General features: G+C 43.0%; 4 protein-coding genes and 1 long non-coding RNA gene across 7 annotated transcripts; 3 read left to right on the forward strand and 2 right to left on the reverse strand.

The window, feature by feature from the left end:
- Positions 1-9604: 9604 nt before the first annotated feature.
- Positions 9605-10228, forward strand: LOC121578823. Its single transcript, XR_006002828.1, has 3 exons — positions 9605-9692; positions 9912-10017; positions 10151-10228. It is a non-coding gene; the product is annotated as an uncharacterized LOC121578823 (long non-coding RNA).
- Positions 10229-11954: 1726 nt separating this feature from the next.
- On the forward strand, positions 11955-47884 carry pfkfb4b (6-phosphofructo-2-kinase/fructose-2,6-biphosphatase 4b). 2 transcript variants are annotated; one of them, XM_041891323.2, is made up of 14 exons: positions 11955-12095; positions 39834-39950; positions 40087-40183; positions 40495-40561; positions 40979-41053; positions 41182-41238; positions 41545-41666; positions 41820-42027; positions 42120-42266; positions 42476-42580; positions 42664-42793; positions 44013-44075; positions 46411-46475; positions 46608-47884. In XM_041891323.2, the coding sequence occupies exons 1-14, from the start codon at positions 12053-12055 to the stop codon at positions 46665-46667; spliced, it is 1356 nt and encodes a 451-aa protein (XP_041747257.1). In that variant the 5' UTR covers positions 11955-12052; the 3' UTR covers positions 46668-47884. The 2 variants fall into 2 exon arrangements, with proteins under 2 accessions (XP_041747257.1, XP_041747256.1); XM_041891322.1 differs by lacking the exon at positions 11955-12095 and adding an exon at positions 36054-36342.
- Positions 47885-52300: 4416 nt separating this feature from the next.
- Positions 52301-57527, reverse strand: LOC121577594 (actin-related protein 2/3 complex subunit 4). Its single transcript, XM_041891325.1, has 6 exons — positions 57466-57527; positions 54631-54749; positions 54441-54552; positions 53465-53560; positions 52918-53088; positions 52301-52836 (listed from the first exon to the last, which is right to left on the reverse strand). Exons 1-6 carry the CDS (start codon positions 57514-57516, stop codon positions 52831-52833), a joined length of 555 nt encoding a protein of 184 aa, XP_041747259.1. The 5' UTR covers positions 57517-57527; the 3' UTR covers positions 52301-52830.
- Positions 57528-63806: 6279 nt separating this feature from the next.
- On the reverse strand, positions 63807-109671 carry LOC121577595 (ras-related protein rab7-like). 2 transcript variants are annotated; one of them, XM_041891327.2, is made up of 7 exons: positions 109337-109671; positions 105782-105902; positions 86910-86972; positions 77946-78072; positions 68190-68408; positions 66318-66446; positions 63807-64287 (listed from the first exon to the last, which is right to left on the reverse strand). In XM_041891327.2, the coding sequence occupies exons 3-7, from the start codon at positions 86960-86962 to the stop codon at positions 64192-64194; spliced, it is 624 nt and encodes a 207-aa protein (XP_041747261.1). In that variant the 5' UTR covers positions 86963-86972; positions 105782-105902; positions 109337-109671; the 3' UTR covers positions 63807-64191. The 2 variants fall into 2 exon arrangements, with proteins under 2 accessions (XP_041747261.1, XP_041747260.1); XM_041891326.2 differs by lacking the exon at positions 105782-105902.
- A 1904-nt stretch (positions 109672-111575) lies between these two features.
- On the forward strand, positions 111576-116689 carry si:ch211-157b11.8 (fibroleukin). The gene is made up of 6 exons (XM_041892890.1): positions 111576-112273; positions 113097-113283; positions 113725-113802; positions 113939-114051; positions 114583-114845; positions 115692-116689. Exons 1-6 carry the CDS (start codon positions 112007-112009, stop codon positions 116020-116022), a joined length of 1239 nt encoding a protein of 412 aa, XP_041748824.1. The 5' UTR covers positions 111576-112006; the 3' UTR covers positions 116023-116689.
- Positions 116690-125314: the final 8625 nt, after the last annotated feature.

A 125314-nucleotide genomic window follows, 5' to 3' on the forward strand; every position in this document is an offset into this window, starting at 1 on the left:
GTTCCATGAGCTTGGGAGCGTTGGTTCCTATCAACATCTCCACTTCTGCATTAATTTCAGGAATCTTTACATTACTCAGGTAAGGCCACTTGGACAGGTCTTTCTCTGTGGGGATATTTTCTGTACTCACTGGCATGTTGTTCTGAGTGTAGACATCAGGTAATTTGATTAAGTTGTTTTTCTTCAACTTGGAAACAATTTTGGCTCCTTTTCCTGTGATGCCAAGCTGTGTCATCAGTCTCTCTATGCATTATGTGGCTGTGCTTCCTGGGTCTAGGAAGGCGTATGTCTGGATAACCCTGTTGCCTTTACTGTGTTTGACCTTTACTGGTACAATAGCAAGTACACATTCCTGGTCCCCGGCCCCAGTATGCCCATATATGTTCAGAGAAACCAGTGCACTGCTCACTGGTGCTTCTGATGACTGCTCTGCTGTTCCTCTGTCTCTCTGATCAATATGAAGCACACTTGGGTGAGTTTGGTTATATACTCTGCATTTGAGACGCCTATTGCAGTCTCTTGACATGTGTCCACTTGACAAGCAACCAAAACAAATTCCCTTTTCCTTTAGGATACCAATCTTCTCCCTGTGGCTCCTTTTCCTAAGTTGTGGACACAGCTCCAATTTGTGACCGCCGTTACAGAACAGCCATCTGATGTATTGGGTTTGGGGGGTTTGCTGTGGTGATGACACGCTGGTAGCAAAGCTGCTCCCTGTGGATTTGTGAATAGACGTGTGAATGAGCCTTGAGTGTGGCCTTTGAGTCTTGCTACTGGTTTCTGTAGGATCTTGAATATCATCGAACACTGGATGTATGGCTATTCTCACTTGTTTTTCAATTAACAGGATGAGATCAAGGAGTCTAGCACGCCTGTCATGGTGCTGCTCCTGTAAATCACAGGCAACTGACCTCCACCTCTCCCTGAGTTTGTAGGGTAGTTTCAGGATGATGTTCTTTAAGCAGGCCAGATCCATCTTGTCCATATCTTCCATTGCATTACAACAACCTCTGAGGTATAATACATGAGCCTGTAATGCCTTGGGGTCTTCAGATTTGATGCTAGGCCAGCTAAAAGCCTTCTCCATGTATGCATTGGCAATCTTGTATTCATTATCGTAGCGCTCCTTTAATAAGCACTTGGCTTTGTGATAGCCCCTATCTGGAGCTGTATGTTGGCAGCTCCTAACTAGCTCTCGAGCCTGCCCTCTGGTGTACTGTTCGAGGAAGTGCAGTTTGTCGTGGCTAGTTTGGGCTCTATTCTCTATACCATGTTCAAATGACTGAATGAAGGACCTGTACTGTAAAATGTCACCATCAAAAACAGTAATGTCTTTGGGTGGCAGAAAGGAATGATGTTGCTTTTTGGCTAACATAGCAGTAACTTAATTCTGTCTTTGGAGAATGGTGATGAGAGGGTTTTCTATGTTGTTTTCCTGTGAAATGTCCTCAGCACCTTCCTGTGAATTGGGAAGTCTTGTCTGTTCTCCCCGTGGCCCTCTATGTGAGTTGGTCAGCAACGATCCTTGTCCTGTATAGGCCTACAGACTTGGGTTAGAGTCTTGTGCAGCAGTGTGCTCTCCATGAGCTGCTGTCTGAATCCCACTGTGTCCTGACTGTTCTGATTGAGCTGAAACACTGTGAGCCTGGGCTGATTAACTGTCAATGTGCTCAATGAATTGGGATCCTTCTTTGGGACGCACACTTGGTGCATGTCTGGCAGAAGTGCCCCTCTGCCCTGTGTGAAATTCATGGTCTGAGATCCTGTATATCCCCACCATTTCCTCAAAGTAGCCATTCATGCCATCTATTGTTGTTGAGTTGGCCTTTCTTTCTTCCCCTGCAGATGTCAAAACCGTGAGTTTTGCTGAGGCAGCTGCTATTTCAGTTTGCAGCTCAAGAGTCTCCCTTCTTTCCCTCAGTTCCATCTTTTCTTGGTTCAATTCCTCCTCCTTACCCTCTAGATGGTGTTTGAACTTGAGAGCAGCAGCCTTTGTTATTAATGCTGCTCTTTCAGCCTCTGCTCGAATGCAGGCTGAGGATGTGGAGGATACACCAGAGCGTGAACTCCTGTTAGACCTGCGGCTGGAGGTTTTGGACACACTGTCAGTAGGTTTAACGTCATCTTTCTCATCAGTGCATTCATCAGCTTTCTCTGGTGCTGGGGCTACACCTGAGATCCATTGGGACACAGTAAGAAGAAATGCCTTAATATGCTGCCATTTGGGTTCATACCAATTCAACATATTTTTTATTTCATCCTCAGGTATCATGTGATGACAGGAATCAATTAATCAAATTTCATTTAACTGGAGCATGTTTGTTTTTTACAACTTCAATATTCGTATTGTCAGTCATTAGATCAGTAACAATGTTCATTTCGTGAGTCAGTTTTCCCAGTTTACCCCTTCTGGATTTGCGCATTTGGGAAACTTTCTCCTTCAAGACCTTTTCTGATAAAGGCTCCTCCACTAGCGCCATGTCGCCCCCATACACAACGCTATCTGCAGTGGTATAATTCTCTTCAGCCATATTCCCTCAATAGGCTATCACAATAATATATATTTCGATATGCAACCATGAACATAGATCAATAAGCGCTCCGATGCGCTGCGCTCCTTTAACAGTGTCAATACATCATTAATCTTCACACTTCAATGAATTAGGCAGCGGAGATTGGAAATCGGATTCTATGCATTCACAAGCCATTTTCCAAATAAGTCACTCCAATAGCAAACTTTCCATACTTTGAATGCATTATAAGTGTAGCCATACACTCAAATGTACCATTAATCAATCCAAAAGTTTGTGCGCTTGTTAGGCTACTTTACATACCCAAGTGCGTCTTTTGACTAAATGTAGTGGCTAAATTGTCCAATATAATTGTCCCAATACAATTTCCATTCTAATCCTTTAGCCACAATGGAGAGTGGTGAAATGTTAGTCTTGACACATACAAATCCAATGTCCAGAGTTTGATTCAAGTTGAAAAATAATAATACATTTATGTGTCATTTTTCTGGATACAAAAATGTATAACATTCTACCAAAATGAATTGTGATCATTAAACTAAAGAAACAAACAGCATGGTAACATGGTCTGGTATGGTCAAAAGACTGTGTGCTGCCATTCCAGTCTTCTTCTTCTTCTTCTTCAGTGGGGTTTATCGGCGTTTGGCATCCAACGTTATGGTGCATTACCGCCACCTACTATACTGGAGTGTGGGCCAGAGATAGGGAGAAACTAAACCCTAGGTGCCAGCTGCCGTTGCGCTAAAAAAAAGATAGCAAAATATTTGAGACTATATCAAATGACGTTCTACTCAATATACTCGTTAAACTAATTTCCTGTATCCCCTTCTCCCTCATCCTAGATCTCATCCTCTCGCTTTCCCTCTGATACTGCCCACATTGTAGCAATACATGCTCCACGGTCTCTGTTTCCTTTTAAGTGTATACTCCATTGGCCTGTAGAGGGGGCACACACACTTGACGGGATTAATGGCAAACACACATGCAACAGAAATGTATCATGAATTGGAAACATGCAAATATACAATATGACCTATTTGGCTTCTACACCTATATCTAAAAATACATACAGCCAAATGATATATATAATATATGAAGAGTATGAATTAGGCTGTTTGAGAAGGTTTGAATCCTAAGCAACCTGCCTACATATAGTTTGAAGTACAATACCAACATAGCTACTGTAGTAGGGCAAAGCTGTGTGCTGGAAAACCTTGGTAGAGCATGGGTGGAGTAGGCATTGTGGTGCTCATGTGAATGTCCTTTATTTTTCGGCTTCAGGCCAATGCCTACTTCTCACTTAAAACATTTTTGTTTTTCATATCCATGATTTTTACACCGGTGCACCTTGTGCTGGGGACAATAAAAGTCCACTCTAAAATGTGCAGTTTTGTCACACAACACAATGCCACAGATGTCTCAAGTTTTGAGGGAGCGTGCAATCGGCATGTCCACCAGAGCTGTTGCCAGAGAATCGAATGTTAATTTCTCTAGCATAAGCCTCCTCCAACGTTGTTTTAGAGAATTTGGCAGTACGTCCAACCGGCCTCACAACTCACAACCGCTCTCCTCCTCTCACCTTTTCCCTTCGCTTGTGGACTTCAGTGCACAACACATCAACTGTCTGTGACCAGGAGAAAAACCTTTCTAAGCCAAACCTTCATATCATGACCGCTAACCGCTACACACAGCCTACATCTTTGTCATGTCATGGTCAACATACTAGAACTAACATGTTAGTAAACCCGCTACAATCATGCAGTACAGTCAAAAAGCTGTTTATTGCCCCGGTGGCAATAAATTAATAAAACCAAAAGCTTACCTTGACATGGAAGAGTTAAGGACCCTGGGACTAAACACCTCCCTCTGCAACTGGATCCTGGACTTCCTGACGGGCCGCCCCCAGGTGGTAAGGGTAGGCAACAACACATCTGCCACGCTGATCCTCAACACACGGGCCCCTCAGGGGTGCATGCTTAGTCCCCTCCTGTACTCCCTTTTCACCCACAACTGCGTGGCCAAGGACGACTCCAACACCATCATTAAGTTTGCTGATGACACAACAGTGGTAGGCCTGATCACCGACAATGAGACAGCCTATAGGGAGGAGGTCAGAGACAACAACCTCTCCCTCAATGTGAGCAAGACAAAGGAGCTGATCGTGGACTACAGGAAAAGGAGGGCCGAACATGCCCCCATTAACATCGACCGCGCTGTAGTGGAGCGGGTCGAGAGTTTCAAGTTCCTTGGTGTCCACATCACCAACAAACTATCATGGTCCCCAACACACCAAGACAGTCGTGAAGAGGACACGACAACACCTTTTCCCCCTCAGGAGACTGAAAAGATTTGGCATGGGTCCCCAGATCCTCAAAAAGTTATACAGCTGCACCATCGAGAGCATCCTGACCAGTTGCATCACCGCCTGGTATGGCAACAGCTCGGCATCCGACCGTAAGGCGCTACAGAGGGTAGTGCATACGGCCCAGTACATCACTAGGGCCAAGCTTCCTGCCATCCAGGACCTATATACTAGGAGGTGTCAGAGGAAGGCCCAAAAAATTGTCAAAAACTCCAGTCACCCAAGTCATAGACTGTTCTCTCTGCTACTGCACGGCAAGCGGTTCCGGAGCGCCAAGTCTAGGTCCAAAAGGCTCCTTAACAGCTTCTACCCCCAAGCCATAAGACTGCTGAACAATTAATCAAATGGCCACCCGGACTATTTACATTGACACCCCTCCCCCTTTGTTTTTACACTGCTGCTACTCGCTGTTTATTATGTATGCATAGTCACTTTACCCCTACCTACATGTACAAATTACCTCAACTAACCTGTACCCCCGCACATTGACTCGGTACTGGTACCCCCTGTATATAGCCTCGTTATTGTTATTTTATTGTGATACTTTTTATTTTATTTTTTACTTTTGTTTATTTAGTAAATATTTTCTTAACTCTATTTCTTGAACTGCATTGTTGGTTAAGGGCTTGTAAGTAAGCATTTCACGGTAAGGTCTACACCTGTTGTATTCGGCGCATGTGACAAATACAATTTATTTTATTTTATTTGAGTTCCAGTGTTGGATAGCCATAGCCAGCAAGCTAACATAGCATCCCTCTCTGTTTGAGCCGGTTGTTTGAGTAGGCTAAAGTAACTAGCTTCTAGTGAAAGTGAACATTTAAAAAATCCTCATGATTGTATTTTCCTTCCTTTTTAGACCACGTAGGTGCTAATGAAATACTTCAAATGGTAGGCTAACCGAGTCTCTCGCTCTCTCTCTCGCTTCTCCTTCATTTTGGAAGAAATTAATTTATTCAAAACTCTTCAACTATTGTCTTTCTCTCTCTCTTTGAGTCAACTCACTGCATTTTATGCACTGCAGTGCTAGCTAGCTGTAGCTTATGCTTTCAGAACTAGAATTCTCTGATCTTTTGATTGGGTGGACAACATGTCAGTTCATGCTGCAAGAGCGCTGATAGGTTGGAGGACGTCCTTCGGAAGTTGTCATAAATACTGTGTAAGTCTATGGAAGGGGGTGAGAACCATGACCCTCCTAGGTTTTGTATTGAAGTCAAAGTACCCAGAGGAGGACAGAAGCTAGCTGTCCTCCGGCTACACCATGGTGCTATCCTACAGAGTGCTGCTGAGGCTACTGTAGACCTTCATTGCAAAACAGTGTGTTTTAATCAATTATTTGGTGACGTGAATATATTTAGTATAGTTTTATCTAAAAATTATAACTTTTTTTAATGTTTCACTATTTAGATTTGTATGAAATTCACTGAGGAGGATGGTCCTCCCCTTCCTCCTCTGAGGAGCCTCTACTGACCACCACACTCACTGGCACTTGCCTGCCTCTCCACGAACCCAAAGGCTCTTTTAAGAGCCACCTAATAAATTAAAATAAGTGTGTGTGTGTCAGGAGCGGGCTGTCAAAACTATAAATGAAAAAATGGTCAAAATATCTCCTCCGGAGGCCAACCCGCAATGTTATGATCGACAGGTGTTAACTCTATCCATTATACTTTGAATCCTGTTCTCAACTCATTGACTTATCAAATCAAATCCAATTGTATTGGTCCCATACACATATTTAGCAGATGTTATTGCGGGTGTAGCGAAATGCTTGTGGTGTAGTGAAATGCTTAGACAGACCATTTAAATGGCTGGAAGCGTTCTTCCAAAATGATTTTGTTCCTTCACTCAGTAGTCATTGCACATTTATTTATCTTGCTTGATTACAATACAATAGTCTAAAACAGTTGATTTGTTGAAAACAGACTCATTTAATCATGTTGTTAACCAAGTTAGCAAGTATTTCATTTTCTTTTGACTGCACGCTGTTGCAACCTGATCTCATAGCATTTAGTATTATTCTGTACGTAAATCTGAGACATAACCACTTAGCTTGATGCTAGGTTTCATACGGTATGTTTTAATTTGTGGATGTCCATCATCGATTTTGCATGATATGTTACAAATTACAATTCGTATGATATGTTACGAATATGCTTCAATGTTGTCCGGCAGTCTCACCCTCAACTCATTAGTGAGGGAGATGGTGAAGGCTACACACCGCTTTCAGACATTGTTTTCATCCTCAAGCGCAAGGTGGAGCTCAGCTGCCTTTGACTCAAAAAGGTAACCAAGGTACGGTTTGGGACTGATGTATCCATCTATTGGCCCTTTGAGTACATCAACATTTGCCAGTGGATTCAGCACCCTGCTGCTCACAGACTTGATCAGGCTAACCAAGCTGTCAAGTAGCTTAAGAGGATCTACTTGCTCTCCCTCAAAAGCCTTGATGGCCAACTGTACCTCACCCAGCACTGACTTATAAAAGTCAGATACAATATGTTTTCAGGATCACTGTACATGGAGTATAAAACCTCAGCCATGTAGCAGTGTTCACTGGACTTGGTGACTGCGAAATGCAGCCTAAGCTCCTCCCACTGGTCCAAAGAGTCCAGAGTCCAGAGAGTGGCACACACAGCGAATAAGAACCAGATCTTTGAGGCCATACTCCTCCTTCAGCACTTTATCGACCCCATTGTTAATCCCCGTCATAACAGAGGCATTATCAGTCCATATCCCCAGGAGTTTCTCTTTTTTAAGACAACACTTCGAGGAAAGCCACAACAGCATGGGCTATAGATTTGGCATCTCCTCCTTCCAACTCAACAAGCCCCAGAAATGTTGATACAATTGTCTGCTTGGTGTCACTAAAGTACCTTATCACAACCCCCAGGTACTTAGGAACACTTACATCCGTGGACTCATCGAGGAGGAGGCTGAAACGCTGGTCACCCACATCTGCAACCAACCTTTTCAGAAAGTATGGTGCTAAAACACAATTAATAATTTCTGTGCACTTTGTCCTGTGCATTTTTAAGTGGGTAGCAGCAGTGGAGTCTGAGAAAGCAGCTCTACATGCTTCTCCAATGCGATCACATGCCAGCATGGAACAGTGTTCAGCGATAGCTAATGTCATGGTGGCCTCAGCCTTTTTTGCAGAGTCAATTTTTTTAAACCATAAATGGCAGCTTGTTTTGGGTGGAACTGTTATAAGGCTTTGTTTTTTGAGTTGTCATGTGTTTTTTTACATCACTAAGTTTGGTGTAGAAATCAGCCTTTCAATACAGGCAGTATGCCTGTGTATCATCTCTAATAAACGGCTTCAACCAGCCTTTGAATTCAGGGTTTGATTCCCACTCCTTTCTGTATTTTTGAGTTTAGACTGAGAGATGATGAGCTAGCCAGCTAGATGTTTAGCTTATGTCACAGAGGCACACACACAGCTGACTGCTGCGCGAGGACTGGGCCGCCTGTGAGTGCTTTGGGAGGGGGGTGGGGCCCACGGGGGTGGGGCCCACGGCAGCACCCGCTGCTCGTTGAGAAGAGTAAGAACGATACGTGCTTTCACGTCAGAGTCTCCAAAAGTCTCCAATAACACCAGAAAAAGTCGCTAGATTTGTCGCTAGTCGTTTTTTTGAAAATGTGTCGCTAGAGGGGCCTGAATACTCGCTAAATATAGCGACAAAGTCGCTAAGTTGGCAACACTGGTAGAACTATGAGCTTTGGCTAAAAACTGTTAGCATTGTCAGAAATACTACAAAAAGGTAGCACATTGTTGTTTCTTAATGGACGGAAGTGTGCTCGTGAGATAAATTATACATTTAATAAAAACTGTTGCACCTACACATTTAGTCAATACAACAAAAATGTAAATCCAATGGTCACTTTATGGATGCTATAGTCTCGTTTTAATCCAACATCTAGAATTTGAGCTAGGTAGCCGCAGAAAATACTATGAAAACTCAATTGCTAACGACCCTGTTAAAAATCCGGTATGTGGTTCTTGGTAACAGCCAGACGGCTCATGATGAGAGGTGGGGAGTGTGTCTTGTGCACCTCTAATCAACTTTATGTACACTTAATTATCTAATCTCCTCTCTTTCTCCTTTAACCTACCAGAGATCTAAGTTGCTGTGGGAACAGGAGCTGTATGTTCCTTTTCGATACTCAGCACCCCACTCCTACTTCCACACCTTCCCTGCAAATGTAAGTGACATGCCCAGAAATCACATCTAAAGAGTTAAGTTATTCCCATATCAAACAGAACTCTATAATTCTGTTTCAACCCTGATGACCAAAGCAACAAAACAGCTCATGGAACAGCTTTTAAGGGCATATTAACCATTCTGCTATTAAATGGGTTAGGGTTGAGGGTTAGAGTTGAACCAGGATGTGGACATGAAGCTAGGGTTAGGGTTGAGCCTGGTGTGGATATGAAGTTAGGGCTGAGGGTTGAGCCGGTGTGTGGATATTAAGCTAGTGTTAGCGTTATGCTAGGGTTGGGATTAGGTTAATGGCTAGGGTTAGGGTTGAGCCAGGGTGTGGAGCTAGGGTTAGGGTTAGACCTACAGGGTTATGTGAGTTCATTGGTTGGTTGGTTCTGCAACATGTTCATAATATCACTGGCTCTTAAAAGGCTTTGGCTAATAGCATAGCTCTGAAAGGGTGATTGTTCTGGTCATTGATGACCTTCCACACTGGCTGTGTGTTTGTTTAGGACTGCCAGGCGGGCCTGAACTTTGCAGATGAGGCAGAGGCAGAGAGGTTCTGTGCAGCCGTGGAGAGACAGATTCAACAAGCCCCAGGTTTGGAGAGAAAAACACACACACGTCAGATTACATTTACATTATAATAAGCTCTCTCAGCTTCAGGCAGGCCAGTCCTCTTCTCTTTCTTACTCTCCCTTGTCCCCTCTTCCCAATCTCTCTGTCTCCCTCTTTCACTCTATTTCTCCCCATAACATTTTATATTTTGCTCTCTTTTGCTGAACCCCCCCAATCTTTCTCTTACTCCCCCTCTCTCAGACAGAGCTAGCGTGCAGCTGAACCGTACTGACTCCTCCTCAGGCTGTGTCTGTGAACAGGAACAGAGCAGATCTGAGATCAGCACTCCATCTCCATATGTGTCAGAGTGAGAAATATAGTACATCTGCACACTAGAGCTCAGACAGACTCAGACAATTCACTATTAGAGATATTTTATGACGCTGCATTAGAATGGAGTAAAAGATAAATACTGATTTAATATTCTCTCTTCTCCACAGACAGGAGTCCCAGGTGGCAGTGGACCCAGAACAAGGCCTCAGTGTGAGCACAACACCGACACCACTGTTGTTTTATCACATCCATAACACAACCATTATTATGTCGCTGTTGGATGAAAACCTCTTATGTCCAATTAACAATTATGAAATTCAGAAGCTATTTTGAATACATTTTCTTGGTCCTAGAGTCATGAAATGTACAGAGTACATTGATGAGAGTTACTGCTTTTAATACAAGGTTTTCATCCTACAGTGTATTATGATCATCATAGAATAATTCACAGAATTCTAATAGCACATTTATATCTGTTATATCACAGTCATCAATGCTATTGTAATGTCACATGCATTCTCATCCTCACTTGTGTGCAGACTAGTGAGCTGGACCCTGCTCTGAGGAAGCAGCTCAGGATGGAGAGGCTAAACGAGGAGGAGGCCAGACACACCTCTAAAGTCATCTGCAGCCTCTTCTACAGTCTGGGGGGCCTGGAAGCTGTCAGCAGGGACATGTACAACAGAGGTAGGCCCCCTGCTGGCTAGGAGGGATCATCTGTTGCATTGCCTTGATGATTAGTTGAAACAGGTGTGTTAGTGCTAGGCTAGAACAAAAGCCTGTGCACCCACCCTGTGTGTCTCCAGAGCCAGGTTTGAAGAACACAGGACAGAATTGTTTTTGTGTCTGCCACAGGTCCAACCTCTAAGACCTTACCCAACAGATATACAGGGACCTCCACCTCCCTGGCCCTGAGGAAGGGGCCTCTGCCTCCTCTCCCGTCCCCCCTCACACGCAGTGTCAGCTCCCGAGATGTCTCCAAGAGCCCTCTCCCACCCTGGGTCCCCCAACCTCCCTCTATGCCCGCCCCCCCTCCTCCTGCAGGTGCACACGCTGAGAGGATCAGAAAGACCATCAGTTTCAGACCGGTGAGAGAAAATGACTGGGGCATGTCAATCAAAGTCGTAGACTATGTCCAATGTATGGCGATGTGTGGTTGATACAATGGTGTGTGTGTGTGCACATATGATAGGTGGGCTCACCCTCTGCTGTAGAGTCTGACCTGGTCCTGAGTGCAAAGAGGGAGACATTTCAGAAACGTCAACACCTCCAGCATCATAAAGGTAGGCCTACTGTATCTCTCTCTCCATCTCATCTCATCCACAGTCTGTGATGTCAGCTCACCCTGGGGTCAAGTCAGGCCTGTTCTGCAGCTCATCATGTCTGTCTTCTCCTCTGCAGATGACACCACAAGCCAGTCAGAGATGGATTCTTACAGCGGGCAGTGGCTGTAGAGATACCAGCTTGAGAGGAGAAATATCCTCCTGCTTTCACAAGCATGTTGTTATTTGAAGTCTTCACGTTTGTCTTTGCTTTTGAATTAATTCATTGTTAAATAATGATGCATCATTGAAAAAGTGGTGTTTTAGTGAAGAATGCAATGCTCAATCAAGCCCTTTCTAAAATAAAATCTGTACAATTCTCCATCTAACTCTGACTAAAACTTCCCATGAATTGTGTGTGTACAAATACAAACGTTCTCAATCTTGCTGACCTCATCACCACTCAACTCTTGTGGTGACCCCTGAACTCTTGTGGTGACCCCTGATCTCATTGCCGATTTGATTCATCTGAAAGCAACCTTAGTTAAAAAAAAACAGCGACATTTGTATTTTAAAATATCATTAATTTCTGGTAGTGTAAAACACAATCTAGCTAGTGGCTCACATAGCCTAACCCCGTGCCTGTGCTTAAAACGCAACCGTTGTAGCGCATCTGCTGCTGCTGCATTTGCGCGCTCTGAAATCCTCTCCACCATCTACGTTCAGTTTCATTGAGCGCCGCTGAGAGACGCACATTAAACGAAACTACGCTGGCAACGAGCAACTACTCTCCTTCAAACCTGGACAATGAGAGTTTCCTGCCGCCCACGATCAACGCGAGACAGGGAAGGTAAGGGTTCAATGCCGATGGAGTCGTAGCACTTGTCATTTCATGCTGGATGCAATGACGGAGTTTCAACGATGTGTGCTGCAGCCCCTAGTGCGTTGCGTTGGCTAACTAGCGGAGGAAGTAAACAAGCTCCTCAGGTAGGCTAGGGCTAGGTCTCCAACAACAGAGCCATATTGCCTCTTTTTTTTTAGAAGGCAAGAGGCGAATATTTGTCATTAATATACAAGTTTAGCGTTCGCAAAGACTGTTGTTGATAGTGCCTCTCTGCTAGCATCACAATCCGATTTAGCTAGTGGAACATTAACTGTCCATTACATATTTTAGGGTAGCATATATGTTGTATTTTTATCAGCAGAATCGTGACTGTGCCAGCTGGTAGGCTATTTGATAAAAATGCATTTATGTTGAAATTTGGTTCAATGATAATGCTATGTGAGATGTTATTTGTTAGTAAATGTAATACATTTCTTATTTGATCCACAAATAGCCTATCACGGATTGTTGTTGCTCAGTCATTGCCATGAACGGAATGAAGCTTTGATTGGGCAGCTCATTTGCAGGACTGGAGAAGTGGAGCTTATGGAATGTTTACCATAGTAGTGGTCAGCTGTAAACAAGCTGCTTGTTGATGATGTAAAATGTATGTAGGGGGTTGCCCTTGGAAACGTCTTGTCTAAGTTGTTTAAAATGGGATTTAAATGTGGTTGCTTAAATCCCAATCCTTGTCATAGAATGCTGTGATTGTTACTATATTGATTGAACCGTGTGTCACTATAAACCATGGTCCTCCTGTATGTCAGATGTAAGCATTTCAGTGCTGCACATATCTGCTGTTCTATGGGATTCTAAAATACTTGGTGAACTGTAGTCTGTCTGTGGCCTGACAAAAAAACTGCTCTTTCTCTGTTAATACCAAAAAAATAAGGGGGGAAAGTGTTTTACTGTCACATACACTGAATAGGCGCAGTGAAATGTGTTGTTTTACAGGGTCAGACATAGTAGAACGGTGCCCCTGGAGCAAATTAGGGTAAAGTGCCTTGCTCAAGGGCACATCAACAGATGTTTTTACCTTGGCGGCTCAGGTATTCAAACCAGCGAACGTTCAGTTAGTGGCCCAACGCTCTAACCGCTAGGCTACTAGCCTATACAGCTACACCTTCAGTTTCATTTACTGACACTGTTTCCTGTTACGAGAACGCTAGGTCTGTTTCTTCCATATGTGGGATTGTCAGACTATGCCAGCAGAAAGTTTGGCTGCTTTCTCTATGAACAATCAATGCCTTGTCCCATATAAAGGCGCATCATGAATTTGACCCTGAATATAGCCTATATTACAATTTCAGACTAGCCACATAGGCTGGGGTATGAGTGCACAAACAGTGCTTTTTCACTGAGTGTCCACCAATGGAAAAACAAATGTTTGCAGTTGAATAGGTATATTGTCTTCTGCAGTTGTCAGACTACACAGTATAACATGTAGTACTATCTCCATATTTAAACATCTGATGCTGTGTTATCCCATGACTCAGCCATTACGACACTGCACTATTATGCAAGACCCCTGTTCTGGGATATGGAGCCTGAAGGCTTCCAATGATGACATCAGCAGCAGTAACATCATCTCCGCCCACCTGAAGATCTGTCTTTTTCAGCCATCTATTTCCTGTGTTTGAGGGGTGCAAAATCCATTTGTCACTTAAATCTCGCTGGTTGATTGCTTCCATTTCACTCCTGCGACTTTTTCATACTGTAGTTTTCCCTTTTAACGTTACGACAAAATGGGCTCAATGGAATACATTGTCTTTGTATTGAATCTATAAGAACTAAAGCTTCTTCAGGGATTTAACGCACCGTCTCAATAATTACATCACAAGAAAGAGAAGAAAGGTGATTTTATTTTGATGGATGTACATTTTTTGTGGAATTGGAAAAAGTAATAATTTAATACAGTTGAAATGTTTACAAATTAGATGCGCTGAAATGAAGGCAACTTCCGAATTTGAACACTTGGATTATAGTGATATTATGTTTGATCTCGCAAAAATGTAAAGTATGTTTAGATATGCGTAATCTAGTCAAATCAAATTTGATTTGTCACATACACGTGTTTAGCAGATGTTATAGCGGGTGTAGCGAAATGCTTGTGCCAAGCGTGTTGATTTTTAATCCGAGGGTAGCCTGCTATTGACACACTTCTGCACGAGAACGTGACAACAGCAGTAATTAATGAGGCAGTCTAGACAGTGCAGGTACTTTAGACAGAGCATATGTTTGGTGGTTGCAGCCCTGTCCCACCCCTTTATGTTAATTTATCCATATACAAATACACATGCTGTATTTATGCAAATTAGGCACATATTATTTTATTTATTTTAGCACAAAATATTTTTGAAATACTTGATACAATAAGAAAATGCATGTATGAGTGCATTCTAAGAAAAAAAATGTGAAATTATTTTTTTTTGGGGGGGGGTATCTTCATCCATTGTCCAACTGTTGCATTTATTATAATTGTTTTTAAAAGTTTTAACAATTTAGATGACAGTTGCTACTTTTCTTCAGAATTGATCCAAGTCAGGCTGGACCACGTGACCTGACATGGTCCATGTTCAGTTGCCAAACGTTGTCGAGCCTTGCAGATAGAAATGCCATGAATATGTTGGAGAGGCATGTTTGTCCTACATTACTTATTTCTATCTGAATGTTCCAAAACGTCCTGCTGAAAGCGCTCCCCAGGGAAAACTCCAGGGCCCAGGTCATATGGGCAGAAAAAACTCCTGGCTCTACTTATGGCCCATGTCGATCCACTGAGTCTAATTGTATTCTTCTTTGAGTAATGTACAGTGCCCTTCACAGTGGTGCGTGAGATCACAAAACGCTACAGAGAAGTACAGATGCAATAAAAAGCTGATTAGTGACTGCAAGCATCAATCAGACCACACAGAGGGAGGTAGCCTAGTTGTAAACATTTGTCAATTCCCTATTAGTAATTTAAACATTGTTTTAAACATTGACATAGTTTTTAGACATTGTGGGCCACCAAAATATTTGCACCGTCTCGGATGTAGAGCCAAAGAATCATCTGAATAATGTCTCAGACCAGTGATGGAATTTAAGGATTTTGGGCACTAGCCAGCCAGGCTAGTATACCAACATTTCTACTAGCCCTGGTCCAAAATCTGCTATGCAATAATGGAAAATACAAAAATTCACCTGCATCCCGGGCTACTTTGGCACAATTTCTACTAGCCCTGTCTGAAAAGTACTAACTAGCCTTGGGCTAGTGCGCTAGCTTAATTTCCATCACCGTCTCAGACACTAAATAGCCTAGCTACGAGGTCAGAGTGACGGGAGGCTGTTAACCTCAAAAACACTCTTAAGATGAGGGGGTAATGTCAGTGTGTGTGTTAAAAGATTAGGGGTCCATCTGTTTCTATGTCAGGTACATACAGAAGGCGGTGTTTTGGAGGTCTGTGCTTTGCACAGAGCTGTGGTAAGGACAGGACTGAATTGGTAGGATCAGGCCAGTAATGTGTTCACTGTGACTGTATGCCACAGGGCACATTCATCTCTCTGGGCTGCTGCTCTGCCAACAACAGACCCTCCTCTCTCCAGCCTCCAGGTCTATAAGTGCTTGTAAATCTCCCTCTATCCTTTTTTTCTCTCTCCCCCTCACTTTCTTCCTTACTTTTTCTCCCTCATCCTTATCCTCTGCCTCATTCTCTCTACACTGCCTCTCTCTATCTGTGTGAAAGTTCAACCCACACTCTCAAAATCCCATTAAAGGCTCCAGGGAGGGATTTATCTACTACTGAGTGTCTGCATGCATGTTCATCTGTCTATGATATGTTGTTGTGTGTTCAAGAGCATGTTCATGTTCATGAATCCATGTTTGTGTGTTTGTATGTGTAGGTCATAGGGCTCAGCCTTTTCTTTTCCATCCAGATAAGAATGCCTTTGCTTCCTAAATAGCATAGTGTACACTGCAATATGAACAAAGAGGAAGAGTGGCATGCATTGAATGTATTTTATTACAAACATGCAAAAATATTGTGCTCTAAGCCTTTATCGTTGATGAAATAGGCCTATTTCATTTTCTCATTGATTCTAGTCTAATGAAAGCGGGACCATGAGGTAATTGTTTTGACTATTCCATGAATCAATATTAGTTTGGTCAGAGAGAGGCTGATGATATTGGGTGTGTGTGTGTGTTTGGTTTGTGTTGTAGGTTTACGATGTAGAGCTATATTCATTGGTGTAGCGCAGTTTTGCAAGCGCTTCAATGGGTCAGAAGTCCATGTGTTGTGATTCTGGATGGCCAGATAGCTAGCAACAATGACAAGAAGCTGTCATGTGGGGAATCATAGGTGGCTGTTTTGAGGTGTTTTGACTGATGTCATGTATATGCTAATATGGCCAAAATTGGCTAGCTAGCTAACCAACAACTGTAATGATTTATTTGAGAGACAACAAGTGCTCATTGTGCAGATTTATTTTTGTTATCAATTAACATTGGAGATTAAATATAGCGTAGTTTACATGTTGTCAACAATCTTAGCCAACCCCGTCTGTTTTTCCCCATAGTTGCGCACATTTCGGTTTTCTTGCTAAACAACCAACCCATCTATAAGCATGCATCTCTTTATCTCCATCTCTCTCTCTCAATTCAATTCAATTGAAGGGGCTTTATTGGCATGGGAAACATACACTACCGTTCAAAAGTTTGGGGTCACTTAGAAATGTCATTGTTTTAGAAAGAACTGGTTAGAGCCAGTTTGCACTGTTCTGTGAAGGGAGTAGTACACAGCGTTGTACGAGATCTTCAGTTTCTTGGCAATTTCTCGCATAGAATAGCCTTCATTTCTCAGAACAAGAATAGACTGACGAGTTTCAGAAGAAAGTTCTTTGTTTCTGGCCATTTGGAGCCTGTAATCGAACCCACAATTGCTGATGCTCCAGATAATCAACTAGTCTCAAGAAGGCCAGTTTTATTGCTTCTTTAATCAGCACAACAGTTTTCAGCTGTTCTAACATAATTGAAAAAGGGTTTTCTAATGATCAATTAGCCTTTTATAATGATAAACTTGGATTAGCAAACGCAACATGCCATTGGAACACAGGACTGATGGTTGCTGATAATGGGCCTCTGTACGCCTATGTAGATATTCCATAAAAAATCAGCTGTTTCCAGCTACAATAGCCATTTACAACATTAACAATGTCTACACTGTATTTCTGATCAATTTTATGTTATTTTAATGGACAAAGAAATTGATTTGACCCCAACATTGTACAGTCGTGGTCAAAAGTTTTGAGAATGACACAAGTATTGGTCTTCACAAAGTTCACTGCTTCAATGTTATGAGATATTTTTGTCAGATGTTACTATGGTATACTGAAGTATAATTACAAGCATTCCATAAGTGTCAAAGGCTTTTATTGACAATTACATTAAGTTTATGCAAAGAGTCAATATTTGCAGTGTTGACCCTTCTTTTTCAAGACTTCTTCAATCCGCCCTGGCATGCTAAAATGTAAAATGTAATGCTGTCAATTAACTTCTGGGCCACATCCTGACTGATGGCAGCCCATTCTTGCATAATCAATGCTTGGAGTTTGTCAGAATTTGTGGGTTTTTGTTTGTCCACCTGCCTCTTGAGGATCGACCACAAGTTCTCAATGGGATTAAGGTCTGGGGAGTTTCCTGGCCATGGACCCAAAATGTCGATGTTTTGTTCCCAGAGCCACTTAGTTATCACTTTTGCCTTATGGCAAGGTGCTCCATCATGCTTGAAAAGGCATTGGTCGTCACCAAACTGTTCTTGGATGGTTGGGAGAAGTTGCTCTCTGAGGATGTGTTGGTACCATTCTTTATTCATGGCTGTGTTCTTAGGCAAAATTGTGAGTGAGCCCACTCCCTTGGCTGAGAAGCAACCCCACACATGAATAGTCTCAGGATGCTTTACTGTTGGCATGACACAGGACTGATGGTAGCGCTCACCTTGTCTACTCCGGACAAGGTGTTTTCCGGATGCCCCAAACAATCGGAAAGGGGATTCATCAGAGAAAATGACTTTACCCCAGTCCTCAGCAGGCCAATCCCTGTACCTTTTGCAGAATATCAGTCTGTCCCTGATGTTTTTCCTGGAGAGAAGTGGCTTCTTTGCTGCCCTTCTTGACACCAGGCCATCCTCCAAAAGTCTCACTGTGCGTGCAGATGCACCCACACCTGCCTGCTGCCATTCCTGAGCAAGCTCTGCACTGGTGGTGCCCCGATCCCGCAGCTGAATCAACTTTAGGAGACGGTCCTGGCGCTTGCTGGACTTTCTTGGGCGCCCTGATGCCTTCTTCACAACAATTGAACGTCTCTCCTTGAAGTTCTTGATGATCCGATAAATGGTTGATTTAGGTGCAATCTTACTAGCAGCAATATCCTTGCCTGTGAAGCCCTTTTTGTGCAAAGCAATGATGACGGCACGTGTTTCCTTGCAGGTAACCATGGTTAACAGAGGAAGAACAATGATTTCAAGCACCACCCTCCTTTTAAAGCTTCCAGTCTGTTATTCAAACTCAATCAGCATGACAGATTGATCTCCAGCCTTGTGGCAGGGTTGAAATGCAGTGGAAATGTTTTTTTGGGATTAAGTTAATTTACATGGCAAAGAGGGACTTTGCAATTAATTGCAATTCATCTGATCACTCTTCATGACATTCTGGAGTATATGCAAATTGCCATCATCAAAACGGAGGCAGCAGACTTTGTGAAAATTTAGTATTTGTGTCATTCTCAACTTTTGACCACGACTGTATGTTTACATTGCCAAAGCAAGTGAAATAGATAAAAAAAAGTGAAATAAACAGTAAATATTACACTCACACAAATTCCAAAAGAATAAAGACATTTCAAATGTCATTATGTCTATATACATTGTTGTAACAATGAGCAAATAGTTAAAGTAAAAAAGGGAAAATAAATAAACATAAATATGGGTTGTATTTACAATGGTGTTTGTTCTTCACTGGTTGCCCTTTTCTTGTGTCAACAGGTCACAAATCTTGCTGCTGTGATTGCACACTGTGGTATTTCACCAAACATCTATGGGAGTTTATCAAAATTGGATTTGTTTTCGAATTCTTTGTGGGTCTGTGTAATCTGAGGGAAATATGTGTCTCTAATATGGTCATATATTTGGCAGGAGGTTAGGAAGTGCAGCTCAGTTTCCACCTCATTTTGTGGGCAGTGTGCACATAGCCTGTCTTCTCTTGAGAGCCAGGTCTGCCTACGGTGACCTTTCTCAATAGCAAGGCTATGCTCACTGAGTCTGTACATAGTACACAGTGGCGGAATACCTGAACGTTTTGACTATCTGTTTAGGGCCAAACAGCATTCAGAATTCTTTCCAATGTGTCAAGTAATTCTCTTTTTTTTTTTTTTTTTATTATTTGGTTGGGTCTAATTGTGTTGCTGTCCTGGGGCTCTGTGGGGTCTGTTTGTGTTTGTGAACAGAGTGCCAGGTCCAGCTTGCTAAGGGGACTCTTCTCCAGGTTCATCTCTCTGTTGGTGATTGCTTTGTTATGGAAGGTTTGGGAATCGCTTCCTTTTAGCTGGTTGTAGAATTTAATGGCTCTTTTCTGGATTTTGATAATTAGCCGGTATCGGCCTAATTCTGCTCTGCATGCATTATTTGGTGTTTTACGTTGTATATCTATAGCGCTAATGGAGAATTCGCTCGCTCGCTCGCTCTCGCTCGCTCGCGCTCTCGCTCTCTCTCTCTCTCTCTCTCTCTCGGGAGGTGATGATGACACGTCTGTCTGTCTTTGTGGATGAGTGAGGGCAGGCTTGTCCACTGACCAGAACTGAGTCTGTACGTCATCAGAGCCAGAGGTAGCGAGAGGGAGAAAGGGTGAGCAAGAGAAAGTGAGAGGTGGAGAGGAAATGGGAAAGGGAGAAAGAGACATGATGCCAGTTCAATCCAGTGCTGGATTTATGATTCCTTTTTTTGTCTGCCTGAAGACGGCATTAATCTAGCCTGACTACCCATCCACATTGCTCTGGCCAAACGCCACGCCCACTAGTATTTCTTCTCCACGATGAGTCTGGATTTGCTTCCCATCCTGACGTCTTCTAGAATGCAAACACATTCTGAACGATCTGATTGGTCCCAGAAACCGGTGGGTTGGACCAGACCCGGCCTATATGATGACGTTATCAACTTTGATACTCTGATTGATTAGAGAACATCCAATCGCTGATTAATTTGTTTCGTACAATGCCCCTCATTTTAACGTCAGCACAACAACTTCTAGGATGGCAGTTTCAGACAATGTATGGCGCGGTCGATTGAGAAGCGGAATTAAATTCAGAATGAGTCATCAGGCAAGCATTAATCCTCCTTTCTCATATTTTCTCATCCTCCAGAAACCATTGATGCTCTCTCTCAGCCAGAGAAAAAAAGGAGGTTAGATAATGACGCTTCCAAATGAAAAACATTGAATTAACATGCAACAGGGCCAGGAATTGTCTGTAAGTAACTACCTCAAGTCCAGGGACTCGTGTGTGTGTGTGTGTGTGTGTGTGTCAGTGAGAGTAAGATGATTATGCCTACCAGTAAGTGTGTACAGCAGGTGTCCACCTACTGGCTGATGAGATTAGTCCTGCTGACCTGTTGACTAGTCTGGGACTGGGACATCCTTGACCATGCTGTCACTGTCACCCTAATATAGGCAAGGGGTGGAGAGGGTCAGTTGACCACTCCTCAGTTTAACATAGCCTAAGATTTTCTGTGTGTGTGTGGTCGTCGTATGTGGACCAGGTCACCACCGTATAGACATTCATTTTATTAAGGGGCAGACAACGGAGCTGATCGTGGACTACAGGAAACGGAGGGCCGAGCACGCCCCCATCCACATCGACAGGGCTGTAGTGGAGAGGGTTGAGAGCTTCAAGTTCCTCTGTGTCCACATCACTAAGGAATAACATGGTCCACACACAGCAAAACAGTCATGCAGGCACATCAATGCCTTCTCCCCTTCAGGAGGCTGAACATATTTGGAATGGGCCTGTCATGCCAAATAGTGTCACCCTCCCTCCTCCACAATGGGATTCGATAAGCAATTAGCAACGTTTTTTATAACTAAAACAAGATAGGCTATAGTCTGTCGTTTCAAATGGGAACAAATTAGTCATAGTGGGCAGAACAAGCAAGGAGGTGGGCAGAGCCAAGCACGAGCTAGCGAGATCCTATTGGCGCGTTCTAGCACACGTTTGCCTATTTCCGTTAGGGAATGCCTACTCTGAAGTGCACGTGTGCAATAACTCAATTCGCCTTTGCACTCCTTCTAAACAATGCCTTTTTTTCTTTTTTTTTTTACTTTGGCAAAAGGTAAAGTCTACAATACTTTGTCCACTCTGTTCGTAACAGATTGTGGTTTTGGGAACAGAAAACTGTATTGAGATCAAATGTTTAATCGATGAGAAAAGTAGCAGAATGTCGTTCCATCTTCTCCCACTGCCATATTTGGTAGTGAGTGGAAACGCCAAGCGGATGCTTCACATTTATACATCCGGTGAAATATCTGTCTCATTGTTCTATCTGTGCTATTAGCATCTGTTGCTAGGGCCATTGCTAGAACATGCCAAATTCTGCCCAGTCTACGTAATGAAAGAAAAAAATCGATAGCGTTCGTTGTTATGCTGGTTGTTATGTTCTGATTGTTCTGAGGTGCGTGCAGTCAAAACACAGGGGAAAATGCGATCATTGTAATAGTTTATTTACGATATTTTTTTAGCTTTAAATCTCACTGATTTATTAGTGGATAAAGTACAAAACATGATCCATGCATGGTCATTGACGTTTACTTGCTTGCAAAACTTGATTTAGCTATCAAATCAAATCAAATCAAATTTTATTGGTCACATGCGCCGAATACAACAGGTGCAGACATTACAGTGAAATGCTTACTTACAGCCCTTAACCAACAGTGCATTTATTTTAAACAAAAAAGTAAGAATAAAACAACAACAAAAAAGTGTTGAGAAAAAAAGAGCAGAAGTAAAATAAAGTGACAGTAGGGAGGCTATATATACAGTAAAATAAAGTGACAGTAGGGAGGCTATATATACAGCGGGGTACCGTTGCATAGTCAATGTGCGGGGGCACCGGCTAGTTGAGGTAGTTGAGGTAATATGTACATGTGGGTAGAGTTAAAGTGACTATGCATAAATACTTAACAGAGTAGCAGCAGCGTAAAAAGGATGGGGTGGGGGGCAGTGCAAATAGTCCGGGTAGCCATGATTAGCTGTTCAGGAGTCTTATGGCTTGGGGGTAGAAGCTGTTGAGAAGTCTTTTGGACCTAGACTTGGCACTCCGGTACCGCTTGCCGTGCGGTAGCAGAGAGAACAGTCTATGACTAGGGTGGCTGGAGTCTTTGACAATTTTGAGGGCCTTCCTCTGACACCGCCTGGTATAGAGGTCCTGGATGGCAGGGAGCTTTGCCCCAGTGATGTACTGGGCCGTACGCACTACCCTCTGTAGTGCCTTGCGGTCAGAGGCCAAGCAGTTGCCATACCAGGCGGTGATGCAACCAGTCAGGATGCTCTCGATGGTGCAGCTGTAGAATTTTTTGAGGATCTGAGGACCCATGCCAAATCTTTTTAGTCTCCTGAGGGGGAATAGGCTTTGTCGTGCCCTCTTCACGACTGTCTTGGTGTGTTTGGACCATGATAGTTCGTTGGTGATGTGGACACCAAGGAACTTGAAGCTCTCAACCTGTTCCACTACAGCCCCGTCGATGAGAATGGGGGCGTGCTCAGTCCTCTTTTTTTTCCTGTAGTCCACAATCATCTCCTTTGTCTTGGTCACGTTGAGGGAGAGGTTGTTGTCCTGGCACCACACGGCCAGATCTCTGACCTCCTCCCTATAGGCTGTCTCATCGTTGTCGGTGATCAGGCCTACCACTGTTGTGTCGTCGGCAAACTTAATGATGGTGTTGGAGTCGTGCCTGGCCATGCAGTCATGGGTGAACAGAGAGTACAGGAGGGGACTGAGCACGCACCCCTGAGGGGCCCCCGTGTTGAGGATCAGTGTGGCAGATGTGTTGTTACCTACCCTTACCACCTGGGGGCGGCCCGTCAGGAAGTCCAGGATCCAGTTGCAGAGGGAGGTGTTTAGTCCCAGGATCCTTAGCTTAGTGATGAGCTTAGAGGGCACTATGGTGTTGAATGCTGAGCTGTAGTCAATGAATAGCATTCTCACGTAGGTGTTCCTCTTGTCCAGGTGGGAAAGGGCAGTGTGGAGTGCGATAGAGATTGCATCATCTGTGGATCTGTTGGGGCGGTATGCAAATTGGAGTGGGTCTAGGGTTTCTGGGATTATGCTGTTGATGTGAGCCATGACCAGTCTTTCAAAGCACTTCATGGCTACAGACGTCAGTGCTACGGGTCGGTAGTCATTTAGGCAGGTTATCTTAGAGTTCTTGGGCACGGGGACTATGGTGGTCTGCTTGAAACATGTTGGTATTACAGACTCAGTCAGGGACATGTTGAAAATGTCAGTGAAGACACTTGCCAGTTGGTCAGCACATGCTCGGAGTACACGTCCTGGTAATCCGTCTGGCCCTGCGGCCTTGTGAATGTTGACCTGCTTAAAAGTCTTACTCACATCGGCTACGGAGAGCGTGATCACATAGTCGTCCGGAACAGCTGGTGCTCTCATGCATGCTTCAGTGTTGCTTGCCTCGAAGCGAGCATAGAAGTGGTTTAGCTCGTCTGGTAGGCTTGTGTCACTGGGCAGCTCGCGGCTGTGCTTCCCTTTGTAGTCTGTAATAGTTTTCAAGCCCTGCCACATCCGACGAGCGTCAGAGCCAGTGTAGTATGATTCAATCTTAGACCTGTATTGACTCTTTGCCTGTTTGATGGTTCGTCGGAGGTCATAGCGGGATTTCTTATAAGCGTCCGGGTTAGAGTCCCGTTCCTTGAAAGCGGCAGCTCTACCCTTTAGCTCAGTGCGGATGTTTCCTGTAATCCATGGCTTCTGGTTGGGGTATGTACGTACGGTCACTGTGGGGACGACATCATCGATGCACTTATTGATGAAGCCAGTGACTGATGTGGTGTACTCCTCAATGCTGTCTGAAGAATCCCGGAACATGTTCCAGTCTGTGCTAGCAAAACAGTCCTGTAGCTTAGCATCTGCGTCATCTGACCACTTTTTTATTAGCCGAATCACTGGTGCTTCCTGCTTCAGTTTTTGCTTATAAGCAGGAATCAGGAGGATAGAGTTATGGTCAGATTTGCCAAATGGAGGGCGAGGGAGAGCTTTGTATGCGTCTCTGTGTGTGGAGTAAAGGTGGTCTAGAGTTTTTTCCCCTCTGGTTGCACATTTAACATGCTGGTAGAAATGAGGTAGAACGGATTTAAGTTTCCCTGCATTAAAGTCCCCGGCTACTAGGAGCGCTGCATCTGGATGAGCGTTTTCCTGTTGATTTAATGGCCTTGTACAACTCATTCAGTGCAATCTTAATGCCAGCATTGGTTTGTGGTGGTAAATAGACAGCTATGAAAAATATAGATGAAAACTCTCTTGGTAAATAGTGTGGTCTACAGCTTATCATAAGATACTCTACCTCAGGCGAGCAAAACCTTGAGACTTCCTTAGTATTTGATTTTGTGCACCAGCTGTTGTTTACAAATATACACAGACCGCCGCCCCTTGTCTTACCAGAGTCTGCCGTTCTGTCCTGCCGATGTAGCGTATAGCCTGCTAGCTGAATGTTGTCATTGTTGTCGTTCAGCCACGACTCCGTGAAACATAAGATATTACAGTTTTTAATGTCCCGTTGGTAGGATAACCGTAATCTTAAATCGTCCATTTTATTCTCAAAAGCTTGAACGTTGGCTAATAGGATTGATGGGAGAGGCAGTTTACTCGTTCGCCGTCGGATCCTTACAAGGCACCGGATCTGCGTCCACGATATCTCCGTCTCTTCCTCACGCGAATGACGGGGATCTGGGCCTTGTTGGGTGTCTGTAGAATATCCTTCGCGAACGCCTCGTTGAAGAAAAAGTCTTCGTCCAATACGAGGTGAGTAATCGCTGTCCTGATATCCAGAAGCTCTCTTTGGTTATAAGAGACGATGGCAGAAACATTATGTACAAAATAAATTACAAATAACGCGGAAAAACACACATAATAGTACAATTGGTTAGAGGGCTGTAAAACGGCAGCCATCTTCTTCCGGCGCTGTTAGACCTGTTAGCATGAGCGTGCTGCAAGCAAGCATGGATACTGCAAATGATGGATGCAAACACTACTGTGAGGTAAGACCACTTTTCCTAATCTCTTTAGTTAGCTAGCTAGCTAAGCTTTGTTTTGTATTGTATTATTTGTGTTTTGTAGAAATTCAGTTGCTTTTAAATAGCTATCTCTTATACTGAGTAGCCTATGACAAGTGCTATATCAGCTGTAAAATGTAATGGGAAAAAGGTGAACTGCATTAATTAATCTTCTGGTCATCATGAGTGATCAGATTGTACCTGGGTCTACCATTAGAGAGGCTGGTTTCAGACTATAGGCCTAGTCAGGGAAATGCATAAGGGGAAAGACCTGTATTGTATTAGTAGATCATAGGAAACCCTGTTGCAGTGAGGTTATTTTAGCAATTTTACATTTAAATTTTTAGTCATTTAGCAGACGCTCTTATCCAGAGCGACTTACAGTTAGTGAATACATATATATATATATATATTTGTTTTATACTGGCCCCCCGTGGGAATCAAACCCACAACCCTGGCGTTGCAAACGCCATGCTCTATCAACTGAGCTACATCCCTGCCGGCCATTCCCTCCCCTACCCTGGACGACGCTGGGCCAATTGTGCGCCGCCCATGAGTCTCCCGGTCGCGGCCGGCTGCGACAGAGCCTGGATTCAAACCAGGATCTCTAGTGGCACAGTTAGCACTGCGATGCAGTGCCTTAGACCACTGCGCCACTCAGGAGCAATAACAGTACCCATTGAATATCAGTGTGTGTGTGTGTGTGTAAATGAACTGATTTCTTGCTGAATTACTACATTCATGATAGGTTGCCATGGTGTGGGCCTCTGTCAAACAACTTCCTCCCAGCAACAACAGAAATGCGTGCTGAGCTTTCAAAAATCACATCAGGAGGCAAGAGAACCAGATATTTTCCATGTTTACATTGCACAATTAATAAATACAAAAATAGCATAATATCTCAATTACAAGCAGGATGTTGCCCTTGTTTTTTAAAGCTCCATTCCTCTGGAATCCCTACCATCACTGCAGCGAGTGAAACTTCAACCATGTCAATCAGCAAACGGTGAGTGACAAACAAACAAATGGAACATCTCAATAGTCCAAAGGACATTCTCTCCCTGTGTCTTCTTAATCTGCACTAATGAATAATATCTGGATGATGTAAAACCTATCAACTCTCCCTTCTGTTTGAATCTTTCTCCCTCCTGATTCTGCCTCTAGAATCCTGACTAGAACCAAGAAATTTGATCATATTACTCCAGTGCTAGCTTCCCTACACTGGCTTCCTGTTAAGGCAAGGGCTGATTTCAAGGTTTTACTGTTAACCTATAAAGCGTTACATGGGCTTGCTCCTACCTATCTTTCCGAGTTGGTCCTGCCGTACATACCAATACGTACGCTACGGTCACAAGACGCAGGCCTCCTAATTGTCCCTAGAATTTCTAAGCAAACAGCGGGAGGCAGGGCTTTCTCCTATAGATCTCCATTTTTATGGAACAGTTTGCCTACCCATGTGAGAGACGCAGACTCGGTCTCAACCTTTAAGTCTTTACTGAAGACTTATCTCTTCAGTAGGTCATATGATTGAGTGTAGTCTGGCCCAGGAGTGTGAAGGTGAACGGAAAGGCTGGAGCAACGAACAGCCCTTGCTGTCTCTGCCGGGCCGGTTCCCCTCTCCACTGGGGTTCTCTGCCTCTAACCCTGTTGCAGGGGCTGAGTCACTGACTTGCTGGTGCTCTTTCATGCCGTCCCTGGGAGGGGTGCGTCACTTGAGTGGGTTGAGTTACTGACGTGATCTTCCTGTCTGGGTTGGCGCCCCCCTTGGTTTGTGCTGTGGTGGAGACCTCTGTGGGCTATACTCGGCCTTGTCTCAGGATTGTAAGTTGGTGGTTGGGGATATCCCTCTAGTGGTGCGGGGGCTGTGCTTTGGCGGAGTGGGTGGGGTTATATCCTTCCTGTTTGGCCCTGTCCGGGGTTTCTTCGGATGGGGCCACAGTGTCTCCGGACCGCTCCTGTCTCAGCCTCCAGTATTTATGCTGCAGTAGTTTATGTGTCGGGGGCTGGGGTTAGTTGGTTATACCTGGAGTACTTCTCCTGTCTTATCCAGTGTCCTGTGTGAATTTAAGTATGCTCTCTCTAATTCTCTCGTTCTCTCTTTCTCTCTGAGAACCTGAGCCCTAGGACCATACGTCAGGACTACCGGGCATGATGACACCTTGCTGTCCCCAGTCCGCCTGGCCTTGCTGCTATTCCAGTTTCAACTGTTCTGCCTGCGGCTACGAAACCCCTACCTGTCCCAGACCTGCTGTTTTCAACTCTTTAATGATCGGCTATGAAAAGCCAACTGAGAGACCTGAGCCCTAGGACCATACGTCGGGACTACCGGCCGTGGTGACTCCTTGCTGTCCCCAGTCCGCCTGGCCTTGCTGCTATTCCAGTTTCAACTGTTCTGCCTGCGGTTATGGAACCCCTACCTGTCCCAGACCTGCTGTTTTCAACTCTTAATGATCGGCTATGAAAAGCCAACTGAGATTTATTCCTGATTATTATTTGACCATGCTTGTCACTTATGAACATTTTTGAACATCTTGGCATGGTTCTGTTATAATCTCCACCCGGCACAGCCAGAAGAGGACTGGCCACCCCTCATAGCCTGGTTCCTCTCTAGGTTTCTTCCTAGGCTTTCGCCTTTCTAGGGAGTTTTTCCTAGCCACCGTGCTTCTACACCTGCATTACTAGCTGTTTGGGGTTTTAGGCTGGGTTTCTGTACAGCACTTCGAGATATTAGCTGATGTAAGAAGGGCTATATAAAATAAAATTGATTGAAAATTGATCTACCTTCTCCTCATCCTGTTACTGGTTCTCTTCTCTTCCTCCAGACGATATCCTGTGTCTAGTGACGTCCAATTGCCCAACAACCAGCCCACTCGACTCGACCCCAACCCCCCCCTCCCTCCTATGTCTGACCATTGGCTGCTTTCTCTCCAACTTCGACTGCCAGTCGTACCCCTCCTCAAAAAACGAACACTTCTCAGACAGGTAACCTTTCTTTCTTTTTTTTATCTAAAACTTGATATAAAAACTGTCAGTCGGAACAGCACCGAACAAATCAGATTCAGTTGTTAACTAAACGTCACAATTCATTGTGCTATATCTTGAATGTTATTTAGCCCAGCTTCTAGACCGAGATTTTGTATCTCGGTCTAGCAGTATAATAGTAACCCGTCGTGCAACTTATTTATAAGCTGCCGCAGACAGGAAGTAGAATGGAGCGTGTGCTCGCAAACATTGACATCATGTTTCGTTTTGATTTGAAGGGGGGTGTTAGCATCTAACAATTTGGATTTACTTCTTTCCTGGCCACCGCTCCGTGATGCAAACAACGCATTTCTTTTCAGAACCGTCCACTGACCACGGATATACCCTACGACATGGTAAAAGCGTAGCAAAACAGGGACAGACACAGGTCGGTAAATAAGTCACACGGTGGGTTTGTACGAAAGGTTGCCTCTCGAGATGTGCTCACTCTAGGTGTGACGCATAATTCCTTTAGTAAACACGTACACATGGTTTTGTTTGGTTATTACTGCAGTGGGTTTGTAACATGTCCGTGGTATTCAGAGCATGTTACGTTGGAAATTGAATTAGGTCCCACCCTTTCCTGGGACTTTATAGGAATTAGTCATATTCCATCCATTCAGTCATTTTTAATGCCCTAGTCATTGTGTTACTACTGCCACCTAGTGGTGCTTTAGTTTAAGCCCTTTAAATGTAGTAATATTGTCAAAGTGATGCCTTTATAGTTTATATTGTAAGTGGTGTCATATAATGTCATTGTATTTCTATGAATGTTATCCTGATATTAATGGCACTTTGTATCCTGCTCTCTCATAGAAAAACCACACATTCACTCTTCCACACACATAGTTATGGATCAGTGGCCTTCCTAGTGATCAACCCATAGATCTGTACATACTCTGCCTGTGATATACGGTTATTCCTCCAAGTAAAAATTATGCTTTGGGGGTGTTTTTCTGCTAAGGGGACAGGACAACTTCACCCCATCAAAGGGACGATGGACGGGGCCATATACCGTCAAATCTTGGGTGAGAACCTCCTTCTCTCAGCCAGGGCATTGAAAATGGGTCGTGGATGGGTATTCCAGCATGACAATGACCAACAACACACGGCCAAGGCAACAAAGGAGTGGCTCAAGAAGAAGCACATTAAGGTCCTGGAGTGGCCTAGCCAGTCTCCAGACCTTAATCACATAGAACATCTGTGGAGGGAGCTGAAGGTTCGAGTTGCCAAACATCAGCTTCGAAACCTTAATGACTTGGAGATGATCTGCAAAGAGGAGTGGGACAAATCCCTCCTGAGATGTGTGCAAACCTGGTGGCCAACTACAAGAAACGTCTGACCTCTGTGATTGCCAACAAGGGTTTTGCCACCAAGTACTAAGTAATGTTTTGCAGAGGGGTCAAATACGTATTTCCCTCATTAAAATGCAAATCAATTTATAAAATTTTTGACATGCGTTTTTCTGGATTTTGTTGTTGTTATTCTGTCTCTCACTGTTCAAATAAACCTACCATTAAAATTATAGACTGATCATTTCTTTGTCAGTGGGCAAACGTACAAAATCAGCAGGGGATCAAATACTTTTTTCCCTCACTGTACATGATTCCATGTGTTATTTCATAGTTTTGATGTCTTCACTATTATTCTACAATGTAGAAAATAGTAAAAATAAAGAAAAACCCTGGAATGAGTAGGTGTGTCCAAACTTTTGACTGGTACTGTATATACATATAATTTTTTTGACACTGACTGTGTGTGAGAGAGTCTTTGAGTTAGTCCTTGGTGGGACAGTATTTACAAAAACTGCCGGTTGTCATACACCCCTTCAAATTAGTGGATTTGTCTCTTTCAACCTTTCCAACAAGTCAGTTCGTCAAACTTCTGCCCTGCTAGAGCTGCACTGGTCAACTGTAACCGAAGTGGAAACATCTAGGAGCAACAATGGCTCAGCCGCAAAGTGATAGGCCACACAAGCTCACACAATGGGACCTCCGAGTGCTGAAGCGTGTAAAAATCACCTGTCCTCGGTTGCAACACTCACTACCGAGTCCCAAACTACCTCTGGAAGCAACGTCAGCACAAGAACTGTTCATCAGGAACTTCATGAAATAGGTTTCCATGGCCGAGCAGCCGCACACAAGCATAAGATCACCATGCGCAATGCCAAGCGTCGGCTGGAGTGGTGTAAAGCTTGCCACCATTGGACTCTGGAGCAGTGGAAACGCGTTCTCTGGAGTGATGAATCACATTTCACCATCTGGCAGGCCAACGGACGAATCTGGGTTTGGCGGATGCCAGGAGAACGCTACCTGCCAAAATGCATAGTGCCAACTGTTAAGTTTGGTGGAGGAGAAATAATGGTCTGGGGCTGTTTTTCATGGTTCTGGCTATGCCCCTTAGTTCCAGTGAAGGGAAATCTTAACGCTACAGCATATGACATTCTAGACGATTCTGTGCCTCCAACTTTGTGGCAACAGTTTAGGGGAGGCCCTTTCCTGTTTCAGCATGACAATGTCCCCTAGCACAAAGCGAGATCCATACAGAAATGGTTTGTCGAGATCAGTGTGGAAGAACTTGACTGGCCTGCACAGAGCCCTGACCTCAACCCCATCGAACACCTTTGGGATGAATTGGAACACCGACTGCGAGCCAGGCCTAATCGTCCAACATCAGTGCCCGACCTCACTAATGCTCGTGGCGGAATCGAAGTAAGTCCCCGCAGCAATGTTCCAACATGTAGTGGAACGCCTTCCCAGAAGAGTGGAGGCTGTTATAGCAGCAAAGGGGGGACCAACTCCATATTAATGCCCATGATTTTGGAATGAGATGTTCGACAAGCAGGTGTCCACATACTTTTGGTTATGTAGTCTACGTCATGGCACCATCAGGGTATCCCCACAAGAGATAGGAAGCCCACCGGCCTGCTCTGCCCCTTAGGTACTGACACCATGTTTTCTTGAGCAGTAAAGCTGTGTCTTGAGTCAGTACTGTTAAAGCTGCAAGCCAAAGTAAGTAAGAAGGTAGCTTTGCACAAGCCTTGGCTTGTGCGAGCCACAACGGCTCATAGGAGCAGGAGTTTAACTCCTGTTTCTGTAGTGTGAGGCAGCTAGATGTACAAGTACACTTCCTGGACAGGACACTAGTCTGTCGCAGGGCCTTACCCCAATCTATCTCTATCTTGAGTGCCAAGCAGACTCATCGCGTCCCATTTTTACAGTCTCTGGTATGACTCGGCCAGGGATCGAACTGTCCAACCTTTAAAATCTCAGGGAAGACACTTACAAGGGCACTGAGTTGGTTATGCAAGCCATAGGTATAACTACACTGAGTGTACAAAACATTAAGAACACCTGCTCTTACCATGACAGACTGACCAGGTGAAAGCTATGATCTCTTATTGAAGTCACTTAAATCCACTTCAGTCAGTGTAGATAAAGGGGAGGAGACAGGTTAAATGATTTTTAAGCCTTGAGACAATTGAGACATGGATTGTGTGTGTGCCATTCAGAGGGTGAATGGGCAAGATAATGTTTGAGTGTGACAAGAACTGCATCGCTGCTGGGTTTTTCACACTCAACAGTTTCTCGTGTGTATCAAGAATGGTCCACCACCCAAAGGACATCCAGCCAACTTGACAACTGTGGGAAGCACTGGAGTCCACATGGGCCAGCATCCTTGTGGAACGTGTTCGACACCTTGTAGAGTCCATGCCCTGATTAATTGAGGCTGTTCTGAGGGCAAAAGGGGGTTGCAACTCTATTAGGAAGGTGTTTTGAATGTGTTGTACACTCAGTGTATATTGCATATTAAGTTGTTACATGTTGACTGGAAAATGAGGCATGCACAACTAACCATCACAAATTATTTTATTAAGGATATTCCTTACTGTACCCTTGGTGACCTGTGATGTGGTCCTCTGTAGCTCAGCTGGTAGAGCACGGCGCTTGTAACGCCAAGGTAGTGGGTTCGATCCCCGGGACCACCCATACACAAAAAAAAAATTATGCACGCATGACTGTAAGTCGCTTTGGATAAAAGCGTCTGCTAAATGGCATATTATTATTATTATTATTATTATTATTATTATTATTATTATTATTATTATTATTATGAGACATTGTCCTACAGATAACACTTTTTCTTATTCTTAGTAACCTGTTTGTTGAACACCAGTGATTCTATCTACACAAAGTGTTCAACTACTGTAGGTTTCCTTGATAATTGTTTCCAACATATGATTGGCAGAACCATCATTTGAAAGCAAGAACATTTCTGTATTGTTATTTTTGCAGAACATCTTCTTGAACATGTGACTAGTGGTAAAAGTGGCACTAATTTTGACTGAACACTTAAAGCAAGTCTGCCCTCTTCCTCATCAGTAAAGTTAGAAATATTAGTGGTATCATTGGGGACGATATTCGTTCTCGGTATCTATCAGCTATGGAGACAGGTCACCAGCCAGAACTTCCTGTGAAAAAGGAGAACAAATGCAAAAAGGGGGGGGGGGGGGAAATCAGGGCATCTTTCAGCCATTTTGGTGCCCCTCCAGCTGGGGTGACAGGGCTATGGCCCATGACGTGAATGGGCGAAAGCGGTGAGGGAGGAGCACCCTGCTCAAATCTAACAGTAATCTGCGCAGCCAGGTCATATTGTCAACAAGACAGCATGGTTCATCGTTCAGAAACATACATCACGTATTTTCTATAAAGTATATGTTAGAATTTGACTAGTTTTACTTAGGAAGGCAGATAAAGTACATATTCATTTTATACCAAGAGCAAACAACACTTTGACAAAGCCAATTCCCCCTCAGTAGACTGAAAAGATTTGGCATGGGTCCTCAGATCCGCAAAAAGTTATACAGCTGCACCATCGAGAGCATCCTGACTGGTTGCATCACCGCCCGGTATGGCAACTGCTCGGCCTCCGACCGCAAGGCACTACAGAGGGTAGTGCATACAGCCCAGTACATCACTGGGGCCAAGCTTCCTGCCATCCAGGACCTCTATACCAGGCGGTGTCAGAGGAAGGCCCTCAAAATTGTCAAAGACTCCAGCCACCCTAGTCATAGACTGTTCTCTCTGCTACCGCACGACAAGCGGTACCGGAGTGCCAAGTCTAGGTCCAAAATACTTCTCAACAGCTTCTACCCCCAAGCCATAAGACTCCTGAACAGCTAATCATGGCTACCCAGACTATTTGCACTGCCCCCCCCCCCCAAATCTTTGGAGGGAGCTGAAAGTCCGTATTGCCCAGCGACAGCCCCGAAACCTGAAGGATCTGGAGAAGGTCTGTATGGAGGAGTGGGCCAAAATTCCTGCTGCAGTGTGTGCAAACCTGGTCAAGACCTACAGGAAACATATGATCTCTGTAATTGCAAACAAAGGTTTCTGTACCAAATATTAAGTTCTGCTTTTCTGATGTATCAAATACTTATGTCATGCAATAAAATGCAAATTAATTACTTAAAAATCATACAATGTGATTTTCTGGATTTTTGTTTTAGATTCCGTCTCTCACAGTTGAAGTGTACCTATGATAAAAATGACAGACCTCTACATGCTTTGTAAGTAGGAAAACCTGCAAAATCGGCAGTGTATCAAATACTTGTTTTCCCCACTGTATATAGCCTCCCTACTGTTATTTTATTTTACTTGTGCTCTTTTTTTCTCAACACTTTTTTGTTGTTGTTTTATTTTGCACTGTTGGTTAAGGGCTGTAAGTAAGCATTTCACTGTAATGTCTGCACCTGTTGAATTCGGCGCATGTGGCCAATCAAATTTGATTTGATTTGAAAACACACCACATTGATACAGCTATACCCGAACTTGACTGTTGCAAGCAAGCTAAGGCAACCTCTAACGCCTCAAGTGACCGAAACCCCGCCCACAGTTTTTGATTGACAATCAACACAAGTCGAAAACGATCATGCAAACGAGGAAACGAAATAGCAAAATTAAGCATTGTGACTGATTTATCTAATTTGATTGATCATTTGAATTTTGACAGTCTTAAACCACACAGAGTATAGAAAAGCATTGCCAATTGAGAATTCATTTTATTTTTGGGTCGTCACAATTCATGCTATCACAAGGAAATGAAATGGCAAACATGATAAATTATTTGTCATTTTGATTTTTAAATGTGTCAGTGTTGTACTGTATAGTACCATGGAAATGAAATATCAACACACTTCTGTATTTATTTTTCAAATTGGCAGACAAGCATACTAAATCATGAAAATTATAATGCAATATATTTTTTTTGCATTTCAATTTGAATTTTGTCACATAAATGCATACCCATTTAGGAAAAGGAAATTCAAACATGATATTGATTTATCATTTGCTCATTTGCATCTGCAATTGAGTTTCGGCAGCTAAATGCTTCCATATAGTAAATGTTCCTGGATGGCTCTGGGGGAATAAGTAGGTAGACAACCCCACCTAGTGTTTTTAGAAAGTACAGTTTGCCGCTAAAAAATGACACAAGGGGGCGCTATGATCCTCTGCTCTAAAAGTGAGTACCCAACTTGGGAAACTGTAGCTACATACAATATGATGCTACATTCTGTCAACTTTCCGTCTGTATAACTTTATGTCGATTTGGCCAATAAAACCACAACACTGGTTAAAAGCTGTTTTTATCCTATTGCTACAATTCAAAACACAGACCGACTGTTATATAGTTGCATAATAAACGTATTTTAATTAACTTTATCCACTATCTTTGTGGCCAACCCGGGTGATTTTGAGTTTCCCTACTCAGAAATTGTCATTGAAACAGTTGATTAAAAGCTGACTGAATGCTGTAAATAACCAGTGAATCTACAGTATGCTATGCATGATGTGTTGTGTTGTCCCATGTGCGTTGCATGTGAACAGCAGAAGACTTGTTTTTCAGTTATGTTTCTCTTCCCTTGCTGAGTGCGCCCCCTTTTTGGCATAATATGCTGCCAGATGCACTTTTCAGGGTGCACTGTTCTACTCTATTACGGTACAAGTACAGTTCATTGTTACATTGTAGCATGCAGTAGCTACATTGTTAAAGGGGGAACAAAACATTTTGAAGCATGTAAAAACAAACGGGCTATATATATTTGCTGAACTCTGGCAGTATTTGGAGCATTTATAGTCTTCCTATATAAGATTACTTTTTGATATTAATGTATCATTTAAGCCTAGGCCTGTAGGCTAAACCAGGGAAGTAACATTAACATTGGCATCCCTTTTTCAAGTGAGCCTTGGACAAGAAAATAAGAATACACATACTCACTTAGATGCTCTGTTAATTGCAGCTCATTTTCATAGGAATGTTAATAAACAGAAAATAAATAACAGCGTTTTGTTTAACTTTATTGAATGGTCATACATGTAGCCTACTAGCCTGGTCCCAAATCTATTGTGTCCTTGCCTACTCCATTGCTGTCCTTGATAAGACAAACATGTTTGGCATGAAAATGAGTCACAATGAGCTGGCATGATCGCACAAACAGACTGGCCCTCAGGCTATAAATGAAGACAACTCTTGAAATCTGATCATCTAAAGGTGTAGTCAGTGCTGCTCGCACGAAACACCGTGTTGTCCGGAATTATGAATATTTCACACCATTTGATGCGCTCAGCGTAGTGACATTACGGTAATGATATACGTTTGATGTTCCTCAGCCGATATGACATCCATTCCCTCGCAGCGCAGTTGTCAGACCAGCCCTCATCACGTACCACTTCTGTCGCTTAGAAACGGGGCATGGTGCGGCAACCAAGATGACTTCCAACGAAGAGGTTATAATGGCAACATCACCCCGCGAGCTTACTCAGAACCCGCTGAAGAAAATATGGATGCCATGTAAAAACGGGCTGCCTGAAAAGCACATTTCGCAAAGAAGGGGTAAGTTGCCTTGGCTGGCTCGTGCCAACAGCGCACAATGGGTGCAACGTAGGCGTATGCCAGATACAGATTATTTTAAGTACATTTTTATATTTTGTAGGCCTACCTCATGGAACTTAGATATTCACATTTTTATGTACACACTGCGGCGTTGCGCAACCTGACAAGGTTCTGTGCGCTCAACATTTTCTCCAAGGGTGCAACGTTGCATCATTTCGATTTCGTCTCAAATTATTAGACTTTAAGGTGTGTTTTTCTTGATGTTACAATTTTAAAACGTTGTTTATTAAGCCAATGATGCAATTACGCATGGCCTACTACGGTATCGAACTGGTAAGGAATCTCTGTATTGAAGATGACAACCCCATTGACAATGCGTCCGTTTTCCGTGGTGATGATGGTAGTGCCCTGTGTGGTAGGTAGGCAGCAGATGATTACTCTGCAGACTTGGTTTGCCTCTCTTCCTGTGGAACTCTGTCTACTTTTCGCTTAGTTAACCAAGTGTTCAGTCAGCCGTGCTTGGGATCTGTAGACTTTTAGGGTTGATTTGTTCCCTGTTCTTATTATACCTCAGTGGTCCTCACCCTAAAAAAACTACACTGTCTCCCTCTGAACTATTCCAGATGCTCCCTTGTGCTGAGCTCGACTCTCTTCCTCTTTCAGGTGCAGACATTGCAGATTTCAGAGGTGGTTTTCTCCCCCTTTGGCTCGTACATTTGGCACAGTAATGAGAAAGTAGAAAGGAGAACAAAGAACCATGCCAGGCTTTGTGTGATTTCACTAATCCAGCCCCCCAATCCTAGCCAATAGGGCCACTGGAGGGGATTACAATGGTTAAGGAGGAGGGTTAGCCAGTTAGCAGCCGGAGTTTGTAGGACAGTAGACTACTTCTCCCTCCGTTTTGAAGGGGGCCACAGGATTACTTTACCAAACTAGGTCAGTAGTGGAGCAGTTGGTCAGTGTTTTATGCTGTGTCACTCTATTTGAACTTTGGTTGACTGTTTCACTTATGCCTAACCAGTTGAACACTGAAACTTGGTTATTCTGAGATCACCAGATAGTATGCCTATGTGCAGTCTGGATCACGTTGAGCAGCAGCAGGTCTTCTTGCTATTTACCCTAGTTTAAAGGTGCAATATGCAGAAATCGCTCTGCAATTTTGTGGTTGCTAAAATTCTAATAGTTCACCTAATTTCAATTTATGTGACAAAACAAGCAAGAGAATCATTGTACCATCTAAACCACTGTGAAATATATTTTCAATAACCAAAAATATTGTATTTTCAGCTTTTTGAAGCTGGTATAAAAAAACAGAAAGTAGAAGACACAAAAACTAAACTTAAGAATGGGAAATGGCACACATAGAACAGATCTACTGCTTCTTAGACTTGCTTTCAATGAGAATGACAGCTCTATAAGTCACATTTCTATGTGAATTTGGTCAGGTTGCCCATAAAGTTACATATTACAGCTTTAATTAGATCTGGAAACGTGTGTGTGTGTGTGTGTGTGTGTCACAGCTTCACCAGCTCTTCCAAAGACATTGTCTGCTTGACTTGCTCTTAGATATGGGAGCGATTTTCCTAGATTCCCTCTGTCAACAACACAAAAGGCTTATTCATGCCTACTGCTCCTCTTTCTGCTCTACTTTCTCCTCTTTCCTCATTTGGCCAATTCGTCCTTCTTTCCACCTGCTTCTCCAGACTCTGGTATCTACCAGGTCATGGCTGTTATGGAGTGGCTGATCTCAAGTCAGTCCTTAAGTGTTTGCCAATGTTCATGACACAGCATCTCTAATGATTTTTGGGGATTTTCACAATGTAATCCATAGAAGGGTCCTTTTTTTACGGTGGGGGGGTCCTTTGGATTGTTGGCATGTGACATTTGTATCTTAAAGGGATACTTCGAGATTTTGGCAATGAGGCCCTTTATATACTTCCCCAGAGTCAGATGAACTCGGGGATACCATTTTTATGTCACTGTGTCCAGTGTGAAAGAAGTTAAAGGTAGTTTCGCGAGCCAATGCTAACTAGTGTTACCCATAAACTTCCAGTCATTGCGCTATCTGCTAAATGCCCAAATCCCAACATATCCCTTTAAAGCATAATTGAGAAATTATTAATATAAGTTGGATATTGAAACTGAACATGAAATATATAAATAATATATCTTTAGATTTGGCAAATTGTTCAATATATTGTTGAACATAATATACTCTATGGGCATATCAAAGTTCCAGAGTGGGATCTCTGCTAGTTTTAAAGAGCCACTGAACATGCCGATTGGCACGTGTTTTTCTGTTCGAAAAATTAGATTCTATTCTTGGAGTTGTGTTTCCTGACTGATTCCGCGTTTGGTTAATGATATTTATTCCCCATGAGACACTAGATGTGGAAGCATATTTTACTTCCTCAAAATCCCCAGAATGAATCTAAGATAACTCAAGAAATCTATAATATATTTTGACGTTTTTGCTGAGGATGTTTTAGTTGTGCAATTTTACATCTAACTAAGGTGTTTGGTCCAGTATTTCTCAAGTTTAAAAAATGCTCAACGTGTTGTCTTATGTAAACAAAATTATCCTATTTACAATTGTAGTCAATTTTGACTCATATTGATTCCATAGACTGTTTTCAAAGGGATTTGTTGCTTTTTAAAGGCAGTCTCTTTTTAAAGTTATGGACCACTTTATACAGAGAAATTGGCATAGTAGGCAATGTAACCAGTTGTTCTCATTTTAACTTGCATCATTGCATATCCTGCAAATCACCAGCAGAGGGTGACCATTTTGAATCCATTTTCACATTCACTCTGTTGGTAACGCTTACAAATTGGATCGTAACTCTAAAAGTAGCAGAGATCCCACTTTGAAATGCTGTAGAGTATATTATGTTCAATATATTACAAAATGTGCTAAATCAATCTAATCTTCATATTTTCAATATTCATACATTTATGTAAGAAAATGCTACTCATATTACAGAGCAAGCGGTAAAGCTTCATTTGACACCAACTTGAGCTTCTTAGCACCTACAGATAAAACATCATCGAATTTTAAGAGGCCAAAATGTCACAAATGTTCCAAATTCAATTAATTATTTCTCAATTATGCTTTAAGATACAAATGTCAAATATATGTCAACAATATTTCCTCCAAAGGACCCTTCTATGGATAAATCATGCTATTTTTTTGTTGTTTGTTTCATTAACGAATCACCCAAGTGTATACACATCTGTTTGCATCTGCTTCACTTTTACTCAAATGATCCACCAAAACTGCTCCATCCAGTCTACGCCTTAATTAAGGCCTGAGTTGTTGATTTTAGATTCTGCATTAATGGGCAAGGTCCCATTTGATTCAATGACAGACTGTACCATCCACTGACATTCACTGTGTCTGTGTACAATAGGGACAGTCATTAAACTTTCTGTCTCTCTCGTCCTATTTTTTTCCCCCCTATTTTTCTGTTTCTCCTCTCTGTCTCTCTTAGTATGTATGACCAACTGTCCCACACTTATTGTGACGGTTGGCCTCCCAGCCAGAGGTAAGACCTACATCTCCAAGAAGCTGACCCGCTATCTCAACTGGATTGGTGTGCCAACCAAAGGTACCAGCTCAAGCTCTCTCATTATCTAACAGTCTCTTTTGAGGTCTATCTCACTCACTCACTCACTCACTCACTCACTCACTCACTCACACACACAGGAAATAGGGTTGACTGACAGTATGTCTGTGTTGTTTAGAGTTCAACGTGGGTCAGTACAGGAGAGAGTGTGTGAAGATCTACAAGTCCTTTGAGTTTTTCCGTCCAGACAATGAAGAGGGGCTGAAGATCAGGAGGTGAGGCTGGAGACGGGCTGTTGGAATGAGCTGAACAGGTCAAGTTAGGCCTAACCCACCACTCTATTCACTAATCTCTCATTACAGACCAAAGTTACAGGGAATGCACTCTTTATTGGGCTTTTTAATAGGCAGAGACCGTTGAAAGAACAAAGTTGTATTTACATTAATATCTACGGAGTGCATTTTGACCAGTTGCTTTATATTAGCAAAGTTTGAATTCAGTTCATTCTCATAGGTCTTTACCTACAGTGTCACTTTAAGGTGTTTCTGGTCGTCTTTCTGATTCTGTTGTGTGTGTCCACCAATAGGCAGTGTGCACTGACAGCGCTGAATGATGTGCGCCAGTACCTGAGTGTGGAGGGGGGCCAGGTGGCGGTGAGTAGAGCAGAGCAGAGCAGACCTAGTATGGCTACCAGTCTGTTTAGCTATCATGCCACTCCTTGTCATGATAAACATATGACACGGAGTACTTGGGGTGGAATGTTAGATAAACAGACTGGACCCAGGTTAGATCCACAGTGACTTAAGTGTGGCTCATGATCAGTTTGTGAATGAGGATGTTGATGAATAGGGGGGAAAGGGTGCACAATAAATGTAATTCATGTAGGCTACTTTGCAAGAAATAACCTTGTGCACCCTTTTCCCACTATTGATCTTCAGTCTACAGTACTTGTTTGGGTATGCACCGCAACTCATATACATGTTTATGTTTTGCTTGGTGCTCCCAGGACTCCTAACCTGAGTGTAATGAGGATGTTGTGACTGACTGGAGTTTGCCCTTCATTGCCTCAGGTGTTTGATGCCACTAACACCACCAGGCAGAGGAGAGGGACCATCACCAGGTTTGCAGAGCAGAACGGCTTTAAGGTATGGAACCCCAGGGTCTGGCATTAGTATCTGAAGTTATTGTTGATTCATGGGATTCACTACTTTTCTTACAGGGTACAGTATATTTTACAGTATTTTATACTGAATCTTCATTTTTAACCTCCCAGGTGTTCTTTGTGGAGTCTGTGTGTGAAGACCCTGATGTCATTGCGGAGAACATAGTGGTGAGTGATATCTCTGCTATCTTTCAGCATTTTACGTAGGCCACTGGTTATGTAAAAGATCAGACATGATTAAGCATGATTGCGCATGAAATTCAAGACTTCTGCTTTAATATTTGATATTCCTGTAAGATAGGCCTCTTGATGAATAATTTCTACCATCTTTGTGTTGATATGCCCTGGCAGACTTTCAGCAATGAAGCGAGATAGATGTTTTTCGGTTCTGAAAGCATGCTTTTAGCATGCTCTTTCTCTTTTTCTCTCGACTCATTTCCTATTCCTGTTTGTATTTCCTGTCTGTCCGTGCAGCAAGTGAAGCTGGGTAGTCCTGACTACATAGACTGTAATACAGAAGAGGTCATCGAGGACTTCATGAAGAGGATCAAGTGCTATGAGAACTCCTACCAGCCACTGGATGAGGTTCTAGACAGGTGAACACACACACTAGTGGTTTCAAAATATGCTCTGACAATATACTGGACAGGTGAGAATACACACACACACAGAATACACATGGACAAGGTCAGCAGTCATTTAACTGCCTCACACTGCTAATAGTCACTCATACTCCATGTCCCCCCCAGGGATCTGTCCTACATCAAGATAATGGACGTGGGCCGGAGGTACCTGGTGAACCAGGTCCAGGACCACATCCAGAGCCGCATCGTCTACTACCTGATGAACATCCACATCACACCACGCTCCATCTACCTGTGTCGCCATGGAGAGAGTGACCACAACGTCAAGGGACGCATCGGAGGAGACTCTGGCCTGTCTGGCAGGGGCAAGGAGGTGTGTTTCTTTGTGTGTGTCTGTCCATCTATTGGTAATAGAAATATAAACTGTATGTAACGTCATTATTTCTCTCCCTGCCTGTTGGTCAGTTTGCAAAGTGTCTGGAGAAGTTCATCCAGGAGCAGAACATTAAGGATCTGAAGGTGTGGACCAGCCAGATGAAGAGGACCATCCAGACAGCTGAGACTGTGGCTGTGCCCTACGAGCAGTGGAAGGCTCTCAATGAGATAGACGCTGTATGTGTGCATTTGTGTATGTGTGTGCAAACGTGTGTTTGTATTTTGGCTATTGTTATTATATTTTGTTTGTATTTATTCTTTAATAGATCTATCTATAACTCTATCTACGATTATGCTCTGCATCAGTCAATGTGATTGACGGTTACCATGTCTCCTAAGCTTGCTGTTAAACAGGCTTGTTGTTTTGGTTTCTCTCCCTCTTCCAGGGTGTGTGTGAGGAGATGATGTATGAGGAGATCCAGGGACATTTCCCTCAGGAGTTTGCTCTGAGAGACCAGGACAAATACCGCTACCGCTATCCTAAAGGCGAGGTGAGTCCATCACAGAACGAACACTCTTTCTCTCTCTCTCTCTCGCTCTGTGTGTGTTAACAGGCCTCTGCTTGTCCCCTCAGTCCTATGAGGACCTGGTGCAGCGTCTGGAGCCAGTCATCATGGAGCTGGAAAGGCAGGAGAACGTCCTGGTCATCTGTCACCAGGCTGTCATGCGCTGCCTGCTCGCTTACTTCCTGGATAAGAGCGCAGGTAGCATATATCTCTTCAAATCAAATGTATTTATAAAGCCCTTTTTACATCGGCAGATGTCACAAAGTGCTTATACAGAAACCCAGCCTAAAACCTCAAACAGCAAGCAATGCAGATGTAGAAGCACGGTGGCTAAGGAAAAACTCCCTAGAACGGCAGGAACCTAGGAAGAAACCTAGAGAGGAACCAGGATCTGAGGGGTGGCCAGTCCTCTTCTGGCTGTGCCCAGTGGAGATTATGAGTACATGGCCATTAAGGCCAGATTGTTCTTCAAGATGTTCAAACATTCATAGTTGACCAGAAGGGTCGAATAATAATCAGTTGTAGAGGGTGCAACAGGTCAGTACCTCAGGAGTAAATGTCAGTTGGCTTTTCATAGCCGAGCATTCAGAGGTCGAGGGAGAGGTCGAGGGAGAGGTCGAGGGAGAGGTCGAGGGAGAGGTCGAGGGAGAGGTCGAGGGAGAGGTCGAGGGAGAGGTCGAGGGAGAGGTCGAGAGACACACACACAGAGAGTGAGAGAGAGACACACACAGAGAGTGAGAGAGACACACACACACAGAGAGTGAGAGAGACACACACACACAGAGAGTGAGAGAGACACACACACACAGAGAGTGAGAGAGACACACACACACAGAGTGAGAGAGAGACACACACACACAGAGTGAGAGAGAGACACACACACACAGAGTGAGAGAGAGACACACACACACAGAGTGAGAGAGAGACACACAGAGCGAGAGAGACACACACACACACAGAGAGTGAGAGAGAGACACACACACACACACACACAGAGAGTGAGAGAGAGACATACATACACACACACACACACACACAGAGAGTGAGAGAGAGAGAGACACACACACAGAGAGTGAGAGAGCGACACACACACACACACACACACACAGAGAGAGACACGCACAGAGAGACACACAGAGTAGCACGTCTGGTGAACAGGTCAAGGTTCCATAGCCGCAGAACAGTTGAAACTGCAGCAGCATGAACAGGTGGACTGGGGACAGCCAGGAGTCATCATGCCAGGTAATACACCCCAGTATTACAGCTTAATTTATACTATAAAACAAACTGAGCATATAGGAGAGGGTGTTCACCTGTCATGATCAGATAAGCATTGGTATAGGAATGCATTAGCTCTAATACAACTAAATTGAATCCATTTAGGCATCATCTACGTTGTTCTGTTTTTGTTCTTCAGAGGAGCTGCCTTACCTGATGTGCCCTTTGCACACTGTACTGAAGCTGACACCTGTGGCTTATGGTGAGTACACTATTATCAATAACTGCATTAAAAGTGTATTAGTAACACAGGATAAAGGTTTCAATTACATGCTTTATTCTATGCATACAGTGAGGGGGAAAAAGTATTTGATCTCCTGCTGATTTTGTACGTTTGCCCACTGACAAAGAAATTATCAGTCTATAATTTTAATGGTAGGTTTATTTGAACAGTGAGAGACCGAATAACAACAAAAAAATCCAGAAAAACGCATGTCAAAAATGTTATAAATTGATTTGCATTTTAATGAGGGAAATAAGTATTTGAAAAACATGACTTAGTACTTGGTGGCAAAACCCTTGTTGGCAATCACAGAGGTCAGACGTTTCTTGTAGTTGGCCACCAGGTTTGCACACATCTCAGGAGGGATTTTGTCCCACTCCTTTTTGCAGATCTTCTCCAAGTCATTAAGGTTTCGAGGCTGACGTTTGGCAACTCGAACCTTCAGTTCCCTCCACAGATTTTCTATGGGATTAAGGTCTGGAGACTGGCTAGGCCACTCCAGGACCTTAATGTGCTTCTTCTTGAGCCACTCCTTTGTTGCCTTGGACGTGTGTTTTGGGTCATTGTCATGCTGGAATACCCATCCACGACCCATTTTCAATGCCCTGGCTGAGGGAAGGAGGTTCTCACCCAAGATTTGACGGTACATGGCCACGTCCATCGTCCCTTTGATGCGGTGAAGTTGTCCTGTCCCCTTAGCAGAAAAACACCCCCAAAGCATAATGTTTCCACCTCCATGTTTGACGGTAGGGATGGTGTTCTTGGGGTCATAGGCAGCATTCCTCCTCCTCCAAACACGGCGAGTTGAGTTGATGCCAAAGAGCTCGATTTTGGTCTCATCTGACCACAACACTTTCACCCAGTTCTCCTCTGAATCATTCAGATGTTCATTGGCAAACTTGAGACGGGCATGTATATGTGCTTTCTTGAGCAGGGGGACCTTGCGGGCGCTGCAGGATTTCAGTCCTTCACGGCGTAGTGTGTTACCAATTGTTTTCTTGGTGACTATGGTCCCAGCTGCCTTGAGATCATTGACAAGATCCTCCCGTGTAGTTCTGGCCTGATTCCTCACCGTTCTCGTGATCATTGCAACTCCACGAGGTGAGATCTTGCATGGAGCCCCAAGCTGAGGGAGATTGACAGTTATTTTGTGTTTCTTCCATTTGCGAATAATCGCACCAACTGTTGTCACCTTCTCACCAAGCTGCTTGACGATGGTCTTATAGCCCATTCCAGCCTTGTGTAGGTCTACAATCTTGTCCCTGACATCCTTGGAGAGCTCTTTGGTCTTGGCCATGGTGGAGAGTTTGGAATCTGATTGATTGATTGCTTCTGTGGACAGGTGTCTTTTATACAGGTAACAAGCTGAGATTAGGAGCACTCCAAAGACACCTGGGAGCCAGAAATCTTTCTGATTGCGAGGGGGTCAAATACTTATTTCCCTTCATTAAAATGCAAATCAATTTATAACATTTTTGACATGCGTTTTTCTGGAGTTTTTTGTTGTTATTCTGTCTCTCACTGTTCAAATAAACCTACCATTAAACTTATAGACTGATCATTTCTTTGTCAGTGGGCAAACTTACTAAATCAGCAGGGGATCAAATACTTTTTTCCCTCACTGTATTTACTCCAATGACATGTATTCATCCTTTTGATTCGAATCACCTGGATACATGTAATCCAGTTCAGTCAAGTCTACGAGCACTATTTAAATGTACAGTAGTAGTGTTATGCCAGGATTCAATCAGATCAGCGTTAACCTGTGGTAACCGGCATTGTTTTTGTGTAGGCGATGTAGGAGCTGTCAAATCCACAAACAGCTCCTGGCGTTATACCTATCGCGGACATTGCTATTGGATGCACAGAGTCACATTAGTAGAAATCTCATGCAGCCGTGTTACAAGTTGAAACACTGAAATGTGTGATGTAATCTACTCCTCCATTAGGCTGATATAAATTGTTATTATTTAATTATATTCAATTTGAGTGTAATTCTTTTTATATAGCCTACACTTTCTCATTCTTAACTTCTAACGTGGGTGGGATAGGGTGTGGCTTCGTGACAATGAACACAAGAACAGCCGCTCACTAATTTGACAGCTCCAGCGCAGTTAAACCTGCGATTGTTGGTTACCGTGGGTTAACGCTGATCTAATTGAACGCTGGCCTTAGTCTGTGTATTAAACACAGTGTACTGCTGCTGCCCTCTAGTTTAGAAACTTAAAAACACATTTGCCCTCAATCTCTTCCCTTTCTATTTCTGTCTTGAACTATTGTTTGGTTTTCTTCTCATCCTATCCTGTCCCTGTAGGCTGTAAAGTAGAGTCTGTCTTTTTGAACGTGGAAGCTGTGAACACCCACAGGGACAGGCCAGAGGTAGGTACCCCAGACAAGCACCCTCACTGGACTTGTACTCTAAAACAGAGCGAGAAAGAGGTTCAGGTTCAATTGGACTAACCTTATGTGTCCTAGTGCTGACTGATCGCTCTATCTCTTTTCATTGTACAGAATGTAGACACTTCACGGATGCCGGAGGAAGCCCTGTTCACAGTCCCCGCCCACCAGTGATTAATGACAGCGCCCAAGACTCCAGAGTGACATCACTCACCATGGCCACTTCCTCTACTCAATCAGCAATCAATCCAAATTCCTCTTTTAATTTTTTCCTTGCAGTGGGATTGGAAAAGAGCACATCCGGATCTTTCATTGGACATATTCCTCTTTCAGGTTCCCCCCCCCCAAAAATGTAATCTTGGTTTGTTCACCTGATCTTTCTCTTTCCTTCTGAACAATGAAAGTCTAGACAACTGGAATCCAGTTCAATGGTGATTCGCCCCACTATCGGGGTATGTGTGAGTGCGTGTGCATGTGAGTGTGTTTTGTATGTGTGTGAGTGTATATGATCACGGTAAGGACAATCTGGTGTGAAACTTATTTTAAATACAATACATATGGATTTTCAACTAATTGTAGAGTTTAGCTTTTCTGAAATCGTATCTGTCACTATGACTGCAATTACACAGGCAGCCCAATTCTGATATTTTTCTACTAATTGGTCTGTTGACCAATCAGAAACTCTTTTGCCAATAATTTGGCAAAAGATCAGAATTGGGCTGACTGTGTAAACACAGTCTAAGAACAATTTATGGTGACATTTTATATTTCTTGTTAGTATTTTAGTGTTTGTCCATCCCATTTGTTGAATTTCCTATTAAACCAACTATTGCATTACACGTTGCAGAGGCTGTGATATGCAGACTCTAAGCGGGGACAGAAATTGTAGCTAGTATTTCTAATATGTCTGGTATAAAATCAGGCTGTTCCTATAAAGGCGGTTTTGCACATCTATCATCTTCAATTAAGTTCACCTTCATCTAGTTAAAATCTAAAAAGATTTACACGTTTTTTTTTCCATGATCTGCTATATCTAGAATGTGTTTGGCTCTCTTGTTTAATGTCTACAAGTGAAGGATACTTTGATATCTAAAATGCTGCTGTAGTTCAGGAGCACAGGAATAGTTGTTGACATCTGTGATATCGTAACAAATCAATGGAAATTGAAATGACTTCTAATGCCTGTGTATACGCGTATAAGTAATGATCACCATAATCAGTTGTCCGTAATGCTTTAAATTTCATTAAATCGCTCACTGGTTTTATATAGTTTTCAGCATGTTCACCATGTCTTGTTTGTTCATTTTAACTTGTCTGTCAACGTGTCAAGAATATGATTCTTTCAATGTAAATATCTACATCATCCAAATGTAATAAATATTTTGAGTTAAGTCTCTTGCTGTAGTCTTCTGCTCAAAAAGACTTCTTGAAGTGTTTTGTGTAGTCTTCACATTTTGCTGCCTTAAAGAGCAACTGTCCCTAAAAAGCAACATCTTGTTTTGAAAACACCCTATGTGGCATTGATATGACTCAAACATTTAGTCTAGTGTCAAAATTGACTACAAATTGTAAATAGGATCATTTTGGTCATAAAGTCAGTCTTGTCTGAAACATGATAGAAAAAACTGTTTTCCATGGGTTGGGTTTATTTCAATCATGCCCACCGCTGGCAGCACCCAAGTAATCAATTCAGAGCGCAGCTGGACCTGACCTGATCTTATTGCCCATGATCAATTTGGTTTGACATTAGATTACCCTATGGGGCTAGTTAGGGACCATCAGTAAATTACACAATGTACATGGGACAATATTTTAAACGGTCAATAGCTCCAAACTTCAATGACCTCAAACCAACTATACATTTTAGAAATTCATATACAAATATTGAACGCATTTAATGAAACAACTAAACGATTTGCAACATTAAAATATTGTCCCATTTACATTGTGTAATTTATTGATGGTCCCTAAGTAGCCCCAGAGATAGGCTATCCAATGTAAAACCATGGTCACACACCAGTCAGCTGAAGCTAATTGGTGAAAGAAGTTGGCTAGCACTAGCTAGCCTATGCGACTTCAAGACCTGGGCCCGGTTTCCCATAAGCATCTTAAGGCTAAGTTCATCGTTAGGCTAAGTTCTAATGATGAACTTAGCCTTAAGATGCTTTTGGGAAACCGGGCCCTGGTTAGACGGTTTCAAGTTATCTAGAAGGGTGAGTGACTGTAACTGTGTACTTTTTTGGCAGAGTGAATGTATGTGCAAATGCTTGCCATGTGCGAATACCCACATTAAAACACCCCTCCCCCAAGACAACTCTCGTTAGGCTTCAGTCATGGTGCTGCATTTCTTAATGACCAAGTAGAAAAATCAGTGCGTTTAGCCCCCTTTTTTTTCGACAAAACCTTTCCACATTTTGAAAGTGAAAATTTTTAGGAAATTTTCAGAATTAATATTTTTTATTTATTGCGTATGTCTTCACACCGCAGAGTTAATAAATGGTGGAAGCACCTTTGGCAGCCATTACATTTTGAATAAGATTCTACCAACTTTGCACAACTCTTAGGGCAACATATATCCATTGTTTTTGTCTAAATTGCTCAAGCTCAGTACATTTGGTTGGGAATTATTGATGGACAGCAATATTCAAACCTTGGGTTGGATTCCATCTATAGCGCCGAAGATTTGCATTGTAGTGCGGTTTAAATGTAAAGGTCATTTTCGATTGAGCCGACATATGCAGCGTTTACCCTGAATGCAGTTGGGCTGTCCCCGACAAAAATAAATGTTATTTCGACCAATCGATTGGTCAAAATGTTTAAATGTATTTTTCCATATATAAACAGACACACCCTATGTGTTTGAATACAATCAACTTCATATGCACTGAGCTTGTCTGATGCTTTAAGCACACGGTTTGATTAAATAAATAAGACACAAATGACTCAAGAAATAGCCCAATTGTCACACTGTGTTCAAAAAGTGTAAGCATGCATGTGACCAATAGGGCCTGACATATAGCCTAACATAATCACATCAATAAATTGGTTATAACTAACTCTGAACACAGTAATGTCGACAGCAAAATGGATGCGGAAGACATGAAAAATTTACTTGAAACGGGCAAATGTTTACTGGTTTCTCAGGAGGGAAAGGGAAAGACATTTGACTTAGTTGTGGAAGCTACTGGAGATGAATAAAAAGGAGGGTATAGGAGCAAGTGTTGTCTGAGTATTATGTGTGCCAAACAGTTTCTGATAGATTGCAATATTATACTTTTTTCTTACCATTTGGAACAGTGTAAACAACACTAAATAAATAAGTGTACCATAGTCTGTTCTAACGGGGAAAATATAGAAAGCCTTTATTACAGCAGACTAAAAACAGTTGCCTGCATTCATGAATTGCGATTTATTTCATGTTTAGACTAATTATTCAAAGCTCCCTTTGTTATTTAATTGTAAAACTAAAATGCTTAATTGCATTTCAAAGCATGAATGTCTCCTATGCTGTGTGATGGCATGAACGAATTAATGATTAATTGATACAGTAGCCTATATATTGAAATATAGGCCTAAGTAAGTTATGGTATTAAGACTAAACAGGACACGCTCTTAGGCCTACAGCTCGATGGTAGTTATACAAGGCTACTTACTATACAAAGCCTACTAATGATAATGACAATACTTATTATAATGATCATAATTGTAATAATAACAATAAGGAGGAGATCAAGAAAAAGGAGGGTATAGGAGCAAGAGCTACGTGCATATTGTGTGTCACAAACAGGTGCTGTTAGATTACAATATAATTTTTCTGCCTGTATGGAACAGTGTAAACAACACTAAATACATTTGTAATACTAGTCTGTTCTAACAAGAAAAAAAGTAAATCCTTTATTACAGCATAGCAAAGATTAAAAACAGCCAAATCTGTGAAATTGCTTTATCCAACATTTTGCCGTTGCATGAGGCTTGGTGCTCACGGAATCTGTAGGCTATTAAACAAACACTCAAACAGGCAACAGAAGCAAGATCTGTTTTATTTCCGTATATATATATGGATTATTTATAAAGCCAGGCACATTTAACAGTTAGGCTATTATATTATTATAGACCTAATTAAATTGGGGTTTCCTCTCTCCTCAATTTTCTTAGACAATTAGGGTAAGGCAAGGGCTGTTTCCTCTTCTCTGCTGCTTGCTGCCTCCGCCGCATTGTTCTCAATCCATATTTGATGGTTAACTTTGCTATTATGCACATAGCAACATAGGGAAAGGCGCCAATTCTACGGCGCACTGAAGATTGTTTCAGAACCACGGACAGCGACCGTATCCAACGCGGGAGAAAGCGCATTTGTTATAAAATAGATGTATTAGTGTTGCACCATTCTTTTTACATAATATAACCATATACAATTTCAGTATCACATCTTAGAGTGATGGACTGTGCCATCCCCGTGGCCTCCACAATGGATTAGTCCACTGAGACAGGTGCGAATCAGACAGGTGTCTTGTGCGCCATACATTTCTTTTTTTTTTATTGTGACTGCTCGACTAAAGAAATCTCGGTTGACCAACAGCCTATCGACCAAACAATCGACCAGTCCACTAAATGAGGTCAGCCCTAGAATGCAGTCTCCACGAACTCAAAAACATTGTCTTTAAGGGCTGTATTCAATCAGTAACCGAATATCAGCGTTATAGCCTGATTCGAATTTAAAGACAATGTTTCCGGACTCGAGGAGACTGCATTCACAGTAAATGATGCATATGTGAGCTCAATTGAAAATGACCTTTAAATTTCACTTGCGCTACAAAGCAGACCTTCGAAGCTACAGATTGAACCCAGCCCTAAATTCCAATCAGGCTATAATGCTGATCTTCGAGCAATTTTAAGTCAGGACTGGACCACTCAACAACACCACTTGGAAAGACATTCAGGTGTCTTTGGCATTATAATTTGTGCAATTGTGCCGCTGAAAAATGTAACTATCCCGGGGTTAGGTTTTCAGAATACTACAGCAGGTTTTCCTCTAACTTTTTACCTGGGTGTTGCTCCTTTCATATTTATTTGGATCCTAACAAACATCCCAGTCACTGCCGGTGACAAGCATACCCATAGCATGACGCTGCCACCAGCAGTCGGTCCAGAAAGCAAATGGTCACACTTTATTTGGATAGTCTGGATTTCCTATCTGTCTTACTATCAACAAACTATCTGTTGATAAGCAACTGCTTGCCAAGGTTACCTTTAGGGTTAGGTTTAGAATTAGGGTTATAGCTAGGGTTAATAGATAGTCTATCCAAATAAAATGTTACCTTAATTTCCAATTATATACACTGCTAATTTAGTAGCGACTTTGAGTCATGCGTGCATACATTTTACAGTGACCCTGGGAATCGAACCCACTATCCTGGCGTTGCAAATGCCATGGTCTACCAACTGAGCCATACAGGATTATAAAAGAACGATATGAATTCGAACCGATGCCTATTAGATAGTTGAGCATATTTATTTATGCTAATCATGATGTAGTAGCTAACAAGGTGGCATTCCCAATTTCTCATGCATCATTTCCCATAGACTTATACCATGTTTGATCATACAGTTGTGATATATCTACTATGGCATGTTATGCAGAAACAAACATGTCATCTGACAGGTCCCAACAAATGTACCCACATTTCTATAGTATGTAAATAGTTGTGCAATGTCAAATATTTCTTCATAAAGACAAAGACCAGATCCAAGCAATACACACGGTGCAATATATTAGTATGGTAAAATAACACACCAAAATACAAACAAACGATAAAGGGATTTATTCATCATCACCGCCAGCACTATTATCATCACAATCATTTCCATCAATGATAGGGTCTGCTCTGTGTGTATTAAGACAACATATTCACCAATACATTTTTCCTCAGGGTTGAAGGTGTGTCGTAACAAAAACTTAGCAAAACATTCTGTGAATATAATATTTATATAAAAAAACAAATAGTTTCAATTATCAGAAATCTCCATGCATTTCCCTGTGCTCATTAATATTGATTAGGGTATTATTTTAAGGACCCGCCCTGATTTAATGCTTTCTTCTAAAAGGCAGAAATTAAACGAGGCTGTGAATATTCATTATGTACAAACATCAATATTTCTGAGCACAGGTATACCTCAATGATGTAGGGCAACACCCCATTGGTCTGATGCATCTTTTTTTCCATTGTGAATGACTGGTCACAATTTTTGCCCCTCCCTCTCTCCGTCCTGTGATGCGCACCCTCAGAGAAACCATGGTGACGGTCGTGATCAGCGTAAGGAATGTTTGGGAATTTTCTTAGAACTGCGTAAGTCAAAAACATGGATGTCAGATAAAACTGCAACTTCTAGGTGAAAAGACTGACAGATATGGAGACAGACTCACATTTTTTAGGAACTCCTCTGCAACGATACGGGCCCTGGCGTTGACAGACAACTTCATCTCGCTGATCTCCTTGTCGATCTCCTCCATGAAGTGGATGACGAAGTCCACCAGCTTGTGCTTGTACATCTGCTCCGTGTGGAAGTTGGTGATGAGGAAACTGATGTCATAACCCTGCGGACGAATAATAATAATAATATGCCATTTAGCAGACGCTTTTATCCAAAGCGACTTACAGTCATGCGTGCATAAATGTTTTGTGTATGGGTGGTCCCGGGGATCGAACCCACTACCTTGGCGTTACAAGCGCCTTGCTCTACCAGCTGAGCTACAGAGGACCACGAATGAGGGAGAGATAAAGGAGGGGGGAATGAGCGGACCATTATGCTCTTTGTAATCCCAATTCTTACAGAATATTTTGTCTGAGTGAAAATATGACCACCTCTAAGAGGAGAACAGACTTCAGGTAATTCTCTTAATGTGAAAAGTTTGAGATCTTCCAACTAAAACATATATAATGTTGGTTGTACCACCAGTCCTCTCCTCTTACCTCCACTGGTTTCCTCCTCAGGATGAAAAAGTTCTCAGCTCTCATCATCATGAAGCGCATGAATTTATGGCACAGGATCTTCTCAATCTCATCCGCCTGCATGGACACACCAATCACACAGCAGTCAGACTCAGCACCCACCAATCACAGGACAGCAGCTCTGATAGTAACCAATCATCACCAGGTCGTAAAAAAACGAATCACAGTAGTACATTTCATGTCTATGACAAACCAACACACAATCAGCCTCACAGAACAGAGAAAAAAGGGAACCGCTGCGCTTCCATCTATGCACTTCTGTTTGGGTTACGACAATGACAAAAAGATAGGTGTTCCCAAAGTATTATTATAAACTGGGTGGTTCGAGCCCTGAATGCTGATTGGCTGACAGCCGTGGTATATCAGACCGTATACCACAGGTATGACAAAACATGTATTTTTACTGCTAATTACGTTGGTAACCCATTTATAATAGCAATAAGGCACGTCAGGGGTTTGTGGTATACGGCCAATATACCACGGCTAAGGGCTGTATCCAGGCACTCTGCGTTGCGTCGTGCATAAGAACAGTCCTTAGCCGTGGAACATTGGCCATATACCACACCTCCTAGTGCCTTATTGCTTAATTATAAACCGGGTAGTTTGGCTCCTGGATGCTTATTGGTTGAAAGCTGTGGTATATCAGACAGTATACCACAGGTATGACACAAAACATATTGCTTACTGTTCTAATTATGTTGGTAACCCTTGTATAATAGCAATAAGGCACCTCGAGGGTTTGTGGTATATGGCCAATGTACCACTGCTAAGGGCTGTATCCACGCCCTTAGCCGTGGTATATTGGCCATATACACCCCACCACCTCTGGCCTTATTGCTTAAATAAAGCATGAATGTCACCAAAATCAAGCCTGTCAACTGCACCAGTAAAGGACAGGTTATAGACTATACACATTGGAATAAATAATATCCCTGACCTGCTTGACAGCGATGCTGACTCGGACTGAGTTGATGGAGCCCTCGATAAGAACCTTCTCCTTGTCATTACGACTGATGATGACTGGCTGCAGCAGCAACTCTTTACTGCTCCTGAGGGGGATAGCATACACATGCAAGGTCAAACACACTCTCACGCACATACACACAAACAAAGACAGAGACACTCACCGGACCTCCACCTCTGGCTTGTTGTGGCGCTCCACAACCTGAGAGGAGAAGTTCTCCAGACAGAGGGCGGCCTGCAGCGTGGCACGCACAGCATTGAGGTACGGGCGCAGAGTCGCTGTCTGAGGGAGAGAAGAAAGGGATAGGAGAAAGAAACGTTAGAAGATGAGAAAGAGGGAAGCCTCCGTCTCTCTTTCCCATGCCCACCAAATACTGCCTCGCGCCACCCTACTATCCTCAAACTATTAGCTAAACGGCCCTTACCCTTATTCCCACACCACCACCCCTCCTTACGAACTGAAGGCAAAAGTACTGTCAAGCATGCAGGCCTAGACTTGCAGCTAGAATTCTTGGCATAATGTTTCTTCCATAGCAATGGCTCATGGCTGAGGCTGCAGTGCAGATAATAATAATAAGTCAGATTTGACACTGTGGTTTCTAACAGCTCAACACTGATTTCACCATCACAGAAACTCACCAACACAGTCAGTAAAAGTTCAAATAGGCCTAACCTTGTGCAAAAAAATTAAAAGAATTGTTGACTGCTTAAGTTGATACACCCTGAGTGACTCAAATGTAAAAAGAGGAAATATATTGACCGCATGAGTACATACTGAAACCCCTAGAATATAGCCTAGGCCTAGTCACACTGAAGCCTTTCATGGCCATACATGGGTCTGAACAATTGCACCATTAAATTCACAGTTCACCATACCAATGTACTGTACACCACCACTGTTTCACACTGAATAATCACTATAATAGATAAGGACAGTGTGTACACATTGGCTCAGGCCTTACAGCAGTAGAATGATTTTTTGGGGGAATATGCATACTTCCTTTACGAAACACTATTTTTCCACCACTATGCTGAAGTGGCTAACGCTTAGGAATGCTAGTCCTGGATGTTGCGTATCGCGGTCAGCCAAACAGGTTGCAGCAGTCTGTTTACCCCTAATTGAACGCAGGGCGCAACATCAAGAAGTAGCATTAGCCACTAGCATGGTGGTGAAAACATTGTGTTTCATAAAGAAAGTACGCATATTTTCCCCCCCACCTTCTCGCCATTAATACATATAGTTAAGGAGGAAATTGATGTCTTTACAGCCTGAATGGAGAATGTTTTCGGTACGAACCGGTCCACGGGGGATACGAGTGTATTACCAGCTGCATACAATGCGTTTGGACGGTAAGATGAAACCCTCAATACCAGATCAATATCGCCATCTGCCGGCCTTTGGGCTAGTTCAGACAGAGCGTTAGGGCTCTAACCAAAAGTCCCCCATACAGAAGATGCCTTCGTCCAATGACTCTTATGTATAATGTAATGGAACCTAGAGTCATGATCAGGGGCTAGTGCATAGTTAGCTGGGTCATTCCTACTATGCGCTGCCATTTGCACCTCAACTTTAGGAGAACACACACACACACACACACACACACACACACATACATATATCAGAAAAAGGACTGGTTTGCCTTTCAGAAAAACAAATTGGTCAAGCTCAGGCACTTACATTTTTGGGTTTATTTTCCAATGTGTTAGGTGCATAATCCTAACAGGGTAGAAATGTTGAGCCTAAATTAGCCATAGCTCTGTGATTGAGCAAGATTGAGCTAGCATAACGGTGAACACTTGAACAGGATTTTAACTTCTCTATCAAACATTTTAACATTTTCATTTTTCTATATAATTTAGCATAACAGGGTGGAAATGTATGAGTGGGACATACAGACTAACAACATGAACAAATAGACACAACTGAGTGTTTATATTTATTTAGCTTTGCACCATTGTTTTCCCACCAAAGAAATCATGACACTTCCTGAATGTGGTGTCATTGTAGGAAGGGGTTGTTTTCTTAAATGGAGAATTACAACAAACTAACAGGGTGGAACGTGATCAGGGACACACAGGAAAACCTAAATAAAATCATAAATACAATAATCATTTAAAAAACTTTATTGATGAAACAGACTAACTAGAATATAAAAGAATGAAGAAAGATTTGAAACATCTTTTGCTTATATTTCTTGTGGAAGTTGATAAATAACACCTGGGGACATGGCAAAAACGCCTACATCCACTTACAAAAAGTGTTTAAAATGCATAAAATTCCCTTTCAAGGTCCATATGTTGGTGTTTAAGGTAAAGGATATATTTAAAGCCTTTTGGAATCCACATTTTACAGTAAATAAGAACTGATATTTCCTGGGGACAGAAAGGGCACCGCATCATAGGAATGATCCAGCTAGCTGGTGAGGACAAATGACAGCAAATGTGACAGACAACATTTGCTGTCTTAAATACCTAGGCTGGCTGCCTGACTTGCAATATTTCCATGTTGCTAGCTAACTAGCTACCCTCTTCTACCAGCTAGTGTTCGGTATATTTTCAATGTGGCATGCGGATCTTTACTCATGGTATTCATTTTTTATTTACCTGCTTCATAGTGACATCAAAGAACCTGATGCACTATTACAGATAACTAACTTACTTAGCTAGTTACCCGAAAATGTATGTTTATATTTATGCATACATTTGAAAGGATACTTTACTTTACAGTATTTGGTACTAGCTTCCAAACTAGCAAACTTACCTTATAGCTACATCACTAGCTAAAAACAGATGATTTCACATTTTGGGTGGGGATGCTAACGTTAGCTAACTAGCTTGCTAGCTACCAAACCAAATCTAGCGATAAACATACGGATTAACGCAAGCCTCGCGTAAACCACGAATAATGTCATATTCAATATACTGCTCATCGTATGACTGATGTTGAAATGACGTCGAAATGTCTTTATTTTCATAGTAAACACCATAAATTCTCTTACCATTTCTCTGTATCCGCTGGGGGGAGAAGACGGAAGTAGTACACTTGCCATGGCTTTTCCGTGACCCTATGCGCAAACCGGAACACACCATGTACAACACTTTATAGGGGAGCCTATATCGTTTGGACAAATATGTTTCTTTACAAGTAATGGATTGTATGTAGCAGACACGAACATTGAATACATTCATTTTCTTATTTAAAAGTGTCATATTGTTAAATAGGTGGTTTTCATTCTTTGGTTACATAATTTCCCAATTTATAAGGATGAGAACATGTTGACGATATCCTTTACAGTTGCAAAATGTTTATATAAAAAGTACATTCTGACTTATTTTGGGTGTTCTCATTGTTCATATGAGAAACGTAATCAATCTAGAAATTGTTCAACTGAATGATAGTGATTTTGTCTCATCATTCTTATTAATGCAAAATGTGTGTGCCTGGTGTTTTCTTCCTTATAAGGTAAAGGGAGCTCTCCACTATTTTTCCAATAGGGGGGGAATTTACAAAGGTCTGTTTCCAGAGTCTCAGTGGGTCCTATGGTACATTTATCAGATTCTTTATTATTAACATTTTAGAATTTTCAAACTCAACAAAAAAGTTCAATTGTGATCCTAAAAGAGCTGCAGCATGAAACTTTTTGCTCCAGAGACAGATTCTGTCCCATAGAAAGTCCCCCCATTAGATATTTTCATTTGTTTCAGTGTGTGTAGGCCATATGTGTGTAAATTGACTAGACTACATATGATGATCTTGGAAAGGATTGTACCGTTAAACACTCTTAAATTGTAAAGATAATGTTTATTACATGGATATGCTGTTGTGTAATTCACTCCAACACCATCATTAAGTTTGCCGACGACGTGACGGTGGTAGGCTTGATCACCGACGACGATGAGACAGCATATAGGAAGGAGGTCAGAGACCTGGCAGTGTGGTGCCATGACAACAATCTCTCCCTCAACGTCAGCAAGACAAAGGAGCTGATCATGAACAACAGGAAACGGTGGGCCGAGCAGCCACCCATTCACATCGACGGGGCTGTAGTGGGGCGGGTCGAGAGCTTCAAGTTCCTCAGTGTCTACATCACTAAGGATCGATCATGGTCCACACACACCAACACAGTCGTGAAAAGGGCATGACAGGGCCTCTTCCCCCTCAGAAGGCTGAAAAGATTTGGCATGGGCCCTCAGATCCACAAAAAGTTCCACAGCTGCACCACTGAGATAATCTTGACTGGCTGCATCACCGCTTGGTATGGCAACTACTTGGCATCTAACCGCAAGGCACTATAGAGGGTAGTGAGTACAGCCCAGTACATCACTGGGGCCGAGCTCCCTGCCATCCAGGACCTCTATACCAGGCGGTGTCATAAGAAGGCCGTAGAAATTGTCAAAGACTCCAGCCACCCAAGTCTTAAACTGTTCTCTCTGCTACCGCACGGCAAGCAGTACAGATGCACCAAGTCTGGAACCAACAGGACCCTGAACAGCTTCTACCCCCAAGACACAAGACTGCTAAATAGTTAGTTAAATAGTTAATCAAATAGCTACCCGGACTATCTGCATTGACCCTTTTTGCACTCACTTTTTTGACTCATCACATACACTGCTGCTACTGTTTATTATCTGTCACTTTATTCATAGTTAAATGTACATATCTTCTTCAATTACCTCGTACCCCTACACATCGACTCGGTACTGGTACCACGTGTATATAAATCAAATCAAAATCAAATTTGATTTGTCCCATGCGCTGAATACAACAGGTGTAGACCTTACCGTGAAATGCTTAGTTACAAGCCCTTAACCAACAATGCAGTTCAAGAAATAGAGTTAAGAAAATTGTTACTAAATAAAGTAAAAAATAAAATAAAAAGTAACAATAACGAGGCTATATACAGGGGGTACCGGTACTGAGTCAATGTGCGGGGGTACAGGTTAGTCGAAGTAATTTGTACATGTAGGTAGGGGTAAAGTGACTATGCATAGATAATAAACAGCGAGTAGCAGCAGTGTAAATTGAGATGGTTTGGGATGAGTCGGACGGCAGAGTGAAGGAAAAGCAGCCAACAAGTGCTCAGCATATGTGGGAACTCCTTCAAGACTGTTGGAAAAGCATTCCAGGTGAAGCTGGTTGAGAGAATGCCAAGAGTGTGCAAAGCTGTCATCAAGGCAAAGGGTGGCTATTTGAAGAACCTCAAATATAAAATATATTTTGATTTGTTTAACACTTTTTTGGTTACTACATGATTCCATGTGTTACTTCATAGTTTTGATGTCTTCACTATTATTCTACAATGTAGAATATTGTAAAAATAAAGAAAAACCCTTGAATTTGAATAGGTGTCCAAACTTTTGACTGGTACTGAATATATATACTCCGACATTGCTCGTCCTAATATTTCTTAATTCCATACTTTTACTTTTAGATGTTTGTATTGTTAGATATTACTGCACTGTTGGAGCTAGGAACACAAGCATTTTGCTACACCCACAATGACATCTGCTAAATATGTGTATGTGTCCAATACAATTTGATTTACTGGTTTTATTGTAACGTGCGTTGTACACGTAACTACAGTCAGTGGTCATCTAGCTCATTTTCATTAGCACCTAGCTAACCACAGATCTTTGACCTAACCAAAACAGCTTGTTAGCAGCTAACAAACAGGGTTTACCTTATCACATGGATTACAGAGGTCGGGAAATGATCAAATGCATGCGTGCTTATCGTAGTAGTGGTTACAATCTGGGACATGGCATAGAACCATCCTTGTTTCTGATCGACAGAGAGACCTAAGGTTAGCTAGCTAGTTAGCTACAAAGGCCAGGGTAATTAAAAACAATTATAGTTATTTAAAAATACCAAGGTAGGTGATTGGAAAGATGCTAAACAATACACACGAGAAATACACAATATCAATGATTTAAACAAGAAACTACAAAAAGGCTAAAATATCTACTAGTTATTCTATTTGACTTTACTTGCTAGGTTCCTTGCTACTTGTTGCTGAAAGTTTGCATGGAGAAATGTTGAGGTTTTTCACACCCTGCAACATTGCCTTGAGTGATGACGTCAAAGCTTGCGACAGGATGTGTAGTTCTGTATGATAGCCACATTAGCGGCTAATTAGCGTTTCATTTTTTGTGGGAAATTACAGGAGGAAAAAAAGTTACCTTGTTCGAGAGAGATTTGCGCACCCACTTCAGGAGCAACATACTTGAAAACTGTAAATTATTTGACAAAATAACAGTGTAGAGTATAGCCAATCGAAATTGACCAATGCTTTTCCTATTAAATGAACTACCACTGCAATACAAAACGTTTAATTAATGTAAACTAACACAGCAAATGCCCTAGCGTGGCAGCCTATTAACAAATCAGACCGTATTGTGCCTCATCACGTGCGGCCCCGATACTATTAGATTAGAATTCTCAGACATTCCTTACAAACTTAGTTAATGCACACAATTAAGCGAAATACTTTAAGGAAAATATGTGATTCCAACTTCCAATCATACAACTTGTAGCATTGGGGAGTTGGCAAGAAAGTAGCCATTACATAAATTATTGTAGGCCTATAAAATACGGAGGGGATGACTGGGGATTTTAAAAGAGTACTTTTAAGAGTGTTTAAAACATGCGATCAGCTATTCAAGCCACGTTGCCTACACTGCTCCTCTTTGAATTATTTCTGTCTCCCCAATTCAACTTTATTTGAGTAGCAAAATGGAAATGGCTACATTTACTCTTCACAAGTGAATAAAATAAAACATGCTCCCTATGTAACATCATGATGACATATTCTTAATAAATCTATCCCATCAACCTTTCAACTCCAGTGTAGTGTATTCATGGATGCCAAGGGAAGACAGGCTTCCCAAAATATTTGACCCCAAAAACATTATAAAATAATTTATATTTTGTCTCTCTGTGGCTGAATCTCACCAGAAAAATCATCAGAGTGAGAGAAACAGCGCCCCTCTGTCTCAGTATGTGTAGCCCATGTATCTGATGCTGTCTGGACCAAAACAGTTTGACGTTGCGACTGTAGCATTTGATTGATGTCAGCAAGCAAAAATTATAAAATAATTTTAATGAATTTATTTGCAAATTATGGTGGAAAATAAGTATTTGGTCAATAACAAAAGTTTCTCAATACTTTGTTATATACCAGGGTTCTTCAATTCCGGTCCTGGAGGGCTTAAACACTTCTGTTTTTTATTTCTACCTGGTAGTTAATTGCACTCACCTGGTGTACCAGGTCTGAATTAGCCCCTGATTAGAAGGAGAGGATGAAAAACAGAGGTGTTTCTGCCCTCCAGGACCGGAATTGAAGAACCCTGTTATATACCCTTTGTTGGCAATGACACAGGTCAAAAGTTTTCTGTAAGTCTTCACAAGATTTTCACACACTGTTGCTGGTATTTTGGCCCATTCCTCCATGCAGATCTCCTCTAGAGCAGTGATGTTTTGGGGCTGTCGCTGGGCAACACGGACTTTCAACTCCCTCCAAAGATTTTCTATGGGGTTGAGATCTGGAGACTGGCTAGGCCACTCCAGGACCTTGAAATGCTTCTTACGAAGCCACTCCTTCGTTGCCCGGGCGGTGTGTTTGGGATCATTGTCATGCTGAATGACCCAGCCACGTTTCATCTTCAATGACAGAGCCATAGACTGTTTTGCCAACATGAAAGAGAGGAGGATGGCATTGACGTTCAACTAGTCTACAAGTAGGGTGAGTCCAAATGTTTTACTTACGCACAGAATCAGTCCCATGGACAGCCACATGATATTTAGCAACATTGATTTGATGTTGAAGTTGAAATGGTGCTGAAATAGCAGAGGCAGTGCTCCTGTTGTCTTTGTGCTGACTTGCGTGGTTCTAAATCAGTAGTTGTTTAGTAAATTGTCTAAAACATTAACTTCCTTGACCATGTTGCAGGTCATAACTGTTTGTTACATGCAATATTTGCTTTGTAGACTTCACCGGACAGATGTTGCTCTCCGGTTTTGTGATGAAACAAATTTACATTTTACATTTTAGTCATTTAGCAGACGCTCTTATCCAGAGCAACTTACAGTTAGTGAGTGCATACATTTTTCATATGTGTGTAGTTTAATTTATTCCGCCACTGTGTGACTGTTGTCTTTTTGTTGTCACGGCCTTATTGTATATCACGCTGGCATATGAACTAATGGGTTATAGAGCAAACAATGCAATTATCACAACATGCAGTAGTTTGTAATAGGGATTTTTTTACTGGCTTGGCTTCCTCAGTGATTTTACTCACTCACCAGCATTTTAAAACACATGTCAATAAGACAATCAGAAACAATGTTTATATTGAATAATTTTTTATTAGCATTACTTTTGAAATCCCAATACTCAACAACTGAATTGGCATAGCACTGATTATTTCATTAAGAGGAGTAATACCAGGGCAAATCCTTGGACTGTTTCTTTGTGATTGATAGAAATAACATCTAATTGTTTCATCTCTCATCTTTTTCCGACTGTTCCTGTTATATCCACACGCAATAGTAGTACACAATCTGTTAAAAAGTAATATTAAGCACTTATTAACAAACTCTTGCCAACCTGAGCTACCAGCAGAGAGAGAGATACAGTAGAGACAATACCGACATAACAGTGGACAGATGTAAATAGGGACAGAGCTGTAATTCTAGTGTTGAAACAAGTTGGCTGACAATGGAAATGACATATAGAACAGTAGTAGCAGTAGCTCTAGTATTATTAAGTACCAAATAGTATTACTCTCTTAATAAGTACTTTCTCCATGTCTTTCATTGTATTTGTGTCGTCAGCTTTTCTCGTCATTGCCTACTTATGAATATTTCCCCTGCAACGTGAGGCTACTAAACCAACCAATGCGCACTCCCTACAAAAGGGCGTTGACAGCCTCCTGTGCATTTTTTTTAGAGCATCAACAGGCTTCCTGGGGAAGGATGATGGGAGCAGTGTTGTTCGTGGCTTGTCGTCAGTCTAGCCCAAATAAGAGTTTATAACAAAAAAATATCAGTAAAACAACAAAGTGCAAAAACAAGTATAAGCTTCCGATTGGCTTAAGACTTAACATCGACAGCCAATACGAACAAAAAATTATAGTACAGCTGATTATTTGTCAACAGTAAGGTAGGCAATATAGAACTTCAAGTCAAAACAAAACATATTTCGGAAGAACAGAAAATACAGAGGATTAGATGTCTCAGGACAATGACACAAAGATATCATCATAATCTCATGTCAAAAAGCTTCAGCCATCACTTTAGAGTTCTCTACTGCACTCTTAGGACATGGCTCCATCTGCCCCCCCCCAATGTGAGACAGAGAGGGGACACAGTCAGACAGGGTGGGCCAGGTTGTGGGTTCACTCATGATATGGATTCAGGAACGGGCAGGCATAGTGGAGTCTACAGGGGTGTACCAATTCTTCTCTCACGTGATCTTTGGGCATTGGATTCATCAAGATGTGTATGTGTGGGAGTGAATGAATGTGTGTTGGAGGTGTATGTATACACCCATCATGTGCAGTACGTGTAAGTAACTGGAAACTCGGTGGGATTCTGGCTGGGAGGGGGATGTGACATGGGTGCATGCAGAAACCAGAGGGGCAGTCCTTTCCCTAGGGGGGAGCAGGTGTCGAGAGAGAAGAGGGTTGTTCCTGAAAGCCAGACAGAAGATAGTCCATGTTGCCCCTCAGCAGCTGCAGGCCTCTGCTGAAGGCTTTGCTCTGTCATTCCTGTCCAGCTTGATGGGTTCCGGGAATTCATTATACAGCTCCACCTCCGTCTCCTGATTAAAATAAAAGAGGGAGGGAGAAACTGGAATCTAAGTAGTCCTCTGAAAGAACAGTCAACAAAACCAAGGCCTGTCTCCCACTTTAATCTTCTCTTTGTGCCAGACTGTGTTCAAATGCCTTCGATTTCATTTTCCTGTATTTATCTGTATATGTATATACAGTGGGGGAAAAAGTATTTAGTCAGCCACCAATTGTGCAAGTTCTCCCACTTAAAAAGATGAGAGAGGCCTGTAATTTTCATCATAGGTACACGTCAACTATGACAGACAAATTGAGAAAAAAAATCCAGAAAATCACATTGTAGGATTTTTTATGAATTTATTTACAAATTATGGTGGAAAATAAGTATTTGGTCACCTACAAACAAGCAAGATTTCTGGCTCTCACAGACCTGTAACAACTTCTTTAAGAGGCTCCTCTGTCCTCCACTCGTTACCTGTATTAATGGCACCCGTTTGAACTTGTTATCAGTATGAAAGACACCTGTCCGCAACCTCAAACAGTCACACTCCAAACTCCACTATGGCCAAGACCAAAGAGCTGTCAAAGGACACCAGAAACAAAATTGTAGACCTGCACCAGGCTGGGAAGACTGAATCTGCGATAGGTAAGCAGCTTGGTTTAAAGAAATCAACTGTGGGAGCAATTATTAGGAAATGGAAGACATACAAGACCACTGATAATCTCCCTCGATCTGGGGCTCCACGCAAGATCTCACCCCGTGGGGTCAAAATGATCACAAGAACGGTGAGCAAAAATCCCAGAACCACACGGGGGGACCTAGTGAATGACCTGCAGAGAGCTGGGACCAAAGTAACAAAGCCTACCATCAGTAACACACTACGCCGCCAGGGACTCAAATCCTGCAGTGCCAGACGTGTCCCCCTGCTTAAGCCAGTACATGTCCAGGCCCGTCTGAAGTTTGCTAGAGTGCATTTGGATGATCCAGAAGAGGATTGGGAGAATGTCATATGGCCAGATGAAACCAAAATAGAACTTTTTGGTAAAAACTAAACTCGCTCGTGTTTGGAGGACAAAGAATGCTGAGTTGCATCCAAAGAACACCATACCTACTGTGAAGCATGGGGGTGGAAACATCATGCTTTGGGGCTGTTTTTCTGCAAAGGGACCAGGACGACTGATCCGTGTAAAGGAAAGAATGAATGGGGCCATGTATCGTGAGATTTTGAGTGAAAACCTCCTTCCATCAGCAAGGGCATTGAAGATGAAACGTGGCTGGGTCTTTCAGCATGACAATGATCCCAAACACACCGCCCGGGCAACGAAGGAGTGGCTTCGTAAGAAGCATTTCAAGGTCCTGGTGTGGCCTAGCCAGTCTCCAGATCTCAACCCCATAGAAAATGTTTGGAAGGAGTTGAAAGTCCGTGTTGCCCAGCGACAGCCCCAAAACATCACTGCTCTAGAGGAGATCTGCATGGAGGAATGGGCCAAAATACCAGCAACAGTGTGTGAAAACCTTGTGAAGACTTACAGAAAACGTTTGACCTGTGTCATTGCCAACAAAGGGTATATAACAAAGTATTGAGAAACTTTTGTTATTGACCAAATACTTAATTTCCACCACAATTTGCTAATAAATTCACTAAAGATCCTACAATGTGATTTTCTGGATTTTTTTTTCTCATTTTGTCTGTCGTAGTTGTCGTGTACCTGTGATGAAAATTACAGGCCTCTCTCATCTTTTTAAGTGAGATAACATGCACAATTGGTGGCTGACTAAATACTTTTTTTCCCCCACTGTATATATTTTTGCTGCTCTAGGGATATAATTATTGTTTGGATGACCTTATTTACTATTATGTATTGATATATATTTTTACTCTTTATGCGATGCACACTGAATTATCACAGTGAATTATTGTCATGTTTGTTTATGTGTCAACTAATCCCATAAGGGATGGGTTGTCAACTGGCGATTTGACACGAAAATAAAATGTATTTCTTTCAACAAAACCCCCAATTCCCTCCTGTGAGCTGCCATGATGATCCTGGCCCCACCCACCTGTTTTAGGGCGTTGCGTGCGATGGTCTGGAAGGCCTGCTCTACGTTGATGGCCTCCTTGGCACTGGTCTCAAAGTAGGGGATGTTGTTCTTACTCTGACACCATGCCTGAGCCCGCTTGGTCGTCACCTGGGTGTGGATGGAAAGACATTCACAAACATCAGATGAGATCTATGAGACCCCAATATTGGTGAAACACATAAACTCAGCAAAAAAAGAAACGTCCCTTTTTCAGGACCCTGTCTTTCAAAGATAATTAGTAAAAATCCAAATAACTTCACAGATCTTCATTGTAAAGGGTTTAAACACTGTTTCCCATGCTTGTTCAATAAACCATAAACAATTAATGAACATGCACCTGTGGAACGGTCGTTAAGACACTAACAACTTACAGACGGTAGGCAATTAAGGTCACAGTTATGAAAACTTAGGACACTAAAGAGGCCTTTCTACTGACTCTGAAAAACACCAAGGGTCCCTGCTCATCTGCGTGAATGTGCCTTAGGCATGCTGCAAGGAGGCATGAGGACTGCAGATGTGGCCAGGGCAATAAATTGCAATGTCCGTACTATGAGACGCCTAAGACAGCGCTACAGGGAGACAGGACGGACAGCTGATCGTCCTCGCAGTGGCAGACCACGTGTAACAACACCTGCACAGGATCGGTACATCCAAACATCACACCTGCGGGACAGGTACAGGATGGCAACAACAACTGCCCGAGTTACACCAGGAATGCACAATCCCTCCATCAGTGCTCAGACTGTCCGCAATAGACAGAGAGGCTGGACTGAGGGCTTGTAGGCCTGTTGTAAAGCAGGTCCTCACCAGACATCATTGTTGCCTATGGGCACAAACCCACCGTCGCTGGACCAGACAGGACTGGCAAAAAGTGCTCTTCACTGACGAGTCACGGTTTTGTCTCACCAGGGGTGATGGTCGGATTCGCGTTTATCGTTGAAGGAATGAGTGTTACACCGAGGCCTGTACTCTGGAGCGGGATCAATTTGGAGGTGGAGGGTCTGTCATGGTCTGGGGCGGTGTGTCACAGCATCATTGGACTGAGCTTGTTATCATTGCAGGCAATCTCAACACTGTGCGTTACAGGGAAGACATCCTCCTCCCTCATGTGTTACCCTTCCTGCAGGCTCATCCTGACATGACCCTCCAGCATGACAATGCCACCAGCCATACTGGTCTTTCTGTGCGTGATTTCCTGCAAGACAGGAATGTCAAGTGTTCTGCCATGGCCAGCGAAGACCCCGGATCTCAATCCCATTGAGCACGTCTGGGACCTGTTGGATCGGAGGGTGTGGGCTAGGGCCATTCCCCCCAGAAATGTCCGGGAACTTGCAGGTGTCTTGGTGGAAGAGTGGGGTAACATCTCACAGCAAGAACTGGCAAATCTGGTGCAGTCCATGAGGAGGAGATGCACTGCAGTACTTAATGCAGCTGGTGGCCACACCAGATACTGACTGTTACTTTTGATTTTGACCCCCCCTTTGTTCCGGGACACATTATTCAATTTCTGTTAGTCACATGTCTGTGGTACTTGTTCAGTTTATGTCTCAGTTGTTGAATCTTGTTATGTTCATACAAATATTTACACATGTTAAGTTTGCTGAAAATAAACGCAGTTGACAGTGAGAGGACGTTTCTTTTTTTGCTGAGTTTACATTAGAGCATACCCTGCTACTGAGAAACTTTGAATCATATGTATGGAAACTCCATTGGAGATGACATTAGCAACAGTAGCATTAGGGCCAGTGACTGTAGTACTAGAAGTGGTAACATTACCATCTTTAACCAAGTAGCATTAGGTCCAGTAACTAACATTAGATGTGGTAACGTCTATAGTCATCTGTCACCCACCTGTCTGTTCTCCAGGTCGATCTTGTTGCCTAGCACCACAAAGGGGAAGTTCTCGGGGTCTCTGGGGCTGGCCTGGATGAGGAACTCGTCCCTCCAGCTGTCTAGAGTTTTGAAGGTGTTGGGGGCAGTCACATCAAACACCAGCACACAGCAGTCTGCCCCGCGGTAGAACGCAACACCCAGAGACTGGAACCTCTCCTGCCCTGCCGTGTCCCAGATCTGACCATGAGGACAGGTCGAGGGAGCGACGGAGGGAAGAAAGGAGGGAGGGAAACCGTGACAGAAGACAAGAGGATTAACTATTGTTGGGCAACATGTTTTCTTCTGAATTAAGATCTTAAACTAATCACACTCACAGTGTCATGTAATCAGACTTGTCTGGTTGCCACTTGAAGTTTGCATCAGTGCTACCAAAAGAGTACTTTATAATTAACTGTTGATCAATTCATGCTGATCACCCATTGGTATGACAAGTTGTTTGCCTTTCCTTAGTATGTAGCCTAAAGGTTAAGAGTGTTGGGCCAGTAAACGAAAGGTCGCTGGTTCGAATCCCCGAGCTGGCAAGGCATTTAACCCTAATTGCTCCTGTAAGTCGCTCTGGATAATAGCGTCTGCTAAATGACTAAAATGTATGTAAATCATAGACCATACTTCAGACTTCCTTAAAATCTATTATCATATTGTACATTCAGCAGTGTACCTGTTTGGCACTACTGATGTAGCCACATCATATCACTTCCCCAGTCTTCAAAGGCTTTTCTCAGCCTTAAAATTGTGTGTATCTTTGTAATTACAGGGCTCATTTGTAAAGAGACCTTGGTCTCAACATTACTCCCTGTAAAAATAAAGGTGATATATAAATAAAAAATGTGCTCCAATGATATACTGTTTTTTAGGGCTGACCTAATTTAGTCGACTGTTCGATTGTTTGGTCAATAGGCTGTTGGTCGACTGAGATTCCTTTAGTCGAGCAGTAGCAATTAAAAAATAAAAATGCCTCAGCCTAATTGTCTAAGAAAATTGAGGAGAGGAAACCCCTATTTAATTAGGTCTACAGTACCAGTCAAAAGTTTGGACACCTACTAATTCCTGGGTTTTTCTTAATTTTTACAATTTCTACATTGTAGAATAATAGTGAAGACATCCAAACTATGAAATAACACATATGGAATCATATATTAACCAAAAAAGTGTTAAACAAATCAAAATATTTGTTATATTTGAGATTCTTCAAATAGCCACACTTAGCCTTAATAATAATAATAATAATAATAATATGCCATTTAGCAGACGCTTTTATCCAAAGCGACTTACAGTCATGCGTGCATATTTTTTTGTGTGTATGGGTGGTCCCGGGGATCGAACCCACTACCCTGGCATTACAAGCGCCGTGCTCTACCAGCTTTGCACACTCTTGGCATTCTCTCAACCAGCTTCATGAGGTAGTCATCTGGAATGCATTTCAATTAACAGGTGTACCTTCTTAAAAGTTATTTGTGGAATTTCTTTCCTTCTTAATGCATTTGAGCCAATCAGTTGTGTTGTGACAAGGTATACAGAAGATAGCCCTATTTGGTAAAAGACAAAGTCAATATTATGGCAAGAACAGCTCAAATAAGCAAAGAAAAAGACAGTGCATCATTACTTTAAGACATGAAGGTCAGTCAATCCGGAAAATGTCAAGAACTTTGATAGTTTCTTCAAGTGCAGTTGCAATAACCATCAAGCGCTATGATAAAACTGGCTCTCATGAGGACTGCCACAGGAATGGAAGACCCAGAGTTACCTCTGCTGCAGAGGATAAGTTCATTAGAGTTACCAGCCTCAAAAATTGCAGCCCAAATAAATGCTTCAGAGTTCAAGTCACAGACACATCTCAACATCAACTGTTCAGAGGGGACTGTGTGAATCAGGCCTTCATGGTCAAAGTGCTGCAAAGAAACCACTACTAAAGGACACCAATAAGAAGAAGAGACCTGCTTGGGCCAAGAAAGACGAGAAATGGACATTAGACTGGTGGAAATCTGGAGTCCAAATTGGAGATTTTTGGTTCCAACCGCCGTGTCTTTGTGAGACGCGGTGTGAGTGAACGGATGATCTCCGCATGTGTAGTTCCCACCGTAAAGCATGGAGGAGGAGTTGTTATGGTGTGGGGGTGCTTTGCTGGTGACACTCTCAGTGATTTATTTATAATTCAAGGCACACTTAACCAGCATGGCTACCACAGCATTCTGCAGCGATACACCATCCCATCTGGTTTGCGCTTAGTGGGAATATCATTTGTTTTTCAACAGGACAATGACCCAACACACCTTGAGGCTGAGTAAGGGCTATTTTACCAAGAAGGAGAGTGATGGAGTGCTGCATCAGATGACCTGGCCTCCACAATCCCATGACCTCAACTCAATTGAGATTGTTTGGGATGAGTCGGACAGCAGAGTGAAGGAAAAGCAGCCAACAAGTGCTAAGCATCTGTGGGGACTCCTTCAAGACTGTTGGAAAAGCATTCCAGGTGAAGCTGGTTGAGAGAATGCCAAGAGTGTGCAAAGCTGTCATCAAGGCAAAGGGTGGCTATTTGAAGAATCTCAAATATAAAATATATTTTGATTTGTTTAACAATTTTATGGATACTTCATGATTCCATATGTGTTATTTCATAGTTTTGATGTCTTCACTATCATTCTACTATGTAGAAAATAGTAAAAATAAAGAAAAACCCTTGAATGAGTAGGTGTGTCCAAATGTTTTACTGGTAGTGTATGTATGTATGTATGTATGTATGTATGTATGTATGTATGTATGTATGTATATACATATGGGATGGGATGTATAGACATTATGGACAGTATATGGATAGAATATATAGCATATCTGAAGAATATGTGGATAGAATAGTATACAGTGCATTCGGAAAGTATTCAGACCCCTTCCCTTTTCCCACATTTTGTTACATTACAGCCTTATTCTAAAATTGATTAAATAAACAAATGTCCTCAATCTACACACAATACCCCATAATGACAAAACGAAAACTGTTTTTTATTAAATGTATTAAAAATAAAAAACAGAAATACCTTATTTACATAAGTATTCAGACTCTTTGCTATGAGACTCTAAATTGAGCTCAGGATTGTGTCGAGGCACAGATCTGGGCAAGGGTACCAAAACATTTCTGCAGCATTGAAGGTCCCCAAGTGGCCTCCATAATTCTTAAATGGTAGAAGTTTGGAACCACCAAGACTCTTCCTAGAGCTGGCCACCCGGCCAAACGGAGCAATCGGGGGAATAAGGGCGTTAGTCAGGGAGGTGACAAAGAACCCGATGGTCACTAACAGAGCTCCAGAGTTCCTCTGTGGAGATGGGAGAACCTTCCAGAAGGACAACCATCTCTGCAGCACTCCAACAATCAGGCCTTTATCGTAGAGTAGCCAGACGGAAGCCACTCCTCAGTAAAAGGCACATGACAGCCCACTTGGAGTTTGCCAAAAGGCACCTCAAGACTCTCATACCATGAGAAACAAGATTCTCTGGTCTGATGAAACAAAGATTGAACTCTTTGGCCTGAATGACAAGCGTCATATCTGGAGGAAACCTGGCACCATCCCTACGGTGAAGCATGGTGGTGGCAGCATCATGTTTTTCAGTGGCAGGGACTGGGAGACTAGTCAGGATCGAGAGAAAGATGAACGGAGCAAAGTACAGAGAGAACCTTAATGAAAACCTGCTCCAGAGCACTCAGGACCTCAGACTGGGGCAAATGTTCACCTTCCAACAGGACAACGACCCTAAGCACACAGCCAAGACAACGCAGGAGTGGCTTCATTACAAGTCTCTGAATGTCTTTGAGTGGCCCAGCCAGAGCCCGGACTTGAACCTGAACGAACATCTCTGAAGAGACCTGAAAATAACTGTGCAGCGACGCTCCCCATCCAACCTGACAGAGCTTGAGAGGATCTGCAGAGAAGAATGGTAGAAACTCCCCAAATACAGGTGTGCCAAGCTTGTAGCATCATACCCAAGAAGACTTGAGACTATAATCGCTGCCAAAGGTGCTTCAACAAAGTACTGAGTAAAGGGTCTGAATACTTATGTAAATGTAATATCAGTTATTTATTTTTTTATACATGTGTAAACATTTCTAAAAACCTGTTTTTGCTTTATCATTATGTGGTAGTGTGTAGATTGATGAGGGGGAAAGAAACAATTAATCAATTTTAGAATAAGACTTAACGTATCACAATATGTAAAAAGTCAACGGGTCTGAATACTTTCCGAATGCAATGTATGTACAGCAATAGTTGAATAGGATGGCCTTGACTAGAATACAGTATATACATATGAAATGGGTAAAACACTTTGTAAACATTATTAAAGTGACCAGTGTTCCATGTCTATGTACATAGGGCAGCAGCCTCTATGGTGCAGGGATGAGTAACCGGGTGGTAGCCGGCTAGTGACAGCGACTAAGTTCAGGCCAGGGTACTGGGTGGAGGCCCGCTAGTGATGGCTATTTAACAGTCTGATGGTCTTGAGATAGAAGCTGTTTTTCAGTCCCTCGGTCCCAGCTTTGATGCACCTGTACTGACCTCGCATTCTGGATGATAGCGGGGCGAATAGGCCGTGGCTCGGGTGGCTGAGGTCCTTGATGATCTTCTTGGCCTTCCTGTGACACCGGGTGATTTAGTTGTCCTGAAGGGCAGGCAGTGTGCTCTCAGTGATGCGTTGGGCTGACCGTACCACCCTCTGTAGAGCCCTGCGGTTGCGGACGGTGAAGTTGCCATACCAGGCGGTGATACAGCCTTACAGGATGCTCTTAATGGTGCATATGTAAAAGTTGGTGAGGGTGTTAGGGACCAAGCCACATTTCTTCAGCCTCCTGAGGTTGAAGAGGAGCTGTTGCACCTTCTTCACCACACTGTGTGGGAGGACCATTTCAGATTGTCAGTGATGTGTATGCTGAGGAACTTTAAGCTTTTCACCTTCTCCACTGCGGCCATGTCGATGTGGATGGGGGTGTGCTCCCTCTGCTGTCTCCTGAAGTCCAGTATCAGCTCCTTCGTTTTGTTGATGTTGAGGGAGAGGTTGTTTTCCTGGCACCACTCCGCCAGGGCCCTGACCTCCTCCCTGTAGGCTGTCTCGTCATTGTTGGTAAATCAGGCCTACCACTGTGGTATCGTCTGCAAACTTGATGATTGAGTTGGAGGCGTGCGTGGCCATGCAGTCATGGGTAAACCAGGAGTACAGGAGGGGGCTGAGCACGCACCCTTATGGGGTCCCAGTGTTCAGCGTAGTGGAGGTGTTGTTGCCTACCTTCACCACCTGGGGGCGGCCAGTCAGGAAGTCCAGGACCCAGTTACACAGGACGGGGTTCAGACCCAGGGCCCTCAACTTAATGATGAGCTTGGAGGGTACTACGGTGTTGAAGGCTGAGCTGTAGTTAATGAACAGCATTCTTACATATGTATTCCTCTTGTCCAGATGGGATAGGCCAGTGTGCAGTACGATGGCGATTGCATCATCCGTGGATATATTGGGGCGGTATGCAAATTGCAGTGGGTCTAGGGTATCGGGTAAGGTGGAGGTGATATGCTCCTTAACTAGCCTCTCAAAGCACTTCATGATGACAGTGCTTTGAAGTGAGTGCTAGCGGGCGATAGTCATTTAATTCAGTTACCTTCACTTTATTGGGTACAGGAACAATGGTGGACATCTTGAAGCAAGTGGGGACTGAGATAGGGAGAGATTGAATATGTCCATAAACACTCCAGCCAGCTGGTCTGTGCATGCTCTGAGGACGCCTGGGCGGCAGCCTTGCAAGGGTGAACACGCTTAAATGTCTTACTCACGTCGGCCACGGAGAACGAGAGCTCACAGTCCTTGGTAGCGGCCCATGTCGGCGGCACTATGTTATCCTCAAAGCGGGCGAAGAAGGCTAGCTTGTCCGGGAGCATTATGTCGGTGTCCGCGACGTGGCTGGTTTTCCCTTTATAATCTGTGATTGTCTGGGGTCTCTGCCACATACAGTGGGGGAAAAAATTATTTAGTCAGCCACCAATTGTGCAAGTTCTCCCACTTAAAAAGATGAGAGAGGCCTGTAATTTTCATCATAGGTACACGTCAACTATGACAGACAAAATGAGGAAAAGAAATCCAGAAAATCACATTGTAGGATTTTTTATGAATTTATTTGCATATTATGGTGGAAAATAAGTATTTGGTCAATAACAAAAGTTTCTCAATACTTTTATATACCCTTTGTTGGCAATGACACAGGTCAAACGTTTTCTGTAAGTCTTCACAAGGTTTTCACACACTGTTGCTGGTATTTTGGCCCATTCCTCCATGCAGATCTCCTCTAGAGCAGTGATGTTTTGGGGCTGTCGCTGGGCAACACGGACTTTCAACTCCTTCCAAACATTTTCTATGGGGTTGAGATCTGGAGACTGGCTAGGCCACTCCAGGACCTTGAAATGCTTCTTACGAAGCCACTCCTTCGTTGCCCGGGCGGTGTGTTTGGGATCATTGTCATGCTGAAAGACCCAGCCACGTTTCATCTTCAATGCCCTTGCTGATGGAAGGAGGTTTTCACTCAAAATCTCACGATACATGGCCCCATTCATTCTTTCCTTTACACGGATCAGTCGTCCTGGTCCCTTTGCAGAAAAACAGCCCCAAAGCATGATGTTTCCACCCCCATGCTTCACAGTAGGTATGGTGTTCTTTGGATGCAACTCAGCATTCTTTGTCCTCCAAACACGACGAGTTGAGGAGTTTTTACCAAAAAGTTCTATTTTGGTTTCATCTGACCATATGACATTCTCCCAATCCTCTTCTGGATGTACTCTAGCAAACTTCAGACGGGCCTGGACATGTACTGGCTTAAGCACGGGGACACGTCTGGCATTGCAGGATTTGAGTCCCTGGCGGCGTAGTGTGTTACTGATGGTAGGCTTTGTTACTTTGGTCCCAGCTCTCTGCAGGTCATTCACTAGGTCCCCCCGTGTGGTTCTGGGATTTTTGCTCACCATTCTTGTGATCATTTTGACCCCACGGGGTGAGATCTTGCGTGGAGCCCCAGATCGAGGGAGATTATCAGTGGTCTTGTATGTCTTCCATTTCCTAATAATTGCTCCCACAGTTGATTTCTTCAAACCAAGCTGCTTACCTATTGCAGATTCAGTCTTCCCAGCCTGGCGCAGGTCTACAATTTTGTTTCTGGTGTCCTTTGACAGCTCTTTGGTCTTGGCCATAGTGGAGTTTGGAGTGTGACTGTTTGAGGTTGTGGACAGGTGTATTTTATACTGATAACAAGTTCAAACAGGTGCCATTAATACAGGTAACGACTGGAGGACAGAGGAGCCTCTTAAAGAAGAAGTTACAGGTCTGTGAGAGCCAGAAATCTTGCTTGTTTGTAGGTGACCAAATACTTATTTTCCACCATAATTTGCAAATAAATTCATTTAAGATCCTACAATGTGATTTTCTGGATTTTTTTTCTCAATTTGTCTGTCATAGTTGACGTGTACCTATGATGAAAATTACAGGCCTCTCTCATCTTTTTAAGTGGGAGAACTTGCACAATTGGTGGCTGACTAAATACTTTTTTCCCCCACTGTACAGTGGCTTGCGAAAGTATTCACCCCCCTTGGCATTTTTCCTATTTTGTTGCCTTACAACCTGGAATTAAAATTGATTTTTGGTTTGTATGTATTATGGTTTGATTTACACAACATGCCTACCACTTTGAAGATGCAAAATATTTTTTATTGTGAAACAAACAAGAAATAAGACAAAAAAACAGAAAACTTGAGCGTGCACAACTATTCCCCCCCACCCCCACCCCCACCCAAAGTCAATACTTTGTAGAGCCACCTTTTGCAGCAATTACAGCTGCAAGTCTCTATAAGCTTGGCACATCTAGCCACTGGGATTTTTGCCCATTCTTCAAGGCAAAACTGCTCCAGCTCCTTCAAGTTGGATGGGTTCCGCTGGTGTACAGCAATCTTTAAGTCATCCCACAGATTCTCAATTGGATTGAGGTCTGGGCTTTGACTAGGCCACCCAAGACATTTAAATGTTTCCCCTTAAACCACTCAAGTGTTGCTTTAGCATTATGCTTAGGGTCATTGTCCTGCTGGAAGGTGAACCTCTGTCCCAGTCTCAAATCTCTGGAAGACTGAAACAGGTTTCCCTCAAGAATTTCCCTGTATTTAGCGCCATCAATCATTCCTTCAATTCTGACCAGTTTCCCAGTCCCTGACAATGAAAAACATCCCCACAGCATGATGCTGCCACCACCACCATGCTTCACTGTGGGGATGGTGTTCTCGGTGTGATGAGAGGTTTTGGGTTTACGCCAGACATAGCGTTTTCCTTGATTTCTCAATTTTAGTCTCATCTGACCAGAGTACCTTCTTCCATATGTTTGGGGAGTCTCCCACATGCCTTTTGGTGAACACCAAAAGTGTTTGCTTATTTTTTTCTTAAAGCAAAGGCTTTTTTCTGGCCACTCTTCCGTAAAGCCCAGCTCTGTGGAGTGTACAGCTTAAAGTGGTCCTATGGACAGACACTCCAATCTCCGCTGTGGAGCTTTGCAGCTCCTTCACGGTTATCTTTGGTCTCTTTGTTGCCTCTCTGATTAATACCCTCCTTGCCTGGTCCGTGAGTTTTGGTGGGCGGCCCTCTCTTGGCAGGTTTGTTGTGGTGCCATATTATTTCAATTTTTTTATAATAATTTAATGGTGCTCCGTGAGATGTTCAAAGTTTCTGATATTTTTTTATAACCCAACCCTGATCTGTACTTCTCCACAACTTGGTCCCTGACCTGTTTGGAGAGCTCCTTAGTCTTCATGGTGCCGCTTGCTTGGTGGTGCCCCTTGCTTAGTGGTGTTGCAGACTCTGGGGCCTTTCAGAACAGGTGTATATATATATATACTGAGATCATGTGACACTTAGATTGCACACAGGTGGACTTTATTTAACTAATTATGTGACTTCTGAAGGTAATTGGTTGCACCAGATCTTATTTAGGGGCTTCATAGCAAAGGGGGTGAATACATATGCACGCACCACTTTTCCGTTATTTATTGGTTAGAATTTTTTGAAACAAGTTATTTTTTTAATTTCACTTCACCAATTTGGACTATTTTGTGTATGTCCATTACATGAAATCCAAATAAAAATCCATTTAAATTACAGGTTGTAATGCAACAAAATAGGAAAAACGCCAAGGGGGATGAATACTTTTGCAAGGCACTGTATGTCTCGTGTCTGAGCTGTTGAACTTATACTCCACTTTCTTTCTGTACTGACGTTTTGCTTGTTTGATTGCCTTACAGAGGGCATAACTGGACTGTTTGTATTCGATCATATTCCCAGTCACCTTGCCGTAGTTAAATGCGTATGCGCTTTCAGTTATCGAGAATACTGCCACCTATCCACGGTTTTTGGTTTGGATAGGTTTTAATCGTCACAATGGGTACAACATCCCCTTGGAAGGTACGAACAAAGGATCCAATTCAGGAAAGTCGAAATGCTGGTGAGTTACTGCCTCTCTGATATCCAAAAGTTATTTCCAGCTGTATGTAATAATGCAAAGAACGTTTTGGGCTAATAACGTGAGAAATATTTTTTTTTTTTTTTTAAGTACTGCAAAGTTGTTTAGCAGCCTGAAACAAGGTGGCCATGTCTATCGGCACCATCTTTATTATTGGATATTGTTGCTGTGATGGTGGTGCTGTGGCCATGTTGCTGTACCTGCATTGTGACGAGCCGATCGTCCACCATCACCTCCTTGGTCAGGAAATCAGCTCCTATTGTGGCTTTGTACTGGTTACTGAACTTCCTATTCACATACTGGTTCATCAGGGAGGTCTTCCCAACACTGAGAAGGAGAGAGATATGAAGGGAGAGAAAGGGAGGTGGACAACAAACAGGGGAGAGAAAGGTGTTAAAGATAGATTAATAGCTGGTATTCGACATGACTGCATTATTCCATTCAGTCCTAATGGTGAAAGAGGAACTATGGCCGATGGCTCATGAGCCAAACTCAATGTATTTGTATTTATTACGGATCCACATTAGCTGCTGCCTTTTAAAAACATGACAATACATTCACAGATTTCACAACACACTGTGTGCCCTCAGGCCCCTACTACACCACTACCACATATCTACAGTACAAAAATCCATGTGTACGTGTGTGTATAGTGCGTATGTTATCGTGTGTATGCATGTGTCTGCACCTATGTTTGTGTTGCTTCACAGTCCCGCTGTTCCATAAGGTGTTTTTTAATCTGTTTTTATTTTTTAATCTAATTTTACTACTTGCATCAGTTACCTGATGTGGAATAGAGTTCCATGTAGTCATGGCTCTATGTAGTACTGTGCGCCTCCCATAGTCTGTTCTGGACTTGGGGACTGTGAAGAGACCTCTGGTGGTATGTCTTGTGGGGCATGCATGGGTGACCGAGCTGTGCGCCAGTAGTTCAAACAGACAGCTTGGTTCATTCAACATGTCAATACCTCTCATAAATACAAGTAGTGATGAAGTCAATCTCTCCTCCACTTTGAGCCAGGAGAGATTGACATGCATATTATTAATATTAGCTCTCTGTGTACATCCAAGGGCCAGCCGTGCTGCCCTGTTTTGAGCCAACTGCAATTTTCCTAAGTCCTTTTCTGTGGCACCTGGCCACACGACTGAACAGTCGTCCAGGTTTGACAAAACTAGGGCCTGTAGGAGCTGCCTTGTTGATAGTGCTGTTAAGAAGGTAGAGCAGTGCTTTATTATGGACATACTTCACCCCATCTTAGCTACTGTTGTATCAATATGATTTGACCATGACAGTTTACAATCCAAGGTTACTCCAAGCAGTTTAGTCACCTCAACTTGCTCAATTTCCACATTATTTATTACAAGATTTAGTTGAGGTTTAGGGTTTAGTGAATGATTTGTCCCAAATACAATGCTTTTATAGTTTTAGAAATATTTAGGACTAACTTATTCCTTGCCACCCACTCTGAAACTAACTGCAACTCTTTGTTAAGTGTTGCAGTCATTTCAGTTGCTGTAGTTGCTGACATGTATAGTGTTGACTCATCCGCATACATAGACACTCTGGCTTTACTCAAAGCCAGTGGCATGTCATTAGTAAAGATTGAAAAAAGTAATGGGCCTAGACAGCTGCCCTGGGGAATTCCTGATTCTACCTGGATGATGTTGGAGAGGCTTCCATTAAAGAACACCCTCTGTGTTCTGTTAGACAGGTAACTCTGTATCCACAATATAGCAGGTGGAGTAAAGCCATAACACATACGTTTTTCCAGCAGCAGACTATGATCGATAATGTCAAAAGCCACACTGAAGTCTAACAAAACAGCCCCCACAATCTTTTTATTATCAATTTCTCTCAGTCAATCATCAGTCATTTGTGTTAGTGCTGTGCTTGTTGAATGTCCTTCTCTATAAGCATGCTGAAAGTTTGTTGTCAATTTGTTTACTGTAAAATAGCATTGTATCTGGTCAAACACAATTTTTTCCAAAAGTTTACTAAGGGTTGGTAACAGGCTAATTGGTCAGCTAATTGAGCCAGTAAAGGGGGCTTTACTATTCTTAGGTAGCGGAATGACTTTTGCTTCCCTCCAAGCCTATTAGGCTTAAATTGAAAATATGGCAAATAGGAGTGGCAATATCGTCCGCTATTATCATCAGTAATTTTCCATCCAAGTTGTCAGACCCCGGTGGCTTGTCATTGTTGATAGACAACAATACCTTTTTCACCTCTTCCACACTCACTTTACGGAATTCAAAATTACAATGCTTGTCTTTCATAATTTGGTCAGATATACTTCGATGTGTAGTGTAAGCAATTGTTGCTGGCATGTCATGCCTAAGTTTGCTAATCTTGCCAATGAAAACATAATTAAAGTAGTTGGCAATATCAGTTGGTTTTGTGATGAATGAGCCATCTGATTCAATGAATGATGGAGCTGAGTTTGCCTTTTTTCCCCAAAATGTCATTTATGGTGCTCGAATGCTTTTTACTATCATTCTTTATGTCATTTATCTTTGTTTCATAGTGTAGTTTCTTCTTCTTTTTATTCAGTTTAGTCACATGATTTCTCAATTTGCAATATGTTTGCCAATCTGTTGTGCAGCCAGACTTATTTGCCATTCCCTTTGCCTCATCCCTCTCAACCATACAATTTTTCAATTCCTCATCAATCCACTGGGATTTAACAGTTTTTACAGTCATTTTCTTAATGGGTGCATGCTTATTAGTAACTTGAATAAACAATTTCATAAATGTGTCAAGTGCAGTGTCTGTTTGCTTCTCATTACACACCACGGACCAACATATATTCTTTACATCAACAATATAGGAATCACTACAAAACTAATTGTATGACTTATACACAATATTAGGCCCAGCCTTTGGAACTTTGGTTTTCCTAGATATGGCTACTATATTGTGATCACTACATCCAATGGATTTGGATACTGCTTTCAAACAAATCTCTGCAGAATTAGTAAAGATATGATCAATACATGTTGATTATTTAATTCCTGTACTGTTTGTAACTACCCTGGTAGGTTGACTGATAACCTGAACCAGGTTGCAGGCACTGGTTACAGTTTGAAGCTTTCTCTTGAGTGGGCAGCCTGATGAAAGCCAGTCAATATTTAAAATCACCCAGAAAGTAAACCTCTCTATTGATATCACATACAGTTGAAGTCGGAGGTTTACATACACTTAGGTCATTAAAACTAGTTTTTCAACCACTCCACACATTTCTTGTTAACAAACTATAGTTTTGGCAAGTCGGTTAGGACATCTACTTTGTGCATGACACAAGTAATTTTTCCAACAATTGTTTACAGACAGATTATTTCACTTATAATTCACTGTATCACAATTCCAGTGGGTCAGAAGTTAACATCCACTAAGTTGACCGTGCCTTTAAACAGCTTGGAAAATTCCAGAAAATGATGTCATGGCTTTAGAAGCTTCTGATAGGCTAATTGACATCATTTGAGTCAATTGGAGGTGTACCTGTGGATGTATTTCAAGGCCTACCTTCAAACTCACTGCCTCTTTGCTTGACATCATGGGAAAATCAAAAGAAATCCAATTCTTTTTTGTAAATCAAATCAATTTTTATTTGCCACATGCGCCGAATACAACAGGTGTAGACATTACCGTGAACTGCTTACTTACAGCCCTTAACCAACAATGCATTTATTTTTTAATAAAAAAGTAAAATAAAAAAACAACAACAAAAAAGTGTTGAGAAACAAAGAACAGAAGTAAAATAAAATAACAGTACCGGTGCAGAGTCAATTTGCGGGGGCACCGGCTAGTTGAGGTAGTTGAGGTAATATGTACATGTGGGTAGAGTTAAAGTGACTATGCATGAATAATTAACAGAGTAGCAGCAGCGTAAAAAGATGGGGTGGGGGGGGCAGTGCAAATAGTCTGGGTAGCCATGATTAGCTGTTCAGGAGTCTTATAGCTTGGGGGTAGAAGCTGTTGAGAAGCCTTTTGGACCTAGACTTGGCGCTCCGGTACCGCTTGCCGTGCGGTAGCAGAGAGAACAGTCTATGGTGGCTGGAGTTTGACAATTTTGAGGGCCTTCCTCTGACACAGCCTGGTATAGAGGTCCTGGCCCCAGTGATGTACTGGGCCGTACGCACTACCCTCTGTAGTGCCTTGCGGTCGGAGGCCGAGCAGTTGCCATACCAGGCGGTGATGCAACCAGTCAGGATGCTCTCGATGGTGCAGCTGTATAACTTTTTGAGGATCTGAGGACTCATGCCAAATCTTTTCAGTCTCCTGAGGGGGAATAGGCTTTGTCGTGCCCTCTTCACGACTGTCTTGGTGTGTTTGGACCATGATAGTTTGTTGGTGATGTGGACACCAAGGAACCTGAAGCTCTCAACCTGTTCCACTACAGCCCCGTCAATGAGAACAGGGGCGTGCTCAGTCCTCTTTTTGTTCCTGTAGTCCACAATCATCTCCTTTGTCTTGGTCACGTTGAGGGAGAGGTTGTTATCCTGGCACCACACGGCCAGGTCTCTGACCTCCTCCCTATAGGCTGTCTCATCGTTGTCGGTTATCAGGCCTACCACTGTTGTGTCGTCAGCAAACTTAATGATGGTGTTGGAGTCATGCCTGGCCATGCAGTCATGGGTGAACAGGGAGTACAGGAGGGGACTGAGCACGCACCCCTGAGGGGCCCCCGTGTTGAGGATCAGCGGGGCAGATGTGTTGTTACCTACCCTTACCACCTGGGGGTGGCCCGTCAGGAAGTCCAGGATCCAGTTGCAAAGAGGGAGGTGTTTAGTCCCAGGATCCTTAGCTTAGTGATGAGTTTTGAGGGCACTATGGTGTTGAACGCTTAGCTGTAGTCAATGAATAGCATTCTCACGTAGGTGTTCCTCTTGTCCAGGTTGGAAAGGGCAGTGTGGAGTGCAATAGAGATTACATCATCTGTGGATCTGTTGGGGCGGTATGCAATTTGGAGTGGGTCTAGGGTTTCTGGGATAATGGTGTTGATATGAGCCATGACCAGCCTTTCAAAGCACTTCATGGCTACAGATGTCAGTGCTACGGGTCGGTAGTCATTTAGGCAGGTTATCTTAGTGTCCTTGGGCACGGGGACTATGGTTGTCTTCTTGAAACATGTTGGTATTACAGACTAAGTCAGGGACATGTTGAAAATGTCAGTGAAGACACTTGCCAGTTGGTCAGCACATGCTCGGAGTACACATCCTGGTAATCCGTCTGGCCCTGCGGCCTTGTGAATGTTGACCTGCTTAAAAGTCTTACTCACATCGGCTACGGAGAGCGTGATCACATAGTCATCCGGAACAGCTGGTGCTCTCATGCATGCTTCAGTGTTGCTTGCCTCAAAGCGAGCATAGAAGTGGTTTAGCTCGTCTGGTAGGCTTGTGTCACTGGGCAGCTCACGGCTGTGCTTCCCTTTGTAGTCTGTAATAGTTTTCAAGCCCTGCCACATCCGACGAGCATCAGAGCCGGTGTAGTACGATTCAATCTTAGTCCTGTATTGACTCTTTGCCTGCTTGATGGTTCGTCGGAGGGCATAGCGGGATTTCTTATAAGCGTCTGGGTTAGAGTCCCGCTCCTTGAAAGCGCCAGCTCTACCCTTTAGCTCAGTGCAGATGTTGCCTGTAATCCATGGTTTCTGGTTGGGGTATGTACGTACGGTCACTGTAGGGACGACGTCATCGATGCACTTATTGCCACAAGTCTGGTTCATCCTTGGGAGCAATTTTCAAACGCCTGAAGGTACCACGTTAATCTGTACAAACAATAGTATGCAAGTATAAACACCATGGGACCATGCAGCCATCATACCGCTCAGGAAGGAGACGCGTTCTGTCTCCTAGAGATGAACGTACTTTGGTGCGAAAAGTGCAAATCAATCCATTCTGGAGGAAACGGGTACAAAAGTATCTATATCCACAGTAAAACGAGTCCTATATCGATATAACCTGAAAGGCCGCTCAGCAAGGAAGAAGCCACTGCTCCAAAACCGCCATAAAAAAGCCAGACTATGGTTTGCAACTGCACATGGGGACAAAGATCGTACTTTTTGGAGAAATGTCCTCTGGTCTGATGAAAAAAAAATAGAACTGTTTGGCCATAATGACCATCGTCATGTTTGGAGGAAAAGGGGGGTGGCTTGCAAGCCAAATAACACCATCCCAACCGTGAAGCCCGGGGGTGGCAGCATCATGCTGTGGGGGTGCTTTGCTGCAGGAGGGACTGGTGCAAAATAGATGGCATCATGAGGAAGAAAAATGATGTGGATATATTGAAGCAACATCTCAAGACATCAGTCAGGAAGTTAAAGCTTGGTCGCAAATGGGTCTTCCAAATGGACAATGACCCCAAGCATACTTCCAAAGTTGGGGCAAAATGGCTTAAGGACTACAAAGTCAAGGTATTGGGAGTGGCCATCACAAAGCCCTGACCTCAATCCTATAGAAAATGTGTGAGCAGAACTGAAAAAGCGTGTGCGAGCAAGGAGACTTACAAACCTGACTCAGTTACACCAGCGCTGTCAGGAGGAATGGGCCAAAATTCAACCAACTTATTGTGTGAAGCTTGTGGAAGGCTACCCGAAATGTTTGACCCAAGTTAAACAATTTAAAGGCAATGCTACCAAATACTAATTGAGTGTATGTAAACTTCTGACCCACTGGGAATGTGATTAAATAAATAAAAAGCTGAAATAAATAATTCTCTCTACTATTATTCTGACATTTCACATTCTTAAAATAAAGTGGTGATCCTAACTGACCTCAGACAGGGAATTTTTACTAGGATTAAATGTCAGGAATTGTGGAAAAAACTGAGTTTAAATGTATTTGGCTAAGGTGTATGTAAGCTTCCGACTTCAACTGTACATTATCAAGCATTTCACACATTATCCAGATACTGACTGTTAGCACTTGGTGGTCTATAGCAGCTTCCCACCAGAATGGGCTTTAGGTGAGGCAGATGAACCTGTAGCCATATTACTTAAACAGTATTTAACATGAGATCCTCTCTAATCTTCACAGGAACGTGTTTCTGAAAATAAACAGCAACACCTCCACCATTGGCATTTCTATATTTTCTGTAAATGTTATAACCTTGTATTGCTAACACTGTATCATCAAATGTATTATCTAAGTGAGTTTCAGAGATAGTCAGAATATGAATGTAATCTGTTATTGATTTCATGAACCTTGTTTCTTAAGCTACATATGTTAATGTGGGCTATTTTGAGCACTTTTCTTCTGCGATGCTTACTTGTTTTTATTGCTTTACTGGGAAGCTTAGCAGCAGTAGATGTGCTCATGTTCTTTATGTTAGTGCAGCGTGAGCTGCACACAGTGTACTTCCTCCTAGGGCACACAGGCTCAGTGCTAACAATATAAATCTGGTTCTTTGGCACATGATTGCTGCATACAATAGCTGTAGGATCAGCAGAGGCATTCAGGGCAGTTAGAGGGACATAAATTAGGTTACTTATATTGTGTCTACCGACGCCCCTGGTGTAATGTACATTTTCTGAAGCATTTTGACAACTCTGCGTCACAATGGTAGGGATTAGCTGAGCTGGGCTTGCTTTGCGGGAGGTCGCTGTCTTCGCCTTCCACGGCTCGTAACATGCGACCATCGTTGATTGCCTTTCTCCTCATGCTGTGCTCCTTCGACGGCGCTATCAGATGGGGGCGCTCCAGGCAACACCGGCCAGTTGGATAATGACAAACGACAAAGCGGAGATGCATCCAACAAGCGCGAACGCCGTCCAGCCACCGGCGTAGAAAATGTAAACATTCCACTCTGCGTTTTCCCCAGTTTCTTACGTAGGCTGGCCACCTCAAGCCTATAATCCTGGGCAAGTAAACAATTGCCGCATTGGAACTCCAAGTGATCTGGTTTGTCCCGAAGCGAAGCGTAATAGATACAGCTCCTACAGCGCTGGAACCGTTCATTTAGTTCTCCAGACAAAGAGGGCTCCATTGCAAAACACATGTGGTACCAACTTTGTTAGCTTGATGGCTAGCAGCTTAGCCTCTCTGTCAAGCAGGCTTCAACCTGTCTCTTAAGCGGGATTCCGGGACAAGAAATAGCGGTCCTAGATGTTAAAAGCTAACCGCGTTGTGGAATCCAAGCAAAAACAAGTTCTGTATTCGTATTTATGAATAGCGTTATTGTTTTAATCAAAAATAACAAACCGAGTGTTTTCCAGCATACAATGTTCAGCTGCGAACTCTGATGATGTATGAGAGATCAGATACCATTAAAACCCCATCAGAGGTGCTCTGATGCAATACTGTGGACACTCACGCTCTCTAGTTCTCCTCTGCAGTGCTGAGCATGCAGTGACACAATGAGAATAGAGCAGCATCAGATTACACAGTGTGAGAGGGGAGTGGAGGGAAAGTGAAATAGAAAGTACACTGTCATAAATCAAATGGAGACATACAGGTAACTGCCAAAATAAAGGAAACAGCAAAATAAAGGGTCTTAATAGGGCGTTCGGCCACCATGAGGCACCAGAAAAGCTTCAACGCACCTGGGCATATATTCTACAAGTGTCTGGAACTCAATTGGAGGGATGCGACACCATTCTTCCACAAGAAATTCCATAATTTGGTGTTTTGTTGATGGTGGTGGAAAATGCGGTCTCAGGCGCCGCTCCAGAATGTCCCATAAGTGTTCAATTGGGTTGGGATCTGGTGACTGAGACAGAGACACACACACACACACACACACACACACACACACCCTTTAAACCCCCTATGCTCCTTTGAGACCCCGCTTTCAAAGTCACTGAGATCTCTTCTTCTAGCCATGGTAGCCAAAATAATGGGCAACTGGGCATTTGTATACATGACCAGTATACATAAGCATGACGGGATGTTTTAATTGCTTAATTAACTCAGGAACCACACCTGTGTGGAAGCACCTGCTTTCAATATACTTTGTACCCCTCATTTACTCGAGTGTTTCCTTTATTTAAGCAGTTACCTGTAAATGTGTGGGACAACCAACCAACAGCAGTCTGGTTGTACAGGAAGACTGTGGTAGACTGTAGTTTCTAATGAATCTGGAATACCCAAACAGCAGTCTCTGATCAAAGTGGAAGACGAAACACTGTGGTCAAACAGGAAGAGAACACAAATATTCGGTGACTTACCCAGAATCCCCAAGGATGATGACTTTCAGGAGCACTTTCTTCCTGGATGTCATTCTGTCGTGTCTGAGGAGAGACCACACACACAAAATCAGGGTTGCGTCCCAATAATCTCTCCTTCCTCCTGAAGTGTGCACTCGTTCACTACTCCCTACACATTTAAAAGCATTGTATTGGTGTAGGCCAAGAGGGAGTTTCCATTTACCATTAATTTCCTTTCAAATCCATACTTTGGAAGAAAGGAGATTATTTGGATGAAACCAAGGATTTGGACTATGCACGCACGCACACGAGACGATTTAATATGGCACGCCATGATGTCTTAGTAAAAAAAAACAATGCATTTTTTGTAGATTTCTTTCCTCCAAATGACTAAAACCAAATCGAAACTGTGTAGACATTATAATGTATCTTCCCTGACAGTCTCTTCAATGTGTCCAACTCGCTAACAATCATCAAAACGAAAGCTAGACAGTAAGGAATCATCCGAAATTCCAAAAACGATGGATAGAGGACCATTATTTGCACATTTTGATGGCGAGGAAATATAACACATTTTCAGTGTGGCCCTACTGGGGTCCAGACCATGGTGAAGACCGAACGGACCCCCAGGGCAAAATTAGTTTGACACCCCTGCCCTACCTAAACACAAAAATGTGCACACACCTGGAAAAAAATTGTTATTGCAAGCATATTGACCTGATTTCTCTAGACATTTTATATTTTTCAAATAGTTTCAAACTGATCGCTGGGGTTGAAATCCATAGCTCTGCACAATGAGTGTCAGAAAAATGCTATAATGTGTGTGATTTAGCACTGTGTGTAGAGCCAGTGCTATTCAAATAAAAAATCAAATCAAATGTTATTTGTCACATACATGTGTTTAGCAGATGTTATTGCGGGTGTAGCGAAATGCTTGTGCTTCTAGCTCCGACAGTGCAGTATTATCTAACAAGTAATATCTAACAATTTCACAACATATACCCAATACACACAAATCTAAGTAAGGAATGGAATTAAGAATATATACATATGGACGAGCAATGACAGAGCGGCATGGACTAAGATACACTGGGCCAATCAGACTTGAACTCCATTCATTCCAGTCATGTGTTCCCTAATCTCTCTCACACACACACAAAGTGAGTCTGAGCACTAGATCATGTTTCCCGCCAGAGGCGAGAGAACGACCCAACCATAAAACTCTACTCTTTCCCAATCACTTCCAGGGTGGCCGTTCCCAAACTGCAGTTTTAATAAGTGATTATGCTTCAATACTACTGGCAGACATTCTAACTTTGAGGGCACATTCACTCAATGGAGCAATCTAGGTGAGATCTCTCACAAAGGCACACACACCTGGTGCAGTGTCATGGGAAAGAACCCATCCCAATCCTATCAGGCACTGCCTGAGATAAGGGATAATAGAAAAGCCCCCCAATGTTATACTGAAACAATGATGAGTGAGACCCATTCAAATCCATCTTGTGTTTATCATGGGAAACAACAATGTAACAGCCAGGCCAACAGTCAGATTAATGAGTACAACAGCCTTTGTCCGGCCTATTACCATGGAGATACACAGTGGGGAGAACAAGTATTTGATACACTGCCGATTTTGCAGGTTTTCCTACTTACAAAGCATGTAGAGGTCTGGAATTTTTATCATAGGTACACTTCAACTGTGAGAGACGGAATCTAAAACAAAAACCCAGAAAATCACATTGTATGATTTTTAAGTAATTAATTTGCATTTTATTGCATGACATAAGTATTTGATCACCTACCAACCAGTAAGAATTCCGGCTCTCACAGACCTGTTTAGTGGAGTGGAGTTTAGACCAAAAAGCTCTATTTTTGTCTCATCAGACCACATGACCTTCTCCCATTCCTCCTCTGGATCATCCAGATGGTCATTGGCAAACTTCAGACGGGCCTGGACATGCGCTGGCTTGAGCAGGGGGACAGGTGTCTTTTATACAGGTAACGAGTTCAAACAGGTGCAGTTAATACAGGTAATGAGTGGAGAACAGGAGGGCTTCTTAAACAAAAACTAAACAGGTCTGTGAGAAGAGGAATTCTTACTGGTTGGTAGGTGATCAAATACTTATGTCATGCAATAAAATGCAAATGAATTACTTAAAAATCATACAATGTGATTTTCTGGATTTTTGTTTTAGATTCCGTCTCTCACAGTTGAAGTGTACCTATGATAAAAATTACAGACCTCTACATGCTTTGTAAGTAGGAAAACCTGCAAAATCGGCAGTGTATCAAATACTTGTTCTCCCCACTGTATATATTCCCCTTTATTACTTTCCAACCCCACCACCCTTTACCTACTTGGAGTAAACTAGTGAACAACAATGCTTAGGCCTCTACTTCCAGTTTATACCTACTATCTACAGTGGGGAAAAAAGTATTTAGTCAGCCACCAATTGTGCAAGTTCTCCCACTTAAAAAGATGAGAGAGGCCTGTAATTTTCATCATAGGTACACGTCAACTATGACAGACAAATTGAGAAAAAAAATCCAGAAAATCACATTGTAAGAATTTTTAATGAATTTATTTGCAAATTATGGTGGAAAATAAGTATTTGGTCACCTACAAACAAGCAAGATTTCTGGCTCTCACAGACCTGTAACTTCTTCTTTAAGAGGCTCCTCTGTCCTCCACTCGTTACCTGTATTAATGGCACCTGTTTGAACTTGTTATCAGTATAAAAGACACCTGTCCACAACCTCAAACAGCACACTCCAAACTCCACTATGGCCAAGACCAAAGAGCTGTCAAAGGACACCAGAAACAAAATTGTAGACCTGCACCAGGCTGGGAAGACTGAATCTGCAATAGGTAAGCAGCTTGGTTTGAAGAAATCAACTGTGGGAGCAATTATTAGGAAATGGAAGACATACAAGACCACTGATAATCTCCCTCGATCTGGGGCTCCACGCAAGATCTCACCCAGTGGGGTCAAAATGATCACAAGAACGGTGAGCAAAAATCCCAGAACCACATGGGGGGACCTAGTCAATGACCTGCAGAGAGCTGGGACCAAAGTAACAAAGCCTACCATCAGTAACACACTACGCCGCCAGGGACTCAAATCCTGCAGTGACAGACGTGTCCCCCTGCTTAAGCCAGTACATGTCCAGGCCCGTCTGAAGTTTGCTAGAGTGCATTTGGATGATCCAGAAGAGGATTGGGAGAATGTCATATGGTCAGATGAAACCAAAATAGAACTTTTTGGTAAAAACTAAACTAAGTCGTGTTTGGAGGACAAAGAATGCTGAGTTGCATCCAAAGAACACCATACCTACTGTGAAGCATGGGGGTGGAAACATCATGCTTTGGGGCTGTTTTTCTGCAAAGGGACCAGGACGACTGATCCGTGTAAAGGAAAGAATGAATGGGGCCATGTATCGTGAGATTTTGAGTGAAAACCTCCTTCCATCAGCAAGGGCATTGAAGATGAAACGTGGCTGGGTCTTTCAGCATGACAATGATCCCAAACACACCCGCCGGGCACCAAGGAGTGGCTTCGTAAGAAGCAGTTCAAGGTCCTGGAGTGGCTAGCCAGTCTCCAGATCTCAACCCCATAGAAAATCTTTGGAGGAGTTGAAAGTCCGTGTTGCCCAGCGACAGCCCCCAAAACATCACTGCTCTAGAGGAGATCTGCATGGAGGAATGGGCCAAAATACCAGCAACAGTGTGTGAAAACCTTGTGAAGACTTACAGAAAACGTTTGACCTGTGTCATTGCCAACAAAGGGTATATAACAAAGTATTGAGAAACTTTTGTTATTGGCCAAATACTTATTTTCCACCATAATTTGCAAATAAATTCATTAAGAATCCTACAATGTGATTTTCTGGATTTATTTTTCTCATTTTGTCTGTCATAGTTGACGTGTACCTATGATGAAAATTACAGGCCTCTCTCATCTTTTTAAGTGGGAGAACTTGCACAATTGGTGGCTGACTAAATACTTTTTTCCCCACTGTAGATAGTAGGTATAAACTGGAAGTAGAGGCCTAAGCATTGTTGTTCACTAGTTTACTCCAAGTAGGTAAAGGGTGGTGGGGTTGGAAAGTAATAAAGGGGAATATATACAGTGGGGAGAACAAGTATTTGATACACTGCCGATTTTGCAGGTTTTCCTACTTACAAAGCATGTAGAGGTCTGTAATTTTTATCATAGGTACACTTCAACTGTGAGAGACGGAATCTAAAACAAAAACCCAGAAAATCACATTGTATGATTTTTAAGTAATTAATTTGCATTTTATTGCATGACATAAGTATTTGATCACCTACCAACCAGTAAGAATTCCGGCTCTCACAGACCTGTTTAGTGGAGTGGAGTTTAGACCAAAAAGCTCTATTTTTGTCTCATCAGACCACATGACCTTCTCCCATTCCTCCTCTGGATCATCCAGATGGTCATTGGCAAACTTCAGACGGGCCTGGACATGCGCTGGCTTGAGCAGGGGGACAGGTGTCTTTTATACAGGTAACGAGTTCAAACAGGTGCAGTTAATACAGGTAATGAGTGGAGAACAGGAGGGCTTCTTAAACAAAAACTAAACAGGTCTGTGAGAAGAGGAATTCTTACTGGTTGGTAGGTGATCAAATACTTATGTCATGCAATAAAATGCAAATTAATTACTTAAAAATCATACAATGTGATTTTCTGGGTTTTTGTTTTAGATTCCGTCTCTCACAGTTGAAGTGTACCTATGATAAAAATTACAGACCTCTACATGCTTTGTAAGTAGGAAAACCTGCAAAATCGGCAGTGTATCAAATACTTGTTCTCCCCACTGTATATATTCCCCTTTATTACTTTCCAACCCCACCACCCTTTACCTACTTGGAGTAAACTAGTGAACAACAATGCTTAGGCCTCTACTTCCAGTTTATACCTACTATCTACAGTGGGGAAAAAAGTATTTAGTCAGCCACCAATTGTGCAAGTTCTCCCACTTAAAAAGATGAGAGAGGCCTGTAATTTTCATCATAGGTACACGTCAACTATGACAGAGAAAATGAGGAAAAAAAATCCAGAAAATCACATTGTAGGATTTTTAATGAATTTATTTGCAAATTATGGTGGAAAATAAGTATTTGGTCAATAACAAAAGTTTCTTAATACTTTGTTATATACCCTTTGTTGGCAATGGCACAGGTCAAACGTTTTCTGTAAGTCTTCACAAGGTTTTCACACACTGTTGCTGGTATTTTGGCCCATTCCTCCATGCAGATCTCCTCTAGAGCAGTGATGTTTTGGGGCTGTCGCTGGGCAATACGGACTTTCAACTCCCGCCAAAGATTTTCTATGGGGTTGAGATCTGGAGACTGGCTAGGCCACTCCAGGACCTTGAAATGCTTCTTACGAAGCCACTCCTTGTTGCCCGGGCGGTGTGTTTGGGATCATTGTCATGCTGAAAGACCCAGCCACGTTTCATCTTCAATGCCCTTGCTGATGGAAGGAGGTTTTCACTCAAAATCTCATGATACATGGCCCCATTCATTCTTTCCTTTACACGGATCAGTCGTCCTGGTCCCTTTGCAGAAAACAGCCCCAAAGCATGATGTTTCCACCCCCATGCTTCACAGTAGGTATGGTGTTCTTTGGATGCAATTCAGCATTCTTTGTCCTCCAAACACGACGAGTTGAGTTTTTACCAAAAAGTTATATTTTGGTTTCATCTGACATTCTCCCAATCCTCTTCTGGATCATCCAAATGCACTCTAGCAAACTTCAGACGGGCCTGGACATGTACTGGCTTAAGCAGGGGGACACGTCTGTACTGCAGGATTTGAGTCCCTGGCAGCGTAGTGTGTTACTGATGGTAGGCTTTGTTACTTTGGTCCCAGCTCTCTGCAGGTCATTCACTAGGTCCCCCCGTGTGGTTCTGGGATTTTTGCTCACCGTTCTTGTGATCATTTTGACCCCACAGGGTGAGATCTTCCGTGGAGCCCCAGATCGAGGGAGATTATCAGTGGTCTTGTATGTCTTCCATTTCCTAATAATTGCTCCCACAGTTGATTTCTTCAAACCAAGCTGCTTACCTATTGCAGATTCAGTCTTCCCAGCCTGGTGCAGGTCTACAATTTTGTTTCTGGTGTCCTTTGACAGCTCTTTGGTCTTGGCCATAGTGGAGTTTGGAGTGTGACTGTTTGAGGTTGTGGACAGGTGTCTTTTATACTGATAACAAGTTCAAACAGGTGCCATTAATACAGGTAACGAGTGGAGGACAGAGGAGCCTCTTAAAGAAGAAGTTACAGGTCTGTGAGAGCCAGAAATCTTGCTTGTTTGTAGGTGACCAAATACTTATTTTCCACCATAATTTGCAAATAAATTCATTAAAAATCCTACAATGTGATTTTCTGGATTTTTTTTCCTCATTTTGTCTGTCATAGTTGACGTGTACCTATGATGAAAATTACAGGCCTCTCTCATCTTTTTAAGTGGGAGAACTTGCACAATTGGTGGCTGACTAAATACTTTTTTTCCCCACTGTATATACTTATTATGGACACAGTATGCTTACATTATTAGTTATCTTGTTATTATTTGTTGTTAGTTGTTATTAGTCCCATCCTTCAATTCCATTCAACACCTCCCATCTATCTTTTAACACCATCCATATAGGATTTCTATTTGCCATATATATTTCAACTGTACTGTGATGTCTTACAAAAGTTCTGAACCTTTCTATTCTCATTGTTTCTACAGATTGTGCATTGAAAATAAACATTTTTGCTAAAAGTATTATTATGTTATTGATCGATTGACTATGACTTTTCAGATCACCCAGTAATGCTATCTGCAAGGTTAGCTCCAGGTAAATATTGCAATCCTTTATCCATTCCTGGACCTGTGTCCAAAAACAAGCTACAAATGGACAGTACCAAAACAAATGATCTAATGATTCTGTCTCTTCGCAGCAAAATCTGCAGAGCTGGGAAGATTGTATCCCTCATATAAATAACATTATATTGGTAGCAAGAATTTTATATAATAATTTAAAATTGAAAGATTCTAAGTTTTGAATCCGGTGTCGTTTTGCGTATCAGTTCATAAACACTATGCCATGGGATCGGTACGTCAAAAATCTCTTCCCAATTATTTTGCAATCTATATGGGACGGCTGTCAATCCTTTGGTCCTTAAATGAAACTGATATACTTTTTTATTTATCACAGTTTTCCTTAACCAATTATATTCTTTAATGCAAGGCCGACAGACAAGTTCCTTACTTTCTCCCCCTTCCACTTTCCTCTTCCATTTTTGCGGTAAGGCTGCAATTATTTGGTTGTAATTTTGGGTAGAGCAGACATTTGCATATGTTTTTGTTAGCTGCATGTGCGACATAACTCCACCAGTCCTACCGATAATATCATTTACGAAGATTATACCTTTTTTAAACATTTTGTCAAAAAAACAAGTTTTTGGTCAATTAGTATATTTGAGTTTAACCACAATATTTGTTGCATTATTTGTTCTGTCGTTTCTGGAGGATTAAATTGAAATTGCAACCAACTTTCTATGGCTTGTTTTAGAAATAGTGATATTTGGGAGATGATCTCCTTTTCAAATAACTGAAAGTGAGTGGTTGTAATCTGAATAAAGGGAAAAAGGCCATTCTTGAACATTGGGTGAGACAATCTTACTAATTTGCTAGAGAACCAGTTCGGATTTAAGTATAACTATTGTATGACTGAAGCTTTTAGTGATAGGTCTAATGCTTTAATATTTAATCATTTCTGTCCTCTGAATTCATATTCATTATATAAATAGGCCCGTTTAATTTTGTCTGGCTTGCCGTTCCAAATAAAATGGAATATTTCTTTCTCATATAATTTTTAAAAAACTGTTCGCTAGGCGTAGGCAAGACCATAAACAAATAGGTACACTGGGATAATACTAAAGAGTTAATCAGGGTGATTTTTCCACAAAATGAAAGGTATTTCCCTTTCCATGGTAGCAAGATCTTATCTATTTTTGCTAACTTTCTATTAAAAAATGTATTGAAGTGAGATCATTTATTTCCTTTGGGATATGTATTCCGAGTATATCCACATCACCATCAGACCATTTTATTGGTAAACTACATGGTAATGTAAATTTTTTATTTTTTAGTGATCCAATATGTAATATAGTACATTTGTCATAATTTGGTTGTAATCCAGAGAGGTTAGAAAATGTATCTAGATCCTCGATGAGGCTGTGGAGGGATTCTAGTTGTGTATTTAAAAGAAAACATGAATCATCAGCGTACAATGACACCTTTGTTTTTAAGCCCTGGATTTCTAATCCCCGGATATTATTGTTGGATCTGATTTTAATAGCTAACATCTCGATGGCCACAATAAATAGATATGCCGATAGTGGACAACCTTGTTTCACTCCTCTTAACAGTTTAACACTTTCTGAGAAATAGCCATTATTTACTATTTTACACCTAGGGTTACTATACATGATTTTGACCCATTTTATAAAGAGATTCTCCAAAATTGAAATGCTCCAGGCATTTATATATATACCCCAGTCGTACTTTATCAAATGCCTTTTCGAAGTCTGCTATGAATAGCAGGCCTGGTTTCCCAGATTTTCAATAGTGTTCCATTGTTTCCAATACTTGCCTGATATTATCTCCAATGTACAGTGGGGAAAAAAAGTATTTAGTCAGCCACCAATTGTGCAAGTTCTCCAACTTAAAAAGATGAGAGAGGCCTGTAATTTTCATCATAGGTACACGTCAACTATGACAAACAAATTGAGAAAAGAAAATCCAGAAAATCACATTGTAGGATTTTTTATGAATTTATTTGCAAATTATGGTGGAAAATAAGTATTTGGTCACCTACAAACAAGCAAGATTTCTGGCTCTCACAGACCTGTAACTTCTTCTTTAAGAGGCTCCTCTGTCCTCCACTCGTTACCTGTATTAATGGCACCTGTTTTAACTTGTTATCAGTATAAAAGACACCTGTCCACAACCTCAAACAGTCACACTCCAAACTCCACTATGGCCAAGACCAAAGAGCTGTCAAAGGACACCAGAAACAAAATTGTAGACCTGCACCAGGCTGGGAAGACTGAATCTGCAATAGGTAAGCAGCTTGGTTTGAAGAAATCAACTGTGGGAGCAATTATTAGGAAATGGAAGACATACAAGACCACTGATAATCTCCCTCGATCTGGGGCTCCACGCAAGATCTCACCCCGTGGGGTCAAAATGATCACAAGAACGGTGAGCAAAAATCCCAGAACCACACGGGGGGACCTAGTGAATGACCTGCAGAGAGCTGGGACCAAAGTAACAAAGCCTACCATCAGTAACACACTACGCCGCCAGGGACTCAAATCCTGCAGTGACAGACGTGTCCCCCTGCTTAAGCCAGTACATGTCCAGGCCCGTCTGAAGTTTGCTAGAGTGCATTTGGATGATCCAGAAGAGGATTGGGAGAATGTCATATGGTCAGATGAAACCAAAATAGAACTTTTTGGTAAAAACTCAACTCGTCGTGTTTGGAGGACAAAGAATGCTGAGTTGCATCCAAAGAACACCATACCTACTGTGAAGCATGGGGGTGGAAACATCATGCTTTGAGGCTGTTTTTTCTGCAAAGGGACCAGGACGACTGATCCGTGTAAAGGAAAGAATGAATGGGGCCATGTATCGTGAGATTTTGAGTGAAAACCTCCTTCCATCAGCAAGGGCATTGAAGATGAAACGTGGCTGGGTCTTTCAGCATGACAATGATCCCAAACACACCGCCCGGCAACGAAGGAGTGGCTTCGTAAGAAGCATTTCAAGGTCCTGGAGTGGCCTAGCCAGTCTCCAGATCTCAACCCCATAGAAAATCTTTGGAGGGAGTTGAAAGTCTGTGTTGCCCAGCGACAGCCCCAAAACATCACTGCTCTAGAGGAGATCTGCATGGAGGAATGGGCCAAAATACCAGCAACAGTGTGTGAAAACCTTGTGAAGACTTACATAAAACGCTTTGACCTGTGTCATTGCCAACAAAGGGTATATAACAAAGTATTGAGAAACTTTTGTTATTGACCAAATACTTATTTTCCACCATAATTTGCAAATAAATTCATTAAAAATCATACAATGTGATTTTCTGGATTTTTTTTTTCTCATTTTGTCTGTCATAGTTGACGTGTACCTATGATGAAAATTACAGGCCTCTCTCATCTTTTTAAGTGGGAGAACTTGCACAATTGGTGGCTGACTAAATACTTTTTTTCCCCACTGTATCTTCCATGTAAAAAACCTGTCTGATTAGAATGAATAATATCCGACAATACCTTTTTAATTCTATGCGCTATACATTTTGCTAGAATTGTTGCATCACAACACTGAAGTGTAAGGGACCTCCAATTTTTTTAATGGACTGGATCTTTATATTTTCCACTTGTATCCTGTTTCAGTAATAATGAGATCAGACCTTCTTCTTGAGTGTCAGATAATCTACCATTTACATAGGAGTAGTTAAAACATGCTAATAACGGTCCTCTTAGTATATCAAAAAAGGTTTGGTATACCTCGACTGGTATGCCATCCAACCCTGGAGTTTTCCCGGACTTAAAGTCTTTAATTGCATCTAGAAGTTCCTCCTCTGTAATTTCACCTTCACATGAGTCTTTCTGTATGGCTGTTAATTTTACATTATCAATAGAAAAAAAAGATCTACAATTAGCTTCAGTTAGAGGAGATGGAGGCGACTGAAACGAAAACATATGCTTAAAGTACTTTGTTTCCTCCTTCAAAATATCATTTGGTGAATCATGGGTTACTCTGTCAATTGTAACCAGTTTCATTAAATTATTTTTGGTAGCATTCCTATGTTGAAGATAAAAAAATAATTTGGTGCATTTTTCCCCATATTCCATTCAGTTTGCTTTATTTTTTATAATATATTACACTTGATCTTTCTTGAATAAGTTTCTCCATTTATTTTTGTTTTTCCTGTAATTTATTCTGTTACAGTTTTTATTGCCATCTATCTGTTCTGTTAGACTTTCTATTTCCTTTGTTAGTATAAACTCTTTTGACCTAAATTGCTTTTGTTTTCGAGATGAGTACTGAATTGCATGGCCTCTAAAGGCACATTTAAAGGTGTCACATACAATAAGGGGATTTGCTGTACCTACAGTGGGGAAAAAAAGTATTTAGTCAGCCACCAATTGTGCAAGTTCTCCCACTTAAAAAGATGAGAGAGGCCTGTAATTTTCATCATAGGTACACGTCAACTATGACAGACAAATTGAGAATTTTTTTCTCCAGAAAATCACATTGTAGGATTTTTAATGAATTTATTTGCAAATTATGGTGGAAAATAAGTATTTGGTCAATAACAAAAGTTTCTCAATAATTTGTTATATACCCTTTGTTGGCAATGACACAGGTCAAACGTTTTCTGTAAATCTTCACAAGGTTTTCACACACTGTTGCTGGTATTTTGGCCCATTCCTCCATGCAGATCTCCTCTAGAGCAGTGATGTTTTGGGGCTGTCGCTGGGCAACACGGACTTTCAACTCCCTCCAAAGATTTTCTATGGGGTTGAGATCTGGAGACTGGCTAGGCCACTCCAGGACCTTGAAATGCTTCTTACGAAGCCACTCCTTCATTGCCCGGGCGGTGTGTTTGGGATCACTGTCATGCTGAAAGACCCAGCCACGTTTCATCTTCAATGCCCTTGCTGATGGAAGGAGGTTTTCACTCAAAATCTCACGATACATGGCCCCATTCATTCTTTCCTTTACACGGATCAGTCGTCCTGGTCCCTTTGCAGAAAAACAGCCCCAAAGCATGATGTTTCCACCCCCATGCTTCACAGTAGGTATGGTGTTCTTTGGATGCAACTCAGCATTCTTTGTCCTCCAAACACGACGAGTTGAGTTCTTACCAAAAAGTTCTATTTTGGTTTCATCTGGCCATATGACATTCTCCCAATCCTCTTCTGGATCATCCAAATGCACTCTAGCAAACTTCAGACGGGCCTGGACATGTACTGGCTTAAGCAGGGGCACACGTCTCGCACTGCAGGATTTGAGTCCCTGGCGGCGTAGTGTGTTACTGATGGTAGGCTTTGTTACTTTGGTCCCAGCTCTCTGCAGGTCATTCACTAGGTCCCCCCGTGTGGTTCTGGGATTTTTGCTCACCGTTCTTGTGATCATTTTGACCCCACGGGGTGAGATCTTGCGTGGAGCCCCAGAAGGAGAGTGATGGAGTGCTGCATCAGATGACCTGGCCTCCACAATCACCCGACCTCAACCCAATTGAGATGGTTTGGGATGAGTTGGACCGCAGAGTGAAGGAAAAGCAGCCAACAAGTGCTAAGCATATGTGGGAACTCCATCAAGACTGTTGGAAAAGCATTCCAGGTGACTACCTCATGAAGCTGGTTGAGAGAATGCCAAGAGTGTGCACAGCTGTCTTCAAGGCAAAAGGTGGCTATTTGAAGAATCTCAAATATAACATATATATATTATTTGTTTAACACTTTTTTGGTTACTAGATGATTCCATATGTGTTATTTCATAGTTTTGATGTCCTCACTATTATTCTACAATGTAGAAAATTGTAAAAATAAAGAAAAACCCTGGAATGAGTAAGTGTGTCCAAACTTTTGACTGGTGCTGTATATACACTATATATACAAAGGTATGTGGACACCCCTTCAAATTAGTGGATTCGGCTATTTTTTACCATCTGGCAGTCCGGCGGACGAATCTGGGTTTGGCGGATGCCAGGAGAACGCTACCTTCCTCAATGCATAGTGCCAACTGTAAGGTTTGGTGGAGGTGGAATAATGGTCTGGGGCTGTTTTTCATCGTTCGGGCTAGACCCCTTAGTTCCGGTGAAGGGAAATCTTAACGCTACAGCATACAATGACAATCTAGACGATTCTGTGCTTCCAATTTTGTGGCAACAGTTTGGGGAAGGCCCTTTCCTGTTTCAGCATGACAATGCCCCTGTGCACAAAGCGAGGTCTGTAAAGAAATGGTTTGTCGAGATCAGTGTGGAAGAACTTGACTGGCCTGCACAGAGCCCTGACCTCAACCGATGTTCCCTAAAAAAATGTTGGGCACTGACCAAACTTGAACTTTGTGAGAATTCTGTGCAACTTCCGGCTCGCATTTACAGTGAACACTGAGGCTGTAACCTTAGAGTTTTATACAGTAGCCAATAGCCTATTGTGGCTATTTGAGCATAATGTAGGCCTACCAACAGAACCAATGGAGCAAATCCCATAACATTTTCACGTGGAAATAGCTTTTGATTTCTATGTTGTAGCCTATATGTGGTGTTCAATACAGGCCTACATTGCATGAGACTTTCTTTTTAAGGTCAAGACATTAATTTATGATTTTGTACTTAGTCTGTAACACCATGGGCCAAAAAGGTGACTGTAAATTGCATTGTATTGTGTTGTATGATGCAAGAAACCACTTTACAAAATACAATTAAATATTATTATTACAATACAGAGAATTAGACACCCTTGAATTATTTGCATATTCAAGACTGTCTCAAAATACAACACTGCCTCTTTAATTAAGACATAAGCTGTTTACATGACTCGCTTTTCAAAGACATCTTGAAATGTAGCCTACACGTTTTGTGCTCTTGAAGGAAGCAGTAACTCCCCATTGCTGACCTATACGTATCTATAACTGTGCTAATAACTCGCTAACTAGCAAAGAATATCAACAAATGTTCACACGCACAGCTCTGAACTAATCTGAAAAGTGCATTCATTCACTCGCAGGTGATTGAAAGACCCCTTGTGGGCTACCTGCCCGAATTCTACTCTGTTGCGCTCTGGCTATATAGTGTAAGCTAATGGGGTGAACTCAGTGAAGTTCAGTCTCTTGAGCCTCTGCGCAGCTTGGCATTTCTTCTGCGCGGCAGTCCTGGAGGAGGTGCGCAGTCACGCACGCGCACAGCTTAGAGGGAACATGGACCTCAACCCCATCGAACACCTTTGTGATGAATTGGAACGCCGACTGCGAGCCAGGCCTAATTGCCCAACATCAGTGCCCCACCTCACTAATGCTCATGGCTGAATGGAAGCAAGTCCCTGCAGCAATGTTCCAACATCTAGTGGAAAGCCTTTCCAAAAGAGTGGAAGCTGTTATAGCAGCAAAGGGGAGGACCAACTCCATATCAGTGTCCACATACTTTTGGTCATGTAGCAACTTAGCAATTAGGATTTTTTATTTGTATTGTATTTATTATGGATCCCCATTAGCTGCTGCCAAGGCAGCAGCTACTCTTCCTGGGGTCCAAACATATTAAAACACTTACATTACTTATAAAACAAAATATAAAACAGTACATCATTTAACATTATTACACCACTACCTATCTACAATACAAAATGTTTAATACCGCCATACAACAATATCACAGTGTGTGTGTGTATGCACACAGCGCCGGAAGAAGATGGCTGCCGTTTTACAGCCCTCTAACCAATTGTACTATTATGTGTGTTTTTCCGCGTTATTTGTAATTTATTTTGTACATAATGTTTCTGCCATCGTCTCTTATAACCAAAGAGAGCTTCTGGATATCAGGACAGCGATTACTCACCTCGTATTGGACGAACACTTTTTCTTCAACGAGGCGTTCGCGAAGGATATTCTACAGACACCCAACAAGGCCCAGATCCCCGTCATTCGCGTGAGGAAGAGACGGAGATATCGTGGACGCAGATCCGGGTGCCTTGTAAGGATCCGACGGCGAACGAGTAAACTGCCTCTCCCATCAATCCTATTAGCCAACGTTCAAGCTTTTGAGAATAAAATGGACGATTTAAGATTACGGTTATCCTACCAACGGGACATTAAAAACTGTAATATCTTATGTTTCACGGAGTCGTGGCTGAACGACAACAATGACAACATTCAGCTAGCAGGCTATACGCTACATCGGCAGGACAGAACGGCAGACTCTGGTAAGACAAGGGGCGGCGGTCTGTGTATATTTGTAAACAACAGCTGGTGCACAAAATCAAATACTAAGGAAGTCTCAAGGTTTTGCTCGCCTGAGGTAGAGTATCTTATGATAAGCTGTAGACCACACTATTTACCAAGAGAGTTTTCATCTATATTTTTCATAGCTGTCTATTTACCACCACAAACCAATGCTGGCATTAAGATTGCACTGAATGAGTTGTACAAGGCCATTAATCAACAGGAAAACGCTCATCCAGATGCAGCGCTCCTAGTAGCCGGGGACTTTAATGCAGGGAAACTTAAATCCGTTCTACCTCATTTCTACCAGCATGTTAAATGTGCAACCAGAGGGGAAAAAACTCTAGACCACCTTTACTCCACACACAGAGACGCATACAAAGCTCTCCCTCGCCCTCCATTTGGCAAATCTGACCATAACTCTATCCTCCTGATTCCTGCTTATAAGCAAAAACTGAAGCAGGAAGCACCAGTGATTCGGCTAATAAAAAAGTGGTCAGATGACGCAGATGCTAAGCTACAGGACTGTTTTGCTAGCACAGACTGGAACATGTTCCGGGATTCTTCAGACAGCATTGAGGAGTACACCACATCAGTCACTGGCTTCATCAATAAGTGCATCGATGATGTCGTCCCCACAGTGACCGTACGTACATACCCCAACCAGAAGCCATGGATTACAGGAAACATCCGCACTGAGCTAAAGGGTAGAGCTGCCGCTTTCAAGGAACGGGACTCTAACCCGGACGCTTATAAGAAATCCCGCTATGACCTCCGACGAACCATCAAACAGGCAAAGAGTCAATACAGGTCTAAGATTGAATCATACTACACTGGCTCTGACGCTCGTCGGATGTGGCAGGGCTTGAAAACTATTACAGACTACAAAGGGAAGCACAGCCGCGAGCTGCCCAGTGACACAAGCCTACCAGACGAGCTAAACCACTTCTATGCTCGCGTCGAGGCAAGCAACACTGAAGCATGCATGAGAGCACCAGCTGTTCCGGACGACTATGTGATCACGCTCTCCGTAGCCGATGTGAGTAAGACTTTTAAGCAGGTCAACATTCACAAGGCCGCAGGGCCAGACGGATTACCAGGACGTGTACTCCGAGCATGTGCTGACCAACTGGCAAGTGTCTTCACTGACATTTTCAACATGTCCCTGACTGAGTCTGTAATACCAACATGTTTCAAGCAGACCACCATAGTCCCCGTGCCCAAGAACTCTAAGATAACCTGCCTAAATGACTACCGACCCGTAGCACTGACGTCTGTAGCCATGAAGTGCTTTGAAAGACTGGTCATGGCTCACATCAACAGCATAATCCCAGAAACCCTAGACCCACTCCAATTTGCATACCGCCCCAACAGATCCACAGATGATGCAATCTCTATCGCACTCCACACTGCCCTTTCCCACCTGGACAAGAGGAACACCTACGTGAGAATGCTATTCATTGACTACAGCTCAGCATTCAACACCATAGTGCCCTCTAAGCTCATCACTAAGCTAAGGATCCTGGGACTAAACACCTCCCTCTGCAACTGGATCCTGGACTTCCTGACGGGCCGCCCCCAGGTGGTAAGGGTAGGTAACAACACATCTGCCACACTGATCCTCAACACGGGGGCCCCTCAGGGGTGCGTGCTCAGTCCCCTCCTGTACTCTCTGTTCACCCATGACTGCATGGCCAGGCACGACTCCAACACCATCATTAAGTTTGCCGATGACACAACAGTGGTAGGCCTGATCACCGACAACGATGAGACAGCCTATAGGGAGGAGGTCAGAGATCTGGCCGTGTGGTGCCAGGACAACAACCTCTCCCTCAACGTGACCAAGACAAAGGAGATGATTGTGGACTACAGGAAAAAAAAAGAGGACTGAGCACGCCCCCATTCTCATCGACGGGGCTGTAGTGGAACAGGTTGAGAGCTTCAAGTTCCTTGGTGTCCACATCACCAACGAACTATCATGGTCCAAACACACCAAGACAGTCGTGAAGAGGGCACGACAAAGCCTATTCCCCTCAGGAGACTAAAAAGATTTGGCATGGGTCCTCAGATCCTCAAAAAATTCTACAGCTGCACCATCGAGAGCATCCTGACTGGTTGCATCACCGCCTGGTATGGCAACTGCTTGGCCTCTGACCGCAAGGCACTACAGAGGGTAGTGCGTACGGCCCAGTACATCACTGGGGCAAAGCTCCCTGCCATCCAGGACCTCTATACCAGGCGGTGTCAGAGGAAGGCCCTCAAAATTGTCAAAGACTCCAGCCACCCTAGTCATAGACTGTTCTCTCTGCTACCGCACGGCAAGCGGTACCGGAGTGCCAAGTCTAGGTCCAAAAGACTTCTCAACAGCGTCTACCCCCAAGCCATAAGACTCCTGAACAGCTAATCATGGCTACCCGGACTATTTGCACTGCCCCCCCACCCCATCCTTTTTACGCTGCTGCTACTCTGTTAAGTATTTATGCATAGTCACTTTAACTCTACCCACATGTACATATTACCTCAACTACCTCAACTAGCCGGTGCCCCCCGCACATTGACTATGCAACGGTACCCCCCTGTATATATAGCCTCCCTACTGTCACTTTATTTTACTGTATATATAGCCTCCCTACTGTCACTTTATTTTACTTCTGCTCTTTTTTCTCAACACTTTTTTGTTGTTGTTTTATTCTTACTTTTTTGTTTAAAATAAATGCACTGTTGGTTAAGGGCTGTAAGTAAGCATTTCACTGTAATGTCTGCACCTGTTGTATTCGGCGCATGTGACCAATAAAATTTGATTTGATTTGATTTGTGTGTGTCTCTTCACAGTCCCTGTTGTTCCATAAGGTGTATTTTTACCTGTTTAAAAAAAAAATCAGATTCTACTGCTTGCATCAGTTACCTGATGTGGAATAGAGTTCCATGTAGTCATGGCTCTATGTAGTACTGTGCTCCTCCCATAGTCTGTTCTGGACTTGGGGACTGTGAAGAGAACTCTGGTGGCATGTCTTGTGGGATACAAGCACACAACAATAATGGTTATGATAAATTAGGCATTGTTGCGATCTGTTGCGAGTACTCAAACAGTCAAAAAATTGCAAATGCCCATCCCTATTTGCAGGACAGACATCCCAGCTCAAAGTTATACAAGTAACTCAGAAATGCTACTGACAGTTTGCAGCACGCACAAAACAAATATTAAACAGCAAGGCTCTTGAGCCAGGAGGGAATTCTCTGCTGTTACCAAGAGAAGCTTGATTTTGCAAGAAGCTAACTACTTCGCTAGATAACTTGCTACTAAATTAGCAAACCAAATGCACAACTGCAGAGCATTTAGCACATTTTAGACAGTTAACTTAATAGTTATAAGATATCTAGCTGCCAAACATTTAGTTGTGAATTCCATAGAGTAACTAGATCACCTGGCGTGTGCTGCACAACAGTGGGTGACTCACAAGGCTCCAGTCTCTCGTTGTTGTGTACTTGTAAACAAACACCATGTGACTGGGGCCTAATGCTAAGCTTCATAATGGAAAATAATGTGGTGAAATTAAGAAAGCATTTTATCTCCTAACGTATTGCACAAGTTGACTACATGTATACACTTGAAAAGTAGCTACAAATATTCAAATGTAGTATTAAAAAACGTCAAAATAAATAGTTTATTGAATAATTATCCCCTGGCTATTTCCAAATACCCCAGTATACACTGCCCAAGCCTCCCATCCATCCACAGCACTCTCTCCAGTCTCCACTCTCCCTTAATTAAGTGAAACACAGGGATGTCCCATCTGGCCAAAGCCTGACACTTCTCTCCATTTTCAGAGCAGACACTTGTAAAAAAGGTTCCAAAATAACAACACTTACACAACACCTGGATAGATGTCACTCTCTCTTTCTCTCTCTCTCTCTCTCAGTTGTCCCAGCTGTGGCTCTGTGGGGTCAGTGACCCTTCGCGTCCAGACCTTGTGATCCACTCTGTCTCGCTCTGTGAACAAGTCATAGCCCATTAACAAGCCCTGTCTTTCTATTGACAAAATACTAACTAGGCCTCTGGATCTGTACTCATAATACAACCCATAGGCGACCGCCAGCAGACATCTAACTACAGACAACTGCTCCACCTGTGAGACTTTTAAAGATTGTTTAGCCATAATCATAAATCCAACATTGATATGATAATGACGGCTATATTTACAAACAGTCTAATTTAAGGCACTGCACAGACACCAGAGTTGGCCAAACACTCTAGTTTTCCTCTGAGTACAAGAACCCCTTCAGTCCTCCTGCTCTGCTCTCCATTGACTAGTGAAGTGTAGTGAGGTAGGGGCCATTGTTGAATACTTTGAAAATCCTCGCTTTCTCGCTTCTTTGAAGAACTCATTGGCTTCCCAACACTTATGACCTGTGTTTACCCAAAGGAAACAAGGAATAAAGGGCAAACTTTTAAAGCATTCGAACAGGGCCAGTGTATTGACTCTGGAGCGTGGAGAACAGCCCTTCAGGATGGCCCACTGGGCATGCCAACACCACAGTCTCGTACATGACTACAGAGAAGACTACTGACCTTTGACCTCCAACTCAGAGAGGCTAGGGGTCAGGTAGTCTTGAGTTCCAGTATTTATAGAGGTTCTCCATAACTTGAAGAACGGATTCCTAGAATACCGGGTTGATCGTCTGACTGTGCTCGCTAGAGTAGGCAGTGATTCATGGTTGTATTTCACATTTCATGGTCATTAATATAGTAGGCATTGTTCTCTTGTGGGAGTAGCATGACATCATGCATAACACGATGACTCCAGCAAATCCCAAACAGTGTTCTTTGGTTATGGTCTGATGCCCTCTGCCCTCCGTCTCCTCTGTCAATGATGTTGGATTCTGAACACTGCACAGGGAGGGAGAGGTGGAGAGGCAGCTGGGACCAGTCACTTCAATGATTTGTATGCACATACACCCACAGATACAGTGGCACATTCAGACACAAACTCTAAATATAGGCTAGATGTGTTGTGCATAAATAACCCTGATGAGATTAACTCATTTCCAAACATGTCACATACTTAACACCCTCAACGCTACCAGGTTGACAGCAGCACCTGAGTCCCTGCTAGTTTGACTCCCGCAGCTGGAGATACTGTGAGTTTGACACTGATGCTCTAACGAGGGGAAAGGGCACTGAGTCATCTCTATGCTGATGAAATGCCTAGCTGGAAAGCACAGTATTATGCCTAGGTTGTAGTGGAACTAAACTCAGCAAAAAAAGAAACGTCCCTTTTTCAGGACCCTGTCTTTCAAAGATAATTCGTAAAAATCCAAATAACTTCACAGATCTTCATTGTAAAGGGTTTAAACACTGTTTCCCATGCTTGTTCAATAAACCATAAACAATTAATGAACATGCACCTGTGGAATGGTCGTTAAGACACTAACATCTTACAGACGGTAGGCAATTAAGGTCACAGTTATGAAAACTTAGGACACTAAAGAGGCCTTTCTACTGACTCAGAAAAACACCAAAAGAAAGATGCCCAGGGTCCCTGCTCATCTACGTGAACGTGCCTTAGCCATACTGCAAGGAGGCATGAGGACTGCAGATGTGGCCAGGGCAATAAATTGCAATGTCCGTACTGTGAGACGACTAAGACAGCACTACAGGGAGACAGGACGGACAGCTGATCGTCCCCGCAGTGGCAGACCACTTGTAACAACATCTGCACAGGATCGGTACATCCGAACATCACACCTGCGGGACAGGTACAGGATGGCAACAACAACTGCCCGAGTTACACCAGGAACGCACAATCCCGCCATCAATGCTCAGACTGTCCGCAACAGGCTGAGAGAGGCTGGACTGAGGGCTTGTAGGCCTGTTGTAAGGCAGGTCCTCACCAGACATCACCAGCAGCAACGTCGCATATGGGCACAAACCCACCGTCGCTGGACCAGACAGGACTGGAAAAAGGTGCTCTTCACTGACGAGTCGCGGTATTGTCTCACCAGGGGTGATGGTCGGATTCACGTTTATTGTCGAAGGAATTAACGTTATACCGAGGCCTGTACTCTGGAGCATGATCAATTTGGAGGTGGAGGGTCCGTCATGGTCTGCAGCGGTGTGTCAGAGCATCATCGGACTGAGCTTGTTGTCATTGCAGGCAATCTCAACACTGTGCGTTACAGGGAAGACATCCTCCTCCCTCATGTGGTACCCTTCCTACAGGCTCATCCTGACATGACCCTCCAGCATGACAATGCCACCAGCCATACTGCTAGTTCTGTGCGTGATTTCCTGCAAGACAGGAATGTCAGTGTTCTGCCATGGCCAGCGAAGAGCCCGGATCTCAATCCCATTGAGCACGTCTGGGACCTGTTGGATCGGAGGGTGTGGGCTAGGGCCATTCCCCTCAGAAATGTCTGGGAACTTGCAGGTGTCTTGGTGGAAGAGTGGGGTAACATCTCACAGCAAGAACTGGCAAATCTGGTGCAGTCTATGAGGAGGAGATGCACTGCAGTACTTAATGCAGCTGGTGGCCACACCAGATACTGACTATTACTTTTGATTTTGACCCCCCCTTTGTTCAGGGACACATTATTCAATTTCTGTTAGTCACATGTCTGTGGAACTTGTTCAGTATATGTCTCAGTTGTTGAATCTTGTTATGTTCATACAAATATTTACATATGTTAAGTTTGCTGAAAATAAACGCAGTTGACAGTGAAAGGACGTTTCTTTTTTTGCTGAGTTTATAACCAACACTCCAACTGAATATAACCAAAATACTAATGAATAGTTGTCATAATATAAACTAGTATAACTGTTAAATGGGATTTATAGGAATCCTACTGTAAAGTTAGTTGTTACTTTAACAACCCCAGTCTTCGCCTAATCTGCAACCCATGACACTGCATTATAGAAGTCGGATCACATGGGAGAAAGATTTCCCCAAGCTCAGGACCAATAAGACGTTTGTTTTACAATCGACTCACTGGGATCCTACGTGTGACATATCTAACAAACAATGCGTGAATCAATCTTTTGTACAAAGAAATGATATGTAATGTTCCATAAAATATTTGTGGTTTTTAAACATGGAAGCTTAGCTATTTGAAAGGTCCTGAACCTCTTCAATTTGCGGCGTCGTTGTTGTTCAAACTCTCCATTCCAAGTTGTTAATGGAAAACATGTCCACATTAGAACGCAATGTTCACTCTGTCGGAGCTGACAGGACAGGAGGCCCACGGTTACACGTCCTCGACCTATTGCTCAATTCGTCTGCAAGAGGCCGCCCCACTGTGACCGTCACCCATGTCTTGCATTCCCCCCGTCGCGTCGGTAACGTTAGACCATGAACAAAAGCTTTTCGTATGAAATAATGTTATAGTATGTCGCAGTCATTAGCTAGTTAATTATATCTTAGAGCTTACCTTCGACTTCCAACACACCAGACCGCTGTTTTCGACCTGCTGTATTGTCTCAGGTCAGCCTCTTGCTGGATTTGAATAACTGTCACGGGCAAAACAGATAGCTAGCTAACGTAATGCGTTAATGTATCGAGTTGGTGCCTGTAGCTTGCGATGCTTATCTCTCTTTGATATTCAGCTTCCCCGATGACTATTTTCAGACTCCCTTCACATTAGTGTAAATACAAATATCTAGCTATATAATTTTAGTTCAGATTTTGTTGTCTTGTCTTTTGCCCTGGTTTCTTTTCGCGACTGATTTTTTTCTCTCACTTCCTCCAAAACAACTAGTCTTGCATCACCGCGCTGTAACGTAATCACGCACAAACATGATACACCACGCCCACTTACTGCACCAGAAATTGATCTTTAATAAGTTTGTAAATACCTTGGCTTTTGTTTTTTACTGTCCAGATGTAAATTAATCTATTCTTAAAAGTTCTCCAAATTGCAATAGCACATTTGCTCTGATATAACATGCCAGGCTAAAGAACACCATGAGCAGTAGGAGCAGCGTATAAATGAACAGCGTATATGGCTTTTTTTATTTTTTTGTCATTTAGCAGACGCTCTTTTTCCAGAGCGACTTACAGTTAGTGAGAGCATATATATATATAATTTTTTTTTTTCTTCCATACTGGCACCCGTGGGAATCGAACCCACAACCCTGGCGTTGCAAGCGCCATGCTCTACCAACTGAGCTACACTATGCTCCATAAAACGTTGGCGTATTATGTTACCCAAAGCAGACTGGCTCGAAACATACCACACATTTGTAGTCTATAGCACATAGCATAATATAGCCCCTGCCTAATATCTGGAAGAGTAGCCTATTTTGTTTTTCATGTAGGGCTGAAAATGTAGTTTAGGAGCGCTATTGGTTATTATTACATTTCTTTGATGGAGACAGCAAATATGAGTACCACTAGAGGGCAGTCTTCGTTCATTTCTGGCAGAGGCTCTGAACACTATCTTGCCTGAGCATAATCATCACCACAGATGTTGAGGAGCTACTCTCTGTTGTCTCTACTGTCTGTAGCTGAATGATTTGTATAATGAATCTCATAAGTAAAATATACAATTTATATTGATTCAAGGCTCCATAATAGAACTTTGTGATTCTAACTCAAGGTTCTGTTCTGCGTCTGGTTTTTGATCTAGAATGCAGCTGCTCAGCTCTATACTTCATCATCAAAGTGCTGTTGTGTCCGATCTTACCCTGATATTTCCTGAGATTCTGAGCTCCCTGAAGTCATTCAGTCCTTCATGCTTGTCCAAAGAAGGGACACTGGGACAGGGATGATGGACTGCTCTCCATTCCTGACTGACTGAACACATACTGGGAGGACGTGGCTGAAGTATGCAAACTGTCTGACAGGCCAAAGGGAATGGGGGTCAGTTCACTGGAAGTGTCTTTGCCCCTTTGCTGTGGGCAGACTGTGTGTCCGTGGGTGTGTATTCTGTTAGTGTGTCCATTTGGCACATCCTAATGAGTAGGGATGACCCTAGTGTTAATGGACGAATTCCTGACTGCTCTCCCCTATTGAGTGCCTAGTCTTTAAGACCTGGTAGGAACTCAGTTGGTGAACACATCCACCAATAAACTAAAGGTATGGGGTGAGAAAGGTGGGGGTATACAAGAGACGGTAGTGCTAGAAAAGATTTGGCCTCTTGGAGGAAAAGCGTCACAAATACACATACACATTTTGTCACACAGACACACATTAACAGGGGAGAGTTAAAGACAGGCACTGACTGTCAGAGGGAAAGAGAGAGAGAGAGAGAGAGAGAGAGAGAGAGAGAGAGAGAGAGAGAGAGAGAGAGAGAGAGAGAGAGAGAGAGAGAGAGAGAGAGGGAGAGAGAGAGAGAGAGAGAGAGAGAGAGAGAGAGAGAGAGAGAGAGAGAGAGAGAGAGAGAGAGAGAGAGAGAGAGAGAGAGAGAGAGAGAGAGAGAGAGAGAGAGAGAGAGAGAGAGAGAGAGAGAGAGAGAGAGAGAGAGAGAGAGAGAGAGAGAGAGGTAGAGAGAGAGAGGTAGGGAGAGAGAGGTAGGGAGAGAGAGGTAGGGAGAGAGAGAGAGAGAGAGAGAGAGAGAGAGAGAGAGAGAGAGAACAAGAGAGAGAGAGGTAGGAGGGGGTGGAACCAAAGGTGGAACCAAAGGAACCTCACTAACAGAAAGAGAGAGAGAAAGAGAAACAGAGGGAGAGAGAAGTGGAGAGGATGAAATCGGTATATAGATAGAAACACAGATAGAAAGAGACAGCCACAGAGATCAGGATTACAGGAAGATTAGATTAAAAAAAGAGATGGAGAGACAAAAAAAGATGAAGAAGTTCACACAGAAATAGAAGAAGGTTATATGGGCAGAGCGTGGAGTGACACCATCCAAGGCTTCAAACAAAGCATCAAGCCGACGGACTCAGGAGTGGAGCAGAGACCCATCAAGTACAACAAAAAAGACAAAAAAAAGAGGACAAGTGGCACTTAAGACGTGTGGGCACCCAAGTCCAAGAGGCTGGCAAGGCGGAACAGCTTTAAGGTGAAAACCGGTGTCAGGAGGGACAGTAAACAACGAAACACAGAGGTGTCTGAGAGACTGAATTCTGCCAGCTTTTCAAATTATTTTAGGAGTTTTCCCATGATTCCACTGGGCTCTCTCGGCATGCTCCCACTGCTGTCCCTGTGTGTGGGGGCCGTGTTGTCCCCCCCGGATGCACCCCCCGCCTGTTCCCACCCCCCTTGCAGGGACAATCTGGTGGCCGCTCCGCCTGCGAGGACAGGGTCAGGGGGGTGTGAGGGGAGCCCCGGGACGGCAGGCTGCAGGGTAGTGGTCGCCCCCCTGGCTGCCTCCAACCCCCCTCTGAGGGAGGAACACAGACAAGAAGTCCGACAGGTCCAGCTCGAGGTGAGTGACATCACCAGGTCAATCTGAGGTCATTTCCTGTGCTTTTCCCAATAGAATGAGTGATGTATTGATATAACTGACTCAGGTATTGTACACACCAAACAATGATCATTCTGAGCTGGGTGGTACAGAGGAAGGCCTGGACAATGTTTGTTCTGTATGGGTGATTAGATAATGCGGGGGGAAGAGTATCTGAGTCTGACACACCATGTCCCTCTGGTTTCTGTGGCGGGTGGTAAAGTTTAGGCTGCTGAAACAGTGACTATGGACATAATGTCACTCAGCCAATTGAAATGGAATTGAGCCCAACTCTGTAGCATAGTGGCATAGATACCTACTGGGTACTCACTGGTTGAGTCAACGTTTCCACGTAATTTCAATGAAATTATGTTGAACCAATGTGAAATAGACATTGAACTGACGTCTGTGCCCAGTGGGTAGTGTCTGGTGTCTTAAGCATTAGTGTCAGTGGTATAGTATGTGGAGAGTGGGCAACAGGTCCCTACTCTGGGGATAAGGGGCACTCTCCACTTTGTACCACTTGACAGACGCTTTCCAGGGATAACAATCAAAGGGAGTAAAATTAGGGTTGGGTTTATAAATGTCCTCATCATATGGCTTTGCTGAGCTCATGCAATGACAGGTGTTTCACTGACATGGCTAGGAGGAATGTAAGTGTGACTGAGTGATTGAGTCTGTGGCAGTCATCTACTTTGCATGCCTTAGTGTCAGTTTGTGTTTGTGTGATGTGACTGTAAATGCTGGTACGTGCTTGTGTGTGTGTGTCATGTCATGACTGTAATGCTGTGTGTGGTCTCTGCAGGCATGGGATGTGTCGGAGCGTCTGGTCCAGTTGCAGCGCTGTTTGCATTCCCTCCAGGAGACGGGGGCCCCCAGGGGCCAGGGAGGGGACACGCTGGGGGCCATTCTGGCTCTGATGGCTGCAGTGCTGACAGAGTGTGACCTCCACTGTCACAGCCAGGCCCTCAGGGCTATGGCCAGACGACTGGGTGAGGAGCATGGCGAACACACACACACATATACACACACATACACACTGATGCACACATTGTTACTACTTATCTTCTCTCTTTCTGTGTATCCTCCTGTTCAATCTCTTGATCTCTCTCTACACAAACACTCAACACCCACACAATGACGGTGTCTCTGCTATCTCTTAAGAGGGCCACACACACACACAGTAAACAAAGCCTTAGTGAGGCCTGCTCTGTGTCGGTCAGAGGTGAGTGCACAGGAATGCAAGGCTCTGTTTGGGATGAGTAAGGCCGATAGAAAGCTCAGCGGTATATCACAACCCAGTGCACAACTCTTGAACCTTCACAAAACCACCATATAACTACTACAGCAGATCAGAAGATAACTGCTATATATAACTACAGTGGGATGGGTCCTCAATCTCACACAACCTCTTCTTTTTTTTATGTGTTTAGAGGGGGCAGCGGTTGGGAGAGAGGGAGTGAAAGACCTGCTACTACTATTGAGAAGCATCACACAACACCCTCCAACAGGTGAGAGCAGTGTGTGTACTCTGTGTTGTGTACTCTGTGTTTGTGTATGTATGCTTGTGTGTACTTGAGTGCATGTGTGCGCATGTGCGTACAGAATATACAGATGTAAGAGCGCAAGTGTGTGTGTGTGTTGCAGTGGCCCCCTCAGCGAGGCTGCATCCTCAGGACTGTGCTGAGATCTATCGTTTGGGGATCAAAGAGAACGGAATCTTCACCATCCAGCCTGACCCACGCAGACCTGCAGTCGAGGTACCTCCTAATACTTACACACACAAAATGCAAACAACCTGTTTACAGTATGTGTGTTATGCACCATCTGTAGAGCTTGGAGGGGAGAGAAAAAACAGACAAGGAGGGAGCTGATGTTACAGATTACAGTAGTAAAGTAGCCTTGCTTGTGCAAGCCAGAATGGCTCATAGGAGCAGGAGCCTATCTCCTGTTTCTGTAGCGTGAGGCAGCTTCCCTGGACAGGACGCTAGTCTATCGCAGGGCCTTAGCCCAAATCTATCTCCTTAATGCTGAGTGCCAAGCAGAGACGCACCGGGTTCCATTTTTACAGTCTTTGGTATGACTCGGCTGGGGATGGAACTCCGAACCTTCCAATCTCAGGGCGAACACTCAAACCACAAGGCCACTGATTACAGTAAAATGTCTCAATGCGTTACATACTGTATCTCAATAATCACCCCCTATATCCTCTCTACTATTGGCAATGGTCAAGGAAACCTCATCATTATTGTGTCGGATGTCCAAGAGTTGTGACCTTTGCCCCTCCCCAGGCAGAGTGTGACATGGAGACGGCAGGCGGAGGGTGGACGATGTTCCAGCGACGGAGAGATGGCTCTGTGGACTTCAATCGGACGTGGCAGGAGTACCGTGAGGGTTTTGGTTCCCCACAGGGAGAACACTGGCTGGGGAACGCAGAGCTGCATGCTCTTACCAACACTGGTCAACACCTGCTGCGTATTCAACTGGAGGACTGGCACAAGCAGAAACGCCAAGCCACCTACAACACATTTAGAGTGGCAGCAGAGGCACAGAAGTAATGGAAACATACAAACACACAGACAGATAGGAAGACTAAGATATACAGTGTATATTATACACAAATTAAAGAGATTGTTCACCTCAAAATCAAAGATTGTCAAATATATATATATTTTTTTACAAAAGTGGTATAATGTCGAGATCAGTTCAGGTCCCACGGCATCTGAATGGGAGGATAGGCACAGCCTGAAATTAGACGTTGACTATCTTTCCCATTCATTTGGAATTAAGGCATGTATCTGGATCTACACAACTGGTGGAGTATGACGTGGACTCATCTCAACATTAGACCTCTTTTGACATCAAAAAACATAGGACAAACTTTGATTTTGGAGTGAACATAATATCTCTTTAACAACATAGTACACTATCACTCACTACTCATGGTGTTATGCTGTGTTCATAACCAAGTGGGAAGGTGGCGATTTCCAGTTGTGAAGTAGTAAATATGAGTTTGATGCATTCATGTGCTTTGAACTCATTGAGATAAGCCGATTGGCTAATGGCAAACAAGTTGCGTCAACCATAAACTAAAAGTACAGCTATCGTGCTCGCAAACAAATTATAGTGTTCAAAAACACTTTTAATAGATTTTTATAAATAATATTTTGTTGTTGAATTTAACTGCCGAAAATCCTGTTATCGAGGTCATTTCCTTAGTAGGTGACGTCAGAGGTCAGTATGTGGGAGAAGTCGGAGATCAGGGATGATAGATGAGTGTCCCACTAGTAATTACCAGTTAGAAGGGCGTTCAAGTGGATTTGTCCTAGTCATATGTGGTAAATACCACCTTCCCACTTGGTTATGAACGCTGGGTAAATGCTGTCTCTCCTTCTCCCAGGTACCGTCTGACAGCACGGGAGTACTCTGGTGACGCGGGCAATGCCCTGAGCTACAGCAAACGCTACAACCACGACGGCCGAGCGTTCAGCACCAACGACCGTGACCACGACCGCTACACCTCGGGGAACTGTGCACAGTACTACGGTGCGGGCTGGTGGTTCGACGCCTGCCTGGCGGCTAACCCGAATGGACGGTACTACCGCGGGCGTTACAGCGGGCTGACCAACGGCATTTACTGGGGCACCTGGTACATCCTGACAGACAGCCGCAGTGGAGAGCGCTACTCCTTTAAGAGTGTGGAGATGAAGACACGCCCACGCAACTTCTAATAAAGAAGATGACTTGGGAGCAGATTGAAATGGGACAGTTGATGTGAAGTAGCAATCTGTAAAATGTAGGCCTACTACTCCATACTCTGAGCCAGGTTCTGTATATGTAAATCTAGGGTGGGAACCCTAGCCTGGTCCCAGATCTGTTTGTGATGTGCCCCAGCTAGGGAAACCCTAATCTGCTTGCAGAGTGTGTGAAGGTTATTGTTAATCAGCTGATGACTGGATAATGTTGGGATAGTGAGACACTAAATCAGTTCTTCCAGGTGTAAATATAGTGCTAAATGGAAAAGTGGTTAGATGTCTCTATCCTTATTTATAATTCAAGTATGTGTTGAAGAAGTTGAATTACACCATTAACCAGCAAAATCTGTGACCCTAAAGGCTCATGGGTTCCTCACGCCTGCTTCATTTTTATTCTCCATAATTCGAGCCATATACCACTCCGCATCTTTTTTTGTTGTGATATTTAAACAACAGTAAAGTTTTCATACATACAGTATGTTATGTAAATATTTCCACAAAAAATGAAATGTAGACATGTACATTGACAATCATGGCTTTAGTATAGAGAAATTATTCTTGAAATTCATTTCTATAACATTTCTAACCAATGACTGAGTTATTGTGTCTCTGAATATGCTTTATCAGTATTATTTTGGGTAAATAAGATATGTCAACATATAAAAACATCAAAGATTAACAGATTCTGCCTGAAAATCTGTTTGAAGTTAAGTAAGAAAGGTACTTGACACCCAGGTGTCCTGTTAGGTGTATATGTATGACATTCTACACAGGTTTTATTCAATCACCCAAACAACCATATTCGTTTCAACCATCCAAACTCTCTCTCTCTCTCCCTCCTGCTCTCTCTCTCTCTCGCTCTCGCTCTCTCTCTCGCTCTCGCTCTCTCTCTCGCTCTCGCTCTCTCTCTCGCTCTCGCTCTCTCTCTCGCTCTCGCTCTCTCTCTCTCTCTCTCTCTCTCTCTCTCAGATAATCTTTTACGGTGTCCATATTAGGAATGCCTCAGTCTCAGCAGGAGTTGTGTCAATAGATCCAAACCATGGAGCATTAGCTGACCATGTGAATTGATAAGGAAAACTAAGGAAATACCCTGCATCATGTAGAAAATGACATTTTACAGAGTACAGTGAGGGATAAAAAGTATTTGACCCCCTGCTGATTTTGTACGTTTGCCCACTGACAAAGAAATTATCAGTCTATCATTTTAATGGTAGGTTTATTTGAACAGTGATAGACAGATTAACAACAAAAACTAATGTCGAAAATGTTATAAATTGATTTGCATTTTAATGAGGGAAATAAGTATTTGACCCCCTCTCAATCAGAAAGATTTCTGGCTCCCGGGTGTCTTTTATACAGGTAACGAGCTGAGATTAGGAGCACACTCTTAAAGGGAGTGCTCCTAATCTCAGTTTGTTACCTGTATAAAAGACACCTGTCCACAGAAGCAATCAATCAATCAGATTCCAAACTCTCCACCATGGCCAAGACCAAAGAGTTCTCCAAGGATGTCAGGGACAAGATTGTAGACCTACACAAGGCTGGAATGGGCTACAAGACCATCGCCAAGCAGCTTGGTGAGAAGGTGACAACAGTTGGTGTGATTATTTGCAAATGGAAGAAACACAAAAGAACTGTCAATCTCCCTCGGCCTGGGGCTCCATGCAAGATCTCACCTTGTGGAGTTGCAATGATCATGAGAATGGTGAGGAATCAGCCCAGAACTGGATCTTGTCAATGATCTCAAGGCAGCTGGGACCATAGTCACCAAGAAAACAATTGGTAACACACTACGCCGTGAAGGACTGAAATCCTGCAGCGCCCGCAAGGTCCCCCTGCTCAAGAAAGCGCATATACAGGGCCGTCTGAAGTTTGCCAATGAACATCTGAATGATTCAGAGGAGAACTGGGTGAAAGTGTTGTGGTCAGATGAGACCAAAATGGAGCTCTTTGGCATCAACTCAACTCGCTGTGTTTGGAGGAGGAGGAATGCTGCCTATGACCCCAAGAACACCATCCCCACCGTCAAACATGGAGGTGGAAACATTATGCTTTGGGGGTGTTTTTCTGCTAAGGGGACAGGACAACTTCACCGCATCAAAGGGGACGATGGACGGAGCCATGTACCGTCAAATCTTGGGTGAGAACCTCCTTCCCTCAGCCAGGGCATTGAAAATGGGTCGTGGATGGGTATTCCAGCATGACAATGACCCAAAACACACGGCCAAGGCAACAAAGGAGTGGCTCAAGAAGAAGCACATTAAGGTCCTGGAGTGGCCTAGCCAGTCTCCAGACCTTAATCCCATAGAAAATCTGTGGAGGGGAGCTGAAGGTTCGAGTTGCCAAACGTCAGCCTCGAAACCTTAATGACTTGGAGAAGATCTGCAAAGAGGAGTGGGACAAAATCCCTCCTGAGATGTGTGCAAACCTGGTGGCCAACTACAAGAAACATCTGACCTCTGTGATTGCCAACAAGTACTAAGTCATGTTTTGCAGAGGGGTCAAATACTTATTTCCCTCATTAAAATGCAAATCAATTTATAACATTTTTGACATGCGTTTTTCTGGATTTTTGTTGTTGTTATTCTGTCTCTCACTGTTCAAATAAACCTACCATTAAAATTATAGACTGATCATGTCTTTGCCAGTGGGAAAACGTACAAAATCAGCAGGGGATCAAATACTTTTTTCCCTCACTGTATGTGACAGTACTTGAGCAAAGCACCTCTTCATTTTTCATTTGTACTTTTAGGTGAACAAGGTCTGTAGTGTCAAAAAAAATTCTAAGTTACACTATGAAACTTAGACAGTCAGAGTTACATGGTGGCTGCTTCTCTCGTTTCTTCCCCCCTGGCTATAGGGTCAGCTGGTGCCAGGTTCATGCAGAGGGGGGTCAGTTATCAGTTGGGTGATACTCAGACCCCACAAAGCCATGGCCCGATAACATGCTAACGTGTTAACGTACAACAGAGGGGCAGCCAACAGCCAACTCAGCGCTCTCTACCCACAGGTCTCCAGGCCCCTGTGTTCTGACTCCAGCTGTGGGATTGCTCAGCCAAACCCAAACTGTAATTTCTTTTGAAATGATGCTATGACAGTCAACAGAGAAGAGCTCAGTTTTGGTAAAGGGCCTCTCCTTCTCCTACCACAAATAACCTGTAACAGCTTTCACACTGTCCCATACCAAAGTCCCACACAATGATGGCATTGGCGGTACGATGATGCCTACCTTGGTAGCTCACTCACTCTCTGACACACATAGAGAGAAAGAGACACACACGCAAATGTATGCACTCACATACACACTCATGTACACAAACACATGCGTGCACGCACACACACACACACACACACACACACACACACACACACACACACACACACACACTGACCCCCGGTTGTCCTTTGGAGTTGGCGTCAGACGTGTGGCTCCCTCTGGCTGTGGTTCACAGAGCTTTTTTGGGAGTTTAGAGTGTGTGAACGGTGTGTTTGTGTGTAGGGGGGGGCGGTTGTACAGGGTGTGTGCGGGGTGTGAGTGTGTGCATGGGGGATGGTGAGGCTATGTTGGGGTGGTGGATGAGGGGGTGTGTAAACTGCTGTGTCCGTTTTAGCAGTGTTCGTGACGAGCTGTCAGTCTGTCCAACAAGCTCTGAGTGGCTAATAATAACACCCGGGGGGGGGCGTTGGGGTTAGACAGACGGACATACAGCAGGCAGGCAGACACTCAACCAGCCACAGTATTTCACACACACTACTTATACACACAAACCGACAAGCCAAACACATACTGCCTGCAGCAAAGCAAACACACACTGACCTCAGCATAGCAGACACTATATGCGGTGCAGTTCTCATATACGCAAACTTGAACACACAGTACTTATGCATAAACACTACTACCAGAAAAGCACACACACATTCATGCTCATGCACACACGCATGCATGCACACACACGAATGGGAGGTGCATGATGTGCTTAGCAATAAAAACAAGCCTCTATTAGAGATGAAAAGGCTTCAAGCTGGCTTCTCCCCTCACAGACATGGTTTGATCATACCGCCTCAGTCATCATTATCTGTCTCTCTCTCTCTCTCTCTCTCTCTCTCTCTCTCTCTCTCTCTCTCTCTCTCTCTCTCTCTCTCTCTTCACACACACACACACACACACACACACACACACACACACACACACACACACACACACACACACACACACACACACACTCCTGTGATGTCTCTTTTGCCATGTCATTGATTGACAGTTCTGGCTTTAATGTAACTTGATGTGGAATAAGAGACAATCTGCCTCCTTGTGGTTGGAGATGTAAAGAGAGAACTGTTAATTACTGATACCTGGGTTGAGTTAGAAAGAGTAAAACCAAACCAGGCATATTGTCCTCTATGAGGTTCATTAGCTATTAGTGCTGACAAACTCAGATCTGAAAATCTTTAGTTAGGATCAAAACCTGACAAGTTCACTGTCACTGGTACAATCAACATTACATGATGTCAAGAGAAATGTAGTATAATGGAGTTACAGTAATGTTCAAGGGCAATGTTTTTAATTTGTTTATAAATCCCATCATTGGATGGTTTGGTAGTTGGGTTTTCCAAGGGACTCCATAGACCAGCATAGCTGACCTAAGTTGTAAATATATATATTTTTTAAAAGTAGTTGCCTGGTAATGTTTGTGTCTTTCAAATCTTGTGAATGTTCTGATATTGCCAAGGGTACGGATTACACATTTGGACCATTGGGGGGATGCAAGGCATTATTGTGTGATATTTCAGTTTTTTTTTATTTTTCTATTTGCAAACATTTCTAAAAACCTGTTTTTGCTTTGTCATTATGGGGTATTGTGTGATGAGGGTGATGAGGGGGGAGGAAACGATTTCATCAATTTTAGAAAAAGGCTGTAACGTAACAAAATGTGGAAAAAGTCAAGGGGTCTGAATATTTTCTGAATGCACTGTACCTGGTAAAATAATGGTTCATAAACAACTCTAAGGGGGGCCCTGTAGAATCTGTGATTTATCCCAAATTATGTTTCATATTTTCCTAAATTATGTTTTCTCAGTTATATATTTTTTCTCAATAGCCAGAAGGGGGCGACATGGGAAGAACTGAACTGCAGAAATTCAGCCATGGCAATATATTACATTTACATTACATTTTAGTCATTTAGCAGACGCTCTTATCCAGAGCGACTTACAGTTAGCGCTTACATTATTTTATCGAACCCACAACCCTGGCGTTGCAAACGCCATGCTCTACCAACTGAGCTACATCCCCTGCCGGCCATTCCCTCCCCTACCCTGGACGACGCTTGTCCAATTGTGCGCCGCCCCATGGGTCTCCCGGTCGCAGCCGGCCGGCTACGACAGAGCCTGGATATTATATAATATATTCATTTTGACAATAGATATTCTGCCGGTTAAAGGAACTGGAATGTTTATCCATCTACTGAGGTCGGATTGTATTGATTTGAGCGTTCTGTTAAAGTTTCTGGCAATGGTTTTATCTAAGGAAGGAAATAAATCTACTCCCAAATATTTAAACGAAATGATTGGTATTCCATAAGTAGAGATAATTTGGTTAGATTCATTTTACAACTTGAGATGAATCTGAATTTATCTATGATCTTCAATGTGTTTGGGAGAAATTGAGATACATTGCCTAGATATAGCAAAATATCGTCAGCGTATAATGAGATGAAATGATCAGTAGATTTAAGGGAAATGTGTGTTATTTCCTTTGATTGACAAATTGTCTGGGCCAAGGGTTCCATGGATAATAAAAATAGTAAAGGAGGAATCGGATCGCCGTGTCTGCTGCTTCTAATGATTCTGAACAGAGCAGAGCAGATATTGCCTGTTATAACTATGGCTGAGGGATTGGCATATAGTATTTTAATCATATTAATGGAATTGGAGCCAATTTCCCATATTCAGTCTTGTTGACATGGGAGGAACCAAGGGCCCAGGGCTGTGTCACCACAGTATCCTGGCATGGTGTCTGGAGTGGGATGATAGTGGGGGTCCTGGAGGGCGAGAGGGGCACCTGCGGGCTGAGCTTCCCAAAGGCCGGAAGCCCAGCCTGGGCAGCGGTTAGCCAGCAACATCCCCCCTGAGAACCGCCATATGCCCCTGGGGGATGTGGCACATGTGACCCGCACCGTTTCAACAGCCCTGGAGCACAGAGTACACAGTGTTACAAACAACAACCTGCCTCACCTCACTTCAGCACTGGTACTAGATAGACATTGGGCTACAGTGACCATGAGAGTCAGCAGACAGGCGCTTTCACAACCCACTCTCCTCTGGTTCTGTGCCAACATTAACATGGCAACCTCAAAGCACTACTGGTGATGTTCAAGAGCAATATATGATCAAGAGGGACTCAGTGTTACTCTTTTTCTGCTTTTCTCGTATTAGATACAACCTTTTGGGTACACGTGATAGAAGCCTACTTTCAGTTGGCCTGTTTAGTTGTGTAAAGTCCAATACATACTGAAATACTGTAAAATAGAAAGAATGTTATACAAAGAGACCCAATACAATGAAACTCATCCTGACCCAAACAGGCCCAATGAAGGCTTGGGCCTGGATTTGGAGCATGATTATAAATCGAGCTTTCCATGGAGCTGTATTCTGACACACTCAGCAGGTCTGAACACATTAACCCCCCCAAGAGCAGATCTCAACACAAGATGGCAGCGTTGCTTAGGGATGAGGCTTGAAGTCAAGAGAAGGTATTTTTTCTCTCTTTCTGACTTGTACTAAAAAGTTCATCTGGGAACAAACTAGCCAAAAGGCCTAAAAGGTTCACATGTGAATACACAGGGGCACGGTGCAGCTACGTGCATAGGCACAATGTGTAAGAAAGTTCTCCGTCACTAGACAATAGAAATTGTATTTCGTAGGGAAATAAACAGTAAGGGAACATACAGTGCACACACAAAAAGGCAGTGTGTATAAGAAACACATTGTGGCGGAGCAGAGCGGAGGGCGACAGGGGACATGATCAGTGCCTCTCTATGGGAATAAGAGGCCGTTCCCACCACACTGGGTTTTGACATCGTGAGAACTCTATCCTCATGGTTCTCTGGGTGTATCATAGCCTACAGTGGAGGATCAGCTTAGTATGATACCATCCTATAGCTATTGTACAGAGATATGAAGAATATGTGGGGAAAGTAGTTTCCAAACCTTTTAGTGCTGGGAGTGACTCACCCAATATTCTTGTGACCCTCGAAATAATCTGTATGCCAGAATGTAGTTCAACCACGACACACCAGTGGATCCTAATGTGATCTTTAAGAATTGTTGAAAGTATGTACATTTATGAATATTGAATAGCCATATGAAAGTTATATGATAATAGCTGAGGTTGGCATTCCCACATCCACTCCTGTAGAACTAGAGTTTAGACTAGAGCTAAGCTTCTACTAACCTCATCTCAACACTTGGGGCACTAGACCCTGGCCTAAGGGTCATTAGGTGCACATAGAGTGAGGAGATGGTAAGAGAGAGTGGTCACGTGATTCAGAGTCCCTGGGCCTCAGGTCCTTATTGTCCTAAGCTGAGACGTAAAGCCTTGGCTCTCAGCTACAGGGGCAGAAGAGGAGATTGGAAAAGGGGATAAAGAGAAAAGTGAAAAGAGAGCTCAGTATGTGAAAAGCAGCAGTTTCTCTTTTTCCCTTTAAGATCTATACTGTGTAAAGATCCCTATGAAGGGATGGAATGCACTCTGGGCCGCAAGCAAGGTGAGGTGAGTGACTTTGTGGTGGGAGGGAATGTGAGTGTGTTGTGTGTCGGGAGGGTGGGTGGGGGTGTTAGTAAGGTGGTGGGGGATTAAGCGTCCGTTAGGGATGCCCCTCCCTGACCACCAGCCCACTGAGAGGGGACGGGATGTGTCTGCTAATAATACCAGGCCTGCGGCAAACCAGAGCAAGGCAGAATTCCGTTAGAAACCGGATCCCACCAGAACAAGTGTATCCTGATGTGGTGAGTAGAGGGGGTGGGGGAGGGAGGGAGTGAAGGAGAAGACAGGGACGCCATGTGGCTAGCCTCACTCTCCTTCTTTCTCTGTTTCTATTGCTCTCTCTGCATTCACAGAGGTGGCAGGTGGGTTGAGTGGAAGAGGGGAGAGGTGCGGTGGAAGTAGAGGTTTGTTTTGTTGTGTAATTGGTCAGTAACATCGAGTAACACCTTCTCAAATCAATTGCTTAGGCTTGCAGTGTATCTCCAACCACAAACTCCACAACAGGCCTTCGTTTATGACTGCTTCGTCTGGTGAGCTTGAACCAAGTCCATGAACAGAGTTGTTCTCACACACTGGAATTACTGCTAGCCAAATTAATGATGACACAACACACACACACACATACACACACACCACAGGAGGTTGGTGGTACCTTAATTGGGGAGGACAGGCTCATGGTAATGGTTGGAGCGGAATAAGTGGAATGGTATCAAATACATCAAACACATGGTTTCCATGTGTTTGATGCCATTCCATTCGCTTCGTTCTAGCCATTATTATGAGCCGTCCTCCCCTCAGCAGCCTCCACTGACACACACATACTGTATATGAAGAAAAGAGTAGATGTTGTAAATGTTGTGCGCACTGATAGGGTGAAAGGAAGGAGTTTAGTAGAATGTGCTGCTTTGCTCTCCAATAACCCAGTGCTCAACTGTCATCTGTCACCTTTACAAGAGAGGGGAGGAAAGGGAGAAAGCTAGAGGGGAGGATGAGCAGAATCTAATCCTCATAACAGAGTGATGTTTCGCCTTGATAAAACTGCTTAGCCTGCCCTGAAAGACACAAACACATACACACATAGAGACTGTTGGCAATGGCTCTCACTTATAAATGGAAGGCACAAAAAATAAACTTAAATGCATAAGAGTACATAAAAACACCACAATAGACATCACACATTTTACACATGATCAACCATTAACAAATGTATTCATATACAAAACATTCTAGTATCAAAACATTGTACTTTACCCACCACACACAGAGATAGATTTGGTGTATCTGACCGCCCTAGATCCAGCCAGGTCACCCGTGATACAAGTCAGTATTTGACGTCCATCCATGTCTGAGGACGTCAGAAGATGGTGTAGAAACCAGCCACTAGGGGCAACAGTGAGCTCTGTTACCTTCAAGTAGGTTTTGGTTTTGCAAGGGCGTTGTGGACAGGGATGGCGGATGGGCGTAAGCGTCTGATTCCTTATTTGTATATTATTATTTTTGCTT

Source organism: Coregonus clupeaformis, chromosome 12 (genome assembly GCF_020615455.1).
Source record: "Coregonus clupeaformis isolate EN_2021a chromosome 12, ASM2061545v1, whole genome shotgun sequence".
Lineage (NCBI taxonomy): Eukaryota > Metazoa > Chordata > Actinopteri > Salmoniformes > Salmonidae > Coregonus > Coregonus clupeaformis.

Bases quoted from the DNA above. Each gene is read 5' to 3' on its own strand.
- pfkfb4b (XM_041891322.1), top strand. From the start codon at position 36,219: ATGACTTCCAACGAAGAGGTTATAATGGCAACATCACCCCGCGAGCTT. The intron at 41,054-41,181 runs GTATGGAACCCC...TTAACCTCCCAG, and splicing joins CAGAGCAGAACGGCTTTAAG to GTGTTCTTTGTGGAGTCTGT. The intron at 42,028-42,119 runs GTGTGTTTCTTT...CCTGTTGGTCAG, and splicing joins TGTCTGGCAGGGGCAAGGAG to TTTGCAAAGTGTCTGGAGAA.
- LOC121577594 (XM_041891325.1), bottom strand. From the start codon at position 57,516: ATGGCAAGTGTACTACTTCCGTCTTCTCCCCCCAGCGGATACAGAGAA. The intron at 53,561-54,440 runs GTCAGGGATATT...GTGTCCATGCAG, and splicing joins TCAGCATCGCTGTCAAGCAG to GCGGATGAGATTGAGAAGAT. The intron at 53,089-53,464 runs GTAAGAGGAGAG...ATTCGTCCGCAG, and splicing joins TGAGGAGGAAACCAGTGGAG to GGTTATGACATCAGTTTCCT.
- LOC121577595 (XM_041891326.2), bottom strand. From the start codon at position 86,962: ATGACATCCAGGAAGAAAGTGCTCCTGAAAGTCATCATCCTTGGGGAT. The intron at 68,409-77,945 runs GTACAGCAACAT...CCTCATGGTCAG, and splicing joins ATCGGCTCGTCACAATGCAG to ATCTGGGACACGGCAGGGCA. The intron at 66,447-68,189 runs GTGGGTGACAGA...ATCCACACCCAG, and splicing joins TCGACCTGGAGAACAGACAG to GTGACGACCAAGCGGGCTCA.
- si:ch211-157b11.8 (XM_041892890.1), top strand. From the start codon at position 112,007: ATGATTCCACTGGGCTCTCTCGGCATGCTCCCACTGCTGTCCCTGTGT. The intron at 113,284-113,724 runs GTGAGGAGCATG...TTATGTGTTTAG, and splicing joins GGCTATGGCCAGACGACTGG to AGGGGGCAGCGGTTGGGAGA. The intron at 113,803-113,938 runs GTGAGAGCAGTG...TGTGTGTTGCAG, and splicing joins CACACAACACCCTCCAACAG to TGGCCCCCTCAGCGAGGCTG.